At 51.5% G+C, this 122,322-nt stretch overlaps 4 protein-coding genes and 1 pseudogene across 10 annotated transcripts; 2 read left to right on the forward strand and 3 right to left on the reverse strand.

The window, feature by feature from the left end:
• The first annotated feature begins 2,124 nt into the window (after positions 1-2,124).
• Positions 2,125-65,705, forward strand: LOC122432874 (NADPH--cytochrome P450 reductase). Of its 4 annotated transcripts, XM_043455147.1 has the most exons (17): positions 2,125-2,195; positions 4,642-4,695; positions 40,866-41,057; positions 53,290-53,338; positions 57,106-57,234; positions 58,668-58,817; positions 59,252-59,376; positions 59,754-59,843; positions 60,191-60,289; positions 61,256-61,372; positions 61,476-61,594; positions 63,307-63,488; positions 63,596-63,745; positions 64,042-64,312; positions 64,395-64,540; positions 64,620-64,705; positions 65,198-65,705. In XM_043455147.1, the coding sequence occupies exons 3-17, from the start codon at positions 40,873-40,875 to the stop codon at positions 65,340-65,342; spliced, it is 2,043 nt and encodes a 680-aa protein (XP_043311082.1). In that variant the 5' UTR covers positions 2,125-2,195; positions 4,642-4,695; positions 40,866-40,872; the 3' UTR covers positions 65,343-65,705. The 4 variants fall into 4 exon arrangements, with proteins under 4 accessions (XP_043311082.1, XP_043311081.1, XP_043311080.1 ...); XM_043455146.1 differs by lacking the exons at positions 2,125-2,195; positions 4,642-4,695 and adding an exon at positions 13,670-13,785; XM_043455145.1 differs by lacking the exons at positions 2,125-2,195; positions 4,642-4,695 and adding an exon at positions 38,877-39,024.
• LOC122433575 lies at positions 14,144-25,650 on the reverse strand (annotated as a pseudogene).
• Positions 65,706-65,856: 151 nt separating the features above from the next.
• On the reverse strand, positions 65,857-71,428 carry TMEM120A (transmembrane protein 120A). Of its 2 annotated transcripts, XM_043455149.1 has the most exons (12): positions 71,243-71,428; positions 69,463-69,581; positions 69,119-69,235; positions 67,693-67,752; positions 67,406-67,501; positions 67,233-67,322; positions 66,964-67,029; positions 66,802-66,863; positions 66,600-66,692; positions 66,422-66,486; positions 66,276-66,344; positions 65,857-66,198 (listed from the first exon to the last, which is right to left on the reverse strand). In XM_043455149.1, exons 1-12 carry the CDS (start codon positions 71,321-71,323, stop codon positions 66,085-66,087), a joined length of 1,032 nt encoding a protein of 343 aa, XP_043311084.1. In that variant the 5' UTR covers positions 71,324-71,428; the 3' UTR covers positions 65,857-66,084. The 2 variants fall into 2 exon arrangements, with proteins under 2 accessions (XP_043311084.1, XP_043311085.1); XM_043455150.1 differs by lacking the exon at positions 67,406-67,501.
• A 2,025-nt stretch (positions 71,429-73,453) lies between these two features.
• On the reverse strand, positions 73,454-101,374 carry STYXL1 (serine/threonine/tyrosine interacting like 1). Of its 3 annotated transcripts, none has more exons than XM_043455461.1 (9): positions 101,136-101,374; positions 92,664-92,767; positions 91,687-91,748; positions 90,852-90,996; positions 88,061-88,206; positions 81,908-82,053; positions 78,974-79,071; positions 78,307-78,419; positions 73,454-73,690 (listed from the first exon to the last, which is right to left on the reverse strand). In XM_043455461.1, the coding sequence occupies exons 2-9, from the start codon at positions 92,764-92,766 to the stop codon at positions 73,559-73,561; spliced, it is 945 nt and encodes a 314-aa protein (XP_043311396.1). In that variant the 5' UTR covers position 92,767; positions 101,136-101,374; the 3' UTR covers positions 73,454-73,558. The 3 variants fall into 3 exon arrangements, with proteins under 3 accessions (XP_043311396.1, XP_043311394.1, XP_043311397.1); XM_043455459.1 differs by lacking the exon at positions 101,136-101,374 and adding an exon at positions 100,382-100,549; XM_043455462.1 differs by lacking the exons at positions 90,852-90,996; positions 101,136-101,374 and having other exon boundaries at positions 92,664-92,733.
• On the forward strand, positions 100,588-113,817 carry MDH2 (malate dehydrogenase 2). The gene is made up of 9 exons (XM_043455458.1): positions 100,588-100,807; positions 104,929-105,097; positions 106,601-106,684; positions 107,147-107,256; positions 108,647-108,772; positions 110,735-110,812; positions 111,694-111,793; positions 112,133-112,284; positions 113,506-113,817. Exons 1-9 carry the CDS (start codon positions 100,742-100,744, stop codon positions 113,635-113,637), a joined length of 1,017 nt encoding a protein of 338 aa, XP_043311393.1. The 5' UTR covers positions 100,588-100,741; the 3' UTR covers positions 113,638-113,817.
• The last annotated feature ends 8,505 nt before the right edge of the window (positions 113,818-122,322 follow it).

Raw genomic sequence — 122,322 nt, forward strand, 5'->3', positions numbered from 1 at the left:
CCCACTGACATGGCTGTTGGTAGGAGAGCCCAGTGCCTTGCTGGCTGTTGACAGAAGGCCCCCTCCTATAGCACATAGGTCTCTTCATGAGGCTGCTTGAAAGTACCCAATGTGCCAGAGGTCTGGCTTTCCCTCACAGCTGGTGATGCAAGAGAGAGTAAGGCAGAAGTTATGATGGCTGTTATAGTCCAGTTTTGGGAGTGGCATATCATCCTTTCTGCCTATGCTAATGGTCACGTCGGTCAGTCTCCTGATACAGTGTGAAAGGGGACTACATATGGCATGACTATCAGGGCACAGGATTGTTGGGGGCCGTCCTGGAGACTGGCTACCACAGTTGTCTCCTCTAAGACTTAGACAACCACCCCTCTTCCCTCACATACCAGGAGTCCGGCCATCACGTTCCCCTCCCCTTCCACCCTCACTCTCTCCCGCAGTCACCAAGGCCCAAGGTTGGGCCTCTAGAACACCTCTTTCACCAGTTACCCCATTTCACCCCCCATCCCCACCCAGGCAAGATCTTGGTCATGTCTCTCCTGAACACCCAGGCTCTTCTAATCCAAGATGTACATATTGCGTAAAACTTTCATTGGTTCCCCAGTGTACACAGACTCCTGTGTATGCTCCTGGGAACAACTCCTGGGTGAGGTGTTCAGCCCTGCTCACCACTCCTCAATGGGCCTAATTTGAGCCTCACCAATGTTCTCTAAGCAAAGTTATACCCCTTCATTGACCTTGTTAGCTCTGCCTGGAAGACATTCTTTTCATCTGTCTGTAAAACTCCTAGGCGTCCTTCAAAACCCATCTCCCAGAACCCTTCTATAACTGCCCAGGACAGTCAGTTTGTTCCTCTCCAGATACTCTCAGCCTCTGCTCACAACCTTGTAACCATCTAATCACCTGCCAGCCCCTCTTCACAACTATGAGCTTTCCCAGGGCAAGCACAGAGCCTGGCTCAGCTTGGGGTCCTCAGAACAAAACCCAGAGCTGGGTGCATCTGCAGGTAGGAGCTGGAGAGAAGATCAGGCTGGATACATTTAGCTGTGAGTGGGGAAAAAAACAAACCTAAATCAAACTGGCTTAACAAAGGAGGATCTTCATTATCTCACATGGAAAGAAGTCCAGAAGCAGGTGGGCAATTGGCATGGTGTGACCAGTGGGTCAGGAACCATTACTGGCTTTGTCCTCTGGCCAGTTCTCCTCGTGGCTACATGAGGGCTACAAGAGTTCCCACGTCACCAGCGGACATGACAACATCCAGAGTCATAGAGGGACCACGTCCTCTAAGATCTTTCTCTGGGGAGCCCCCTCTGTGCAGCCCCTCAGAAGACTTTCCCTCCTTGTTTCCTTGGCCAGAACCAGGTCATGTGTCGCTCCTAAGCCAGGTGCCATGGGGGAGACTGTCTGGGCACAGAGGCTGTTGGCAGGCAACCTTCCAGATTGGAAGGGAGTCACAGCCTGATCGTGAGAGCACGTGGGATATATTTATGGATGGAGCTGAGAAATGAGAGAGACTTTGGCATGTCTAGAGCAAGCGAGGTGAGATGTGAGGAAATAAGGTTGCCAAGGATGGGTTTCCAGACCCCTCGCCCACTGTAGTCATCTTTCCATTCATTCATTCATTCAAATAGTGACTGAATAGCTACGTGCTAGGTTCTGGGTCACCTATGGTCACCTATGAAATATGTATTACTACTTACATCTCAGAGTGAAGAAACTGGGCCCGCAGGTGGAATAACTTGTTCAAGCTCCCAGAGTAGGTGGGAACAGTCATATCTGTGTGGCTCACGATACAAAGTTCTGAGTCACCCCAAGAGAGGACCATAGGGAACAAGGGCAGGTTGCATGTCCCAAAATGGCCTCACTCGCCTGGGCCCTGAGCAGCCCCACAGGAAGGCTGGGCTTGGCTGGATGGGGCATCTGTGCTGTTTTGTAAGGGATGAGGGTTTCAGCCAGGGCACAAGCCATTCTGGAACCAGCTGTGCTTCCAGTGCCTGGCAGGAGCACTCGGGGTGGGGACGTTTCTCAGATATAGGTACCCTGGGCTCCACCCCTAATCCGTCACTCCACACCTCTCTGCTCCATAAAAGGATACCATGAGTCTCAAGCCCTGGGAAGGCAGGACGGTGCCTCAGCCCAGGAGCTGCCCTGGCCGGTTGGCCCCATCCAGGACATCCACACCTGCAGCTGCCCAGGTGGGTGTCTTTGCCCTCGGGGCAGGGCAGGAGGAAGGGGGAGGGAGGGGGCCAGAGGTTATGCACTGGAGGTGGCAGCCTTGCTGCTCCACCCTTCCTCGGCCTTCCTGGGAAGCCAGGTTCAGGGCAAGGAGGGCAGAGAGCAGGCTGCCTGGACCTGGCAGGTCAACTGGAACTGAGACTGAGGGTTGCTGAAGGCAGGGTGGCTGAACCCAAGCCTCAGTGAGGAGGTGGAGTCGCTGGCTGGGGTCTGTCCTGTCCCAGGCTGGGCGGGGTGGGGGTGGGGGGTGGTGTGAGAAGAAGGGTAGGGAAGAGGAAGGAGCTGGTGCGGGACTTGTCCTCAGCCTGTGCCCAGCACAGCAGGGAAACTCCTGGATAGGGCCGCTGAAGCAGGGCTCTAGTCCCGTCCCTGCCATCCTTTACTGTGTGATGCTGGACAAGTGCTGTGACCTCTCTGGTCTGAGTTTCTCACGTACAATAGGGAGGTGGGCTGGGATGATCTTAAAGACTCCTCTGGGCAGACCATCTCTGCTTTCGGTTTGTGGTGGGACTGGATGTGGGTGCCCCACCCTCTTCCACCTTCCACCCCACCTGCTCTCACCTTTTAGCCCCTCCTGCAGCCACTTCCTACTTCCGGCCTTGGGGCCCCAAGCCAGGGACTGGTGACTTTGAATACATTTTCAGGGCCTGGGGGGTGCCCAGGTCTTCATGGTCATCTTCCTTCTTCCCTAGGGCAGCCCGGGCAGGCATTTTTATTAGAGAGAAGGATTGTGAAATGCCCTCGTGACTGGGGAGGTGCAGGACAGAACTGTGAAAGGTGTGGGGCTGAGTCCCTGGAAAACCAGCCCTAATTTCTCTAGCTCTGTGTTTCTGGGGCCCCTTGCAGAGTGACAATGTGTGAGCTTGCCTGACCCCTGGCCTCCTGAAAGGGCCTCTTTGGCATACATGCTGCCCAGGGATTCCTCTGCCTAAGGGTTTGGAAGTCACTGCTCTGGAAGACCCAGGAAGGGGTGGGGGATGAGAACAAGCTTCATTTGCAAGCAGCACTACAGAAATGGATGGGGTTCCGCTTGCAGCCTGGAAAGATCCTGAACTCTCAGGGGGGGCAGGCACCAGCAGCCTCTGCAATGGGGGACCCCCAGGCACCCAGCTTAGGCCAGGAGCTGGGGTGTCCTCTGGAGATCTTCTAAAAAGGGGAGGAGGACTCCCTTGGTGGCTCAGTGGTTAAGACTTCACCTTCCAATGTAGGGGGTGCAGGTTCGATTCCTGATCAGGAAACGAAGATCCCACAAGCAGGCGTGTTCATGCATGCTTAGCAGCTGTCATGCCCGACTCTTTGTGACCCCATGGACTGCAGTACATCAGGCTCTTCTGTCCATTGGATTTCCTAGGCAAGAATACTGGACTGGGTTGCCATGCCCTCCTCCAGGGGATCTTCTCAACCCAGGGATCGAACCCATATCTCCTGCGTTGGCAGGCGTGTTCTTTACCACTGAGCCACCTAGATCCCACGTGCCCTGAGCCAAAAAACCAAAATGTAAAACAAGCAACATTATAACAAATTCAATAAAGGCTTAAAAAAATGGTCCACATCAAAAAATATTTTTAAAAAAATAAATAAAAAATAAAAAGGGAGAGAAGGTGTGACCAGAACAAAGGAGACACCGTCTACAAAGTGGGGTTGGTGGTCAAGGGGCTGCAGGCTGGCTGGGCAGCCCAAGGCAAGGCAGGAGTTTCTAGGGCTCCTTCCTTCTCCTGCTAAACCCTCATACTTCTTGAAAAACACGTTCTGGGGAATGAAACCAGAGTTGTTTTATTTATTTATTTATTTATTTTTCAGAGTTGTTTTAATTTCCTAAGCTACCACAGCTTTTTCTCTTGGCAGAGCCAGAATTGCCGAAATGATTAAAATAATCCTGTTATTGTCCTTGTGGATCTGCACTAGCATTTCCTTCCAGGTGGGAAGAGAGCTAGTCCCCTGTACTTACTGGTTCTGCTGGTTTGGTCCTGGAGCTCCAGCTGAGGCCTCCCCAGGGCAGAATGCTAATCCGGGTTGCCCATCTGGCCCTCGCCCCAGAACGGGAATAATCAACCAGCTGCCCTCCTGCCCAGGCTGCAAGGATTCATCTTTAGAAACCAGAGGACACACACACATCTTAGCTGATGGTTTCATCTTCCTTCAGCTCATTTCTCAAAGCAACTTTGGATGGGGGCTAGAATGAGAAACTGAGGCCCAGAGTCAGAGGCAGATTTCCACAAAGCTCAAGTCACTTAAGCTTCAAGATTCCCATTTGCTGAAACAATAAACGATGTGAAAACGATCACTGAAGACACGCTGAGTTTTACCTTTTCTGTCATTACAAACCATCCATCTGTGACTGTATTCAACAAAATGAAACAAGTTCTGGGAAATCATATTTGCAATATTGTGCTCTTTTTCTTGAAGGGGGCTCCTGTGAAAACTGCTGCAGTCCTGCCAGGGTCTCTTGGGCAAGAAGTGGTAAGACGGAGCATCCAAGTCAGTGAACTTTACCTCTACTGCCTCTGATCCTTCTGCCTGTCCCTTTCTACTCCCACCTCATCTCGTTGTTCTTACTGTTATCAAGGTAAAGGGTTGATATAGTCTACCTGCTTTGTTTAATCTGCAAAGGTGGGTGGTAGATTTATTGGAAATAGTTGGCATGGATCGTCTTACTTTCAAAATAAGCCTGTAATCTCTGTTACGGGGGATTAGAATAACTCATATTGTAAAAGGTGGATATTTCACGGGGATGGATGTCAGCTCATTTAAAGGGAAACTTAAGCCCATCAGAGATTTCATAGGTGGATGGGTTCCCTGAAAAGGCAGGAAGCGCCCAGTCATGGGATGTGGGCAAAGAGAGGCTGGAGGCCATTGTTTGCCGAAGAGGCTATTCCAGCTTTGGGGAGGAGGGTGTTCAGGCAGATGCAGTGTAAGAGGGGACCCTGAGAGCCTGCGGGGGCAAAAGCGTGGAAAGAGACCAACTGAGCGTGCAGGTGAGTGAATACAGGAGAGGAGGTCTGAGGATTGGGGGTCCGGCTTAAAAGCCTAGATGATCTCGGCCATGAGAGCAGCAGGGTATTATGTAGTTCAGGGTCTCCACGTTTGGGGCGGGTGGTTGTCACCAGGGCTGCTGCTGCTCTTTCTGACCCTATTCCCAGCTCTTCTCCCCTCCGGCGTGATTTCCCATTTCCATCTGCGTTGTCACTCGGCCCGGACCCTGCTGGACAGAGAATAAGGTACCTCTGTGTTTCTCCAGCCAGGATCCAGGAAACAGACTGTCTGCTCGTTACCTTATCACAGGTGCTGCAGAGGTAGACTCTGACACTGGAAAGGATCCGAGAGCCCAACGCCTTCACAAGCCCTCAGCTAGTCTGCATACAGGGCAGGCAGACCTCTGTTCTTTCATCTGTGACGTGGGAACAACAGTTCCCAGTTCTTGGGATGGGGTGAGGTTTTAATTAGATCTACGGTTCTCAAACTCCAGCCTCCATCACCATCACGGGGGGAGGGGGGGGCGGCGCTTTTGTTAAAACCCAGATTTCAGGACCCCCTCTACCCACCCTAGAATTTCTGATTCAGGTAGACCTTGAAAGGAGCCTGAAATGTGGCATTTCAAACCAATTCAAAGGTAATGGGAAAGCTCCTGGTTTGAGGGCTAACACTTTGAGAGTCATTGAACTATACCAAGAGGTTCTACATCTTGGCCAGGAGACCGCCAGCCCCTCAAAGTCAGGGACCAGCTCTAAATCACTCCCATTTCTGCCTAGTGATTGCTCAACACAGGCGCACGGCAGATGCTCTCAGCAAGAGCTGTCCGAACTGAATGTTAATGCAAACCAAGCATGCTCCTCCTCAGAGACTCTTTTTCAATGGCTAGCACTGGGTTCTGGTTGCCATGGCGACAGCTGGAGCAGAAGCCAGGAGATAAGGTAAACACTGGTGTTTTTTGCAATATTGAGGAGAGCAGGCAAAGGTCTTGTTCCAGCTGCGCGTGGACAAAAATGTGGAGGGAGGCAGGGAAGATGGGGCTTTCAAAACCTCGCGTTACAGAGACACCCTCCCATCTGCTTGGCAGCTGGCCCCAAACTGGGAAGGATTTAAACTTTGGTTGCATAACAGAGAAAGGAACAAAGGGAAGGGGGCTGGGAGGGAGGTTGTCTGTAGGAAACCGGAAAGAGGAGGGAATCCTGGTCTGAGAACCAATATATACACCCAGCGACTTAACCCATTATCCCATTTCGTCCTCACCCAAACCCCAAGGGGCCGCCTTTATAAGGATCCACAGAACCCGTCCAGTCACACAGCTATCTGGGCCTTGGTGTTAATCCAGATTGGAAACCTGATCTGCTGTTGCCAAAGACCAAGTTTGTTCTTTAATTTCAGGACTGCCTCTTTGCTGAACTTTGGACGTGGTTTAGAGAACCTAGGAGTGTGGGGGTGGCAGGGAGGCTATGAGAAAGGTTTGGGGAAATTTTAACACCCCAGGGAGCCAGGCAAGTCATCATCCTGGCTTCTCCCTTCAAAACAACTGTCCCTTCCTCCTTTATCTGCTTTTGTGTTTGGATCGACCTGAGCTGTGCCGTGTGGTGGACACGCCACCCCCCACGCTGTTCTGGTCACGTTAACCCCATAAGGCAGTGGTTCTCATATTCCAATGCGGAACAAAGTGAAGCTTATTTAAAATGTCAATTTCTGCCTGGCCTCCAGAGATTCTGATCCAACCGCTGCAGGTGGGGATGCCCTAGGAACTGGCAGTTTTAATAGGCCCATGACGATTCTGATGGAGGCGACTGGTGCCCTTTGAGACATCTAGCCAGGGCCTCCTCTGTCTCCTGTACCTACACGGTCCATCTGGAAGCCCCTAGTTTCAGTGATTTCTCATTCTAGCTCCCTGGCTGCCTCTGCCCTCCGCTCCTCCTAGCTGTTTCCCCCGGGGAACAATTCATGTTGTTGCCGAACTGGCTTCAGACTGCATGTCCACAGTTGCCCCCAGCGGGTCTGCCAGCAGGCCCCCACACACCCAACTGGCTTAGTAAACCCCACAGCTGAAGCCTCCTATCTATTTTCTAAAGATCTGGCTCCTGAGCAGCCAGAGAGCCTTTGGTCAGGCTGAGCCAGCTGCCCCTGACATCAGAAGGAACTACGACAATGTCTGCCCTTTGTAAAAGAGATTTGGGCAGAGGATCAACCCACTGACCAGAGAAAGATCAGATTTGGGGGATGAACCAGTCAGATGGGGCTGCTTCATTTCCCTGCCTTAGTTTTCCCACCTGTAAAATGGGGCCAAGACCAAGTGCTCATTAGAGACTTTCAGAAAGTTCAGAGTCCCCCCAGGCAAGAGGTCAGGCAAGAGGTTTGGCCAGGGGCTTAGAGGTGGCAGAATTGGGGCTTCAGGCTCCTTCTCCTGCTCCTCTTTGATGATAGGGCTCGCCTGTGTCCTTGCTTTCTGCCCTGATGCCACAGATCCATCCTTTGAACATCATAACAAACCTCAGAACACCAGGGAAAAGGGGGCGGGACAGGGTATTTCCTCCTCATTTTGCTGAGAAGGAAACTGATTTCTTATCTAAGGAGGCCAGGCATCTGGTAAGCAGCCGAAGCAGAATTTGACTCCTAATCTGGGGGTGGAGGGTGTGTGTGTGTGTGTGTGTGTGCGCGTGCTTGCAAGTGTGAGCTTAGTCACTCAGTTGTGGTGGAGGGTGTGTGTGTGCGTGTGCGCGCACGTGTGTGTGTGCGTGCTTGCAAGTGTGAGTTTAGTCACTCAGTTGTGTCTGACTGCAACCCCATGGACTGTAGCCCGTCAGGCTCCTCGGTCCATGGGCATTCTCCAGACAAGAATGCTGGAGTGGGTTGCATGCCCTCCTCCAGGGAATCTTCCCAACCCAGGGACTGAACCTGCATCTCCTGCATTGCAGGCAGATTCTTTACTGCTGAGCCACCAGGGAAGCCTGTACATCTGTGCTTTGGTGACCGCCTCATCCCTGGCCCTGTAGGTAGACAGGGCAGCTCCTTTGAACGTGCCTGGCGTGAGTTCCCGCTCAAGAAACTCCTTTCCTTCCTGTAAAGCAGGAACTTGGAGCTAGTCTGAGACTGCGCCCACGAAGGAGGAAGCTGGAGTCGGAGAGAACAGGGAGGAGCCAGGCCGACTGAACCCTCCGAGGCAGGCACTGCCCTGGGAGAGGATGAGGGGAGCACGCACCAGTGTGGAAATGGTACCACTCTGAAGTGAGAGTGGCACAGAGCTCCCCTCGCCCAGCTCCCACCAGGCTGGGAGAGTTTTCCCGGGGGAAGGGTGGCTCCCAGCGTTGGGGTGAAGCTGGGTGGATTTAGATGTGCTTGACACACACACTGGGGCTTCCCCAGTGGCTCAGCAGTAAAGAATCTGCCTGCAGTGCAGGAGACACAGGTTCCATCCCTGGGTTGGGAAGATCCCCTGGAGGAGGGCATGGCAACCCACTCCGGTATTCTTGCCTGGAGAATCCCACGGACAGAGGAGCCTGGTGGGCTACGGTCCATGCGGTCCCAAAGAGTCAGACAGGACTGAGCGACTGAGCATGTACTCACACGCCCACGTACCATACAATCATTGGTGGGCACAAGGCCCGGGACGCTTACTAGTTGTGGGAGCCTGGGGGGCTCGGGATAGTCCTTTCACCTCTCTGAGCCTCTGTTTCCTCATCTGTCCAGTGGGGATCATAGTGGACACTTGAGATTTGTGGTAACTGTGCTTAGGATCTAGTTGGTGCTCAGTAAATAGGAATTAGCTCTTCCTTCCATCTCGTGGCAAGTGGGAGCCCACTGCAAGGGCTCAGCAAATGTTCGGGTCTGTAGAACAAGGAAAGGCTTCAAGGGATCAGATTGATCAGAAGGTACGAATGTGAGGTACAGCCCTTGGCTTTGTGGGATGTAAACGTTTCTGTTTCAAGGACTTCCCTGGTGGTCCAGTGGCTACGGCTCTGTGCTCCCAATGCTGGGGGCCTGGGATCGATCCCTGATCAAGGAACTAGATCCCACATGCTGCAACTAAGACCTGGCATGACCAAATAAATATATATGTTTTAAACACTTCTGCTGCAAAGAGAAGCTCTGCTTTAAGGGCCAGTTTCTGCCCCCTCCCCCAGCCCCTAGGCTGTCTGTCTATTGTAGGTGCCTAGAGTTTTCAGGCTGTTCACATTCAGAAGAACCTTGGGTTGCAGACTGTGGGACAGCACTGCCCACAGCAGAGAAAGGCCCACTATACTAATGGTCCCTGTCTCTCCCTTAGACTAAGATCACACCTTCCTGATGAGTCCTTGATGCGGTGGTACCCACACCTTCACCCGGACAAATCTTCTCCCGTTCTCTTCAGGGGACACAGTCCTTGCAAAACCAAGAGCAGCTGTCAGGACAGGTCACAAAATCCTTGTCCTGCCTTGACCTCTGTCCAGTCCCCTGTCTCCCCCTCACCCCAGCCTTGGCTCCGGCTCCCATCCCTCACTCTCGTTTACGCAGGTCCAAGCTCCTTAACTCCAGGCTGCCTTTCCGGAATCTTCTAAGGCTCATCCTGCAAATACCTCCATGCTGCTTTCACTTGGCAGAACCTGGGGAACGGGAGGGGCTTCCCAGGTGGCTCAGTGGTAAAGAATCCGCCTGCAATGCAGGAGACCTGGGTTTGATCCCTGGGTCGGGAAGATCCCCTGGAGGAGGGCATGGCAACCCACTCCAGTATTCTTGCCGGGATAATCCCATGGACAGAGGAACCTGGCAGGCTACAGTCCGCGGGGTTGCACAGAGTTGGACACGATGGAGTGACTGAGCATACACGCTTGCACGCACGGGGGCAGGGAGGCAGAAAGAGGAGGCTTCTGAGAGACCTGCCCTGGAGGGACTCAAGACTGATGAGGGACAGATACTCTGAAGATACGATTTAAAATAGGAAATGCTCTGGGCCTTGGAGAGCTGGACAATAGTGAGTAGCCAACGCTTCTGGAGGGATCAGAGCACCTTCCAGAGGTGGGAGCTTTGGTAGGAGGTGGACATTATTACATAAACATGGAAAAGAACAACATTCCTAGTGGCTCAGCAGAATAATAAAAATGCACAGCATGGACAAAACTGGATGCATCCAGTTTTGCTCCAGTGTAGAATTTGTGGAAGAAAGTTGTAAAGATCAAGCAGGAAAGGTAAGTTAGGGCCAGGTTTTGAACTCTCCTCTTGCATTCCAGACTACAGCCATCCATCCGTTCCACAAACGGTCGTGCCCCTTTATAAGAACTGAAACACAAATAGGAATTCAGTCTCATCCTTTACAGTAATCAACCTGGGGTGGGAGTTGGGGGTGCCAGGGAACCTTGGTGGGAGTCTCAGGAAAAATCTGGATCTACCAGATCCATGGAGAGACTGAGAATCTGTTTCTTTTAAATCATGTTGGCGGAGGGGAAATGTACTTTCGGGAAGAGGACACAGGAAGAGCCGTGTAATCATAAGGGTGGTTGGTTCAGCTGTGCAGTCCAGCTGAATGCGATGACACTGTTAAGGCCGCTTGCTGACTTGACTTTTAGGCTCAAGGGACAAACAAAGCAAAGAACATGTTATGTAGAAGGCAAATGCTGTCAAGCTCAGTAATGAAAATATTCAGGCAGCTGAAATGACTGATACACAGCCCCTAATCAAAAGTAGTCCTTTGATTATTGATTATTAACAATTGCAAATATTTCCTCCTGGTTTGTCCTTTGCCTTTGGACTTTGCCTGTAGGTCTTTGTCACACATCATGTTTTGATTTTTATGTAGGTAGTTTTTTCAGTCATTTATGGCTTCAGGGGTTTGTGTTCTATTAAGAATTCAGAAAGGTGTCTTGGAGATTAACACAAATTCTCCCATGGTTTCTTGTAGGACTTTTCCTTTCTTTTCTTTCACTGGGATTAGTGGCTCAGAGAATCTTTTTTTTAATTCATTTATTTTTTTGGCTGCGCTGGGTCTTCACTGCTGTATGCAGTCTTTCTCTAGTTGTGGCGAGTGGGGGCTACTCTCTAGTAATGGTGCTTGGGCTTCTCGTTGTGGTGGCTTCTTTTGTTTCGGTCCATGGCCTCAGTTGCCCCTCGGCGTGGGGAATCTTTCTGGACCAAAGGGATCAAAACCATGTCCCCCACATTGGTAGGCGGATTTTTAACCACTGCAACACCCCAGAAGTCCCTCCTTTTTCTTCTTTTTAGAAATTATTCAAATCTTTTAACTATCAGAAGTTTATATTAGTGTAAGGTGTGAAGTGTGTATCCAACTTACATTTTTCCCCAGCTGGCTCCTGAGAGTGTGTTTTGAGAAGGAAAAGATAAGGGACAGCAAGGTCGGGCAGTGAGCAGAGCAGTAGAAGAGGAAGTTTCCCTGGCAGCAGGTGGAGAAGGAGCTGGAGGTGGCGTGTGAGACAGGAACTGTTGAGATCATCCAGGGGAAAGGTGAACCCAGGTATGCCAAAACTAGGGCAGGGACAGCAGGAAAGAAGAGATGTTGGGGAGGGTGGTCCTGGAGAAGGAATCTATAGGACTCAGTTACGGGCAATCAGAAAAAGAAAAAGAAGATATCTATCTCTGGCCCCAGGCAGGCCATTAGCAGAGAGAAAGAGAACTGAGTGTTCAGTGTCTTGGCTTCATATTAGCAGAGTGCAAGGATTCATGGGAGCCTCTTTGGGAAGCACGGGGGAGGTGTTCAACAAAGCCAGTGGAAAGGTGAGACAGAGTATCAGACATCTGGGGGATGAATTTCCCTCTTGCTCTCAAGGGTCCAGAAGATCCCCTGGAGAAGGAAATGGCAACCCACTCCAGTCTTCTTGCCTGAGAAATCCCATGGACAGAGGAGCCTGGCAGGTCCATGGGGTTGCCAAGAGCCAGACACGACTTAGTGACTGAAACAAGGACTCTTGAGGGCCTAATATAAGAGTTATACATTCAGTCCCTTAGTTAGACACGGATGTGCCCCACCTTGAAGGCTCTGGCATTTAAACAACCTGTAGGCGGGACTGGTTTATTGCGGTGAATCAGACCAGTTCCGGACAGACTAGAAGATCAGTCAGTCAGTCAGTTCAGTCGCTCAGTCGTGTCCGACTCTTTGCAACCCCATGTATTGCAGCATGCCAGGCCTCCCTGTCCATCACCAACTCCAGGAGTTTACTCAAACTCATGTCCATCAAGTTGGTGATGCCATGCAACCATCTCATCCTCTGTCATCCCCTTCTCCCCCTGCCCCCAATCCCTCCCAGCATCAGGGTCTTTTCCACTGAGTCAACTCTTCGAATGAGGTGGCCAAAGTATTGGAGTTTCAGCTTCAGCATCAGTCCTTCCAATGAACACCCAGGACTGATCTCCTTTAGGATGGACTGGTTGGATCTCCTTGCAGTCCAAGGGACTCTCAAGAGTCTTCTCCAACACCACAGTTCAAAAGCATCAATTCTTCGGCGCTCAGCTTTCTTCACAGTCCAACTCTCACATTCATACATGACCACTGGAAAAACCATAGCCTTGACTAGAGGGACCTTTGTTGGCAAAGTAATGTCTCTGCTTTTTAATATGCTATCTAGGTTGGTCATAACTTTCCTTCCAAGGATAGGAAGCCTAAAACTGGGGCCACGAGAAGGATCCTCTCTTTATACAGGCTTTTACAATTTTCAAAGTATTCATTCTTGGTTGTTGTTGGTGGGTCCCATTTTTAAAGATGGAGAACTGGTTCTGAACAAGTGAGTTGCCCCCCAACTGTTCCCAGAGGAATTCGTAGCAGAGCCTGAAATTAATAACAATAATAGGGACTTCCCTGGTGGTCCAATGGTTAAGACTCGCTGCTTCCAACGCAGGGGCCACATGGTAACAATAATAGTAATAATAATAATGACTTATATTTCTAGAGCACTATCGCACCAAGCTAAACTATTTACGAACTTGAGTTACATCACTTAATCCTCATAACCCTGTAACATAGTAACCAAGCAGGACGCATAGGTGGGCTTCTTACCTCTCAACCAAGGAAGCCAGACTTTCCAAACCAGAGGCGCCTTCTGCCCCCTCCCGCCTCTTTAGTCCAGTCCTGGCCCCCCACTTGCTCACCTCCTGCCCTCCGACCCAGAAAGCAGGTCAGCATTCCAACACTAGGCTGGACTGACCCCGACACTCGCCTCGCCATTTTCGAAGGCGAGGGAGCTGAGGACCGTGGATGAGAAAAAGCCACGAACACAGGCGATCGGCGGTCGGCAGGAGGAGGCCAGACGGCGAAGCTCACTGGCCACCGACCCTGCGGAACCGCCGTGGGCCGCGCTGGCGCCTCCTGCCAGGGCACTGCAGCCCGGCCCGGAACAGGGCGCCGGGCTCCCAAGGCCTCTAGGCAAAGCTGGGACCCTAAGGGGGCGTGGCCGCCAGGGCCGTACCAAGAGCGCGGACTCGCAGGGGGGAGGCCTGGCCCCCAGAAGCGAGCGCATGGGGTTGGGGCGGAGCGGCGCCGACGCCGGCCACGCCTCCACCCCCGTGACCGGCGCGGGCGGTGGTAGCGCCTCAGTGGTGTGGGCCTGCGTCCTGCTCAGATGTCTCGAGTGCAGCCGGCCGCCTGTGGTGAGTGCGTGCGTTCGCTGGGGTGGGATTGGTGGGGTCCGGGCGCCAGGGTTCCGGGTGTCGAGGCTCCAGGGCCCGACGCCTTCTGGCTTCCTCGGCCGCCCGGGCTCCCGGCGCGGGGGCAGTCTCTCGGGTCGGGTTGGCTGCCTGTTTCGCCCGCCGTTCCCGCGGAAAGCGCGGCCCCCATCTCGGCCCTTCCTGGGGGTGACCCTCCCCCCCCCCCACCAGCTGACCTCTTGCGGATGCTTGAGGGTTGTCGTTTCCACGGCCGAGGGCGCACTACGGGCCTCTTCGACGGAGAATTGGGTCTCGGCGTGAGAAAACTCGGGCTCCAGCCCCTCACGCCTTCATCCTCGGGCTAAACCACTTTTCCTCTCGGAGCCTCAGTTTCTCCGTCTGTACAGTGGGCCTCAGGAGGCGGCCAGTTCTTGGGTTCAGTCACGTAGGACGCGCTCGAGTGTGGGTGGGACCCCAGCCTGACCGCGCAGCACCAGGTGGGCTCAGGCTGGGGCTCAGGGGAGCCCGCAAGGCCGGCCTCTCCTGGGAAACGTTCTCGGTGCCGGCGGCATCCCTGGGAGACAGTGCTCCTCGCGGGCAGGGGTTTGCCGGGCTCTGCTGGGCAGCCGTGACCTTCTTCGCTCTTGGGAGCAAATGAGTTAAAGGGTGAGGTCTTCTGGGCGGCGGGGGCACTTGACCTCGACTTTTTTGCTTTTTCATTTCTCCACGAGAGTCACCATTGTGTGAGTCGGTGACCACACTGAGAAGTTCGGGGCAACTTCAAAGAACGTGGCTACCTCCTCTCTTAAGACCAGCAAACTACAGCCTTCCCTCTGAGCTTGGCGGGAGTGGAGAATAGTGCTAAGACCAAGGGAGATGGGGCTGGAATGGGTAGTCCTGGGTCTGACACCTTGGCATCTTGACAGGACCACAGGTTTTTACAGTCTCTTTTAGCCACCCCCCCCCCCCAACCAGGTTGAAATTCAAAAGAGAGGGTCTTGGAGGGTGACTTTGAGAACTGTGACATTGCACCTAAGTGAACATTTAAATAACCTCTGTGATTCAGTATCCTCACTGTGTGTTCCTATAATTCACAGGCCGGCCTGTTTGGGGAGAAGACATTGATTCATTAACCACTCGCAAGTTCTATCTACACAAATCCCTTCTGAGTGGTTATGGGGTTGTCTTGATCAGAAAAAAGTCCAAAAGTCTAAGTTAGTAAAGCAGTGAACCCAGAAGAAATCACTTTCTTTTCTTTGTGTCCCTCTAAGGAATTTTCATTTTCTTTTTGAGGAGTGGTCAGTTCTTGACCTCGTGATTTTAATAATACCTAGTTAAATCATGTCTAAAAAAATAGGTCTGCATTTCAGAGAATGGAATATTGGCTTCCAGTTGGGTTGTAGTGTTGACAGCTTCACAGTGATGGTAACTCTTCCCAAATCCTTCGTGTCTAGCACTTGAAAATGTTACAGGTAGGTCTGAGGTGAAAGGAACCCCAGGGATGTACTTCAGCACCTGGAAACAGCAGCCTTGACCAAAGCCTGCATGAGTGAGGCAGGTGAAACTCCTGAGTGAGTTTGTAAACAATTCATGAGATATTTCAGATGTTTGTTTCTGGACAAGCCAGAAATTTTAGGACCTGCTGGTCACTCTGAATTGATCCCTTAACTCTTTGAAAATCAGAATCTGAGTTAAATAAAGTTCATGTGTACTTAGGAGAGAGACCATTTGAAATCAGAACTGCTTGGCAAATTCAGCACATTTACTCACAAACTTTTCAAGTTCATAAAAAATGTAGCTCTTAAGCAATCCCTTTTGGTTTTTCTTTTTTTTAGTTTCTTTCCCTTTGGGAGGCTTCTTTAATTGCAGAACTTTTCATGGTTCCATACAGCCCATCTGCCATTGCAGCATCTCTGCTTCCTCACACTTTGGAAGGGGGCGAGCCCTGGATGGGGTGGTGGGGGCCAGGAGTATCGGGGAAACTGAGTCCCAGCTCAGGCACGAGCACTGTGCGCCTTTCACCAAACCGCCCAGGGGCCTCAGTTTAGTGCTATGGGATTTAACTTATGTGTCAGATTCATTTCACAGATAACACCAGAATAAAAGTGAAATAGAGAAGTGATGGTTTTTATAAAAATATATTTTATTCTGTTTACAGAAATGCTACGTGCTCATTATTTTTTAAAATACTATTATAGAAATACTCAATATGATAGTGATATAAGAGTGAACATCCTTCATAGCCTTGCTGCTGCTGCTGCGTCGCTTCAGTCGTGTACGACTCTGTGTGACCCCATAGAAGGCAGCCCACCAGGCTTCCCCGTCCCTGGGATTCTCCAGGCAGGAAGCCTTACACTGAGACAAAAAAGTTACTGCTAGTCATGTAATATATATTCTCCAGATATTTTTCCTTAAATATAAAAGCACTTATTACCTAGGTTTTGTTCTTTTACTTAAAACAGCAGGAATTTTTTACTATTGAAATTTAAGACAGAGAATTAAGATGAAACTAGTCATGCTGTTGTGAGTCTTACTTTTTATTACTTAACATGATGTCTTTCTATAACACGATGTAAATAGCTACCTCATTTCTGTTTTAAAACCTCATCCCTATTAAAAATGACAGTAGCCCAGTAACCAGTATGATTGAAAAAAATTTGTTGTTTGAGGCCTTTTACTTTTATGAATTCTGCTACAGGGATTAGCCTTTTCTTTATCTCTTGGCAATTGGACAAATATTTTTATATAATGAATTCTTAGAAGTGGAAGAGCTAGAATATTTATGAGCTTTTAAAAGTATTCATTTAACAGATAGTGACTACCTACAGTTATACAGGTGCTATTTGAGGTGTCGAGCCTATTGCAGTGAAGAAAATACACAGGTCCTCTGTGGATCTGACACATGGCTTGTCAAATGATGATGTAATTTCAGACTTAACTTTTAATTATATGTCAGTTCCATTTGAAAATTAAAATCAGAAAAAAAGTGAAGTGGAGAAATGACTTTTTTCTAAAAGTGTATTTTTTCTGTTTACAAAAATATTCAGTGCTCGTTATGAAAAGACTATTATTACAGGAAATTCCCTGCTAGCCCAGTGGTTAGGACTCCTCAGTTTCATTCCAGGGGACATGGGTTAACAATCCTTGGTCAGAGAACTAAGATCCTGCAAGCTGAGTGGCACAGCCAGAAAAGAAAAAAAGACAATTACAGAAATGTGCAATATAGACAGAGAACATTCTTCATAGCCTTACACTGAGACGTTTTCCATATGGAAAAAATAGTACAAAGGAGTATGTGTGTTTGTAAAAAAAAAAAAAAGGTATGACTTTAAATGTCAGTAGATATTGCCAAACTTCCCTCCAAAAATCTTAATCTTACGTTCCCACCAACAAAGACGCGTCATTTTTAAATTCCTAATTCTAAGGCCCGTCGGTAGCCACTAACAGCAGCGATGCTTATATTTCAGGAAAAGTAGGTGCAAGACACTTTGTGCTAAGTTTGTATTAGGTGTATATGTTTTTCTCTTTCTTTCAAGTTCTTCTGATGATCCCAAAGCCTGGTGTTTCCATACCCACTTCACCCCTGGGAAGGCTGTCTCAGAGATGAAATCACTTGCTCAAGTCCATGAGGGTAAAACTAAGGCCTCACGAAGGGCCATTCGGCTTCAGAGCCCTCCCTCCTCTCTTTGTGCACTGTTATCTCATTTTCTGACTGTAGAGGACATTTTTTTGTGGGGGGAGTGGAAGGAAATCTAACACATGGTATTACTGAGTAATATGATTGTTCTTCCTCGATTCTGTTACTGCAGTGTGCAAGTGTGTGCATCTCATATGTCTCACCATGCATCTCATTATAGTGTAAGAAACATGAGAGTGTCTCATACAGAGATGGATGAAGCCAGTTCTTTTATCATCATCATTATTATTATTATCATCACCGTCATCATCATGATCAAACTGGAGGACAAAACTTGTTTTCTTGTACAGTTATCTGGCAGGTGATGGAAATGTAGGCTCAGGAGCAGGTGGAGAAAAGCTCCTGGGTCAGAGGTAGCATTCCAGCTTATATTTAATAGGTACCAGCTTATACAGGCCCACAGCTGGCCTTACTTTCTTCATCCATAAAGCAGAGGAAAGAGTCCCAGCCCCACTGCCTCCTGGAACAGCTCAAGAGGTGTTTATTTTTGGCAGTGAATTCCCTATGTTCTTGGATACGTTTCCATCCCTGAGGAGGGACACTTGAAAGACACACATTTGGCCTCTGGGGTCTGGTTCAGCCCTGGCAAACGCTGATGGGGAGGGGACCAAACAGAAGTAAACACCAATGACAGATGTGTTGAGCTCCTTCTGGATTTAAGGTGTGTGAGGCATTTCCTCTTGGTGTTGAGCCCACTGTGCCCTGGGGAGTGCTCAGGAAGAGCTCTTTTTCAGAGAATTTCTTTTCTTTTCTTTTTTTTTTTGGCGGCCCTGGGTCTCCATTGCAGCACGCGGACTTTCTCTAGTTGCCCATCAGTGTGTGGATCTTAATTCCCCAACCGGGGGTCGAACCCATGTTCAAAGGCAGACTCTGAACCACTGGACCACCAGGGAAGTACCTGGGACAAGTCCTCTTTATGTGGGGTATCCTGCAAGGCTCAGCAGAAAAGGGGGCATCTGAGTTGGATCTTGGAGGTTAGGTAGGAATTCTCTGAGCCCATCAGGGCACACCAGATCTGGGGCATGTAAGGATGTAGGTTGCCTGAGGCTTGGAAGTGATCGGGACTTATCTGAAGGGGTCTTGTGAACCATGCTACATGATAGGAAGGCTTTTAAATAGGTCAGGGATGTAGCCAGCACAGAACAGTGTATTCTGGTCTTGGGTTTCCGGACCTTCTTAACTTCCCTCTGGGTAAATCCATCATTTAGGAAGCTGACTCTGCCTAAATCTGTATCACACCATTTTAGAGCTCTACATCCTCAAAAGTGTTTTTTCTTCCCCATCCTTTTCCCCAAGTGAGGTGTTCACAATAGCCGTGCACCTGTGGGGGGTGTGTGTAACTGTGGCAGAGGAGTGCCACTGTGCAGACCATGGCTCTTGGAAGGCTTGTGGCTGCTGTTGGTTGGGTCCTTTGGAGCCAAATTCATCAACCTGTTATGCCTGATGCTGGTTGGCATGGCAACATGCTCAGGGATGTTGTGAACAAAGCAGCTGGGGGACCTGGTCCTTTTTCTGGGTGGCTTGTGGAGAAAGCCACTGACATGGGGGGCTTATTTATTTCACTTATAAAGAGGGGTTCCAGTGGGGGGTGAACATCTAAAAATTATCCTTTCATTGGACTGCTAGAGGGTGAGGCATTCTGATCTGTACAGAGCTGAGAGAATTGTACACGTGCTTCCCAGAAATTAATCCGTTTCAAGGCTAAACTAGAACAAAGGGATGGGCGAAACTGTGGTGCTCTCAGCCATAGACTGTTTCTCAGTATATGGATTCTTTGGGAAGTGACCTGTGGTAGGAGAATAGAATGGAAAAAGCAGACTTTTGTCCCCTGGTTATAATCAGAGAGGAAGACAGACTCTGTAAGGGTACTCTCATGTGGGGTTATGTAATTCGCTTCTAAGTGAAAGTCATGAATGATGTTTAGTCATTTTTTAAAAAAATCTCCCCGAGTTCTTATCTCCAGTGCCTTCTCCCTTGGCCCTGTCCACCCCATTCCTTTTGCCTGAGCTTAGCCTTTCATATCACCTCGGAGCACCTTGGTCAGGTAAGAGCGCCTTAAGAGCACCTTGACCTCAAGAAACTTTGGTCCTCGCAGCATACACCATGTCCTCGAGCCGGGTAGGCTGGGTCTGTACAAAGGTTTGAGGGCTGGGTAGGAACACATGAACTTGTGCTCACCCGTGAACCCCATGTGCTGACTCTCTATCTGTAGGTTGCTTGAGGTCGGCTTTCAACACTGTAAACAGGGGTGGCGGTTCTTAAAAACACAGGACAGTGGATCAGCCAATTGTGCCCGGCTTCTTTCAGGGGTGGGGTTTAGGGAGGTATGCATTCCAGGCAGGGAAAAGTGTCCCACTAGGAATTTGTGGTCTTGTGAAGAAGGGCATTTGTCGGTTTCAGTTAGGGTTGCAGAACCTTGGTGATTATGAAACCACACGGCGTTGCCGGGACACATTGGACACAGTCACTTATGTAATGTGATTTGCAAACTCTGAAAGGTCACTGAGCGTGACGGCAGAGACGGGCAAGCCTGTCCCGCCCGAAACCCTCACCAGTGAGGCCTCTGCCCCTCCTAGTGACTTCACCATCCCCTGGTCGCTGAAGCTCTAGGAACAGAGGACATTTCCACTTTCCCCTCATATTCACTCTGGGTTGCCACCAGCACTCCATCCTGACAGTTTTTAGCCTTTGAATCCCCTTCCACTGCTGTGGTCTTTCTGTGGCCCCTGTCATTTCCTGCCTCACCAGCCCTTGAATTGGCCTCTCTGAGTCCATAATTCTCCCTCCTGCTCCTCCCCATCACTTCTCATGATCTGTCCATGGTACCATTGCTCGTTATCACCCTTCCTTTGCTCAAGAATACAGTCTCACTGTCTTAATGTGTTCTCTTTATTTTTCCTTCTTCATCTGCTTCCACCACGAATATGGAAGTGTTCAATCACTTTAGTCGAGTCTGACTCTCTGCAACCCCATGGACTGTAGCCCACCAGGCTTCTCCATCCGTGTGATTCTCCAGGCAAGAATACTGGAGTGGGTTGCTGTTCCCTCCTCCAGGGTATCTTCTCAACCCAGGGATTGAACCCACATCTCCTGCATTACAGGTAGATTCTTTACCTACCTGGGAAGCCCGAATTCTTTAACATCTTGAACCACCTGGGAAGCCCGAATATGAAAGTAGCTTATAATAAAAGGAGTCTCATTCTCCCTCTCCCTAATGGCAGTGTGGTTGGAACAGAATGTGATTTGTCGGGGACAGAGAAATCCCCACCATTTCCGCATATGTCAGCCAGCCCATAGAACAGTGCCGGGCATGTGGTAAGCCCTCAGAAACACTAATGGGATGAGTGGAGGATGAGTGCCTATGATTTCTCTCTCCCAAGTGTCTTGCCAAACTTTCTGCTGCATATTGACTGAGATGCCAGTATTGGGTCTGATCTGTGTTTTTTTAAGATTATTCTAAGATATAATATGAGTTTTTGGTACAATTTTAGTTTTCCATCTAGTTGTGACATTTTAAATGTTTCAAGTTCCTCCTGCTTTTGGTATTTGATTCAGTAATTGTTTTTTAATTGAAGAAGGGAAATAAACATTCCAGGCAGTCCACAGCTCAGCAGCTCATGGTTTAGTGCAGGTGGTATAATAATCATGGACACTTTTACAGACACTGGGAGACAGTCCTCTATCCCCACGGGATTGGGGACTGATTCTTCCCGACTCGTTCATGCTGTTCTGTTGTGAACCTCAGATAACCCACCTGCCCAAACCTTGCCACCTGAAAGCGTGGTGTTACTCGGCAGGCAGAGATCATGGAAATGACCTTCAGTTGTGCTCATACAACTTGATTGACAACAAGTTGTATTGTTGATTGACAACAAAGGCCTTTAATGGGCAGCAGTGGCCTAATGTCAAGGCAAAATACAGGCAGAGCTGGGGATCAAAACAATGCCACCTGAGGCCCGAGCCTGACCTCATGATAAAAGCTGGCCCCCGGAAAGCGCACGGCCACGTCTCTGAACGCTGGCCTCCGTCAGCGCCTCCATCACTGGGTGCGGAGCCGCTGCCCAGAGTGGCCTTGTGTGGCTGCCTGGTCCTCACTGCCCTGGCAGAGAGTCAGTCTTTGAACAAAAAGGCACCATCTACTGCTGGCTGAACCTGGGGTGACCAGCCAGCCTGGGAACCACCTGGGAGGATGGTGAACCAGGATTGGGCTTCTCCGTTGCTCATCTGTGGGTAGCCAGTGATGGCTAGAGCAGTGACAGGATCTCACACGGCCCTTAAATCTCCCTCTTTGAGTTGCTGGCTGTGGGACCTTCAGTAATTTGCTGGTTTCTTAGGTTTGTGTCTGTGAAATGGGTGAAGTATTTGCCTAAACAGGATAATCATAAGCGCCAGAGAGCTTGTATGAAGTGCCCAGCGTGGTGCTTGGCCCACGGTGCCCTTTGGGTGGGTGCTGTCTCTAGGCCTGCCCTCTGCCAGCTGAGCAGGCAGGCAGTGCACGAGGCGCTGATGAGGATCCTGCAGCCTTTCTGTCCCCTGCGGTGCTCAGGCTGGCTTTTTGGGGGTCAAGGTATTAACACTTGCTGCTCAGCAGTTATGAGGACTCCTGGTTGTCAGATTCTCAACACTGGCTGGAGAAGTCCAATGATGATGAGTAAGACTTAATGTGAGCTTCAGGAGCTCGTAATCTGGTGAGAGAGGCAGATACGGAGGTGACTATAACCTGAGGCAAAGGCTGCCATGTGCCAGAGCTGAGTGTGGCCATGAAACCAGGAGCCAAGGATCTATGGAGGAAGTGGCACTTGTGAAGGGACAGCTTTGATGGCTACAGAAATTAAAGGAAGAACATCCTCTGGGGGGAAGGCAGTGAAGCAGAAACAGGCAGCAGTGTAGCAGGTGTGTTTTGGGGGGCTGATAGGAAGGCCTCACAGTGAGGATACTACTGGATTTTTTTAAAAACCTTTTTATTTTTAACCAATTTTTGACTTACAGAAAATTGCAAAAATAGTTGCGAGTTTCCTTATATTCCTCACCCAGCTTCCCCTGATGTTAGCATCTTACAAAATTATAATAAAACTAGCAAGAACAGGCAATTAAGATCAGCATGGTATCATGAACTGTAAACCAGGGGTCGACAGACTTTTTCTATAAAGGATCAGATAGTGAACACTTGAGGCTTTATGGATCAGAAGGTCTCTGTCCCAGCTACCAAGTCTGTTGCTTTAGCAAGAAAGCAGCCATAGATCATCTGTAAATGAACAAGCATGACTGTATTCCAGTAAAACTTTATCTTCACAAGTAGTCAGCAAGTTGGGCGTGGCCTGAAGACTGTAGTTTGCCAGTCCCTGAATGAAGCTCCACCCCTCATGAGAATTTCACTTGTCTTTCCACTCATCTTCTCTCCACTCCAGGGTCTCACCCAGGATCCCACAATGCCCCGAGTTGTCAGGTGTCCTGAGTCTCCTCCAGTCCCTAACAACTCTCCTTTCCTAACCCTGATGCTTTAGGAGAGGGCCAGTCCATTGTTTTGTAGAATGCCCCTCGGTTTGGGTTAGACCAGTGCTTTCTTGTGATTGGTGTGAGGTTATGCATTTGTGGCAAGAGCACAACAAAACCAGTGATGTGTCCTTCTCAGTGTCTTGTCTCAGGGGTCCATTGCTGATGATGCCTACCTTGACCTCTTGATTAGGTTGGTGTCTGTGGCAGTTTTCCACTGTGAAGTTTTTATTTTTTCCGTTTGCAGTTTTTTAGGTATCTTGGAGGAGATAACTTTGAGACTATGTAAATCCTGTCCTCCCCACCCTACCCTTCCTCGGAACTTTTTGCCCACTGATTTTAACACATCCCTTGGTGGATCTTACCTGCAGTAGTTCTTACTGTGGTGTTTCTCTAATGGTAGTCCTGTCTCTTCTTCTTTCCTTCTAATACATTTATTAGTCGGAATTCTACTGTGAGGAAGGCTTGTTCTTTCTCTCCCATTTTTATATCTGGACGCATGGAATGTTTATTTGTCCTACGGTTAAAAATCCATTAGCAGCAAGCAGTCCAAAGAGGAAATTAAGAAAATAATTTCATTTATAGTAGCATCAAAAAGAACAAAATACTTAGGAATGAATTTAAACAAGGAGATGCCAGTCTTTTGCACTAAAAACTGCAAAACATTGCTGAAAGGAAATGAAGAAGACTTAAATGGAAAGATATTCCTCTTCATGGACTGGAAGACTTAATATTAAAGTGGCATTATCCTCACTCTGCTCCAAGCAATGTACAGGTTCAGTGTAGTCTCTATCAAAATCCCAATGGCTTTTTATGCAGAAATGGAAAAGCTGATTCTGAAATTACTATAGAATTTCAAGGAACCCCAAAGAGCCCAAACAATCTTGGAAAAGATCACACTTGGAAGACTCATACATACTAATTGCAAAACTTGTTTCACAGCTGCAATAATTAAGACAGTGTGGTCCTGTTATAAGGATAGATAATGGGCAGATCAGTGGTATAGAGTTGAGCCTCCAGAACTTAACACATTGCGTATGATTAATTGATTTTTTTTCTTTTTGACAAAGGTGTCAGGGCCATGCAATAGGGAAAAAATAGTGCTGGGACAACCAGATATCCACATATGAAAGAAAGAAGCTGAACCCTTGCCTCACACCATATACAGAAATCAACTCAAGATGGATCAAAGATCTTAATGTCAAAGCCAAACTGTGAAAATCTTAGAAGAAAGCAGGGGTTAATCTTCATGATCTTGGATTTTGCAATGGTTTCTTAGATATGACACCAAATCACAAGCAACCAAAGGAAAAACAAAAACAAAAAGCAGATAAGTCGGTCTGTTATGGACTGAATGTTTGTGTCCCCATAAAATTCAGTGTTGAAATCCTAACCCTGAAAGTGATTAACTGCTTCTTCTCTGCTCTCTGCCATGTGAGAATATAAGAAAGCAGCTGTCTACAAAACACACAGTGGGCTCTCACCAGACATGGAGTCTGCTCATGCTCTGATGCCAAGATCTTCTCACCCTGCAGAACTATGAGAAATAAATGCTTGTTGTTTTAAATCTGCAGTATTCATAATAACAGCCCCAAGCTGAGACATGGACTCGCTGTTTCTGTAGCCAAATAGCTTAGATTTTATTCATCAGTCTGCAGAATCGTTCCTCTTTCAGAAATGATAGATGCCATCCAAAGATGTGTCTGATATCCTTGCTTTTTAACTGTTGGAGCTCGCTGAATCGAAGCAGCTGAATTTGACGCACCTCCGCTGCCACCTCCTTCAAGAATTAGCTCATCTCCCTGGGCTTGAGATACCGAGCAGGCAATGTCTGGCCACATCCAGACCTTGTGGAGTTATCTTTTGCCCAAGAAATTTTGGATTTTGACAAGAGAGCAAGTCTCCTGAGTGATCACATGGATGGGGAAATGAGTGTACAGAGACCTGATCTTGTAATGGAAGCCCAGTGCGACACCCTTGATCTTGTTCTGTGTGTGACTACAGATAATGCCAGTGATAGCCAGGTCCTTCCTGTCTCCCCACCACTCATCATCCCGGAGCCTCTTTTACTTTCTGAGGAAGCCGAGTTCTACATTAAAGTGATTGAAGACCCTCCGCAGGGTGGCCCGGGAGCCCTTCACAATCATTGTGCATCCCTTCAGAGTGATGTCAGCCTTTTCTAGAATCTTGATGGTCTGATTGCTGAGAATGGGCTTCCTCCCCACAGTAGATGCAGCAGAGAGGATGCCCCATCCCCCACTCTGTGCCACTCTTGGGGGATTTTAGTTCCCCGCTAGGGATTGAACCAGGGCCTTGGGAGTGAGAGCATGGAGTCCTAAGTACTGAACCACCAGGGAGTTCCCGACGCAGTTTATTTGTAATCTGCTTCTGCCCTGAAGAAGTGATCCACCGACGTTCTCTGAGCGCCTGCCATGCGTTCTCTGCAGTTTTACCCATATTATCCTCCCAGCAGCCCTTTTGGAATTATTAATGATGATGATCCCCCACTTCAGATGGGCAAGCAGCTGAGGGAAGTCAAGTTTTGCCCACAGTCACAGAACGATAAGTGGCAGAGCAATTTCGAACTCATTTTATTTAGAGCTATGACCCCATTTTACCTGCAGGCCCTTCTGGTTCCTCTTCACTCACCCCCTCTCCAATTCCTCCATCTCTGCCATTTTGTACCCTCTCCCATCAGGAAGCCATCCTAAGCCAGTCTCTGCCCAACCGTGAACTGCGCTGGCCAGAACCTGCACTGTTCGTTTTGGCAGGGAAGTAACTGTGTGTCTTATCTCTTGCCATAGAAAGGAGGACATCTCCTGACCTAGTTTGTCTTCTCCTGTTTAGTTAGCATGGTGCTGGGTACGTGGGCATGGAGGACCCACTCTTGTTATGAGTGGAGCTGTTCCCCCTCAGTGCAGTTTCACTCTGGACAGTTGTCTTCAGATCAACATCACCATCAGTATTTCTGTGGTTCTTTGCCGTGTTGCCACAGGCATCCTTTATGTAAAAGCCAAACAAGGACTAATAATACACCTGGTTGACTAAGATGAGAAGTGATTCATGCTGGCGGTGGTAAAAACCAGTCTGCAGGTTTGGTTCACTAAACTGCCAAGTCCCAGACGCTTTTCATTGTGTCCCTCTGCCCCAGTTTTTCTGTTTCATAAAGCAGTGGACTAGAGAGAAATCAAAGAAAAGATGGGGCTATTTTACTCCCCTCTGCGTTTTAGCCCCTCCTCTGTGAAACCACTCCTAGTGAGAAAAGTCACAATTTTTAGGGTTGCAATTCAGATATTCCTTTTGGAAAGTAGTCTTGGTTTCCTTTGATGTGACTGAAGTGTAGGAATTCAAGAGTCACCAGATGATGAAAAAGTAGTTACTCGCTTTCTCTAGAGAATACTAGAATGGGGGCATTTGGAAATTTGACATAATACTATAAATATTGACATATAAACAAAACAAAGTAAACAAAAACCTACCCATAGTCCCTAACACTGTGAAGGAATAAATAGAGATAGGTAGGTTTCTGTTTCCTTTGTTTATCTTCCTGGTGAGATGGTTTGGAACAAGGACAGGCTACTCCTCACACCAGAGTGGACAGGTGAGCTTGAATAGACGTGTCATTCGTCTTTCCATTCTGACCGATGGAGGTTGACAGAGACCTCACTGACCTTGTCTGCTGATGGTAGAAAAGTGCAGACAGAGGACTATCAGGGTTTGGCAGGGGTTCCGACTCCTACCTGTGTGTTCTTAAAGCCCGGAAGAGTTGCTGCGGCACCTCTTTGAGTCATTTCAAACCTTCTGAGCTCTCCTCTGGGTCTGCCCTCTGCCGCGCACCTGTCTCCTGTCTCCTTGCAGGAGCTTCCGGGGCCTGTGTGCACACCCACGTTCTGTCCCCATGAAAGTTAAGGTTTTCGTGTCGGAAATCAAGGCGAGCCCTTCAAGAATGGTTGAAAGACTGCCCTCCTTGGGTACCAGTGTCCTGGCCTCCCTGGAGTCCTTACGGGTTCTTATCAGTAGGGTTTTTTGTTTTTGTTTTTTTTTTACCATTTCCTCCCCACACCGATGGGGATGCAGTGTTTTGTGGAGTTACTCCCTCTTCCCCAGGTTAGCATGCAGAGGGCAAGCTGCAGAGGAATGCTGAAAAGAAATTGCTTTGTGGAAAATAATTTGAAAGTGAGTCAAGGGTCCTAAAAATCTTTATTCCCTTTGATTCAGAAATGTTTCTAAGATATATTTGGAAACCCTATTTTAAGCAAATAATCAGAGGTGCACAAAGTTTTATCTTGAAAAGGTATCAGTCGTCATGTTTATCATGGTGGTATTTGTAATAGTGAAGATATCCAGTAAGCTGCTGTGTAGTCATAGGCTGGAAGAACATTTGAGATTTTTATAATGTTCACAATAAATGAAAAAAGCAGGACAAAATTATTTGTAGTATAAAACCAATAATGTTAAAAATAAATATATTTTATAGTACACATGTAAAAAAATGGGTGGGACAGAAACAGGCATTTGGGTTGTGTTTTCTTTCTGTTTTTTAATTTAATACATTTTCTTCAATAAGCTTGTATATATTTTAACTTATTTTTATTTTGAAATAGTTTCAGATTTACAGAGAAGTCGCACAAATAGTGCAAAGAATTTTTGAATACTCTTTACACAGATTCCCCGAATATTAACATTTTACTTTATTATTTTCTCTCTTTCTGTCTCCCTTTTATTATTAATATTTTACTTTTTGGCTGTCCCGTGAGGCAGGCAGGATCTTAGTTCCCTGACCAGGGATCTAACCCTCACCCCCTGCAGTGGAAGTGCAGAGTCTCAATCACTGGACAGCCAGAGAAATCCCTCTCTTTCTCTTTTAAAACTGAAGTGTAATTCACCTGCATCTCTGTGTTAGTTCCAGGTGCACAACACAGCGATTCAGAATTTCTCTATCTTACCAAACGATCCCATGATCAGTCTGGTAACCGTCTGTCACCATGCAAAGACATTACAGTATTATTGGCTCTATTTCCCATACTGTGCAGTTCATCCCTATGACTCATTTATTTTGTAACTGGAAGTTTGTTTATTTCCCTAAACTATTTCATTAATCACTATCCCCCGCCCCCGCCCCCGCCCCTTCCTTTCTGGCATTCAGGGAACCAGTTTGTTCTCTGAATCTATTTCTGTTTTCTTTTTTAAGATTCCACAAATAAATGAAATATATGGTATTTGTTTCTCCATCTGACTTATTTCACTTGGTATAATACTCTCTAGATCCATCTGTGTTGTCACAAATGGCAAGATTTCATTCATTTTTATGGCTGAGTAAATTTCCATTTTATACATATACTATATCTTCTTTATCCATTCATCTGTGGATGGGCAGTTAGGTTGCTTGCATATATTGGCTATTGTAAAGAATGCTTAGGGGTGCACTGTGTTTTTTAAAATTAGTGTTTTTATTTTCTTTGGGGAAATACCCAGAAGTGGAATGGCTGAATCGTATGATGGTCCTATTTCTAATTTTTTGAGGCACCTCCGTAGTGTTTTCCATCGTGGCCACAGCAAGTTAGAGTCCTGCTAACACTGCACAAGGGTTCTCTTTGCTACATTCACACCAACGCTTGTCTCTCTCACTGTCGTATTTTTCCTTGATCTTTTTGAGAATACATTGTACATATGGACATATGAAGTACCCCTAAGTACTTTAGTATTTCTTTTCTAAAATTCAAGGGCATTTTCTTACATAGCCATGGTTTAATAATATCAGGAAATTAAATAACACTGATATTCTATGTTAATTGTCTAATCGTAGAACTTTTTTTTCAAACTTACCACTAATGTCTTTTATAGCAAAAAAAAAAAAAAATTTTTTTTTTTCTTCGTCCAAGATTGCACTGAACTGTAACCACCCACTCTTTACTTTCCTTTGATCTGAAGCAGTGCCTCAGTCTTTCTTTATCTTTTGTGACCTTGACATTTTTCAAAAAGTCAGCCCATCTCTTTATAGAATGTCCCTCAGTGTGGATTTGTCTGTTTCTTCCTGACATGATGCAGATATGTTTCGGGTGGGATGTCACAGAAATGGCCTTCTGTCCTTAAAGCACTGTGTCGGGTGCTTTTACTTTGTCCCAGTATTGAACTTTGGTCTCTTGCTTATGGTGGTGTCAGCCAGGTTCTCCACCATAAAACTATTTTTTCGTATATAATCCTTAAGTTTATCATCAGACACTTACCCACAAGTTTTAGCACTCATGGTTCTTGTCTGAAACAGTTATTAGTCTGATGGTTGCCAGTTGGTGATTTTCTATCCTTTTCTTTACTCCTCCTGCATTTATTAGCTGGCATTTGTACTCTAAGGAGGAACTTTCCCTTCTCACTCATGTGTTTATTCATTTATTTTTTTTATTTCAGCATTGACTCTTGCATCATTCTTTTATCCAATGGGTTCTAATCTGTTGCTGACGGTTTTTATTTTGACGCTCAAGTTGTCCCAGATTTCCCAGTGGGATCCCCTTCAGGTGAACTCCTGCCTTCTTCAGACATGTCCCAGTCGTTCTTCAAGCCCTTCCTTACTCTAACACAGCAAAGTGATCCAGGTTCATCTACTGCTTTTCCTGCCCTTATTCCTGAGTCAGCCATCTTTCCAAGGAGCCCTAGTTTCTTTGGTTGGAGAATGGTGTTGAGAAGCCAAGGTTTGGATGCTAAATGGCTTCTTGCTCCTAGGATATCTTTACTTCCTCTCAGCAGACAAAACTAGGAAATACACACAAACACACACGCATTTCTGTGTTCATCTTCATATATGAATAAACCATTGTGTATACTGATATCTCTAGTTTCAGTCCAGCCCCACAGCGTTCATTCCCTGATCTCTGTTCCCATACCTCCCTCCATCAGCAGTAAGAAATCCAGCTCCTGTGAATCTAATATCATAAGTAACACAGTCATCTCCTTATAAAGAATAGACAAAGCAAAGGACCTTTTAGACACCTGCCCACCACCATCATCTTCTAGATGTTTCATAGAGGAAATCACTTTTGTATATATCCTCCTGGATCATTTTTCTGGAGAACTATCTAATTTTTCTTTTATTTCACTAGTGGTTTCATAATGAGACTGTCACTGCCTTCTGTGTTATGTATGCATAATGGCAGTATTTCAATGAGAATACCATTAGTTCCACATAACTTTTTTTTTTTTTTTAACTATTGTATAGCATCGCATTACTTGGAATGGAAAACATAAGCACCCAGTTCAGGGGCTGGTGCAGGCAGTGCTGAACTCAGTGAGAGACACAGTCAAGGAAGAAAGTCACCAGACTTTTTTTTTTTTTTCCGTAAGAAAAAGGCTTTAAAAATATTTTTCCAGTTAGGTAAATAGTACATACTCATTATTTTTAAAGAAGCAAGTCATACATTAAAAATAAAGTGGGGGAAACAATCTCCCCCCTGAGATAATATTTTGGCGCTCCTTTCACATATCTTATGCGTATGCAGGCATAAATATTTTACATCCTAGAGTACATGTGCTGTTTGTGGGTACTTATTTTTCCAGTGTAACTTACATACAGTAAAGTGCACAATCTTTAATACGCAGCTTGATGAATTTTTACATAAACTTCTCAGGAACTGCTGCCCCAGATGAGACACTGGACATTGCCCAGTATGCCAGAAGGTTCCCTTGTGCCTCCTTCTCCACTCATGACCCTTGACCCCAAGGTAACCACTGTTCTGAGCTCTGTCACCATTGACTGCCCTTGCCTCTTCTTGAAGTTCAGCCATAAATGGAATCCTTTAATAAGGTCCTCTCCTGTGTTTGGCTTGCCTCGTTCAGCATCGCGTCCGTGAGATTCATCTGTGTTACTGTGGGTAGTAGCAGTTCATTCTTTATCATGGTCATGGGTACTTATCTTTTGTTGTTTACTTCTTATCATTAAGACTTTCCATAGTAGTCACAGCTACATTTATGACAGCACATAACCCTGTGCTAGGCACCGTTCTAAATCCTTGACAATTTCAGCTTGTTTCAGCTCAGTTCAGTTGCTCAGTCGTGTCCGACTCTGCGACCCCGTGGATTGGAACACACCAGGCTTCCCTGTCCATCAACTCCCGGAGCTTGCTCAAACTCACGTCCATCAAGTCAGTGATGCCATCCAACCATCTCATCCTCTGTCATCCCCTTCTCTTCCTGTCTTCAATCTTTCCCAGCATCAGGGTCTTTTCCAATGAGTCAGTTCTTCACATCAGATGGCCAAAGTATTGGAGCTTCTGCTTTAGCATCAGTCTTTCCGGTGACTATTCAGGACTGATTTCCTTTAGGATTGACTGGTTTGATCTTCTTGCTGTCCAGGAGAGTCTCAAGAGTCTTCTCCAACACCACAGTTCAAAAGCATCAATTCTTTGGTGCTTGTTTATTCTTCAGAACAACCCAATGAAGTGGGTACTACTATTAATATTATTATAATAACATGTCCTTGTCTCTGTATCAAGTTAAAGAAGTTCCCTATTACTCCCAGTGTACTGAATTTTTTTCATCATGAATGGATGTTGAATTTTGTCAGATGCTGTTTCTCCATCCACTGATGATCACATGAGGTTTTTTAAAAAAGCCTATTGATAGAGTGAATCACATTGATGTTTGGATATTCAGCTAACCTTGATTCCTGGAGAAAACTCCATTTGATCATGATGTAGTATCCTTTTTACATTTGTGTTATTCGATTGGCTAATATTTTAGATTTTTGCATCTGTGTTCATGAGGCATGTTTGTCTTTGGTCTTCTTTTTTGTACTATCTCTGTCTGGTTTTGGTATCAGTGTAATACAGGCATAAAAGAGTTGGGAAGCCTTCTATTTTCTGTAAGAATTTGTACAGAATTGATCTAATTTCTTCCTTAAATGTTTGATATAATTAATCAGTGAAGCTGTCTGCTCCTGGAGTTCACTTTTGGTGATGATTTTAACTAGTAATTTGAATTCTTTTAGAGAACTCTTCAGCTTATCTGTTTTTCTGGTGTGAGCTCTGACAGCTCATGTCTAAGGAATTTGTCCATTTCATCTAAGTTATCAAATGTTGACATAAAGTTGTTCATAATTTCCCATGTTACCCTTTTAATATCTAGAGTATCTACTGATGTCCTCTTTTTCATTCCCTATGTTGGTGATTTATATCTTCTTTTCCTCCTGGTCATTCTGCCTGAGGTTGATCTATTTGAGAACAATGTATATATCATGAGTTCTAAAAATTCTAGTATAGTTGAGAATTTAAGGATTTTTTTTTTTAAGAGAAAACTTTTTGTTTAAAAATATTTTTTCTTATTATTATTCGGGGAAGGAATCAGAATGGCCCTTGGTAACCGATACACATTTTATTTACTTATGAAAATATTTATTTATTTAGACTATGCTGAGTCTTAGTTGCGGAATGCGGGATACAGTTCTCTGACCAAGGGTTGAACCCATGCCTTCCAGCACTGGGAGCACAGGGTTTTAACCACTGGACCACCAGGGGAGTCCCCAGACACATGTTTTAATTCAAGCTGCACCCCTCACCAGCTGTGTGACTTCAGGGGGCTGAAAGACTAGTCAACCCCCCGGGTTGCCCCTCTTCACAGCGGAAAGCCCAGGTCGGTGGGAAGCACGGACTGAGCTTGGGACTGGTGATCTTGATTAATCAGGAGAGTTAGTACTTCCTCCCCCTTCCTGCCCTTTTCAGAGTCTGTCCTGCGCCTCCTGGTCTCTCTTCCTGTCGCCTGAGTCCTTAGACTGTGGCAGATCATGTATCACTGTGGCATTGTCTGCTTTCACTTTCCATAGCTCTTCCTTAATGTGAGCTAGAAGGTGTGTGTGTGTCTGTGTGTGTGTTTCAAAGCCTTTGAAAGAAGGGAAAGAAGGTCAGGAATCCGTGTTGAAGTGTTAACTCAGGTTAGAGACTAGGGTTTTCCTCCTGGTATTGTCACCAGTCAGCTGGTTCAGCTTTATGATCGTGAACTTGGTGGGTCTGTGTCCTGGGCCCTTAGCGTGGCAGGCAGTCTGTCATTAAGCGCAGATTACCTAGCCTTGTGTTGACCCATGTCCACTGATGGGAGTGGGGCACGCCTCACCACGGTTCATTTTCTTTCTGCGCATCTTGGTCAGAAAGTTCTTCCTGGAGAGCGTAGGAACCTCCGTCCCTCCGTTACCACTTCTGCAGTCCAGGGCTGCCGCCACCTCTGTTTCCTGACCACCCAAAGCAGGGATCAGCTGCCTCTCAATCTTCTCTTCAGGGTAAACCTCTCTGGTTCCTTTCTGGTTTCTCCTGTGTTGTGTTTTGTTTGTAACCGTTTGTAACCCTGTCAGTGGGCCTTTAGTGTAGGTCCACTCTGGGAAGGCCCCGTAGGCTCTGGCCCATCCCATTCCCTTTTCTCGGAAAGGGAGGCATAGGATCTGTTTTGCAGGCTTGCTGTGTGAACATGCCCAGTGAATGGTGGCATGCCCTGCTGGGAATGGGGCGGTTCTGATGGCCCTTTGGGGGTTCTCATCACACCAACACCCCTTATTCCCGATCAGGCACTAGAGGCAGAAGCCGACCTCGGAGCAGGTCTGCCCAGACCTTGAGTAGACCAGGGCAAGCCCTGTAGCTCTGTGCTTTTCTTTTCTGTATTTGTATTTACAGTCAATGAAGGCAAAGGGGTGGTCAGGACGGTGTTGACTTAAAGATGCACATGAGAGCTGTGAGATAAGTTTTATTGGGGGCAAAATGAGGGCTGCAGCCTGGAAGACAGCACCTCAGTTCTGAGAAACTGCTCCAGAGAGATGGGGGTGGTGGGGGAGGACAGTATGCATGTGATTTTGGTAAAGGGGAAATACATGCAATCAGGCACAGATTTTTCCAGAAGGTTCCTGCTCATCTCATGAAGCTTTTTGCTAGCCACAAGGAGCAGTCATCACCATGAAGGATTTTAGTGCTTTTCTAGGTATAAGAATTGGGCTCATGAAATCAGCTCCTGAAAATGTCTATCTGAAGACCTGTCCTGCCAGTTTTTCTCCTGAGCACAGACGCCTCATTTCTGCTCTCCACCCTGAGCTCCCTTCAGGGGGTGTTGAAGGTCAGCAGCTGCAGTAGCCCGTGATTTAATCCCCGTAGGGGTAGATGACAAGTGCCGATTTGTAGTTGAGGGGGTGAGCCATATGAACTTGGCTTAGAGAAGCCCAGCCCTTCCTCCTGGGTCTCTTCTTCACATCTCATGTCAGATGTGTAGGGGCTTCCCCCACCAAACACGGCAACTGGGTGCCCTGCAATTTAACTCCATGTTGATACTGTCTACCTGGAGATAGAGTCAGATCCCATAGGGTGAGGGCGGATCCCGAGGATCCCGAGCCCAGGAGTTTCTGTCCCTGTAGACTTAGGGTCACCTTCCCAGCACGTGGCTGTGCTCACCAACCTGAAGCTCCCTGAGCCCCGTGCTTCTGGAATTTGAAGGAGGCCTCCTCCTGTAGGGATGATCAGTTATTCACTCCGTTTCCAGCCCCTCTCCCCTCTCTGGAGAAGGTGTTGGGGGCAGGGACTGAAAATTCCAAGCTTATCCCCTGGAGAAGGAAGTGGCAACCCGCTCCAGTATTCTTGCCTGGAGAATCCCGTGGACAGAGGAGCCTGGTAGGCTACAGTCCATGAGGTCACAAAGAGTTGGACACAACTGAGCAACTAAATAACAACAACAAATTCATGGCTTGGTCTTCCTGGTAACCGGCCCCCACGCAGGATTCCACTCACAGTTACATTGGAACAGAAGATGCTCCTGGTGCTTGTATCACTTAAGAAATTCCAAGAGTTTTAGGATAGAAACTCTGTGCCAGTAACAGGGGGCAGAGGCCACTATATGTATGTATATGTATTTTTTCTGTTATCTCACAGCACCCATATGAAGTCTCTTATACCCATAAATTGCCCTTGCTAACTTTTAGTAGTGTTAACTAAGTTGTACCCTCAGAATGCCCCCAGAGTTCATTGCCAAGGGCTTAGGGGATCTGTGGGTTCACACTGCTCTGGGTTCAGGCCAGGTGGCTGAGGCCCCAGAGAGACCGATAGAAGAAACAAGTGCACGTGGCTGTCTACCACTGGTTGCAGTTCCGGGGGTCAGCGGCCGTGGGACTTTGTCAGCTCCGTTTATGCTGAGTGATGCTAGCTCGCTCTTCTGCCTGCTTCTCGCCAAGTCATGCTTTCACAGATCCAGCTTCTCTGGCTGCCTTCCTCTTTCGCGTCCTTGCATCAGACACAGTGCCCGTCACATGTCTCCACATCCTACCCATAAGCCCTGTTAATCGGGGGAAAAGGCATCAGCCAGGGCGTTTGGGCATCTGCGGGGAACGTGGGCCTGCATGAGTTCTAGCCTAGGGTGCCTTGGTCATCGCTCCACGTCTGCACTGATCCTGTGGGTGCAACCACTGTTTGGGGTTACCACCCTGCCACCTGGTTCTAACCGTGCCACACCCTCACCCTGTCATCACTGCCACTCAGAGCTCAAAGGCTTAGGCACGTAGAACACTCCTTCACGTGCTGGTCTTAAGTCTCCTTTTAAAGGCCAGCCTCTTACTCACCACCCTTATACTCACATACAAATGCATCTTGTCCTACCACTCGAGTCACACTAGATTCTGTAACTACTGCTCTTTTATCATTTGTATCAGTGGTTACAAGTGAGTAACTACTGCTTTATCAGGAGGCACATGCTTCCTCCAGCTGGAACTTTTCCCTCCTTTACCTGACTGGTGGACCCTGGTCATTGTTCATACCCCAGCTCAGAGCTTGGTCCCTGGGCGACCCATCTTTGACTGTTTGGACCATCTTCCCTTCTTCCTCAGAGCTCTGTTTTCCTGTACGTGTGGCCCCTCTGTGGTTTGAAACCACTGGAATATGCCTACAGTGTCAGCAATGGGTTGGCACCCTCCATCCCCCACCAGCGTGGTGACAGAGGAGGCCTGACAAAAGAGAGGACTTAAATAAGATTTAGAGTGTTATAATACCCAAAATGCTCAGGATCCAATTAAAAAAAAATCACTCACCATCCTAAGAACTAGGAAAAATCTCAAGTTGAATGAGAAAAAGCAGTCATACAAAAGATAAAGAAGAGCCGGACAGACAGCTTAGAAGTGAAAAATATCATAGCAAAAAGAAAAGACCAAAATTCCATGGATGGCACCATGGCGGAACTGGCAGAGGAAACCACCAGTGAACTTAGAAGAGTGGAAATTATGCAGTCTGAGAGAAGCCAGAGTGATAAAACTGAGCATAGCCTCTGGGACTTGGGGACACCAAAACACACTTAGGTCATCTTGGCCCCAGACGGGGAAGGGAAAGAGGGTGGGGCCGAGAAAGAACTTCGAGACAACATAGCTGAAAAGTTCCCAGGCCTGCAGATTCAAGAAGCTGAGTGAATGGCAGACAGGATAAACCCAGAGAAAGCCTCACCGGCCTTGTGTGGGTTTAAAAGGACACTCTAGCCAGAGGGGAGTGTGTTCCATTGCTCTTTTGAGCAGTGGTCTCAGCAGGCTGCGTTGGGGAGGCCCTGACTTAACGCTCAGGCTCTGGAGGATTAGCTGTTAGGCAAGAGCAGGCTTGGTTTCCCTGAGGATTCTCTCTCTTATCTTGAAGAACCTTGGCAGAGGTTTGTGACCCTGAGCAGCCCCTCCCCCCGCTGCAGCGGGGTGGTGGGTGGAGGGGTGGTCCTGGGCTCCCTGGAGGCAACAGTGCCTGCTTGCCTGGGTGATGTGCACAGCAAAGGGGTCGCGTAAACCGCTCGCTGGCTTCCTTCCTTCCTTCCTTCCTCTTGCTGCATTCATGCCAACTCACTGTGATGTCAGCGCCAGCTCAGTCGATCAGTTACTGACGAGAAGTTACATACGGTGAGAGCAAAGCTGCCAATACTTTCTGGAGGACGATCTGAGACATCAGGTGTTGTCAACAGCTGGATGGAGAAAGAGCCCTTCTCTTTTTGCCACGTTTGTCCCTGCAAAAGCTGACTTAGCTCTTGCCACGTCCTTGGCCCTGGGTGGCCAGCGGTTTGTTCACCCTGCTCTGCAGGCTGTTGGGCTGCCCCGGGGACTGCTGCTCAGTCGCCTCCGACGCTCTGCGACCCCACAGACTGTAGCCCTCCAGGCTCATCTGTCCATGGGTTTCTCCAGGCAAGAATACTGGAGTGGGTTGCCATTTCCTACTCCAGGGGATCTTCCCAACCCAGGGATCGAACCCACATCTCTTACATCTCTTACATTGGCAGGTGGGTTCTTTACCACTAGCACCACCTGGGAAGCCTTGGCATTACTGCCTTTGACCGTCAGCATCAGTGGGAATTGGCTCATTGGTGCAATCAAAAGGAGGAATAGCACCTATCTATCTATGCCCGTTTCCATATGTACACTGTCTTAATGATAAAAGTGAAAACTTAGGTACAGACCTACCTAATATATAATAAAAGATTGAATCAGACCTGCTCTGTTTGAGGTGGGGGAGACTTACTTGGCTGGTCTTTGATGAACCCCGCTTTTTTCTGTGTCTAATTTTTACATGTATAAACATGAAAGCTTCCTTCCTGCCCATAAGGGATTTGCCTAGCTGGCGACAGGCCTGTGGCAAGAGCCTGGTCTGGTTAAGAACTTCCTCTATTTTCTCACAGCCTTTTTATTTTCTTCTGTTGCTGACAGATGTTGCTTTTGGCCCCATGAGCTCTGTACCGTTTGGTTTTCCTGCTTCCCACTAAGTGCAAAAGAATCAATGATGGAAAGGTAGCGTGCACAGGGCTCCCAGCGTCTCCCCGAGGGCCTGTGGGGACGTCAGACTGTCCATGGTCAGCCCCCCACACTTGGAATGGAGAATACCTGCCAGGCAGGATGGTCAGATCTCTTCCACCTGAACGTTTCACATGCAGAGCAGAGTGGTTTTGTGCAGCGGGGTCTCGATTCCCTGACCTTGCTGAGGTGCCTTGGGGCGTCATTGCTGGTGCCCAGAGGTGCTCAGAGAGACTCCACGTCTGTGCCCCCGAGCGCAGCTTGGGGTGTTTCTCAGTACCAGTGTGAGGTCGTCTGCATTCCTTTTGACACTCTGTGTCTTTGCAAAGCTGGGATTTTGGAAGTTGTTGGGATCCAGCTACTCCTAAATGGAACTCTTTAGTATGTCTATTGGTCTAGGGATACCATTTACTCAGATGCCAGGGGCCTAACCAGCCGAGGAAGTCTGGGGACCTGTGTCCTGGAGGATCACTGCATGGGCATGCTCCCAGCCCCTAAGTTCTTTTCAGTCTGCCGTCTTCATGTCAGTGGTTTATGCAGTTGATACATGCTGTGTGTTTTGGTGAATTCATTGACCTTTTTCATTCCATGAGAAGTTTTTTCCAGCCCTAGATGATGTGCTATGGCACCCCACTCCAGTACTCTTGCCTGGAGAATCCCATGGACGGAGGAGCCTGGTGGGCTGCAGTCCATGGGGTTGCTGGGAGTCAGACACGACTGAGCGACTTCACTTTCACGCCTTGGAGAAGGAAATGGCAACCCACTCCGGTATTCTTGCCTGGAGAATCCCAAGGATGGTGGAGCCTGGTGGGCTGCCATTTATGGGGTCGCACAGAGTCGGACACGACTGAAGCGACTTAGCAGCAGCAGCAGCAGATGATGTGCCAAGCACCGTGCCGGGAAAGGGTGACACCCCCCCCACCCCACCCCAGAAATGACGGTTGAGCCAAGGTCTGAGGACTGAGTGGGGAGCAGGGAGAAGGAGAGCACCCCAGGCCCTGGTCAGGGCCCTGGGGGCAGGGACGCAGGCTGGAGAGAAGGGCAGGTGGGTTTGTGTACACCTCAGTGGGACGATGGTGGTTAACAGCTTGTTCTCGGCTTCAGCCCCCAGGCACGTGGCTCTGATCCTAGTTGGGAAGCAGGAGGTGAAGGTTTGTCCTGACTTCCTCCTTGCCAGCCCGCCAGCCCTTCCTTCTCACCACAAGCCAGATACCCAGATGTCTTGGGGGGACTGTTCGTCTCTCGGGAACTGGGGACAGAAAAGAGAGACATGTGTCCACTCCGTCCCCTCACTTGGGTGAGTGGCGAGCAAACCTCACCCCCCTGGAGCCTCCCGCCCTCCGGTGGAAATCAGATGGTCTCCAGGGTCCTTTCCTCCACCCTCTGCGGCTCTGGTCTGTCTGACATTTTACATCTCAGGGTCAGAGCTGTGGAGACCCCAGGTCTGAGTGCTGTGGTCGACTTGCGCGCGTGGCAAGAAGCAGTCATTTAGTTTTGTGGGTGTCAGTGACCCCTCGGTAAAGTAAGGGGGCCGGGCGGCCTGAGTCAGAAAGGCGGTGGGACAGGAAGCTGGCAGTCATTGCCGGGGGCTCTCCTGGGTCAGCACGTCAGCCCTGACGGGACCCCCAGGCGGGCTCCAAAACCATAAGGCCAGGTCCCCTCCACAGCAGAAGTCTCGGGGGCACACCAGACACCACTGCCAGGTCGGGTGGAAAGACGTGACTAACCCTGAGTAAACATTCATTGTGTTTATAAGTCAGTTCTTTAAACAGGACTTCTGGGTACTCGAGTTAAGACTGTCTTTTCACAACAGATATCAAAAAGGGTGAGCTGAGGTGATCTCGGGAACTCAGCCCCTGAGACCAGCACCTCGGATTAGTGACCAAGCTGAGAAGCAGGCTGGAGGGCCGCCCTGAGGGGCCCGCTCCCAGCCCTCAGCTGACCCGGGGCCCCCCGCCCCCTCCACCGTGGTTCCCGGAGGCAGTGACAGCTGATGGAAGTCATGTGTGAAGTAATTGCCCACTGCCCTCCTCCTGAGCTGTGACTCAGGCGTTTCTGACTGAGCCTGGAGCCATGGTTGTGCTGAGAGCACGCCACTGGCTAGGAGCAGTGATTGCAAAAGGGCGCAGGGAGATTGCAGAGCCGGCCCGGCCTTGGTGACAAGAGGCAGAAATGCGCCGCGTGAGTGTCTGGGCCTCTGCTGACTCACCTGTACACACCTGCGAGGTTTCAGTGGTGGAAGGACCAGTCGAGCCCTTCTCCAGGGGACTAAATAGGTTGGTGTGGGGGGAGTCCCCAGGAACACCATCTGGGAAGTCAGTCAATTGGTGTGTGTGGGGGGGTTCCCCCAAGACCACCGTCTGGCTCGGTGATTCAGCAGGACTCACAGGACCTGGCAGAGCTGCTTTACTCCCGTCATGGTTGACTGTGGCCGCGGGAAACAGACCGAAAGCGCAGAGGAGGACTCGAGACGACAGTCTAGTAGGAACTGGCAGAAGCTTCTAGGTGTTCTCTGCCCGTGGGCGGACTCTCCACTGGGAGTCACACGACATGCTCCGCCGGTAGCCACATGTGGCCACGTGTCTCAAGTGCTGCCAGCCGGCGAGGCCCCCTTGAGCCTTGGCGTCCAGTATTCTTACTGAGAATCAGTCTCGAAGGCCTGGGGCTCCGCCATGTCTGAGCTCACCTCTTGAATCTCCAGCACCCCAGAGGTCCTAGCAGTACGATGTGACTCAGAGCCCCAGGTGTTCCCCTAAACTGCACCATTAACATAAACCGTCTGGGTGACCCAAGGTCTCAGGTATGCGAAGACATTCTTATCAGGCAGCACATTCCAGGGGCTCAGAGGTTATTTCCTTGGAGCTCTCCAAGGGCAGGTCCCTGAAGACCTGTGGAGCGTGCCAGGTTCGGGGCATCCCAGTCCTGGTTCCAGCCTGTGCCCTGGTGCACCTGGGGCTAAGCAGGCACCGCGCGGGTTGCATGCTTGCTCAGTTCTCATCCCAGCTGCAGCTCCGGCCCCAGGGCTCTGCCTGTTGCTTGTAGCCCTTGGGGTGTGCAGCCCAGACCGAAGTCTTCAGGGGGCTCCCCAGCAGGCCCCAGGCGGCCCTGGCTGACATCTGTCATTCTTTCTCTCGACAGATTCCTGATGAACATGGCAGACTCCAACATGGATGCCGGCACCACCGTGTCTGAGACGGTGGCTGAAGAAGTGTCCCTTTTCAGCACGACGGACATGATCCTGTTTTCTCTCATCGTGGGTGTCATGACATACTGGTTCCTCTTCAGGAAGAAAAAAGAAGAAGTCCCCGAGTTCACCAAGATTCAGACCACGTAAGTGACAACGCTCAGGGTCCCCCGCAGAGCACGTCTCTGCCATCCTCCTAGCGGTGCTCAGGCAGGAGCGAGCCGGCTGAGAGGGCAGGGGCCCCTCGAGCATCTTGGGTTTTGCCTGGTTGGTGGGCTCTGCTTCTGGTCTAGCTTCACAAGCCCTTCTGTTTGCGTTGCACCTCACGTTGGTCAAGGTCCTTTGATGCCTGTCTCGTATTCAGGCGTCACAGGAACCAGTCAGAGCAGAAGTCACCGCGCGCCGTCAGTAACCTGACGCTCTGGGCATACCACGTCCTTAGCACAAGGCAGCCAGTTAACATCTCACTCCAGGCCCCCGATCGTGCCTTTCGAAAACACACGGGCTTACCGAGGCACCATCCTCAGAGCCAGGGCGCAAGGTAACCGGTCCTTTTGGGATTCCCTTGCATCCTTTTCACTGTCGACAAGGAGAGACTTGCAGTTTGATGCTGCCTTAGCATGTCCTTATCACCTAACAGCTGCTCATTTCTCTTTTTATTTTATTTTTTAAAATTTATTTAATTGGAGGATGATTTCTCTTCTCTTTTTAAATGAAGAGAGGAGCCTGGAGCTTAGCATTTGGTTGCGGTCGGAGGGGGTGGTGGTGACAGCATGAGGGAAAGCTGCTTTTTTCTCCCCGACCCTCAGTGCTCAGACTGAACGCGTCTCTGACCAAGCAGTCCTCCAGCTCTCTGGACCCCAGCTGGGTGTGACGCTGTCTCCTGAGTTAGCATCAGCTCCCCAGGTTACGGGCTCAGCCCCACAGGAGCGCCCCCCACCCCCTCAGTCCAGGTGCCAGCAACCACCTGGGTCAGAAGTTCCCATAACCCCCTGCTTGGGTTTGATTAATTTGCTAGAGGGGTTCACAGAACTCAGGAAGACATCATTCTCACTAGATCACCCGCTTAGTGTTATTTAGCAAGAATGAAAGGAATCAGAAACAGCCAGATGGAAGAGGCTCAGCGCAGGGTGTGGGGGAGGGGTGTGGGGCTCCCCGGCTCCCCTGCCCCTCTGGGCTGCCACCTGCCCAGCCCCTCCATGTCGTCAGCAGCTCCAGGACGCTCCAAACCCCATCCTTTTGGGTTTTTGTGGAGGTTTCGTTGTGTGTGCATAATTGATCAAATCATTGACTGTTGGGCATTAATGCAGCCTCCAGGCCCACTCCCCTCCCTGGAGGTCAGTAACTCTAAACGCAGCGAGCCCACCCTCACGGGGCTCTTGTGGGTGGCGTCTGTGGCATCAGCCCACTCCAGCCCTGCCACTCGGCGGCTGCTTAAGTGTTTGTGTCCCAGAGTGTGTGTACCGAGCACTGCGCTGGACGCCACAGGTACGCGAGTTTGGCCTTTATGTTGAAGAAGCTAAGAAGTCAGGACGTGGAAATGTACTTTAAAAAGTGGTTCCTGAAACACTTTCAGCTCAGCAGGGTGGGTGGCCTTATCACTCACGATGGAGGGAGAGGTGAGCAGGCGGGAGACACAGGCTCTGGGGGTCTCTACTGAGGTATCCCCTCTCGGAAAGGCCAGAAAGTTGTGCTGTAGGAAGGGGGCCATGTTCCCAGACTTCAAGTGCTTTGCCAGCAGAAGGCCAGAGTTGGGCGGGGAGGCCTGGCAGGTGCGCAGAGGCCAGCCTGTGCCCCTGCAGCTGGACAGGTACATTCCTGGTGTGGCAGAGTATTCTTGGTGAAAAGGTATGGCACTCAAGAGGACCAGTGCCCAGGTCCCAGTTTAAAGGGGCCCTGCGCCTGCTCATCTGTAAGATGCAGGCGTGTCCCCACCCCTGCCCCCGAGGGACGCTGTGCCACGAGAGAGCCTGGAGCCTCCATTCTCCCGTTACGGGGTCCCTGGGCTCACTAGATGGACTTGAAACAGAACTCCTAGACCTCACAGATTTGTAGACTCAAATAGTTTCTCTTTGCCAGAGTGCTGAAACTCTATTTCCCTCTCATAATCCTAAAATTTTCACCCTACGTGTTTCAGTCCCCTTCTTGTCCCTCATGGTATCACGCTGAATACCTTGTGGCCAGGGTCCTACGTGGGCACTGTAAGGAGAAACTGTCATAGAGCAGTGGTTAGGGTCTGGGCCTTGACGGTGGTTATGAAGGTTTGAGTCCTGACCCCACCCCACCCTGTATTAGTCTTGTGACATTTGCCCTCGCTTAATCTTTTGAAGTTTGTGTCTTCAGTTATAAATTGGAGATAACCGTAGAACTGACCTCATATGGCTGTAAAAATTAACCGACATACTCTGTCATAGAGCTCTTTGCCCAGCTCCTGGTGCTTGACGAGCCCTCATCATTAATACCATCTCCAGTCTTACAGGAACCTTCTAGAACACCATCATTACCCTGTCTTGCAGAGAAGGAAGCTGAGGTGCTAGCGATCGAGTGTGCCCAAGGTCACCTAACTTAACAAGAAGCAGAGCTGTTTTTTTTTTTAAACCCAAATCTACAGATTCCACAGCCCCCATTTTTCCCCGCTTTGCCAGGCTGCCTTCTGTCTCTTAGGACGTGGTTAATATCCCAATTTAAAGGTGAGAGAACTGAGACTCAGAGAGGTCACCTCGCTGATACACCCGGGCCACGAGGCTGGCCTCCTGCTGTGAATCCCTCCATGGTGTCCCTACCCTCGTGTGCTTCCAGTGAACGCAGGTGTTTCCAGTCTCAGCTCGGTGCCTCCCTCACCCACCAGGCCCGCAGAGAGCCAGTGGTGTGGGGACTGTCCACAGCCCACGGCTGGATCAGGAGTTCTCACTGATTCCCAGTGCCTTCCAGTTGGTCTTTTAAGGCCTTTTCAGGCCGTCACCACCTGGGATAGTGAGTCCAGACCTTTGGGATGTTTTTTAAAATCCAAGCCAGTGGGAGCGGCTGTGTCTGACAGCAAGCACAGGATGCGTGTCCGCAGCCCCCTGACCCTGGACTTCGGGGTGCAGGCAATCCCCAAGGAGCCTCCATGTCCGCAGGTGAATCTCCCAGGCATGCTGGCCTCGGGGCGGCCCTCACCACAAGGCTGGATTGGGCTTCGGAACCTCAGGAGCCCAGGGAGGGCTTCAAGGAAAGGTCAATTCTAGAAGGCCTCTGTGGTATTTTTCATAAGCTCTTTATTGAACTGCATAACATGCAGACATAAAAGTGCACAGATCTTAAGCACATGGTTTGATCATTTGTCACAAAAGGGACATAATCATGTGAGAAACTTCCCCCACCAGTCTCGGCCCCAGGTCGCCTGCTCTCCTGACTTCTCATTGACAAGTGTCAGCTGTGTCCCGGGATGTGTAGCGTTTGGCCATTTTTCCTGAGGTTTCTCCATGTCATGTGTAGTGATAGTTCTCTCGTTATTATCATTACATGGCGTTCAGCTGTGGGAGTAAACCATGATCTACTCACTTCCGTCATGAAGGCACTTTAGATTGCTTCAAGCCTAGGGCATTGTTACCAGCGGTCCCGCAGGGAACACCTGTATAAGTGGACACGGTTCCCATGTGGACGTAGCTCGGTTGGGTGTGTGGTGGACATGGACGTGGGGTCAGAAGGAAGGCTCATGTGTACCTCTGTTAGATACAGCCAGTTTTCCAGCCTGCGAGTACCAGCTTCCAGTCCTGCCCCCAGCATGCAGGGGTTCAGTTGCTGCCCATCCTCACCAAAACCAATACTTTCGTCAATTAAAAAATTTTAGCCTTTCTAGGGAATTCCCTGGCGGTCCAGTTTTTAGGACCTGTTGTTTTCCTTATCAGCGCCTGGGTTTGATCCCTGGTCAGCAAACTAAGGGGTTTCTGGTTTCTCCTGCAATGCAAGAGATCCAAGTTTGATCCCTGGGTCAGGAAGGTCCCCTAGAGGAGGAAGTGGTAGCCCACTCCAGTATTGTTGCATGGAAAATACCATGGACAGAGGAGCCTGGTGGGCTGCAGTCCATGGGGTCGCAAAGAGTTGGACACAGCTGAGCAACTAAACCACCACCACCACCACTACAGCGAACTAAGACCCCACAAGCTGCATAGTACAGGCAAAAAACAATTTTTTAATTAAAAAGAAAAAACAATAAAATTTTAGCCATTCTAATGGGCATGTAGTGGTACCTGTTTTAATCACGTTTCAGTGATTTTTCGTGTTTACTGGCCACTGAGGTATCTTTTGTGAAGGTCATTCAAGACTTTGCCCATTTTTTTCTTGTCAGGTTATTGACCTTCATTTGTCACAGTTCTTCATGTATTCTGGATCCGAGTCCTTTGTTAGATATTTACGTATTGTCAGTATCTTTTTGTAATTTGCCTTTTAAACTCTCTTAATAGTATCTATCTTTTTGTGATCAGAAGTTCTTAAACTGGTCCAATTTGTGAACTTTTGGTTGGCCTTCACATTTATGGTTAATGCTCTGGTGTCCAGTTTAAGAAACTTTTATCTTATGGTCATGGAGCTTGTCTTTTGTATTTTCTTCTGAAAGCGTCACTCTTGTAGTTTTTATCTTAGATCTGCCATCCAGCTGAAATTGATTGGGTATCCGCAAATTGTCAGGGCCCTTTGAGATTCATTTTTTCCTTTACGAATATCCATGTATTCAGTCCAGCACCATTTATTACAATAAAAAAGGTCATCCTTTTCTCACTGCATTAAAGCATCATCACTGTGGCTATAAATCAGGGGACCAGATAGATGGGGGTTGACTTCTAGACTCCTTGTTCCGTTGATTTGTTTTCTGTCCTCTCCCCAGTACCACACTGTTCTGTTTTCTATGATTTTATAGTAACTGTTGACTTGGCATCTGGTAGTCCAAGTCCTCCAGCTTTGTTCTTTTAAGATTCTGTTGGCTTTTGGGGGCCCTTGGCATTTCCAAATAACTTTTTTTTTTTTTTAACTTGGCCAAAGCTCAGCTTGTGGGATCTTAGTTCCCCAACCAGGGATCAGACCCTGACCCCAGCAATGAAAGCGCAGAGTCCTAACCATTGGACTTGTAGGGACTTGCCTCCATGTAACTTTCAGAGTCAGTTTGTCAATGTCTACCAGAACAAATGAAACAAAAAAACCCTGCTGGGATTGGATCGAATCTCTCAATTAATTGGCCTCTTCCAGTATTGAGCCTGAGCCTTCTAATCCGAGAACCTGGTTTTACCCCCCTGGGGAGGTGTTTTGAACAGTTTACAGTAGCAATTAAAGACTTGTAATAGAGAGCAGTTACAAGCAGCGCATCCTCATGGTAATAATCCCTCTTTCATCTCTACTCTCTCTTACTCCTCCCCCTTTGCTCAGCTTGTACCTCTGGGCAGAGCACTTGGGGCCAGGGCAACTCCCAATGGGGGGACCCCAGGGTGGGGTCTGGAGCTCAGGGGGCCCCTCTGTGCCCGCATGCACTTTGCTCGCACATATAATACAGCCTCCTTCCTGTTGGGTGGGAATTTGTTCCTTTCCTCCTCCCATGGTGCAGAGGTAGTGTCCCATTCCTGTCCTGTCCTCTTTCTGGGTCTCCAGCTCAGCCCTGTCGGAGTGAAGATACTTGGAGAAAGGCCGTTGACTTAGTAAATGCTAAAATCTGCACGTGTGTCTGCCTCTCCGGCAAACTGGCTCACAGGCTGGGTGTGGCTTACATTTTTTTTTTTTTAATTTACAACATTGAAAGCCCTAGCAATTTCACTTAAAACTTACTTCTACATAGCCTTTTTTGAAAAACGGGGAGGGGGAAAAAGCAGCCCAGAGGACCCAGCCATGCTGTGAGCCCACCGTGACCACGGCCAGCAGGGGCTGGGGCTGAGCAGGGCCACCCATGTCAAGGGGGTCTGCACGGCAGCCTGCACCCCCAACCAACCCCGGCCGTGCTCCCCTCGGCTCTGCTCACAGCCCTGGGAAGCCCTCACCCCCGCAGCCTGCTCCTCTTGTGGCGCCTAAGAGTGCTTTCAGGAGAAACAAAGCTGCTTCTTACGGAACGTTACAAGCAAACACCGAAGCATGGAGGGGAACCCATGCCCCCGTCACCCAGTTTCAGCAGCTCTCCGCTCCTGGCCATTCACCACTCTTGCCAGATTATCTTAAAGCTGGCATATGATTTCATCATTAGTCCTGTAACTCATATGAATTATGAATAAAGAAATCACATGATTTCATAGGAAATTAGAAATATCTCCTGTGAAACTATACGGAAACCTGAACGAGGAGAATATTTCAGTTCTGTCACATTCGAGGACTTCCCCTTTCTGAACCTAACACACCACCTCCCTCCAACCCCTTCAAGTCCACATTGAGTATCATTGGATACTCGGCCAGCATTGTTCATTGTTCCCTGAGTGACTGAGCCGTTTTTTTTTAAACCCTTTTTTTTTTTAAAGATTCAGGATCTAAAACCATACATCACAATTGATTACTCAATCTTTCAGTCTGTCTTTCAGAGGTGTCAGGTCTACATGCAGTAAAATTCTTTTTTTTTTTTTTTAATATATTTCATTTATTTTATTTGGTTGCATTGAGTCTTAGTTACAGCATGTGGGATCTAGTTCCCTGACCAGGGATGGAACCCAGGCCCCCTCCATTGGGAGCACAGAGTCTTAGCCACTGGACCACCTGGGAAATCCCCCAAATTCTCCTTTTTTAAAAAAAAATTATTTTGAATTGGAGGATAATTGCTTTGCAGTATCATGCTGGTTTCTGCCATGCACATTCCCCTTTTTAAAGTGCACAGTTTGATGAGTCCTGACAGGTGTGTGCAGTTGTGTAACCAGTGTTATGGTCAAGAGAGAGGACATTCCGCACCCCAGGAAGCACCTCCACCCCAGGTCCCTTCACAGCTGGCACTCCCCAGCCCCCACCTCTGGCAACTGCTGATCTTACTTCCGTCCCTGCAGTTTTGCCTTTTCTGGAAAGTCATGCTCATTGGGACTGTGGCCTCTTATGCCTGGTTGCTTTCCCGTCACACGATGATAGGTCTCTCTTGGTCCGAGGGCTTCATTCCTGTGACTCCCTCACAGTATTTTTTGTTGAAGAAACCAGATCATTTGCTTCCCCAAGTTTCCCGCGGTCCAGATTTTACTGACTGCATTCCACTAGGGATTGCTTCTGCAAAGCCACAAAGGAGCTCGTTTTCCTCCGTGACCTTTGTTTGACAACTTGCTCTCAGCAGAAAGGCCAGGAAGACCAGGAGTCGAGGCCACCAGCACCATCTCTGACCATTCTCTATCTCTGAGTGCTGTCATGCCTGCTGACTCTGCACACCCAGCTTAAGGCCGCCTTTCCCAGACAGGGGTCCTTGGCTCTGGAAATGCAAATGGGTTTTACAAAGAGCAAAGCACGAGGAAAGGCTGTGGAGGGTGGACCGTGCCCGAAGCCACCTGCATCCGTGGGGGACATGGCGAGGACGTGGGCTCAGGACGTTCACGCCACGCCTGTGCTCGGAGTTGGGGGTTTTTCGATGCCACCTGACCACGAGGGACCACTCCTGGGATTGGGGAGGTTTCGCCATTCTAGCCAGTGTCCCAAAGCTCAGACGTGACCTGTCTGGGAAAGCGATACAGGGCCGAGTGTCAGTGGACCTTCTGACCTCACTGGGCGTCACCCGGGCTCTCGTGCTGGTGGCTTCATCTCTGGGGGCCAGGCACCAGGGCGCAGGGACACGGGGCATCCTCAGGCCCTCACGGGTAGGTGGGACACACGAGGGTGGTACAGTGGACAAGGCTCAAACAGCCCGAGGCACCACTGGGGGGGGCGGTCAGCAGGGAGGTGCCCCCCAAGCTGAGTCTGGAGGCTGAGTAGGAAGCCAGGAGAGGGCCGTGTGTGCTGACGCCGGGACTAGGAGAACAGGGCCTGCTCTGGGGAAGGCGCATCCTGGCAGGGCCTGGGTGTAAGTCACCAAGGGAGTCGGGGGTGGTGAAGGGAGCCGAGATAGGAGAGCTGAGGCCGGGGAGGGGCCCGTGAGGCCTTGGCGTTTTATCTGACCCTTATGGGGAGCCGAGGGGAGGGCTGGTGCCAGGGCAGCCCCGAGAGTCATGGTTTGTGTCCGGTCCTGGGACGCAGTTTGGAGAGGATTGGAGGACGGTCATCGGGAGGCATCCTGCTGACCAGGGCCCATGGTGTCCGCCGGGGGGTCCACCAGGGGAACAACACCCCCCCACCCCAAGGCTCAGAGCACCCTCAGTGATGGAGGAATCCCTGGGAAGGGCAGTGAAGTGTTCACGGGGACCGCCGGGGCAGCCGGAGAGATGCAGCCTTGCTCTGCTGGGGGCGGGGGAGCAGACCCAGGGTTCCTCTGAGCTTTCCTGGGCCTGGAGTTACTGCTTAAGCCCCAGGCTTCACTCCCCTCCAGAGTCAAAGGGGGCAGAATCCTTTCCCCCTTCCCGGTGGGGGTGGGTGGGGCAATTACCTGAAGCAGAAAAGGAAGTGGACAGGAGTGCTCTGTAAGCAGGGGTCCCCCCCTTTCTTGTCTCTGACCCCTGGCCTCCCACACTGCTGCAAGCTCCCACCTGCCTCGCCGCTTTCTGCCTGCAGTGGTTCCCGCTCTGGGCCCAGGCAGTGGAGAAAGCTGCTGTTTCCTGTTTAAGCTCCAGGGAGCCACTTTGTTTTCACCCTAGGCAGCTTTTCCCAACCATTAGCTTTCTGCCATGAGGCTCCGGTGGGTTTGCCGCCTTCCACCACCTGCTCTGCCACCATCGGTGTCACCCAGCACTTGGCCCTTCTCCCGGCCTGCCGCCCTGGGGCCTGAGAACTTGTCGCTGCCCATGAGGCTCTGGAAGGGAGCCACTCGAAAGCAGCTGCCCCACATGTCGCCGGGAGCAAGGGAAAGTCTCAGAAGAAATCAGTTCCGCTTTGCTGAAAATTAAATTTCAGAAACCCTTCTGAGCGTGGCCTGGGACTGGAAAGAGAATGAATCACGCCAGCCCTGGTGGTTCATCTTGGTCCAAGTGACTCAGTGTTCTTGTCCACCCTCCCTCTGGCCAATCCAGTCCCCCCACCACCCCCGCTGTAGTTGACCTCAGAAACCAGAGACACTTCTGCTCCCAGTTTGGGGGTGGGGAGCCTAATTGGAACCGTTTGTGCTCCGGAGTCGTGTGGTCTCAGCCCCGCGCCTGGGCTAGCCGCAGCCTCTCCTGATGGCCGTGTACTTGGGTGCCTTCAAAGGGGGGCTCCCCACGTGGAACCATCTTAGCCCACCCTGCTGGGCGTCCCCTGCACTGCAGTGAGGGGCCAAGATGTGCTAGTTTCACGGACCCTCTACCCCAGGTGACTGGACCCAGGGTCGTAGGCTGTGTCACCCACAGTTCTTTGGTAGGGAGGGAGATGGGAGTCAGATGTAATTTAACAGGATCCCAGGGCGGCCGGCAGCAGGCTCCTTTATGGGGACGCATAGCAACCTGCTCCACTGCCTCCCAGGGTCCAGAGGAGCTTTGTTCAGCCTGCACGACTTCATTTTTTTTTTTCTTAAAGTGGAAAAGGGGGAGGCTGTGGGGAGAAAGGGCTCTGCTATAAACAGTTACCAAGGAGACCCCAGCCGGGGCTGGGGAGGTTTCCTCCTTCCCTTGGTCCATACAGGAGGAGGAGGGGTGTGTGCCAGACGCAGGGGCTCATGGGAGGCTCCAGCCGGGAGTCCCGGTTCCTCCCCGCTGGGCCCGCCAGATGCGGCCGCTCTCCCAGGCTCTGGGATCGGAGGCAGCAGGGGCTCGGCGGGGCTCCCGAGAGGACCAGAGTGTCTGGGAGGATGTGCGGCATCCACGGGCCGGGCTGCCCACCTCCAGCACTGGTAGAGAATGGACGGGGCCCGACCTGCTAGCTGCTGGCCCCCCGCACACGTCCAGGGGTGCAGCATTCTGCCTGACCCCGCAGTCCAGAGCAGCTGGGCATGAGAAGCCATGGGGTGCGCCTACTCAGCTCATCAGGACGAGCCCATCCCGAGGTCAGTTCCGGACAGCGTCCGGGCACCCCCACTGGGGTGTGGAGGGAACTTGCTCCCAGGCAGGGACGTATGGAGGCATGAAGAGGGCACGGCCTCAAGGGCCCCTGGGGGTTCGCTGGGGCACGGCCACCCTGGACCCCGCGGTCCTGGTTTGCAGGCTGCCTGTCTCTGCTTCCGAAGAAAGCGGTTTAGACCAGAAACCAGGAGGGCCGCAGTCTCCCTACCCACTCCTCGCCCCATGAAAGATCAGGTTCCGAGTGCAGATCCCGGTGCGGAGCGGTCAGGAGAGGGGAGACCAGCTGAGGGTACCCAGGGGTGGCCCTGCTCAGGGCCTGGCAGCCAGGTGTCAGCGGTGGGAGCGTGAAGAGCCTGCCCCGTGTCGAGCAGTGACTGGAGGCACGGACAGGGTGTCCCCCTCCTCCTCGGGTTTCCCGTCCCCCTTGTGGCTCTGTGGGCGTGATCTTTCCCCAGGGGCTGAAGCTGAGGACAGTGCTGGCCTTCAGAAGTGCACGCCTGTCTCAGGAGCACCCTTTTCCTGGGGGTGGGGGCTCCTAGCACCTCGTGCCTGCCCTCTGACACCCCCAGCCAGACCTGCATAGAGGGCCCCTCTCCCCTCCCTGCTGGCCTGGAACACCCCCCTCCCTGCAGCTGCATGGGGAGCTCCCCATCCTTTGCCCTCCTCCCCAGAGCTCATCACTGCTGGCTGCCTGGGCCTCATCCAGGAGCCCCTCAGCTGCTGCGGCTTTCCCTCGCGGGAACCGTTTCCTCCCTGAGACTAGAGCCCAGTTCTTCCTCAGGCTTTTCTTGTCCCTCCAGGCACAGGGCCTGCTCCCTCTGGAGCCTGTGGCCTGCAGACGCCCCATCCATTTGGTCTTCTCACACCTCACCCTGCTGAAATCACAGAGCCACCCGAATACTTTCCTCTTCCCTCTCTATCCCTGAGAGTTAGAGAAGTTCCCAGTGCAGAGCACCCCACCGGGTCGGCTGCAAAGGAGGAGATGCAGGGTTTTCAACCTAGGAGCCCGAGGCCTCGAGAGGCCTGCCTTCTCCGGTCGGGGGCCTGTTTAGTAGAAGAACCAGGCTTTGACCCTGAGCCTCTCTGCTCCTGAGGTGTGGCCCCTCCACTTCCTCCGTGATTTTCCGAGCCTGGTGACAGGCCCTGGGAAGGTAGGGGCCACCTCGTGTAGTCTCCTGCCCGCCTGCCCTTGGCTGGCCTGTGTCGCCTGGAGGTGGAGGACGGGCAGCTGGGTGCTCAGTGGATGGGGGGTGTGCCCCAGTCCCTGTCTTCAGTGAGGACGCAAGTCCACTTAGCTGAAGCTTGTATGGAAGCCTCTGTCCTTTGAGAGGTGAGAGCTTTTCCACTGATGTCAGACCCTCAGGTGGGTGGGGAGCCTCCAAAGGCCTCTGAGGCCACCCCAGCCAAGCTCCTGCCGGGCGAGGACTCAGGACCGAGCACCCAGAGCCGATAAGGCCTCGTGGGCCAAGTGCACTCAGTGCTCCTGCTGACTGCAAAGAGACACACAGGCAGCTCCCCCCAGTTGCGACACCCAGCCCTCAGGCTGAGCAAGAACACCCTGAAGGAAGTGCTTGGATGGAGGCGTGGAGACGCATTGAAGATGGTAACGGACAGTCTCATGTCAGTGGCAGGGAAGGCGCTCTGGAGGGGAGCTTGGGCCTCATGTTTTCGGGATAAGCAGGAGTCCGTGGGAAGAGGGTTAAAGGAAGGGCGCTCTAGGCCACGGCGCTGTGGGTCCAAGGGCACGGAGGAGCTAGGAGATGGCCAGCTGGTCACTGTGGCCGAGCGTTTAGATGGTGGAGGAGGGTGGATTCTGAATCGGAGGGCCCCATTTCTTTAGTTTGGCTTCTCTGCTGTGGGTCTCTCTCAGGGTGTGTCTGTCAGCCATCCTGACGTCCAGACAGGAGGCAGTGGTGGTGACAGGACCCTAGGGACCGTCACGGAGGGGTGGGCTCGGGAGGGGGCTGGCAGGCGAGGCCAGGACAGATTCTGAAGGGACTTGTGTGCCTCCAGCCTGTGGGTCATGGGAGCCGTGGAAGGTTTTAGAGTGCAGCAGTAGTGTGTTCAGAATCGTATTTGGGAGACTCCTGGTTGTCTTGAGAGGTGAGACAAAGCCAGGGGACCATGGGATGGTGAGGGTCCGGGAAGTGAACTTGACCCCTCATTCTCATGCTCTCATGTACCCACAGGTCAGCCCTGGCCCCGCGAGGTGTTGGATTTGGGTTTACCAGGTCCGGGAGCCTGGGTCCTGTCTCTTCCAGCCCCGGCACCGGACTGGAGGCGGCTAATGGCGTGGGCACCGCGGTGTCTCCCGTGCCCATCAGACAATTTTATTTTTCAGGACCTCCTCTGTCAAAGACAGAAGCTTCGTGGAAAAGATGAAGAAGACGGTGAGTTCTCTCTCTCTCTGCTCGGCCCTGGTGGGCAGGTGGGGATGTCCAGCAGAAGGCCAGCTTTGCTGGACGGGAGGAGAGAGGGCGGGAACCGGACTCAGTTCCCACGTGTGTACATTCCAGTCTAACCAGAGCCTTGAGGCTGCTCTGCTGTTGCCAGGACAGTTTACTCTGCTTGTTCAATGTTTACTTCTTGAACAAACCAAACTGTAGGAACAGACCCTCCCTCTGACTCAGATGCCACTGGTCTCCTTCTCCCAGACCAGGCTGTGTCCACAAGCAGATGTCCACCTCACGTGGCTCTGGTCCTAGCGCAGCTACAGTTCTCTCTCTTTGTTTTTGTTCATTTAAGTATCAAATTTTATGACATGGTACTTCATTCATGTAGTTAAATCCAAAACACAAACTGTTCAGGTGGAAAGCTCCTCTCCTGTCCCTGTCACCCATCACCGTTCTTAGAACTTCTTTCTGTGCATGTAATGAAAACAAATAGACTTTTAATTTTTATTTTTTAAACACAAAAGGTAGCATATTACATACACTGCTATAGACCTTATTTTTTTTTTTTCTTACTTAATGATACGTCTTGGAGATTGCCTCAAAGCAATTCAGAGATACCTCCCTCATCCTTTATTATAATTGCATAATGACTCCACTCGTGGCCACAAGTACTATAATTTGCTTTAACACTGCCTTGTTGATGGACATTTGGAATATTGGTTATCTTTAGCTCTTCCTTTGTGGCTTCCCCTGGGCTTCCCTTGTGGCTCACCGGGAGACCTGGGTTCAATCCCTGGGTTGGGAAGATCCCCTGGAGAAGGGAAAGGCTACCCACTCCAGTATTCTGGCCTGGAGAACTCCATAGACGGTATAGTCCATGGGGTCACCAAGAGTCAGACACGACAGAATGACTTTCATTTAGCTCTTACAGAGAGAGCCGCTGTGACCACGTAGATCAGTTTGCATATTTGCAAATACAGTACAGTCCCAGATGTGGAACTGTTGAATCAAATGGTACATTTGTTTGTGATAGAAGCTGCCAAATTGCACCCCACCCCACAGGGGTCACATGAGGGCAGTCACTAGCAGGGTGTGAGAAAATCTATTCCCCCACATCTTTTGCCAACAGAGTCTACTATCAAGAGTTTGGGATTTTGCCCATTTTCTAGTTTAAAAAAAAGATTTATCTCTGTAGTTCTAATTTGCATTTTTTCTATGAATGAGTTAAAGCAAATTCTCATGTTATGGGATGGCTTTTCTTTTTTCTTTTTTAATAGATTCTCTGTTCAGCTCTTTTGCTCACTTTTTCTGTTGGGATTGATCTTTCTCAGGAAATTCTTTAGAATTATTAGGGAAGCTAACACTTGTCTGTGATATGACTTAAAAATATTTTTCCCAGTTGATAGTTTGTATGTCACTCAGCTTACTGTGTGTTTGTTTTGCCATGTAAAAATTCCATAGTCCGTTTTACTTTTCTTTCTATGACTACTGGACTTTGAGTCATCATTTGAAAGGCTTCCCCACTCTAAAGAGATAAAACAATTCTTCCATGTTTTCTCTTGTATCTTTATGATTTCTGTTTTCCATTGGGAATTTATCCTGGTGTAAGATGTAAGGTTTGGGTCCAACACGTTTTTACTTAGCTGTGTAAATTCCATGTAATAAAGTCCATCTTGTCCCCACTAGTTTGGTCATAAATGTAATTCTCATTGGTATTTGAGTCTATTTCTACATTTTCCTATTCTGATACTTTGATCCAGTTGTCTATGTATAAACAATATCATACTGTTTAGTTATTATAACTTGTTTTAATATCTGTAGCACTAAGCACTTCCTCCCTCTCCCCATCACTCTTATTTTTCACTTTTCCTAGCTGTTACTTCATCTGTATTCACTTATTTTGGGTAACAGTTTTATTGGGATTTAATTCATGTCCCATACAGTTCTCCAATTTAAAGCTTACACACCAGTGATTTTTTTTTTAGTGTATTCTCAGTTGCACAAACCATCACCACAGTCGATTTTAGAACATCTTCATCTTCCCCAAAAGAAACACTTTATTATTAGTAGTCACTCCAGTTTCCCCACCCTGAGCCCTAAGCAACTGTTCATCTACTTGTTGTCTCTATAGAGTTGCCTCTCCTAGACGTTTCATGTAAGTGGAATCATACAGTACCTGGCCTTTGGTGGCGTCTTTTACTCAGCGTCATGTCTCCAGGCTTCATCTGTGCTGTAGCAAGTGCCAGCACTTCTTTCCTTTCTGCTGCCAAATGGTGTTCCAGCAGTGGGTTCATACTTACTTTTCTACAAGATTTTTTAGGATCATGTTGTTGAAGGAAAAAAAGAGCTGTTCCAGTTTTTATTAGGACTGTATTATTTCTGTATTATAGAGGGAGGACTGGCACCCTGTATGTTGAATCTCTCTGTGCAGAACCAGAGGGTCTTCTTTCCATTCGGTTGGGCCCTTTGTCACTCAGTTGTTGTTATTGTTCTTGTTTAGTCACTAAGTCATATCTGACTTTTCTGTGACCCCATGGAGTGTAGCCCACCAGGCTGTCTGTCCACGGGATTTCCCAGGCAAGAATACTGGAGTGGGTAGACATTCCCTTCTCCAGGGGGATCCTCCCGACCCAGGGATCAAACCTGAGCCTCCTGCAGCTTCTGTATTGGCAGGCGGATTCTTTACCACTGAGCCACCTGGGAAGCCCCTTGTCACTCAGTAGCTTCTTACGTGTTTCTGGTTTGGCTTATTTCTAAAGTTCTTTATATATTTTGATGCTACCATAACTACCATAGCTACTGTTTTATATTATGTTTACTTTCCTTTCCTTGATATCATAAGCATCATTTTAAAATACCTTTGTAAATGATTTTGAAATGATTTGTAGAAAATTCAGGAAATGAAAAAGGTATGAGAACAACATACAGCAGTTGTAACCCCTACGTTTTATTTTCGTCACCTGCACCTGTCAGTCAGGGCTCCATGCCAGACCAGACACCCCTCTAGGCAGTTTGGGCGCTGGAAAGTCTGCTGCTGAGGTCTGCAGAAAGGGACCAAGCGGAACGTGGCCTGTGCCTCGCTTCCGGATGCTGCAGAGCGCATCCCGTCGGCTGGACCAGTTTGCTGCATCCCTGACTGCAGGGAGTCTAGGGGATGGAGTTGGGCTTTTCCAGAGCTGCAGCGGAGGGTGCCGTGGGAGGAGGGCGGAGTCAGAGCCTGTGAGCCAGTCTAGATGTGGTACCTCTCCCCACTGTCTAGGTTTTTATAAAGCATGTGTTATTACTTTTACAAACATCCGGGAAAACTCACCCATATTTTCCCACTTAGAGACTCTTGGTATATTTCATGCTGTTCTTTTTCCTTTCTGCGTGAATGTGTATAAGCTGTGCACACAGGTCGGGTGGGTATGTAACAAAATTGGCTTATGCTATACATAGTCTTTGGTCACTTTTTTTTCTTTACGAAACGTTATTTCTGCCTTTTTCAAGTGTCATTTAAAGATGTGTCCACAGTGTAACTGAGCAGCTGTGTGTGTGGGTTACCTTGATGGTGTCAGCTGGAGCTGGCTGAGCGGCCTCTGACCCCGCCTGCCGCAGTGGCTGTGGTAGTGAGATGCTGGCCCGAGGGTGACTCAGAAAGACCTGAAGGAGGAAAGAAAGAGGGCGCCCTTAGGGGCCTGCCTGCCCCTGTGGTCACCTTGAGTCTCCGGTGAAGCCTGTGGCTCTTGGCCCCTCGCTGACCCCGTGTGTCCGGCCATCCCTAGGGCAGGAACATCATTGTGTTCTACGGCTCCCAGACGGGGACTGCTGAGGAGTTTGCCAACCGCCTGTCTAAGGACGCCCACCGCTATGGGATGCGGGGCATGGCAGCTGACCCCGAGGAGTACGACCTGGTGAGTGCTCGCCGCACCCTGACCCCTTCCTCCCAGGCAGTGCAGTTCCAGGGTGTTAAGGCAGGCGTGTCTGCATCGTGGAGACACAGAGGCAGAGTTAGGCAAAGGCACAGGCAGGATTGGGCATCTCTTGTCGTTTGTCCCGGCAGCCAGGTGGCCTCTGGACATGGAGAACGCCTGGCCCAGGTGCGTGCGTGTGCGCTCCCTTCCCAGCTCTCCACGCTTCAGGCTGTACAGGCGCTGGGCAGGTGCCCCCAGAAGGGGCCTGGGCACCTCGTGGATTGGGTGTGGCCTAAAGGAGGACAGGGTCTCAGCAGGTCAGGAGAGGAACTGTCTCTTGTGTTCCCTCAACCCCCGCTCCTAGACTGCAGTGTCAGGGCAGCTGGACTCTAACTCAGTCCCCCGACTGCCTGGGTGACCTGGCCTCACTGGGGGCCTCGTCTACAGGGAGGGGATGAGGGTGTTGGATGAGCCATCTCCGGGAACCCGGCAGCTCAGCTTTGCACGGAGGCTGTAAACTTGTGTGTCTGGGCTTGGAGAGGGCCCAGGAGAGCCCAGACACTGAGGGAAAAGCCCCCATTTGGGGCTACAGGATCCTTCCTCCCCCGTCTCCTCCTTCGGCCGTCCTCGGCACGTGACTCCTTCAGGCCCACACAGCGCTGTCTGCAAGACAGTCCCCACCTCCTGGCCCCAGCCACACCCAGCCCGTCTCTGAGGCTGTGGGGGCCAGCTGACCTTGCTCATTCTCCTCCCGGCACTGGCTCCTTTGCCAATCGTAGCTCTCCAAAGTGCAGGAAACTTCCAGCAGTCTGCTTACCTGTCTCTGAGACAGCCAGGCCAGCAGCCCCCTGGGGACACAGTGGGCAGAGAAGGGGGAGTGGTCCTTAGGCCCCAGGAGAGGCAGAGCAGCTCGTCCTGGGAAGACGCCCCAGGGAGCACCTTCCTGCATCTCCCCCGCAGGGTCATTGCCAGTCATCACATGGGCTGTTGCCGCTCCACCGTGATGAATGAACTTCCCCTGAGAACCCCTGTCTTCTGAGTGCCAGCTGCTTCCCACCTGTGCTCCTCCTTCACCCAAACCAAACCAGCCCCCGCCTACCCCCCCACACACACACACACATCCTTTGGTCTTGGGGATGGCCCACTATCCCTCTGTCTTAGGACCTGGGTTTCGAGTTGGCAGACAGTTGGTTAGGAATCCCATGAACTCAGGCGCCCTGGGACTCTGTAGGGTGAGAGGTGGCACCGTGTTCCGAGTGCCCACTCCTGGCCTGGAACCCGCTGCTGCCGTCCACACCAGGCCTCACCGTATTCTCCTGGGCCTGCTGCCCCTTTGCTCTTGAGATGCACTCTGTCCACCAGCCCAGGACTCACCCGTCTGCACTTGGGAGCCGGCTTAGTCACAGTCACTTGGCCCTGCCTCTGTCCCCCAGGCCGACCTGGGCAGCCTGCCAGAGATTGAGAAGGCCCTGGCCGTGTTCTGCATGGCCACCTACGGTGAGGGGGACCCCACCGACAACGCCCAGGACTTCTATGACTGGCTGCAGGAGACGGACGTGGACCTTTCTGGGGTCAAGTACGCGGTGAGTCACCCGGGTGGGCTCGTGCGACCTCCAGAAGCTCGTGTCCAAGAGGACACCTCCGGTTCTCACCTCGACCGGCTGAGCCCGGGCCTGGCAGGGGGCTCGTAGGCGGGAATCCCGGGAAGGGCTCACGGGTAACCCTCTCTTCCGCCCGGCCCGGCACTAAGAGCCCCGTTCCTGTGTCCCAGCCCCGTCGTGCCCAGGGCATCAGCTTCTAAAGACAAAAGGCAAGAAAGGAGTGGGATGACCAGGATTCAGCTGGGCAAGGGAGCGGGTGGGGTGGACACCCTGCCGCTGCCAGGATCCAGGCCGAGGTGGCCGCGGAGGAGCCCGAGCTGTGGGTCCATGAAACAGAGCCACTCCGGGGCCTCCCCGGAGGTACGAGGTGTCTGGCCAGACCCGCCGACCCTGACCCTGGCCCCTCACGCACACAGGTGTTTGCCCTCGGGAACAAGACCTATGAGCACTTCAACGCCATGGGCAAATACGTGGATAAGCGGCTGGAGCAGCTCGGCGCCCAGCGGATCTTTGATCTGGGGCTGGGCGACGACGACGGGAAGTGAGTCCCCCCACCCCAAGCCACCCTCAGCACCCCCCGGGCTATCGAGTGTCGGGAGCCCCAGGTTCAGGCTGGCCGGGGCCCAGGAGGGCAGGGCAGAGCCATGGTGTCGGCTCACCCCTGTGACCTGCCTCACCACCGGGGACCACCAGGCCCGCCTTCTTTGCTTGTCCACACCCTCCCGGCTCACCCAGCTCAGACGGGGCTTCCTGTGGTTACTGCAGACCCTCTGGACACTTCCTGCTGCCCTGGGTTACATCACTGGGCGGGCTGGTGTGAAATGAACCCTCGAGCTTCGAGGGTGAGCCAGGGGACAGAGGGTCCAAGCTGGCCTGGCAGCCCCGTCTGGCCCCGGGCTCATCCCCTCTGGTCCGCAGCCTGGAGGAGGACTTCATCACGTGGCGAGAGCAGTTCTGGCCAGCCGTGTGCGAGCACTTCGGGGTGGAAGCTACGGGAGAGGAGTCCAGGTGAGTGCGTGCACCTGGGACCATGGGTGGGGAACCGGCCCGGTGGGTGCAGTGGGGCTGGGGGAGGCTCAGTCGGGGTGTAGAAGGGGCCCGGGCCCAGGTGCTTGGGCTGTGCCCGCACGCGAGGGTCAGGGTGGGCTTCCCGGCCTCCTCAGGGCTGCTGGCCCGGCTGCCCCGCCTCTCCTGCCTGCCCCGCACTCACGCATCTCCTTCCTTGTGGGTCACGCCTGGCCCCGCGTCGCCCAGGCGTGCCCCATGGCCTCGTAGCCTCGCTCCCTCCTGGGGACCCTCCCCTAGCCTGCTGCCTCTCCCAGCCCTCGGCCTCACCCTGGGTCTGCCTCTTCCAGCATCCGTCAGTACGAACTTGTGGTCCATGCGGACATGGACGGGGCCAAGGTGTACACGGGCGAGATGGGCCGCCTGAAGAGCTACGAGAACCAGAAACCGTGAGTACAGAGCCAGGCCGGCCAGGGCTGGCCGCGCGTGTCTCCGCAGGCCTTTCCTGCCAGGCCCCGTCCCATGGGCTTCCTCATCCCCCCATCCGGGAGGGGCCCTGGCTGGGGCCACCCACATGTCCATTTCCACCCAGAGGAGGGCACGAAGCCCGGAGCAGAGAGACGGGGGGCTGCTCCGAGCCCAGGGTCCTGGGGACCCCTCCCCTCTTGGTGGTCCTTTGGTCCAGAGCATGGCCTTGGAGAGACTGGCACTTGCTCAGTTTGTACTTCATTTGCCTGCTAAATATCCGGGGGTGGGGGATGCCCACTGCTTCCTGGACCAGGACGTAGCAAGTTCAGCCCTGGGTCTAGGCTGAGCCTTGGCCAAAGGGCTCACTTCCTTCAAATCTGCCTCCATGTTTGGACTTTTTTGTCCAAAGTGTTCCTTTCTGGGGCCCCTCACTTGCACCTGGGCCCCACCCAGACTCGTGCTGGAGCCGCCCAGGAAGGTCCTCCTTGACCCTCCAGCAGCCCCACTCTAGGCAGCCACTGCGGTTGCAGCCGACAGCCCGTTGCAGTGACTTCCCAGGGGGATAGCCTGGCTCCTGCCTCGCTCAGTCCCAGGCCGTCACTCAGGACCCAGGCCCTTGCTCCGTCTTAACGGAACCACCTTCTTGGGCCAGGCCCTCCTTGTGCTCTGCCCACCAGTGGGTACCAGGGGCGGAGGCTCCCCCAGGTTTCAGGCCAGCCCCAGTGTCTGTAGACAGGGACACTGATAACCCAGCTTTGCCCCCTTGGGGGTGCCGGGATCACCGCCTTGGGGGGAGCTAGGAAAGCCCTGTACCTCATTGGAGAGGTTTCCTCCTGACCCAGGAGGCCAGCTTTGAAGTTCCCATGTTCTGTGTGGTCAGAAGGGTCCTTGTGGGTGCGGAGATTCAGACCGGAGGCCTGGCTCACTGCACTGCTCTCCCCACCCAGCCCCTTTGACGCCAAGAACCCGTTCCTGGCTGTCGTCACCACCAACCGGAAGCTGAACCAGGGAACCGAGCGACACCTCATGCACCTGGAATTAGACATCTCGGACTCCAAAATCAGGTACCAGCTGCTGCCACCCCCCTCCCCAAACCTTCCACCCAGGCCTCCTGTTCCTGCACAGAGCTGCTCTCCACCCTCCCCCTGAGCCTCGCATCACCCCCAGGTATGAGTCCGGGGACCATGTGGCTGTTTATCCGGCTAATGACTCTGCCCTGGTGAACCAGCTTGGCGAGATCCTGGGTGCCGACCTGGATGTCATCATGTCCCTGAACAACCTTGACGGTGAGTCCTGGGTCCCAGGCCTCCCCCTACCTGGGCCTGAGGGTGCTGGTGGGAATGGGCCCCCTGACAAGGCCCAGAGGTTGAGTTTCTGCTTGGACCTAAAGCCTGGTGTCCTGGAAGCCCGCACACCCAGGACACAGGGGCAGGTTGCAGAGCAGGCGGGAGGCAGGGGAGAAGGCAGGCCGCCTTCCGGGCCCCCCACCCCTCGCTGCCGTACTCCCTCGAGGGAACGGGGCCCGAAGACAGAGCCAGGCCCGGCTGCCCACGTCCTGTGGGGAAGAGCGCCACAGCCGGGGGCCGGAGCCCCCGCGGCAGCAATCCTGACAGACTCTAGGTCCACTGAGGGTGCTCAGCCTGCACCTTGCCGAGGGCAAGGCCACCCCACCTGAGCCTCTGACTGCGACCCCCAGCGCCCCGCACTGCCCACTGACCTGGGGCGCAGCTCTGCCTGGCCCTGCCCGCTCGCTCACCCGTGTCCTCGGTGACCCGAGCCTGGGCTGCTGCTCCGCACCTCTCAGGGTTCCAGAGTCAGCCTTGAGAGGACAGGAAAGGGGCTGATCTGCACTGGAATTCCTCGTGCTGGCAGGGGACCTGGTGGCCCGTGGACCACGGACCGGTCTTCCTCTCACTGGGGGGGCGGTGGTGGGGGTTGGGGGAGGCCTTGTGCCTCTGAAGCAGCACCTTTCTGGGGTGGGGGGTTGTCGGTGCTCACTTTCTCCCAGGAGTGCCTGAGCCCCTGTGGTGCGGGGCCCTTCTCTGCCAAGGGCTGCTCTGAGGAGGCTCAGAACGTGAGGCAGAAGTGGGACTTCAGAAGGAGCGCCCACACCTGCCCCGTGGTGCAAGGCCTGAGCCCCGGATTCTGAGCCCACACAAGAGGGTGCCTGGGCGCGGGGAACACCTGCTGCTTGATGTGGGCGCTGGGTACACAAGGACGTTCAGTTCGCGAAAATCCGTCAGGCACTGCTCACGTGACTTGTACACCCTATGTAGGTCCTGCTTCAGTAAGTTCAACCCTTCCCCCAAAGCTAGGCCCACAGCCCTCCAGGCTGAGCCGCCCTGGGCCAGGCCCTCTCCTCTCTGGGTGGCTTGCCAGCCTTGTGCTTCCCTGGGGCTCGTTGGTGCACAGGAGCCAACACCCGTGCGGTCGTGCCTGTAGGAGGTGGAGTCACTCCGGGGTCCAGCCCTGCTCGGGCCTGGCCATGGGGAGGTGTCAGTAAGGCCGGCCTGTTGACTGTGGCAGTGGAAGCCCCTCAGCAAGGGCTGGCGGAGCGCCTGAGTGTACAAGATGCCGCCCCAAACGCTTGGCATGTGGTCGCCCCATGCACCGACCTCCGCTTGTGTCCAAGAATAAAACCTGAGCTGGAGGGGGCCTGTCATCACAGCCGAAGGCCCAGTATTGGCATCTCACTGTCAGAGCCTGGCGTCCCAACAGTGGACCAGGTCCAGGCCGCAGGCAGGCAGGCCGGCCCCACTGGGGGGCTCCCCCTCGGCCACCCTGTCTGAGCAGTGACTGTCCTGGATGGGGACGGTGACAGGCCGCCCCCAACAGCATCCTGCCTCTGATGAGACTGCCTATCCAGCAGCCGAAAGCCTCAAGCCTTGCCCCAAAGCCAAGGAAGACCCCGAGAGAGCTGGCCTTGCTTCCCGCCCACCGAGCCTTGGCCCACCTGCCCCGGGAGGCCCCTCACCCTGAACCCTGCCTCTCCTTGCAGAGGAGTCCAACAAGAAGCACCCCTTCCCCTGCCCCACCTCCTACCGCACGGCGCTCACCTACTACCTGGACATCACCAACCCACCGCGCACCAACGTGCTCTACGAGCTGGCCCAGTACGCCTCGGAGCCCGCCGAGCAGGAGCAGCTGCGCAAGATGGCCTCCTCGTCGGGCGAGGGCAAGGTGGGCCTGCCCCCGGCGCCCCGAGTGCCAGCCCCCCGGCCCGGCCACTCCCCGGGCTGCCTGGGCCCCGGGGCCGCTCGCCGTCTCACCCACGTCTGTGCCCCCAGGAGCTGTACCTGAGGTGGGTGCTGGAGGCCCGGCGGCACATCCTGGCCATCCTGCAGGACTGCCCGTCCCTGCGGCCCCCCATCGACCACCTGTGCGAGCTGCTGCCCCGTCTGCAGGCCCGCTACTACTCCATCGCCTCATCCTCCAAGGTGGGGGCTCCGGCCCGCCCCCCTAGAGAAGACAGTGTTGGCTCCTCAGAGAGCCCGGGGTCTCTGGGCCGCAGCCTCAGCTCTGCCCCATGTCCATGGGCACTTTGCTTAAGACTCCCGGGCTGTGTATCCAGAAGGCTGGACCGTAAGATCGCACCCTGCCCTCCGGCCCTGGTGCCAAGAGCCAGTCAGGCCGGCTGCCAGGAAGGGGCCCTGAGCAGAGACCCCGTGACGGGGTGGGTGGCAGGAGGGAAGGGGCCTCGGGCACCGCCACGCTCACCCCTGCGCACCCCCAGGTGCACCCCAACTCCGTGCACATCTGCGCCGTGGTCGTGGAGTACGAAACCAAGACGGGCCGCGTCAACAAGGGCGTGGCCACCAGCTGGCTGCGGGCCAAGGAGCCGGCCGGGGAGAACGGCGGCCGGGCCCTGGTGCCCATGTTCGTGCGCAAGTCCCAGTTCCGCCTGCCCTTCAAGGCCACCACGCCCGTCGTCATGGTGGGCCCCGGCACCGGCGTTGCCCCCTTCATAGGCTTCATCCAGGAGCGGGCCTGGCTGAGGCAGCAGGGTGAGTGTGCGGGTCCCGGGCAGGCTCCAGGCAGGGGGCCGGGCCTGGGGCTCCTCGCTCACCCCGGCTGCCCCTGCCCCAGGCAAGGAGGTGGGTGAGACGCTGCTCTACTACGGCTGCCGGCGCTCTGACGAGGACTACCTGTACCGTGAGGAGCTGGCCGGCTTCCACAAGGACGGCACCCTCACCCAGCTCAACGTAGCCTTCTCCCGGGAGCAGCCCCAGAAGGTGAGGCCTGGGACAGGCCCCGGGGGTGGGGGGTATGCAGAGTGCGATGGGCCTTCCTCACAGGCACCCCCACCCCCAGGTCTACGTGCAGCACTTACTCAAGAAGGACAAGGAGCACCTGTGGAAACTCATCCATGAGGGGGGCGCCCACATCTACGTGTGCGGGTGAGTGGCGGGGGCGAGTTGGGCAGAGGCAGATGAGTGGGGCACAGGAGGGGTGAGGGGAGCAGAGGAGGGGGTGAGTGGGGCAGAGGAGGGGTGAGGAGGGGAGAGTGGGGCAGAGGAGGGGTGATGGGGGCAGAGGAGGGGCAGAGGGGGGTGAGGGGGGCAGAAGCAGGGTGAGGGGGACAGAAGACGGGCGGAGGAGGGGTGAGTGGGGCAGAGGGGGGTGAGGGGGCAGAGGAGGGGCAGAGGGGGAGGAGGGGGGCAGAGGGGGGTGAGGGGGGCAGAGGTAGGGGGTGAGTGGGGCAGAGGGGGGGTGAGGGGGGCAGAGGAGGGGCAGAGGGGGGTGAGTGGGGCAGGGGGCGGTGAGGGGGGCAGAGGAGGGGTGAGTGGGGCAGAGGAGGGGTGAGTGGGGCAGAGGGGTAAGGAGGGGCAGGGGGGCTGTCCTGCCCGTGGAGGGGCCCTTCCTCAGTGCCACCTCCTTCCTGTGCGCAGGGACGCTCGGAACATGGCAAGGGACGTGCAGAACACCTTCTACGACATCGTGGCCGAGCAAGGCGCCATGGAGCACGCCCAGGCTGTGGACTACGTCAAGAAGCTGATGACCAAGGGCCGCTACTCCCTGGACGTGTGGAGCTAGGCTGCCTGCCCTGCTCCGCCACTCGCGCCCTACAGACTTGCCTCCCCATCATGTAATCACACGCCTCACTCCCTTCTGTGGTCTCCTGGGTGGCTCTGCCAGGTGCCACTCTGCCGGGTGCTTACCTGCCCCAGAGGCAGGCCCAGGACAGAGGCTGCTCCCATGGACCTGCGCCCTCCGGCCATCAGCCTGGGGGCGCAGCCGAGGGTGACAGGCTGTGATGTGAACGCCTCCTGGCCCTCGGTGGCTGAACACAGAGGTCCGCCTCTCAGCTGAGTGAGGCCTGGCCCCTCCCCGTGATTTTCAATGAGTGTAAATAATTTTAAATAACCTCTGGCCCTTGGAATAAAGTTGTTTTCTGTATTTGCTGGGTAGTGCTTGCACAGATCTGAGGCCTCCATCTGGGTCTCCTGAACTCAGACCCCAGAGACACTTTGGGAGCCCCCAGGCCCCGTCTGGTGGCGGCACAGGCCCCCCAGGCCCGTCTCAGCCGCAGAAGCACACACACCGAAGCTCTCGGAGCCTTTTCCTTTATTCAGGCCACCGGCGCCCAGCTCCCACGGGGCGGGGACACAGGCCCAGGTCCTCCTCTCCAGCAACGCCATCAGGGCCCACAGAGCCCACAAAACCCAGGGGAGGGCAGAGAGACCCTCCCAGCCATGGGGAGCCCCCACCCCCTCCACACAGAGGTTCAGAAGCCCCTTCCAGGCCGGGGGTGCCGTCGGGCAGGGAGGGCCCAGCCTCATTCTTTCTTGCTCCCATGCAGCTGGTTGTGGAATTTCTGGTGCACGACCCGCAGGGTGGTGAAGAAATTGCCGAGGAAGAGGAGGAGGAAGGGGAAGCCGCACATGAGCACCTGGAGGAGCAAGCGGGGTCAGGACGGAGGCCAGGCCGGCCCTCCCCTCGGCCTCTCCAGGTGGGGGCCCGGCTCACCTGCCACTCCTTGCACTCGGGGTCCCGGGCCAGGTTGAACAACGTCAGTGCGTTAAAAAGCTGCCAGAACTGGGAGGGAGCGGGCTCTTACACATGGTCCCTGCTCGAGACAGCCAGGTGGACGGGGGGGCTCGGGTACAACTTACGTGTCCGAAGAAGAGGAAGGGCAGCAGGAACGTGAGGCCCCGCCACATCCAGGACTGGAAGCCTTCTGCAGGGGCAGAGCGGGCAGAGGACCCATCACTCAGACCCTGGGCCAGAGGCAAGGACAGGCCCTCCCGGCTCCGTCAGGACTGCAGGGCGGGGCGGCCTCGCCCGACTCACCCACAGTGAGGTCCATGGTGTGCCGCTCGCCCAGGGCCCGCAGGCGGTACAGACAGCCGCTCTGGTAGTAATACTGGAGGAACTGCACAAAACCTGGCGGGGTCAGGGGCGGGCATCAGGACGGGGCTGGAGTCCCACGTCCCTGCCCGCCCTTCCCTGGGGGGTGAGCCCTAAGCAGAGCAGGGACCTTGGAGACACTCACTCTGGTACATGGAGAAGGACAGGAACTGGTTCCGGAACTTCTGGTACATGAGGCCGTCGGGCCTGAGAGCAGAGAGCAGAGGGCGGGGTGGGCGCTTAGGGACACCCCCTCTTCTCCTTGCCCCTTGCTCCCCCGGCCCTGGGACCAAGCCGACCTGCTCACCATGTCAGCATGACTCCCGACAGGAACGTGGACACATAGTGATGGAAGACCCACCAGCCTTTGATCCTGCGTCAGGAAGCCACCGTCACCCCTGTCTCCTCAGCCCCAGGATCAGGGCTCGGGGGGGGCAGGAAGTGGGGCTGCAGTGGGAAGGAGCCAGTACCCACCCTGCTTCTCAGAGGGCCGTGGCGCCCCCTGCCCCCACTTTCCAGGGCAGCTCCAGGGCGCTCCGCCCCCCACCCCCGGGGCTGGGCCCCACCCTCGCCCACCTGGAGCCATTGTTGATGAGAATGCTTTCGCGGATGGTCAGGGTGCAGTAATACCAGACCAGCAGGAAGTTGAAGGCAGCATCTGTCACCCTGCGGGGAGGGGTGCAGAGGGCGGATGCTGGCACCTGGAGAGGGTCCAGGGGGCCAGCCCCCACCCCCCACTGGACACCCACCTGGAGTTGAGGAGGAAGCGGCAGGTGAAGGAGATGAGAATGAGGATGATGGTGAGGTAGAGCTTGAACTTCTCGTACTCGTCTTTGTAGGCAAACCTGGGGGGACACACTCGTGGGACAGGCTGGGGTGCTGGTGGGGCCCACCCAGGCCTCCGGACGGGCTGCTTGTGGTGCCATCGGGCAGCGGCCCCCGAGCCCCAGGCTCAGCCAGGGAGGCTGGGGCAGGCTGGAAGGGACCCGGGGGCGGGAAGTAGGGGGCGGGGAGGAGCCTGGCGACCACAAATTACTTAGCCTGCTTGCTCAGGAGTGTCACGTTGACGTTGCCCAGGACCAGGCTCAGATACAGTCTGGGGGAGGAGAGGTAGCCTTCAGCCCCAAGCCCACTGCAGCCACCCACACCCGTGACCGCACCGCGACCTCCTGCCAACCCCGAAGGGTGCCATCACCCACCCCATCCAAGCTCCTCTCGTCTGAGAGTCACAGCCCTGTACCAAGAGGCAGCACCTATACCGGCCCTTGTATGTTCGCATGCAAGCCCCAGGCCGGGGCTCACAGCGGTTCTGAGGCCGGCCTGCGGCCACGCAGAGGTTACAGGGCACAGCACGGGACGGAGGCCAGGCTGCCTCTCCCCGCGCCGCGAGCTCCTCCCTCTCCCATTCCCAGGGGCAGCCCTCCCCCAAACCTTCAGGCAGGTGACATCTTCCCTGCTGCCTCCCCACCCTCCTCTCTGCACACCCCTCCTCCCAGACCACCCCTTCCCACGGCCCTGGGGACTTCCCTCCACTGCATACTGAGCCTCCCTGCGGTCTCGCCCTCCACGGGCCCCACCTCTCAGCAGGCAGCGAAGCTCACGTCCTTCCTATGTACAAACTCACACACCCAAACAGAAGTGACTCCTCAACCCTCACGATGAGCTCTAGTTGCTAGTTTCCAGGCACTAGTTTCTCCTTCCACTCACCTCCAAGCTTCGGAAGCGTGGCCTGAACCTGGCTGTCTCCTCGGCTCTTCTGTCATCCCCAGTATCACCTTTCCAGCCCCACCCTCCTGGAAGTGGTTCTCTCCAAGGTCACCCGGACTTCCAGGAAACATTCCCCTTCCGTGTTACCTCTGACCACCCCCCCATGCTGCCCCGGGGGGCCATCTGATCTCAGGCTACGGGCCACTCCTTCCTCCCCTGCCTTCTGGGACATGCTTTCTCCCAGCTTTCTCACTGCCAGCTGTCTCTCTGCTGGACTGTTTTCCCAGAGCCCCGGGTTCTGCCACGTCCTCTGCTGTGACTGCGGCTGATCTAAGTGCATAATTGAGCCGTCGCTCTCTCCTGCCCACCGGGCCAGAGGGGAGCGCCGCGGGCTGGCTCCTGCTCTGGTCTCTCCGCAACCTTTCACCTCCTACCCCGTGCTCTGGACGTGACACCTGTGGCTGCACCTCTCCAGGTCCAGCCGGCTCCCTCCTCTTTATCCTTCATGACGCAGCCCAGGCGTCACCTACCCCAAGAGGCTTTCTCCGGCCTCTCAAGTGGTGAGGTACCCGTCTGTGCTCTCCCTGATTCTCTGCACGTCCCGCACAAAGCACCTGTCATCACAGTGAGCGGGCACTGTCACTGAGGCTGTCCCTGAGGGAGCACCGGGTCTGACGGCTCAGCCCGAGTGGGTCCAGGAAACCAGGCAGAGGAAGACGGGGCTGTGAACCGAGCTTGGAGGAGGGGAGTCTCACCCATTCTTCTTGGGCAAGTAGGCCTCCATATCGAAGAAGAGGCCCTGTCGCTCCTTGATCTGATTTTCCAGCTCCTGCGCGGCTTCCTCGGCCTCTGACGGGAGGGAGGGTTTGCATCTGCAGGTGGGGCCGCAGAAGCCAGAGTCAGAACACCCGACACCTGGGGGGGCAGGAGAGCAGACACAGCCCAGAGAGGGGAGAAGCGGTGCCCGGGGGCACCTAGGAGTCAGCACCAGCTCCCTACCCCACCAGGTCCGACACCCACACCCGGTCCACGGCTAGGGGTATGAGGAGGGAGGGCATGGCGGGGGCGGGGGGGGGCTGTGGAGGGGATGGGTCCTAACTTCTTCAGGACAAGGGCCAGCTCCTGGAGCCGTTTCTTCTGCCGAGTGATGGAGCTAGTACAGTTGTTCTGCAGTTTGGTCAGCTCCTCCAGCTTCAGGCGGTACAGCCGGTGGGTCTCCTGGGGACCAGGGAGGGGGAAGGCTCAGGCTGGCTAGGGGACCCCTGAGCCAGAGCCTGCTGGGAAGAGGGTGGGGCACAGACTCGCCCAGGGCTCCCCAAGAGGGTCTCAGCAGGAGAGGCGGCAGCCAGCTGAGCCAGCCTCAGGAACACCCCAAGGGTCCTCTCTCTCCAAGGCAGGCAAGGAGACAGGGCTCTTTCAACAAGCCCAGGAGCCCCCCAGCACGTCGGCCCCAGAAACAGATGCGTTCTCGGAAGCTTTTCTTAGTCTCAGCCTATCTACTAGCTGTTCCCACCCCTCTCTGGCCATCCTGAGTCTGCATTCCAAGCCCACAGGTCCACAGTCTGGACCAAGCAGGCGGCCTGAAGCCATCCCTGGCCTTCTCAGAGCCTCTCGTCCAGACAGCCTGCAAGGGCGAGGGGAGCTGAGGTTGTCCAATATGACTGCAGCTCTGGCACTCCCAGCATCTTCCTCCCGGGTTAAAGGTCACCAGGCTTCAGCCCTTAGACCTCTTGCTGTAAGACCATTCCTCTACCCTTCCCCCCAGCACCTTTGGCCCAGGGCTTCCCAGAGCACTTTGCCCCCTGGGGTGAGTCTCGAGAAGGAGCAGCCTGGAGATGGGGGGGGCAAGGGGCAGTGTGAGGAAGGTCAGGCAGGGGCTGAGGCCAGGATGGTGGTGCCCAGGCTCGGGAGCCTGGGTCTGCTCTGCTCAGGGCCCTGGGGAGAAGCACGAGTGATAGTGGCTTGGCTAGGACAGGCCAGGGGGCAGTCAGGCTTAATGTGGACAGGAAAGGGCTGGAGCCAGTCCAAGAGAGGCAAAGGCCTGATCAAGTGCCCAGATGGCCTGGGCTCTACCCTGGCTGGGGTTTGTTTCTCCTGCTCAAGGAGGGGCCACCTCGGCCTACCCCCAGCCACACACTCCCCTGTCCACCTGTCCACGGAAAAGCACAGCGGCCCATAGCAGCCAGATCCAGACAATACCGCCACCCCCCTCACCCTTGGCTTCCACTGGTCTCAGAGAGACTCCCATCCCTGTCAGGACCCTGAGGTCTCTTGGCAGGGCCCCGCCCACCCACTTTCCCCTCACTCTCTGCAGCAGCCACGTGGTCCTGTGTGGTTGGAAGCTGTCCTGCGCCCTGGACCGGCCTCGCCCCCATCCAGGGACTTCACCTAAATCCCACTTCCCCGGACCAAGGCCTGGCGGCCTCCCGTCCTGCTCCCCAGCCACACTCGGCCCAGACCGCGCGGCCCGAGGGAGGTGAAGGCCGGCCCGGCCAGCGCCCAGGCGCTTTTGCTCGGCGATTGACCCGAGACTGGCCCTGGTTAGCTCTGACTCTCCTGGGAGGGGACCAGGTCGGAGTTGGGGCCTCTTTCCGAGGTCTTCACGAGACACCGGAGGTCTGCCCGGGTCAGTAGGGTCACTCCAGAGTCGCGGCGGCTGCGCGGGCGAAAGATACCACCGCCGGACATTGATTTGAGGCCGAAAGGAGGGTCCAACCGGGGACACCGGGACCCAGCGCCTCGCTGCCGTCAGGAGCAACACCAGGGTCCCCCACCCCTGACCCCGAGCTTTCCGCAGCCTGACCCGGGGCTACCCGACCCTTGACCCCGAGCCAGACAGACATGGCTCAGAACCAATGGGAGCCCGCCTTGGCGCTCACCTGGATGCCGTGGAAGTCCTGCTGCAGCTCCTCCCAGTCCCGTAGGCAGTCGCCCAGCGGGCCCGGAGGAGGGGGATGCATTGCGGCCGGGCCGCGGGCCGGAGGAGCCGAGAGTCGAGGACAGAACCGCAACCCCGGCCGGCCAGAGGCACCTCCGCCTCCACCGCCTCCGCCCCCGTCCGCTTCCGGGCTCGCGCCGCCGCAACCACCAATGGGGAAAAGCCTGGGGCCGCGAGCCCGCTGGCCCCGCCCCCCGCCAGAGCCAATCCGGGGCCGGGACGGGGCTGGGGCGGGGCCACATGCTCCGCGAGCCGCTGGCCAGGCCGCTCCAGCGTGGAGGGCGGCAGCAGCCCCCCGCCGGGGCTCTACCCGGGATGCCAATTGCGTGGTGCTGCCAGCAGTGTCCCTGCCGGTCACGCCGGGAGTAAACCAAGGCCCAGGGAGGTGGCATTCTGCCTCAAGCACTTGCCCCCTGGGGAAGCTGCTCTTTGGCAGGGAGGCAATTCCGAGCCTCTTCTCTTGCTTGGATTTTTACGAGGACCTCTTTATGTCTCCCTGTCTCCAAGTTCACCGGTACTGCCCCTTCACACAGACACCAGGCTACCCTGACTAAAACACAAAGCCAATCCCTACCGTGTCCCTGCTGAAAACTTGCCGGTGGCTCTGACCTGCTTACCGGGAGGTGCCTAAGCCACAGATCTTCAGCCATCCCAGGCTCCGCTCCAGTTCAAGTGCTCACTAAAGCCTATACTGCCTGAAAAGCCCTTACCCCTGAGCAAAAAGCCACTGCTTGAGGGCATAGGCTTCTCTTGGGGTGCGGGGAGGAGGGGGTGCGGGGGCGCTCCTCCAACCCTCTGTAGAGTCCTAGCAGGCGACATGGCGTTCACCTGTATGCCTCGGCCCTGTCCAGGTGGTGGAAATGTTTGCTTAATGAATGTGGACAGACATGTTAAATGCTCCATCAGTCCCCTTGTCCCTTGACTCCAGGCTTTTTCGGTGGGTGCTGCCCTCACTTGGAATCGCATTTCTGAGGAAAACTCCCTTTAAGACCTGAGGAATTTCTAGAAACCCTGGCACGGGGTTGGAATGGAAACAGTGAGAGACTTTATTTTGGGGGATTTCAAAATCACTGCAGATGGTGACTGCAGCTATGAAATTAAAAGATGCTTGCTCCTTGGAAGAAAAGCTATGACAAACTTAGACAGCATATTAAAAAGTAGAGACATTACTTTACGGACAAAGGTCTGTCTAGTCAAAGCTATGGCTTTTCCAGTAGTCATGTATGGATGTGACAATTGGACTATAAAGAAAGCTGAGCACCGAAAAATTGGTGCTTTTGAACTGTGGTGTTGGAGAAGACTCTTGAGAGTCCCTTGGACTACAGGGAGATCCAACCAGTCAATCCTAAAGGAAATCAGTCCTGAATATTCATTGGAAGGACTGATGCTAAAGCTGAAACTCCAATATTTTGGCCACCTGATGTGAAGAACTGACTCATTTGAAAAGACCCTGATGCTGGGAAAGATTGAAGGCAGGAGGAGAAGGGAACAACAGAGGATGAGATGGTTGGATGGCATCACCGACTCAATGGACATGAGTTTGAGCAAGCTCCGGGAGTTGGTGATGGACAGAGAAACCTGGTGTGCTGCAGTCCATGGGGTCGCAAAGAGTTGGACACAACTGAGCGACTGAACTGAACTGAACTGGCGTGGGGGATGGGAGGGTGGGAATCTCTTCGTGGTGAACACAGCCAGGCAAAAATGAGTGGGGAGCAACAAAAGGAAAGATCCAGCCCACAAGGAATGGACCAGTGGGAGCACTGCGGAGTGATGGGAGATGAGGCAAGGAGATGCCCTTGTGGCATGAGTCTCTCAAAGCTGTGAAGCCTGGCACCTGAGCCAAGGCTGGGTTTGGCACCTCTGGGGCTGGGGATCTCCTCCAGTGGGTGGGCATTTTGACACCCCCTGTGGAGCAATGCAAGGCTGGGGGAAAACTTGGAGCTGCCTAGGGGCAGCCTCCCAAAGGACCACGTTATGGGAGACAGGAGGGGCAGCTGCTCTGGCAGCCAGATGCTCCTCCCAAGGCAGCCTTGGGAGTGCAGTGGGGGTGATCCGGACGCCCAAGGGATGGGTTCTTGCTGAGTCTGAATACCTTCTATGTGGCACCAATGAGGAACCCGGGAAGAACCACTGCAGGAGGCTGACACAAGGCTCCAGGCAACAAAGGCCTTCTTATTCCTCGGTTACACACCCTGGCCGACTACCCACAAAAAGCCCCCAAGTCAGGTTCTTCTGGCCCCATAGCTGGACCACAGAATCAGTAGGGTGGATTCTGGATGTCCGTGACGATGTCTCCGAGGACAACCTTCTCCCACTCTGACAGCTGAGCCACCAAAGCCCGATTTGGGCGCATGTTGTTTTTACACTTCTTGAGGTAGGCCCAGGACCTCTGTGAACCAAGGAGAGAAAAGTAGAGTTCAGGGTTGGACCTGGGCCCCTTTCACCTTGAAGAGAGCCAGCTCAGGAGGAACAAGAGACACTTGCCCAGGGGCCAGCAGCATAGCTGCTTTGTCCAGCCCAGGGCAGGACAAAGAAACAGCAGCAGCCGGGGGTTAGACTAGGGTGTAGGGGTCAAGGGGCTGGCTCTGCCTTGGGCAAGCCCATCTGCACCTCTGCTACTGAATGCAGAGACAGAAGTCACTCCTCTGTCAGATGGCTCCGTGAAGGCTGAGAAAACATGTGAAGCCTACTGTGGAGGAGGAAGCACCATGCCCATGCCTGCCACCCAGTGCTGCCTCAAAAAGATTTGCATTGGATTTCCCTGGTGGTCCCGTGGTTAAGAATCCTCCCATCAAGGCAGGGGACACGGGTTTGACCTCTGGTCACAGAAGATTCCACATGCCTCAAAGCAACAAAGCCGGTGCACCATAGCTCCTGAAGCCTGCGTGCCCTAGAGCCCCTCTGTAGCAACACAAGAAGCCCCTGCAGTGAGAAGCCCACCCATGCACCACAACCGAGACTAAGCCCCACTCTCCGCACGTAGAGAAAGCCCTCAGGTAGCAACAAAGATCCAGCACAGCCCAAAAGGATATAAATAAATAAAAACAAAGGTTTGCATCGGAAGTGGGTAAATTAATGGAAAGAAGAAGAGAACTTCGGCAAATTCTCTGAAGAAGGAAAACTGAAGCTGCCTTCATTCAAGTGCCCATCCCAAAATACAGGAAAGGTTATCTCATGAAGGAAGGTCATCATCTGGTCTCCATCTGATGGAGGAAAAAGGCAAAAGGCAAAAGCGGTGCCTCAGCAGACTAGAACAGAAGGAAACCATCTCAACATAACAAAGGTCACATATCAAACAGGTCACATCATACTCAGCGGTCAAAGACTGAAAGCTTTTCCTCTGAGACTATGGGGAACAAGGCAAGGGTGCCCACTTCCACCACTTCTATTCTACATTGTACTGGAAGTCCTAGCTGGGGAAATTAGGAAAAAAGAAAAGAAAAGGCATCCAAATTGGAAAATACAAAGTTTTGCAGCTCTGTTTGCAGCTGATATGAACTTAAGAATTTCATATGTAAAAAACCTTAAAGAGTAAAAAAAAAAAAAAAAAAAAAAAAACCACAAAAACAACCCACAACTGTTAGAATGTAACAAAGTTGCAGGATACAAAATCAGTTGTGTATCTAACTAACAATGAACAATCTGAAAAGGAAGTTAGGAAAATTTCATTTATGCTAGCATCAAAAGAATAAAATTCTTAGCAACAGGGACCAAAATGAGCAGGGGGTGGAAGAAAGGAAGAAGCTTCCAGAAGGTTGGGTAGTGGGGAGACAGTGAGTGAGTGGGCTTCAAAGCAGTGTGGAAGGCTTTGTGGCAGAAGTTACTATGGGGAAATGCTGAGAAAATATGAGGAAGGTGGGAGAAAGCAGAATAAGGTGTTCTCATCACAAGTAGAGAGATGAGTGCTGTTTTGATATGAAGTGTAGAGGTGGGGAAGTGGAATCCCTAATCTCCCACACGGGCCAAAAATTAACCTTTTAGATGCCAGATGGCGCAGGGCAAAGTTGCACAAATAGTAACCATGTGTTAACATATCTGGAGAACATGGTAATAAAAAGCATGTTCACAAGTGTGCATTTGCCTCTTTAAAAAAAAAAAAACCTCTCAAAAATGTATCAAGGGACATACCTTAACATAATAAAGACCATACATGACAAGCTGACAGCTAACATCATACTCAACGGTGAAAAGCTGAAAGCTTTTCTCTAAGATCAGAAACAAGACAAGGATGCCTACTCTTACCACATTTATTCAACATAGTTTTGCAAGTCCTAGACAGAGTAAGAAAAAGACATCCAAACCGGAAAGGAAGAAGTAAGACTGTCCCTCTTGGCATACAACATACTATATATAAAAACCCCAAAGACTTCACAAAGACACTGTTAGAATGAATAAACAAAGCAGTAAAGTTACAGGATACAAAATCAATATATAAAAATCAGCTGTGTTTCTATACACTGATAAAAAAAACTATCAGAAAGAGAAATTAAGAAAATAATCCCAATTGTGTCAAAAGGGTAAAATACCTAGAAATAAATTTAACAAGGAGATGAACTTGTACACTGAAAACCATGACAATGATGAAAGAAATTAAAGACACTAGTAAACAGAAAGATATTCCGTGCTCATGGATTGGAGGAATATTGTTAGAATGTCCATACCACCTAAAGCAATCTACAAACTGAACACAAACCCTATCAAAATCCCAATGGTATCTTTCAGAGAAATAGAACAAACAATCCTAAAATTTGTATGGAACAACAAGACTCCAAATAGCCAAAGCAATCTTGAGGAAGAAGAACAAAGCTGGAGGCATCATACTTCCTGGTTTCAAACTATATTGCAAAGCTATAGTAATAAAAACAGTATGATATTGGCATAAAATATAGACACATATATCAGTGGCTCAGAAGAGAACCCCCAGAAATAAGCCCATACATATATGGTCAATTTAGGATAAAGAAGCTAATAATATACAATGGTGAAAGAATGGTCTCTTCAATAAGTAGTGCTAGAAAACTGGACAGCCACATGCAAAAGAATGAAACCTTTGGGAATTCCCTTGCAGTCCAGTGGTTAGGACTCTTTGCTTCCATTGCCGGGGGCCCAAGTTCAATCCCTGGTCAGGGAATTAAGATCCTGCAAGCCATGCAGCCAAAGGGAAAAAAAAAAAAGAATGAAATGGGACCACTATCTTACACCATACACAAAAGTCAATTCAAAGTGGATTAAAGGCTCGAATAGAAGACCTGAAACCATTAAATTCCTAGAAGAAAACACAGGCAGTAAACTCCTTGACATCAATTCGGTGGTGACTTTTAGGAATTGACACTCAAAGCAAAGGAAACAAAAGCAAAAATAAACAAGTGGAACTACATCAAAAAGCTTCTGCACAGCCAAGAAAACCATCAACAAATTAAAACGGCAATCTGGACTTCCCCAGTGGTCCAGTGGTTAAGGCTCCACACTTTCACTGCAGGTAGGCACAGGTTCAATCCCTGGTGGGGGTACTTAGATCCTGCATGCTGTGCAGTGCAGTCAGGAAAAAAAAAAAAGATTACAAAGAAGCCTGTATATTGTCGCTTGCTTATTTAACTTACATGCAGAGTACATCATGTGAAATGCTGGACTGGATGAAGCACAAGCTGGAATCAAGATTGCAGGGAGAAATATCAACAACCTCAGATATGCAGATGACACCACCCTTATGGCAGAAAGCAAAGAGGAACTAAAGAGCTTTTTAATGAAAGTGAAAGAGGAGAGTGAAAAACCTGGCTTAAAACTCAACATTCAAACAACTAAGATCATGGCATCTGGTCCCATCACTTCATGGCAAATAGATGGGGAAACAATGAAAACAGTGACAGACTTTATTTTGGGGGGCTCCAAAATCACTGCAGATGGTGACTGCAGCAATGAAATTAAAAGATGCTTGCTCCTTGGAAGAAAAGTTATGACCAACCTAGATGGCATATTAGAAAGCAGAGACGTTACTTTACTGACAAAGGTCTATCTAGTCAAAGTTATGGTTTTTCCAGTAGTCATATACGGATGTGAGAATTGGACCATAAAGAAAGTTGAGCGCCAAAGAATTGATGCTTTTGAACTGTGGTGTTGGAGAAGACTCTTGAGAGTCCCTTGGACTGCAAGGAGATCCAACCAGTCCATCCTGAAGGAGATCAGTCCTGGGTGTTCACTGGAAGGACTGATGCTGAAGGTGAAACTCCAATACTTTGGCCACCTCATGTGAAGAGTTGACTCATTGGAAAAGACCCTGATGCTGGGAGGGATTGGGGGCAGGAGGAGAAGGGGACAACACAGGATGGGATGGTTGGATGGCATCACCGACTCGATGGACATGAGTTTGGGTAATCTCTGGGAGTTGGTGATGGACAGGGAGGCCTGGTGTGCTGCGGTTCATGGGGTCACAAAGAGTTGGACACGACTGAGTGACTGAACTGAGCTGAACAGAGAAGGAAAAGGCAACCTAAGAAGTGGGATAAAATATTTGCAAATCGTATAACTGATAATGGGTTAATACTCAAAATATATAAAGAACTCATACAACTCAACAGCAAAAAAAAAAAAAAACCTAACAAAAAAAGTCCAAATAATCTGATTTTTTAAAGGGCTAAGATTCTGAATAGGTATTTTCCCAAAGAAGACATACAGATGGCCAACAGGTACACTGCAGTAGCCAAAACGCACCTCCCTTAGAGAACCCTGAAGAAACACTAGTAGAGAGATGGGCAGCAGTGGGGGTCAAGCAGATGGTGCTGCTGGCCACAGCCTTGCCCAGCCTGGGTCCTGGCCTGCCCCAGGTGCCCAGCCTCAGGCCTCTAGCCCAGATCTTGGCACCCTGTCCTTGGGTGTGGAATGTTAGGTAAAGCCCTTGACCCTTCTCTCTCAACCCCTCACCATCAATTAATGTCCCAAGGCAGTGCTGGGGACCCATTCCTTTGAGGTGCAGTTCTGACTTCACCTCCTGGACCAGGGAATACATACCTTCAGGGTCTGCCCGTTCTGATGCATAAGGTAGGCCAGGATGGCCGCACAGCTGCGGCTGATGCCCAAGGTGGAGAAGACCAGGATGACGGAGTTGAGCTCCAGGTGAATGTCTGGGGAGGGAAGAAAAGGTGGAAGGCTGTGCGTGGCTCCTTTCCCTGAGGATCCTGAAGACGACTGGCCTCAGTGGATCCATGAGTAGGTTCAGAACCAGCACACCATGGTCTAGGCGGGTCACGTGACAGCTCTAGGATACTGTTTCATTGCCTGGCAAATGATGCATTTAGCATCATCATACAAAGGCTTTCTCTGAGCTATCTGTGCTTCCTTCCCAGGAAGGTCGGCCACTGGCTGACTTCCCCAGGTGGGGATGGAAGGACCATACCCAACGGGCACCTGGGTGCTGACAGAGGCTGTGTAGCCTGGATGTGAACCACAACCAGGGAGCACTGGCTGTGGGGCTTGGGCACTCGAAGCCACCGTTTCTCCATCTGGAAAATGTGGTAACGGGATACTGCCTGCCTCACGAGGTTCTGCACTGTGCTTAGCCCTGCCCTTTTTCTCCTGAGAGCTGGGAGTCACCAGCAGCAATAGGTACGAGGCGCCATGGCCCCCTCTGCTCCCGGGGCACAGGCCGGTCAGGGCCTGGCTGAAGAATGCCCCTTACCAATGAAGTGACAGAGGAGGCGTAAAAAGGGTGTAATGCTTGCTTCCAGGGAATCTTCTATCTGGATGTGCAGAAGCCTGTCGGCGTCACCTACAAAACTAAACAGAAGAAAAGCACGTAATTAGGCAGACTCGCCCGGAGCCTGGCTGTGGTGTCCTTCATCCACAGCAACAGGACTGCAAGGGGAGGATGCTGAGCTGGCAGCAGGGAGATGGGGGCAAATAAATGACGCCCTCTCAGAAAAAGAGCACCTGCCTCAGAGGGGTGTTGTGTAGATTAAATCAACTCATCTATGTAAGGCATTTAGCAATCTGCTTGGCACCGTATTCAATAAACGGGATGTTGTTATTATTAACCAAACCTGGTGCTTTCCTGGAACACAGTGCAGATGGTGAGGATGGAAATATGTAATGAGTCTGCTGTGTTAAATGGAGGAAGCAAGACTGACAGAGAGTCAATTGACAAGACTGACGGACAGTGGTGGGGCTCCTGTTTTAGATAGGGTGGTCAGGGAAGGCTTTCCTGAGGAGGTGATATTGGGAAGAGGTTTAAAGGAGGTGACAGGACAAGCCAGGCGGTTATCTGAGGAAAGAGTGTTCCAGGTAGAGGAGAATCCAAGGGCAAAGGTTCCGAGGGCCAGGATATTTAGTATGCTTGAGAAACATCATGGGGATCAGAGTGGTGAGAGCTTTATGAACAAGGGAGAGAGAAGAGGGAGATGAGGCCTGTGGCCCGTTCAATGAGAAGAGGGAGCTTGGCACAATGCCTGGTGTGCAGTGAGCACTTGGTAAATGTTATTTATGAAGAACACGGCCTACTGGTCATTCACTGTGGCATGCAGAAAGGTGCAGTAGATTCAAGAATAAAAATATTCTGGTTTAGTTTCTGCATGAGCACTTGCTGTGACAAATACAAGCACAATTCACCATGCATGCATGCATTCATTCATTCATTCTGTCCATCCATCCTTCCCTTCCCCTTCCTCTCTTGCTCCCTCCCCACCTGACCACCCACCCACCATCCATTCATCCATCTATCCCCAACCATTCATTCTTTCCTCAGACACTTGCTCAATGCCTACAGTGTACCCGGCCTTGAGCTGGACCCTAGTGGACACAAGATAAATCAAATAGGGCCTCTCCCAGCTTCAAGGAGCTCTCACCCTGATGGGAGAGGTATACACACAAACAAATGGCTAATCCAATTGGCTAGGCTTTAGGATAAAGACCTACATGTGCTACTGAAAAGGAGGGGCCGGGCAAAGTCGAGGGAGCTGGGGAAAGCCTAACAATGGGGGAAACATCTGGAAGGAGGAGGTTGAAGGATACAAAGTTAACGTATAAAAATCAACTGGATTTCCACATACTAGCAACAATCAGAAATTTAAATTTTGTTTATTTATTTGGCTGCAGTGTGTAGCTTGCGAGATAGTTCCCTCACTGGGGACTGAACCCAAGGCCCTAGGAATGAAATGCCATGTCCGAACCACTGGGCCACCAGGGAAGTCACATGACTGTTGGCAGGATTCAGTTTCTCACAGGCTCTTGGACCGAGGGCCTCAGTTCATCACTAGCTGTTGGCTGAAAACCATCAGGCCTTTGCCATGCAGACCTGTCTCCAGAGGTCTGACAGCATGGTGGCTGACTTCCTTCAGCATGAGTGAGCAAGACACGGTAAGACAGAGGCCACAGTCTTTCTGTGACCCAATACCAGAAGTGACAGCCCATCACTTCTGCTTTATTCCATCCATTAATGCACCTCAGTAAATCTGGCCCAAATGCTGTGAATGGTAGGTGGTGGGGAGTCACCAGAAAGACTGCAAAGACATATTCCGTGTTTCCCTTTCGTTGATTTCTGTTGAGTCAGTCATCAGTCTAATTACTGTTCCTTTGAAAGTCATGTCTTACTTACCTGCTTCTTTTCACTTCTCTCTCTCGTTCTCAGCAGTCTAAGTGCCTTGATGTGATTTTCTTTAGATTTATTGATTTTCATATGGTAATTTTTATTACCAGATGCCTCACCGAACTATTGTGTTATATAAATTCTCTCTGAGCTGAATTTTATTAGCTTTTGATTAGGAACTAGAGGAAGTGGAGGCCTTGGTGGTCGTGACTGGACATAGCTGGGAAGACACAGGCTGACAAGCAAGGCTGTAAAGAACTTTCCTGCTCCAAGAACAATGGTGAGTGTGTGTGTGTGTGTGTGTGTGTGTGTGTGTCCCTAGCATCAGGGAAAATCTGAGGCATAACAGTTGCTGTATCCAATGTTTGTGTCTTCCCAAAATTCATATGTTGAACCCTAATTCCCAAAGTGATGGTATTTGAAGGTGGGGCTTTGGGGAGATAATTAGCTCATGAGGGCAGAAATAGAAACCCTCATGAGTGGGATTAGTGCCCTTGTAAAAGGGACCCCTAGAGAGCTTTGCCCCTTCCGCCAGGTGAGGACACAGCAAGAAGAGTCCATCCGTGAACCAACAGCAAGACTTCATCAGACATGGAATCTGCCATCTTGGACTGCCCAGCCTCCACACCATGAGAAAGCCCGTTGTTCGTAAGCCACTGGTCTGCAGTATTCTGTTCCAGCAGCCCAGGTGGACTAACAGAGGGGTCGCTTCTCAGAGGGCCTGAGACAGGAAAAGCAGGGTAAACCAGGATGACTTTGCATCAGAATGTCAAAGCACCAAAAAAGCGTTACTTTTGGTGAGATTTAAGTACTGGGTGTGGGACAAGTGTAGGGTCTCAGTCTGGGGCAGAGGATGCGATGCTCATGCCAGGAAGTCAAGCGCAGGCTAGGAATAGATGAAAACAACACAGATCCCATTCCAGTGTATACTGACTCCTAAAAGCCCTTTCAATTCTATCAGTGCATGCCACTAGAGGTCTTATATAAATAAATAATACTAATATTAAAAAAATCAATGGTATTTCTACTTACAATGGCCCTGTCTCCATGGAGATGTTGACATGTGCATTGATTTTCAAATCCTTCTGAATTTTAGGGTCGCAGGCTTGCTTGAAATTTCCCAGGTAGATCCTGCCTGGCATTATCTCAATAGGGTATGGCTGGAAGGCATCCAGTTCCTGAGGAGGGGATGGAGAAAGCCTGCTGTCATAATAATCCCCAGAGAAGAAGCTGTTTTTGTTTTGTCTCTTGAAATGCGGCTCAGCAAACAAGCTTAGAAAGGCAATCTGGGATAGTGAATGAGACTAACCAAATGTTCACTGCAGCACAATTTACGTAGCCAGGACATGGAAGCAACCTAAGCGTCCAACATCAGAGGAATGGATGAAGAAGGTGTGGTGCATATATACAATGGAATATTACTCGGCCATAAAAAAGAATGAAGTAACGCTGTTTGCAGCAACAATGGATGGACCTAGAAATTATTATAACTAAGTGAAATAAGTCAGAGAAAGACAAACACTATATGGTATCACTTATATGTGGAATCTTAAAAATATGATACAAAAAAGCACACACATACACACAAAAAATCATATGACACAAATGAACTTACTTACAAGACAAAAACAGACTCACAGACTTTGAAAACAAACTTATGGTTATCAAAAGAGAAAGATGTAGGGGGAAGGATAAATAGGAGTTTGGGATTAACATACACACACTACAATATATAAAATAGATAATCAACAAGGACCTAATGAATAGCACAGGGAATTCTTTTCAGTATTCTATAATAACCTATACAGGAAAAGAATCTCAAAAAGAGTGGATATATGTATACAAATAACTGAGCCACTTTGCTGTACCCCTTTAACTAACACCACATCCACATTGTAAAGTGACTATATCCCAATATAAAATAAAATTTAATTTAAAAAATTATGTCAAAAAAATTAAAACCAAAACTACCATTTGATCCAGCAATCCTACTTTTGGTATATATCTGAAGGAAATGAAATGACCATCTTGAAGATATATCTGCACTCCACATGATCATTTGAGCATTATTCACAAAAGATACAGAAATGACCTAGAAGTCCATCAGTGGATGAATGATACAGAAAATATGGCATGTATATACAACGGAATACTGTTCAGCCATGAAAAAGAAGGAAATCTTGTCATTTGTGACCACATGAATGGAATTTGAGGGTGCTGTGCTGAGTGAATAAGTAAAAACAAAACAAAACAAAACATTGCATGATCTCACCCACATGTGGAACTCTGAAAAAGCAAAACTCGTGGTGTTTCCAGGGGCTGTGGGGGTGGGGAAATGGGGAGATGTTAGCCAAGGTCATAAACCTCCAGACATAAGGCGAATCAGCTCCGGGGATCTAATATACCGCATGGTGACTACAGTTAATAACACAGTATTATATACTTGAAATTTTAAGAAAAATTTCAAGAAAGCACATCTTAAATGTTCTCATCACTCACACACACATAAATGGTAATTGTGTGAGGTGATGGATGTGTTCATTTTACTATGGCAATCATCTTGCAACATATGAAGTGAAAGTGAAAGTGTTAGTTGCTCAGTCCTGTCCGACTCTGTGGGACCCCATGGACTGTAGCCCCTCCAGGCTCCTTTGTCTACGGGATTCTCCAGGCAAGATTACTGGAGTGGGTAGTCATTCTCTTCTCCAGGAGATCTCCCTGACCCAGAGATCAAACCCGGGTCTCCCGCATGTCAGGCAGATTCTTTACCATCTGAGCCACCAGGGAAACTGCAACATATATGTGTATCAAATCATCTTGTATGCCTTAAACTTACACAGTCTTATATGTCAATTATACCTCAATAAAGCTGGGGGGTGGATTATAAAGTTTGAGTGTTTCCAAGGAAAGATTATTACAGCACCCATCAGGTGGTTAGAAATAATTATTAATAAAAATATTAATAAAAATAATTATTAAACAATTATTAATGAGACTTATAAACAAGTTGGAAAACAGTCAGAGAAGCACACCAGTCTAAGATTGTTCTCAAAGCATGCCTCCAGAACTAATGAAAATTTCTCTAATGGTTCCTTGGGTGACCTCTTGTAGTTCAGATGTCTGTAATAAAACAGTGGATACTTGTTTATTGTTGGCATAGACTGAAAACTTACTTGTTATATTTAGTAAAATAAAACCTAGGCATAACCTCAACAGAAAAAAAGAAAAAGAAACCCACTAACATTGTATAAACTGACGTTTATAGAATATGACCTGGTGGTAGCAGTTGTTCAGTTGCTGAGTTGTGTCTGACTCTTTGGACCCCATAGACTGCAGCTCGCCAGGCTTCCCTGTCCTTCACCATCTCCCAGAGTTTGCTCAGACCCATGTCCATTGAGTCAGTGATGCTATCTAGCCATCTCATCCTCGGCTTCCCTCTTCTCCTTTTGCCTTCAATCTTTCTCAGCATCAGGGTCTTTTCCAATGAGTTGGCTGTTTGCATCATTGGCCAAAGTAGAGGAGCTTCCGCTTCAGCATCAAATTTGGGAAACTCAGCAGTGGCCACAGGACTGAAAAAAGGTCAGTTTTCATTCCAATCCCAAAGCAGGGCAATGCCAAAGAATGTTCAAACTGTTTAGAAACCCCCTTTTTTCCATCAGTTTTCCATAGGAAATGCTAACCAATATACTTTCAAAGGTCAAACCAGTTCTAAACCACCTCTGGCTCCAAGGTCGACCCAGAAACAACACCTTAAGTACCTCAAGCTAGTGTGCAGTCCACCTGAGCCTTCCAGCGCCTTCTGGTTTCAGCACACCTCCCCTCCCAGTGAACCCACCACCAGCCCACATTCCTCCAAAACTGTCAACCTCAAAAGCTTTTTTATCAACTAGCAGACACCACTCCAAGTCAACCTTCAAGTTTGTGAGACATTCGGCCCTTCCATGTGCAGGCAGGCAGGCCCACTACCCACAAATGTGACCCAGAGCGCTCCCCAGGGTTCAGGGTGACCACTCCCTCAGGACGCCCAGCTGGCTGCAGCCAAGTGAACTCCTCCTGGTTTCATGTGGAAAATCTCACTCAATCTCACCACAAATCTGTCAAGGCTCTTCCTGATGCTTTCAAACCAGCTTCCTTTCCCGGTGGTTTTAAGGGCCGTGGGGGAGCGGGTGTGACATGCTCTGCTCTAAACAGCTACTGCCGGTTAATTCTAGAGGACACAGATTTGACAACCATGTCGACAAATGTAAAAGAAATTGGTATCACAAACTAACATGTCCAAATTGAGCCCACTGCCCAATTATGGTTACAGTCCATGGGGTCACAAATAGTCAGACATGACTTAGCGACTAAACAATAACAACATACAAAACAGGAAATTAGAAGTCACTCAGTCTAAAGTAGAGGAGCCATCTCAGAGTCCAAACTCTGTGCCTCCATCCCCCTGAGTTTCTTGGGGAGCAGCAGAGACACTGCTGCTTCACGTGTCAGAACACGTAACAGGAACAGAGTGGGGCTTTCACTCTTGCTCCTGAATTAGTAACAAAGGTCCCAAAGTAGGGAGAAGCCAATCTAGGAATGTACATCTTACGAGGGCCTCGAACAAGCAGCATAGAATTCACCTGTCCAGGCCGTACTAGATACCACCAGCCACCGCCCTATCCCTCTTCCCAAACTACTTTAAAACTGGGGCAAGGACCAGTCTCAGGTGTATACATGTCAAAAGTGACCAAATTGTACATCCTAAATATGTGCTGTTTAACCTATGCCAATTCCACCTTCCTAAAACTTTAAAAGAAAAATAAAGGGGCTTCCCTGGTGATCCAGTGGTTAAGAATCTGCCTGCCATTGCAGACGACAAGGGTTTGATCCCTGGTCTGGGAAGATCCCACATGCCACAGGGTAACTAAGCCCATGCACTGCAACTCCTGAAGCCTGCACACCTAGAGCCCGTGCTCCGCAAAAAGAGAAGCCGCTGCAACGAGAAGCCCGAGCACCTCGACAAGAGTAGCCCCTGCTCTCCGCGACTAGGGAGAGCCCATGCACAGCAACGAAGACCCAGTGCAGCCAAAAATGAATAAATATTTTTTAAAAAAGAAAAAGAAAGAAGGTGAGTTATGAGCATGTGATGTTTGCAGACAAGAAAGACCCCCTCTCGTCACTGCAAAGCCAGTAAGGACGCTCCTCTGGGAGCAAAGAGGGGTGCCTGGAGGGACCCGGGAAGACCGCTGTACAGCTGCTGAGCTAAGAATCACAGCTCAGCAGAAGAAGGTGAGGAAGCCCCCTGGAGAGCGTCACACGTATACCCTGAGTTTGGGGACAGGTATGACCCCAGGTGTGGGTCCCTGCCTTTTCACACGGGCTGGCGGGAGCAGCCATGCCAGCAAGGCCAGGAGCAGCCTCATCCCCACCGTCACACCCTCCGGGGGCTCATTCTGGACTTCGGGTGAAGGAATGTGGATGGGGTGGGAGGTCGTGAGCTCCCAAGGGAAGGGAAGGGACCTGGGGGGTATGCCTGTCAGGAATTCTCGGCTGGCTCTCTCTGAAGGATCCCTGGTAACAGATGGAAAGGAAACCAGCTTCAAAGGCCGTCATCTGTGGCACACAGAACCAGGCAGGGCAGAGTGAGAAGAGGGCACATCCCCACCACTGATAAGCAGCCAGTCACACAAGACAGGACCCACACGGACCCCCAGCACCAAAGGGACCAGGACCAGAAGAGGTGAAGTAAGCAGGTATCCCTGAAGCTACCCTACACTCCTCCCCACTCCCAGTCCCCACCCCCAGACAATGGAAGGCTGCCCAGCTCCGCGAAGGGAGAGGAAAGAAGACCTGAGTTAAGACTAGAACGTTAAACTAGCCTAGCTTGTACTGGTCTGTTTTATTCCCTTTTAAAAAATTATTTCAAAAATACACTAAAGTAGAGAAAATAATGTAAAAAACTCCTGGATCTATCACCCTTCAGCAAACATTCATTATCAACTAATGGCCCATTTCGTTTCATATATGCCTCCAACTTCCCGACCCTCCCCAGATTATTTTGAAGGAAATTCTAGACATCATGTTATTTAAGTATAAATATCTCATTATGTATCTCTAAAAGATAAAGACTCATGTTTTCAGAAACATAGCCATAATAATGTCATCACAACCTAAAAAAATATGTAACAATAATTCCTTGTTGTTGTTCAGTCGCTCAGTCCTGTCCGACTCTTTGTGACCCCATGGACTGCAGCACACCAGGCTTCCCTGTCCATCACCAATTCCCAGAGCTTGCTCAGACTCATGTCCAGCGAGTCGGTGATGCCATCCAACCCTCTCACCCTCTGTCGTCCCCTTCTCCTCTTGCCCTCAATCTTTCCCAGCATCAGGGTCTTTTCCAATGAGTCAGCTCTTCACATCAGGTGGAATTCCTTACTATCACCAAATTCCAGTTCATAAGCACATTTCTCCAGTTGTTTTATAATATGATGAAACTGAAATTTTTCATAACCGAGAGTGGTCTGAAAGTATGGAATCGGCCCATGATGTTGCCCACGGCAAGAATGAGAGCACAGCTGAAGTAATTGCTGGAAAGAATGAAACCCCTGCAGGTTCACATTCCATTTCATTCCTGACTCTTCAAGAAACCAGATGCTGTAAAATTCCCCCCAGGACGGCCCCTGTCTGCCTGTGACTGCCCCCCAGTGCTCACCTTACTCACCCTCTGGTTTGGCTCCGGACACCTTGTGTAACACCTTGGCCACACCTTGTTATAACCCTTGCCTCCCCCATCAGACAAAGGACTCCTTGTAGGCAGGGGCTGCTACCTCACCCTTTCGTTGTATCCTCTGGACCCAGCCAGGGTCTGTGAGGCCAGACGGCTAAGGATGGCCCTGCCTGGGTGGTTTTGACCATGACCCATCACCCAGAACCCCCCGCCGCGGATCCCTGCTCTCTCAACTGGCCTCATCGATGAAACACCACGCTGGCTTCTGCCTCCATCTGGCACTTATAAATTCATCACACTGGACTGGACTGGACCTCCTGGCTGCCCGAGTTCATTCCCAAGTCATCGTCAACATCTCTTCCATCATTTCCACATCATCTGTCCCCTCCCCTTTCTCCAGCCCTGCCCCCTACCCCTTCGGTCCCCAGGGAAAGGCCACGCTCCCACCCGGGCCTGCCTGTGCTCAGTGCCCAGCTTACCTGAGGCATCCAGATGATCTTCTGTGTCCGGAAGAAGTGGTACATGGCCGAGAAGTGCTCGTAGCCTCCTCTCAGGATAAGGACGGGGTGGCGGGTGAGGTGGGTTAGGGTTCTGCCACACTCCACAGCCGCTCCAAGCACTATTCCTAAGAGCAGAGACCAAAGAGACAACTGTCCCCTGTGTGCTCACTGTTTGCCTGGAGGCCCAGTGGACAGGCACTCCACTCTGAAAAACAATTATCGAGGAAACTGAACGAATATAAACAGAGATGAAAGCTACAACTAAAATTTAAAAAGCAATTCACCGCCAAGTAAGCTGATCTTTGTAAATGCCAAGATTTCATTTTCGTTTCCTATTGTTGCAAGGAAGGACGATCCAACATAAGTGAAATGCATATGTGTATATGAAAGTGAAAGTCACTTGGTTGTGTCCAACTCTTTGCGACCGCATGGACTATACAGTTCATGGAATGCTCCAGGCCAACATATTGGAGTGGGTAGCCTTTCCCTTCTCCAGGGGATCTTCCCAAGCCAGGGATCGAATCCAGGTCTCCCACATTGCAGGTGGATTGTTTACCAGCTGAGCCACGTATGTGTATATACAATATCGTAAGTGATACCACACAATTCATCTATTTAAAGTATAGAAATTAATGTTTTTAATATATTCGCGGTTGTGTAACCATCACTGCAGTCAATTTCAGAACATTTTAATCACCTCCAAAAGAAACCATGTACCATTTAGAGGGTTTCATTTCTCACTTCCCTGAAAACATTCAGTTCTAGGCAACCACTAACCTAATTTCTTATGGATTGACCTATTCTGGACATTTTATAGAAATGGAATTATACAAATGTGGTGTTTTGTGTCTGGTTTCTTTCACTGGGCATGATGTTGTCAAAGTTCATCTATGTTGCAGCAAGTGTCAGCACGCCATCCTTTTTCATAGCTGAATAATATTCCTCTGCATGGCTCTCCATCTTTGGTTTATCCACTGATCTGTGGATGAATATTTCAGGTGTTTCCATTTTTGTGGCTATTATAAGACTGCCAGGAACACCCAGGTACAAGGTTTTACATGCACATGTTTAATTTCTCTCTGGTATATACTGTGGACAAAGAATGTTGCTTGCCATATCAGTAAACAAAGAACATTGTGGCCATCAAGCCATTGGCCACTGCAGTTGTTCCTGACTGTGCAATCTTCCCTGAGTAAGCAAATTATAAGTGTGTGGTTTTGGGGGTTTGTTCTGTGATTGTGATTTCTTTCCGAGTGAGGATGGCAGCTCCACAGTACCAAAGTGAGGTCAGGTAGAGCACAGAGGGGATTGTTTTTAGCGACCACCATTCCTAGGACTTCAGGGTTCAGCCGACAATCCTAGGATTGCAGACCAGGGATGAGTGTAGAGAAGAGGGGACAATTTCCTGGCTAAGGACCTCCTGAGAAAACTAGTTTTATTACAGGTAGAAGCCTAACGCCACCCAGTGGCCACTGGTATGAATGCCCAGCCCATGGAACTCATCCACCCATATCAGGCACTGAGCCAGCAAGCAGCAGCAATGTGTGGCCAGCTCAAAGCAGGGGCTGAAGGGAGAATGCAGTGGAGCCTCAGTGAAGCAGACTGGGACTGGCCACGGCCCAGCTCAAGGATGCAGTGACTGCACTGTTCTCCAGGATTCAGGCCGTGGGAGACCAGACACAGCCCAGGCTTGAATCCTGGCCCCACCACTTACTAGGTGTGGTGGTTTAAAAACTTTTCCCACAAACGCTTTCAAATGCCTCCCTTTAGTTTAATTCCCCTCTCCTTGAGGGTAGGCTGTTCTCAGTGACTCGCTTCTAATGAACTTGCTTCTAGTATTCCTGTCTCAAGACCAGGTCATAAATAGGTGTGTGGCTGTCCCCTTCTCTCCCTCTGTCTTGGCCCACTCTCTCTGGGGAAAGCAGCTGCCCTGTCATGAGGCCGTCTAAGCAGCCCTCTGCGCAAGTCCACGCAGTGAGGAATGCAGGACTCCTAGCTATCCCCACGGGAGTGACTATCTCGGAGGCACATCGTCCTGGCCCCATCTCACCTTCACGGGACAGCAGTCTGGCTGACATCATGTCTACAGCCTCAGGACAGGTGAGAACCTCCCAGCTAAGTGCTCCCGAATTCCACAGAAACAAACAGACAACTAATGATTATGGTATTAAACTACTGAGTTTGGGAGTAATTTGTTACACAGCAGTAGAAACCCACGGTCCCAAACATGGGGAACAAGTTATTTCACCCTCCTGGACTCCAATTTCTTCCTCTATAAAATGGAGACATTACTTACTAGGAGCCAACTCTCCACGGTCTTTCATGTCTCTACATGTCCTTTGAACCAAGGCACTGACTTTTCAAGGATATCTGTAATAAACAGCCTTGGATGATAGAGACAGTTCCTCCCTCCAGAATCAAGGGCAGGCAGGCGGTCTGCATGTTTGTTAGAAAAGATTTAGGCCCCCTAACCTCAGAGTTCTTGAACAATACCACCCACTGCTTTCTGGCTACTTCCATTGCTCTGAGAAATAAAGTCTTTTATCTATGACCCAGGATCCTCAGGTCTTGCGCCAGCATCCATGAAACCACGGCAGGCTCGCTTGTCACCTTGCAAAGAAGGAAACATCCCAGACCCTTCCCACGTTGGTTCTGACTCTGCCATTCCCATAGGGCTGTTCTACAGAGATGGCCCAGGCAGAGCTCCCGGCATGTGGCAAAAGCGCTCAATAACTTAACTCTTATTCTTGCTGCTCTGGTAAAGACTCACTGTGCTTGCCATCGTCAGCGTTGTCATCGTCACTGCTTTCGTCTTTCAGCATTAGCTCCAGGGAGATGGTGCTGTTATCGTATACCACACAGTATTCCACACACTCCAGATCCACAGACTCCGGGATTAGATATTTGCCTGCCCTCTAAAGAAACCACCGGAGAAGCCTGTTGGCGGGTGGGTTAGGCTAAGCCCACACGCCCTGCACTCCACCACCGGGAGGAGCCAAGGTGGGACAGCGCCCCCTTCCTTGACCACACACAGGCCCGGAAGCCCTGAGAGTGGACCAGAGAGGCTGCCATGTTCCAAGAGTCTTCCACACCCACAGTCCCTCCTGGAGAAGCTGTCCACGGCTGATTGGACCAGAGATGATAGCCTTCCCAAAGAACAGTGGTCTAGTGACCAGCCCACAGCCGATTAGGAGCCCTGGCACAAGTGCTGAGAGAGTAGCCGTGGCTGCCTGAACTACTGACATCCTCTGCAGAAGGGTGTGGGCGATGGAGACCAAATCCAAAATCTGCCATGAAGAGGGTAGTAAGCAGACAGGCTTGAATGGACAAAAGTCACAACCCCGGGGTCCGTAACATTGCCTGGCACATCAAAGAATTAAATCAACATTTGCTTAATGAAGCTGTTGACCATGGAGGACAGGGAGAAACCTCAGGGAGTGTGTGACACTGTCAGAGACCCTCGTGGTGGACGCATGGGGTCCTGCCTCTGCCGCCCAGTGTCCAGTAGGAGGTGCCGCCTCCTGGACCTCGGATAAAATCTCCCATTCTTCCAGCCCTCCAGTAAGGTAGCCCGTCTGCCCCACATTCGGACTCTGTCGGTATACCTTCTTCACGAGGAGGGCTGTAATCACGTGGCTTTCATCATACTCCCGCTTGGACCGCACATCTGAAAAGGAAAAGTATCGAATGAGTAACTGCTTTTGCAAAGGAACACGTGACCAACGAGAGCATTAAAATATGTTAAAGTAAAATGATGAGCCAGAAACAGAGAAAATAGCTCTAATACAAATAACTAACAAAATCTTGTATCCAGAATTTATAAAGAACTTACAAATCAATGGGGGAAAAAAAAATACAGACATCTGAAGACATCTTTACCTTCAGAAACAGCTCAAGAGTACATCCAAATGGACTCCTGCCTTTGTGAAGTGTCTGCCTGAGGACACTCAAGGCCGCCAAAGAACTTACTGCTTGCTCCAGCTGACACCTGAAGACAGGGCCCCTGTCCCCCACCTCTGAGGAGGGTAAGAGCCTAATTTCGATAAGCACCAGTTAGCAGGCCCCCTTGGGTTTCACATGGTCCAACTCCCAACCCAGTTTGTAGTTTTTCACTTCCCTGACTCTGAGCCCCACGTTCCCCTTCTCTACTCCTTCACTCTCCATCTCAAAGGCCTCTGTGCAAACCGGAGTCCTGTTCACTCTGGGCTCTTCCCTGTTGCAATAGTGCACTACCGATTAAATTCTGCTTCCCCTTTGTTTATCTTTAACATGATCTAATAACAAAAATGAACCAGCTACACTCTAGCTCCAGGCAACAACATAAGTGAATCTTCATCGCATAGTCTTGAGCAAAGGTCAGAGACATGGTCTATCTGGCTTAAAAACAAGTGAAACTGGGACTTCCCTGGTGGTCCAGTGGTTAAGAAGCCCTCTTCCAAAGCAGGGGGTGCAGGTTCGATCCCTAAGATTTCACATGCCGTGGAACAACTAAGGCCACACACTACAAAGGGAGAGTCTGCACACCGCAGTGGAAGACCCCACCTGCCACAGCTAAGACCTGGCACAGCCATAAAGTACTTACCCAATAAACAGAGGTAGTTGGGTTCAGTTAATCTGGACAGTTTTGTGACCTGATTCAACATGTTGTAAAGCTCTGTTGGTTCACACAAAACCAAACCGGTCATCCTACAGGAAAGAATAAATAATGTATTAATAAAAGCTTAGTGGGGAAAAAAAAAGCTTAGTGAAATGAAAGTCACTCAGTCGTGTCCGACTCTTTGCGACCCCATGGACTGTATAGTCCATGGAATTCTCCAGGCCAGAATACTGGAGGTGGGTAGCCTTTCCCTTCTCCAGGGGATCTTCCCAACCCAGGGATCAAACCCAGGTCTCCTGCATTGCGGGCAGATTCTTTACCAGCTGAGCCATAAGGGTAGCCCAAGAAAACTGGTGTGGGAAGCTTATCTCTTCTCCAACGGATCTTCCCAACTCAGGAATGGAACCATGGTCTCCTGTATTGTAGGCAAATTCTTTACCAACTGAGCTATCAGGGAAGCCCAAAAGCTTAGCACATCTTCCTATTTTAGATGAATGACTACCAAGTCACAAAATTAAACTTTCTTAACATGTGTTCAAGGTGAAAATAATCATCAAAGTGATCAAGGAAACTTCAAAAACTTATAGTGAAGTGTGTGGGGGGGAGATAAACATTGCACACAATGCATCTGAATAAAACAGGCTGTAAAACAGTCACCAATTCATTTCTTCTTTCAGTAAATCATCACTGAATACCTACTACATGCCAGGCGCTGGAAATAACTGGTCAACTAGACCTACCCTTTCGAGGATTACAGTCCAGCATGGAAAGCAGACATTGGACAAACAAATACTTCGTTAAGTAGGGAAAGCCTTATAAAAGGGTCAGCATCCAGCGCCACGGGAGGTGCACCTAGTCGGTGGGCTGGGGGAGGGGTGGTCAGAGAAGGGCTATCTGAGATGTGACAGCTGAGACAGGAGGTTAGGCATGACTTAGGCAGGTGGAGGAGACAGAGAGGATGAAGGAGGTGGGAACACTCCTGAGAGCAGGAGGGAACTTAGCACCTGAGGTTTCAAAAGGAGCCTGGGGACAGTGGTAAGAGAGTGATGATGAAGACCCTGGGGAGGCTGATGCAGGTCCCTCATGAGACGCCTTGTGGGCTTGTTGTAAAGATCGTGGCGCTTCGTGGAAGGTGGGGCATCGCTCACTTGTACTGACAGAACTGCCCGGCCAGCCGGGGCTGTGGCTCCTGCTTACAGGGCTGCTCTTGGTTCCTGGGCACGACTGTCTCTGCGGCCCCCTGGACACTGAGCGGGGAAGGCTGGGCCTGTGCAGCAGCCTCCTGCAAGGAGGTTACCTTTTAGCCGGGGAGGGAGCAACCAGGAGCAGCCAGCAGACCTCTGCAGGCCAGTCAAGTCCAGGGACAATCTTGCTCAAGTGGACAGTTAGGGTCCACTTCAGAACTACCAGTACAATGCTCCCCAGAAAGGCTAAACCCTCGACTTGGGCCCTGGAACCTTCTCACCTCCTCCAGCACCTCAGTTCTTAGCCTCCCCACCAACATCGTCAATTTCGGTCTCCATGTCGGTCATTCCCAGTGGCACGCCAGCATCCTCTGTGCCTGTCTCTGTTCCCTTTGACAGCCAAGACCTCTCAAAAGGGATGTGTCTACACGGCCTCCACTTCCTCACCTCTGAACTCTAGTCTGAACCCCTATTGTGCCACTTATTCTTGGCTGCCTGACCTCAGGGAATGATTAGCCTTTCTATGCCTCAGTTTCTGCCTCTGTAAAATGGGGTAAAAATAGTATTGCCATTTCTGTAGAACAAGGATAATAGTACTTGTTGTGTGTGGATCAATGAAATTACACACGGAAGACATTCTGAGCAGGGAGGAAGTGCTCAGAAATTGTTAATTTTTGGTACAAACTTCTCCCCTGGAACTTCTAACCCCAAACCACAGAACCTGCTCTTATCAAGGTCATCACAAATACTCCTCCTGCCTAATCCATTTAGTCATTCCTCTGTAACCCACTTGAATGCCTCCTTCCCCAAACACTCCCCGCTCCCAGGAACCCCCACTCTCTAGGCTTCCCGCTTCCCTCTCAGATGGCTCCTATTCCAACTCTCCCCACGAGCACACCCTCAGACACAGTCATCTCCCCTCTTCTCTACCTACACTCTCACTCTGGGACAGAGCTTCTTGGCCTTGGCACCACTGACACGTGCGGCCAGGTATTTCTTGGTTGTGGGGCTGATCTGTGCACCATAGGATGTTTAGCAGGATCCCAGCCTCTACCAGGAGATGCCAGTACCAACTCCCACCCTCCAATTACAAGTGTTTCCAGACATCACCAAATGTCCCCTGCAAGAAGGGCAAAGTCCCCGTTAGTTGACAACCACCACTCCCCTAGAGTCTAGGGGATTCATCTAGTCCCTTGAATACCTCCCTGTATACCAATGACTCCCAAATCATAGCCTCTGCTTGACCTCTCCACTGACCTCCATACGCCATGTGGATGCCTGACAGGTAGCTCAAGTATAACGTGGCCAGGAAAGGTTTAAATTACAGAGGCCCACATCTCCAATATCTTCTTGTCTTTTAGTCTTCCCTGTCTCAATAAACAGCACCATTATTCACCAAGTTACTCGAGGTCACATATCTAATCCTTCATTTCCCTTCCATTAGCTCCCACCTATTAGCTCTACTACCTAAATATATTGGGCTTCCTCGGTGGCTTGGTGGTAAAGAATCTGCCTGCCAAGGTAGGAGAAGCAGGTTCAAGCCCTGGGTCAGGAAGATCCCCTGGTGAAGGAAATGGCAAACCACTCCAGTATTCTTGCCTGGAAAACCCATGGACAGAGGAACCTGGTGGGTTACAGTGCATGGGGTCCCAAAAGAGTCGAACATGACTTAGTGACTAAGCAACACCTAAATAGATATATTCCAAGCCCATCTCCAGGGCTAACATTCTAGACCAAAGTACTAGCATCTCTCTCCCAAGGACGCAATACTTCCCAATTGGGCTTCTTGCTTCTGCTTTCTCCCTATAGGCTAAACTTCACATGGCAGTCAGGGTGATCTTTGTGAAGTATGAGTTCATTGTCTTCATCTGCACTACTGTACTCACTTGTTTGCTTATTTTTATCATCAGTCTCCTCATAGTGGGATGTATGGCTCATAAGAGTGGGGACCTTGCCCTTCCTGTTCACCGCAGTATCCCCACAGTAGCCAGGACTTGTGATGCAGACCAATGTTCAATAAGCGTGTGTTTAACGAATATATTATTACTAGTCACCATTCCTGCCTTCACCAATGGGCCCATCCTGACCTAATGCCATATATCTAGATGCCACACACAGAGCCCTCCTACAGGACCTCCCAACTCATACCCCCAGGTCCTCTGCCTCTGAAAGTCCTGACCTCAGGCCATTTTGGAGCATCAGGGAAAGGGGATGGATTCTGTGTCCAGTCCCCAAACTTCATGAAGCCAACCAAAAAGCTGGCTCCTAACATACCTGGTTGATCACTCAGAGTCCATCCTCACCCTTCCACCTGCTTCTCCCCATGACAACCTCCATCTCTTCATTCACTAGTTAAGAGACTGTCTCTGGGCTTTCAGGTAAAACCTAGTCCAGCCCCAGGAAACAACTCCTTCTGACATCTCTCCTTCCCAAAGGGTGCACTCTCCCTTGCCAGGCAAGATCTGTCTCACTTGCTGGCAAACTTCAGGAGGGTCTGCACTGTCCTGACCCTAGCAGCACCCTTCTGAGAGAAGACACAGCCTTGTGAGCCACAGTGAGGAGCGCCACTGGACTGGGTGGGCAGAGGGCTGGACACAGCTAACAGCCCTTCTAGCACAACTCCAAACTTGTTTTTGTTTCTTTTTTTGGCTACACTGAGCATCATGAGGCATCATAGTTCCCTGACTCGGGATCGAACCTGTGCCCCTGGCAGTGGAAACATGGAGTCCTAATCACAGGACCACCAGGGAATTCCTGCTCCAAACTCTGAAGGGTATGAAAGGTTCTTGGCTCCACCATTTAGGTCCTAAGAATATTTTGATATTGAGCTTTTATGTAAAACCATAAAACAAATACTGATGAGGTGCTCAGCCAGGCTTGTGCCCCACCTTCTGCTCCTGACATGGGATCCTGGATATGATCAAGCTCTGAACCCAGCTTTGTTTTCACTCCCTGACCTCTGGCTGGCCTGGAGGACTGAAGGCTTTGCTCCCAACTCAGAACTGCCACCATTGGCATCTCTGCTCTTGGGGGCTGCTGGCCAGCAGCTTCAGGCTGCCTCTGTTGTCACCGGTCCACCACCTCCTAGCTGCTCTGCTGGCATGTAACTTGGGAAGCCAAATCCTTTGATGTCCAGCAGGTATGGGCCACAACTGAAAATTAAGCTATATAAACATAGTTCTCTTTTAAAATTTATGTCCCCTTTTTCCAATATTCTAGAGCCCCTAGAGAAAAATAAAACTGTCATACAGGTTGGACAGTTAACATCTTTCTAATTCTTCATTTTAGCTCCAAGGATCTGAAAGATTTAAAATACTTCACTTGAGTAAAATACTTCACTTGTGGTACAATTTTAGGGTTGAAGAGAAGATAAGCTAGCACAGAATATGTGCACCTAACAGCAAAAACTTGACAGCTCGTGGCTGTGGTCCGAAGCCTATTGTAAGGAACAAAATGGTCGGTATATGTGCATGTGTATGGCTTGTGTGGGGGTGCAGCAAGGAGGGTATCAGTGTATTTCCTATATTGTGCATAAAGATATACAATGAAGAACTAGAAAAATTAATCTATAGTGATAGAAACCAGGAAGTCAGGTATTTATATTTTCTGGGGGACTGGGACATAAGAAAACTTTCTGGAATAAAGAAAATGTTCCTATAGCTTGTTATGGGTAGTGGTTACAAGACTACAAACTGTCAAAACTATCAAACTACACACTTAAGATCTGTATACTGTATCATATGTAAACTACATGGCAATTTTTTTAATCCCCTGAAATATGAGGACACTTCTCTATGTTGGGTGGGGATGGCCCAATAGAGAATATGGGAGGTAGGGGTTCCCTGCCCTAGAGATGCCGACAGGGGCTGACTGACCTGGAAGGGATGGGGACAAGCCCCAGCCCCAGATGTAGCAGTGAACATGAGAATCTGACTCAAGTTCCTCTCCTATGGCCTCAACTCTCCCCTCTACAGGGACGACTTCAGCCCTGGCCTCTCTCAGGGGTTTCAATCCCATACTTCCTCTTGGAGTAATCCCCCAAGTGTCCACTAATATTTTTATGTGGACAATTCATCACCACTTCCAATTCAGCCCATCTAAAATAGAGCTCTTTACTTTTTCTCCACACAGCTCTCCTTCCACACAACTTCTCTCACGCTGAGTTTCCACAGCACTTTTATTTAAATCCAGATGGGCACAAACAATTCTTATCAATTCTTCCCTCTCCTTCATTGGTCCCACTTCCCCATTTCTAAAACTACCATCATAACTCAGATTATTTATCATCTCCTAAGACTCTTGCAGCACAGAAGCTGCAAGAACAAGGTTAGTCTCTCAAAATACTATGGAAGATAAGCCTCCTGAACAACCTCCCTGCCCTGCACATTTTTCCCTTGGAATCTTTGACATACCAAGGTCAGTATAATCTTCCTCAAACACAGTTCTGGTGGCATCACAAAAGCCTCTGATAAACACTTGCTTCCCAAGGAATAACTCAGCTAACAGGCATAAGCCCTGCACAATCTGGGTTTTCCAGTCTTGTATCTAAAACCACTTGACTCTCCCCAAATTCAGAAACCCACTCTCAACCTGGTCAGGTGCTGGACAATAGAGAGATGACAGTACCTGACTGCACGATGCCCTCCGTTCTAGTGGTAAGATACACGGGTGAACATGGAACAAGAGAACACTGTCAGCGATACAATAAAGGACACTGTTCTCATGTCCCAACTCCCAACAGAAATTATCTGTTCACTGTCCCCTCCTCCAGGTTTTCCTTTGGGCTCTTTTCCCTTTCTTGCTCATCTGAACACTTTCTATTGTTAACTGCCGAACTCCCAGTGCCCCTCCTTTGGGAACTCCAAAGCCCATGTGTGTGGATCTCTCCCTCCTGTGGAGCTGAATGGTCTCACTCTGGCTCTTCTTTTACATCTCAGCTTAGAGGTTTCGTCCTCCAAAGTCCTCTCTCACATAGCCCCCACCTCCACCCCAAATCTGAGTTAGATAGACCTCCTTTGTAAAGGAAAGCAACAGGGCTCAAAATAGCCTGGAGTTAAAACTCCCCTCCAATGGTGGGGTCTTCCCCACCATTCTATACAGAACAAAGAACTCCCCGCCCCCCCCCTCGCCCCCCGAAGGAAGGAATGGACATTAAGATTGATTACGTCCAGCTCCCAGCCGGTCCCAGTCTCGGCTGGTCTCAGGAATTCCTTGCCCCAGTTGTTAAAAGTTAACTAATCCAAACAATCTTGAAGAAAAACAGACCCCTCAAGACAATGTATTTCCGCATCTATGTTGCCTATATATACCTCCTCTTTTCTCCACTTAGGGCAGCAACTCACTCATCTGACTGCTGCCCCTTCTCTCCTCATTAAAGGTCATCTGTTCCTGTAGAGTATCGGTCTCATTCTTTCTCCAAACCTCGCTTTCTCTGATTCCCTTAACCTACACTTTGTGTTCCCACAGCCCCTCCTAATTCTCTAGTGTTGCCCATGTCATGCTGCTTGCAATGTACCTGCCTCCCTCACTAGACTGACTGTGAGCTCCTTAAAGGCAGAAAATGTGTGGATCCTTGCTCACCTGTGAAGCAAGTGATCTTAGTAGCTCAATGAACGAATGGAAAGGAGGCAGGAAAGAGTAAGCCCGTCATCACGCACGCCCTCCTACTTATATGTTCGACAGCACTTGGGCTAACTGCTCTTTTTCACCTCCTGCTTCCCCGTTCCCAAGTAGGCTGTCATTGGTTCCCCCTCACTGGGTTTGCACACTTCTCCAAGGTAACAGCCTGCAACACACCTACCTGCCCCACTTGACCCTGAACTTTTTTTTTTTTTGACCCTGAACTTTTTGAGGGCAGGGAGGTCTCTGCACCCCCAGAAAAGAGCAGCAGGGCAAAGGAAGCTTCTAAGTATGCTGATACATTTGAATGGTAAACTTCTAATGAGCAAAAACCATGTCTTGACTTTCTCTGTGGTGGACTCTGAACAAATCCACTTTAACTGTGCTCAACATGGTTTCTTGGCTCCTAAAGCGGAAACAACGTGACCAGGTGGACAGCACGGCTGGGCCGACCAGAGGTGAAGGGACAGCGTGACTTTGCAAGTTCTATCACCTGGATACCTGTTACCGCATCTATAACCTCTAGCGATGAGTCAGTGCTCAGGCTCTGTCATTTCTCGGGAGTGGTGTCCCTAAAGCTTTGTAAACTTAACAGAAGGTCCTGGGCATCGGGAGAGACGACAAGTGGGCGGACTGTGTGTGATCAGGGGTGGTGCACAGGAACGACAGATTAGAGGAGCCCCCATCCTCCACCTCAATCCCGGGGCTCTCAACCTCCGCTCCCCCATTTCCTTTCCAGAGCTTTCCAGAGCTCGAAGCCCCTCCAGTCCCCAGGGACAAGATGGGTGGGTTTGGCTGAACTGGCGCAGGGGAAGGATGGCTCAGATCGCACCCATTCCGTCGGGCCTCCGACCTGACCTCGGCCGGTCCCCCTGTCAGAGCCTCTGTCTGGGGCCCCACCTGCAAAATGGCTCCTCTAAGGCTCTCCAAGCCTACAGCCCGTCTTCTTCCACCTCTCGAGTGCGGACTCTCCCTCCCACTCTGACCGCGTCTGCCTCACGGGCCGCACGCAACACGACCCGCGTTATGACCCAGCTCAGGGCTGCGCTCCGGGTAGCACCCTTCAGCGGGCCTCCCCTAAAGCCCGGATGTGGCCGAGACACCGCGAGAGCTGGGATGTGGGGGCGCCGGAAGCAGCGCCGCTCTCGCGAGACAAGGCGGAGCAGAGCCGGGAGGTCTTGTGCAGTGTGGAGGTCGTTGGAGTCACTTGTCTGCTGACAGCTCTTTCGCCCGCCTGTCCGCGCCCCGCCCGCCCCAGCCATGCTTTCCGCCCTCGCCCGGCCTGCCGGCGCCGCTCTCCGCCGCAGCTTCAGCACCTCGGCCCAGGTAGGCCCTGCGAGGGGCAGCCTGCAGGTGGAGGCTCCCCGGCCTAGGCCACGTGTGTTCCTGGCTCGCGAGCAGCCTTGACCCCCGGGTCAGTCAACTTGGACCGCAGAGCCGCCCGGAGCAGACCCAAAGTTGTGTCGGTTGGGTCGACCCTGATTCCGGGCGAGAGGTGCGGGGGAGAAAGTCCCGGAGTCAGGGAGGTGGGAAGTAGTCCAGCTCCAGTACCGGGGCGCTTCTCCGAGCCTGCCAGTTCACCCTCAGAGTCTGCTCTTGACCTGTGCTCCTTAAAGCTTGAGAAGCCAGGGCTGTAGGGGCTGAAGTAACTTACCTTCCGTAGTATTTTGAGAGACCAACCTTGTTCTTGGAGCTTCCGTACAAGCACTTGTGTAATTTTTAAGTTCATAGTGCAGACAGAGCTACCCAGGGTAGAACACTGGTCCAAGGTTACACAGCCTTTTGGCCAGAGGATTAAAATTACCCTCTCCTGACCACTGTAATTTTTTTTTTTTTTTTTTGGATCACCAAACCTTCTCTCTAAGAACCCGAAGACTCTGCTTCCTCTTAAAGACCTTTTGAAGGCTGCTTCCTGCGGTTGGGAGGCCTGGGCCTGGCTTGGCCTGGGATTACTTAAGCCTAAACTATTTTTAGCCGTCTCAGGCAGCGATTCTCACTCTGGTGTGTGTCAGAATCACCAGAATACTGATAAAGATCAGAGACAGAGCGTCAGTGAAGGAGGTAGGACCTGCTGGGCCTGTTTTTACCAAGTGCCCCAGGTGATTCTAATACAACCCAACTATGAGAACCCTGGAATGCCCACATCGCCTAAAAGGGAGGTAATTGTTAAAAATGAGGTTCTGCATTTTTTACCCTCCGCCCTTCAGACCAGTCTCCTGTGTGTTCAGTTCATTTGGAAAATAAATAGACATATAAATACCTTTGAGTATCTTCTTGCCGAGAACTGTGTTGGGTGCTGCAGGTGATACCAGGATGAGTGAGAAGCAGCACTTATGCCAAAAGTGAGTAAACTTAGCACCCATAGGACCGGTGGAGGTGTTGAACAGTGACAATGAGGAGTAGGGGAAGGGAACTAACTGGAGATAAGACGGGGATTTGCTGCTATGATTTCATGAGGGGTATTGAGAGAAAGAGGAACATGGAGAAAACCAAGGATTTGGATTTCGGAGTTGAGTTACTAAGGTAGGAAAAACTGCTCGGAAAGAGTGATGGGAGTTGGGTGTGGTATTAATATTGGGAGCTCAAGTTTGGATAGATTGAGTTTTAAATGCCTATTAGACATACAGACAGAGTCATTTACAAGGCAGGTGTATAAGTCAGAAAGATGAACTTGAGCCAGATGGTACATCGGCCTAGAGGCTTTAGATCCCGTGTCCTTAACAGAAAAAATGGAATGAGCATTCAACCTCCATGTATTTATGTCTCTGTGTGTACTATTGTTCTAATATATATATAACACAAGAAAGAAATTTAAAAACAAGCTGTTCAAGTCTGTTATACAGACTTTAAAAAGCAAACTTGTGGAGGAAGTGTTACTATATATCCATTTTCAAAGCCCATTGCTAAATGGTGTGCCAAACAGTGGAAAAGGATGTCAAATCTGGCAACAGCTTGTTTAGGAAGAGATCATGAGCTGTCCTGCAATACCAGAGATTCTCATCTCACTGTAAAGATCCCATCATTTACAAGTTATGTTTTTATAAATATTAGCCGAGCTGATGAAACCTTATACAAAAAATAACATGGCCTCATTCCACTGAAAGTGTGTTGTATTCATCTTGCTTGTCACAGGGGACTGATTGATCCAAGGACCCTAGTTGAGGACACCAGGTCTGTCTGTTTCTTGGTAGATATTAATTCTTTACCTGTTAGATAAAAATTAAGACATAATCTTTGACATTTACATCCTGCACACCAAGGGGACTGTATTGTGCTCCCCGTGTTGAAACCCTGGTCAGTCATGGGAGCCAGGCTGAGAAATCTGGGCATGAGGAATTTGAGAGGATTTTTGAGCAAGGCAATGATGAAAACTTTGAATTTAGGGGAGGATGGTTGAGAGGTAGAGCTGAGGACCTAAGTTAGACAGTGGAATCAGAATGGAAATCAGGGGCAGGTTAGGAAGATGTTTGAGATGCCAGCTCCTTTGTGTCTTAACTGGGTTTCTCTAATAAGGAAAGAGGCAGGAGATAGGAATAAAGGTTTAAATGTGGGTGAACACAGGTGCCACTTGGGGACAGGGATGGGAGAGGTAGCGAGGATAAATTTATTTACACAGTTGGGTTAGTGAGACCAGTGGAATGCCTAACAGAACTGGAGACGTGGAGTTGGAATCTGGGAGTTCCTGGGATTCGGGACAAGGTGTGGGGGTGATCATTGAAGGTTCAGAGGTGGGTGAGATTCCAGACTTCAAGTTCTGGGTGGTTGGTCCAGCTAGTTTTCTGTGAAGTCAGGGGTCCAACTTAAAAAAAAAAAAAAAAGGAGACTCTGTCGTGTCGTCGCTGCTGGCCTTTCAGGCTCTGGTAAGAGAGCATATCGCTGGAGGGGAAGGGGATCGTTGAGTCTGCAGTGAGGTTTTTTTTTCCTTCTAGTCGGATGCCAGTCCAAATCTCTACATTTTTACTTCCTACAAATTCTCCTGTTCTTTTCTGAACACTGGATCTCCTTCATGAACTTTGACCCTGTCTGGTTTGGGAACCCCTTACAGTGCTCCTGTTTCTGGCATTTCTGCCCCTCATTGTCGAATGACAATGGAAAAGGCCATTTTCCTCCTGGAAAAGACCAGAATCCTGGCCTTGCATTATCTTTGGCTTTCTTTTTCTAGAACGTGTGTCTAGTGGGTAGGTCTCCCTGTGCGCCGCGAATCCCTTATGGAACCTGGGAGGATAAAATATAAAGAGTAGACAACAGATACCCTGGTGCCAAAGAAGAGAAAATTAAACTTGGGTCCCTGAAGTCAAACCAGTTGAATCCATATGGCAAGGTGTTGACATTTGTTAAGGCAAGTGATCATTCACCCCTCAAAACTCTGCTGTTACTCTGCTCCTTGCTCCCTCAGCATTTGGGTTTAGAGGACACTTATAAAATTAAGTAACCAATCTCAGAAGCTTATATTTGATGGGTATTCTCTTTGGAATCAGCTTTTCACTCCAAGAACAAGGATATGTATGTTCAGTCTCACTGCTGTAGGCTGTTTTGGTCTCACATGGGAGCAAAACGAAAAAAAAAAAAAACCTGAATTCGAATCTTACTTGTAGTATATGCCCTTGCAAGTTTTAATTTCTTCAAGCAGATCACACTGTGCGTCAGGTGGTTTTTTGAGTTTGTTTTGGTTTGTTTTGGTTTGCTGGGTTTGGTTTTGTTAACAGAAGCCCATTATTGCTGGCTTCCGTCGCTGTGGAACACAGCCTGCAGCCGTGGTGTAGATGCTGCCCTCCAGGACTGTGCACCGGCCTTGGAGCGCCCACGGCTGCTCTTTTCTCAGATTGTCTTCTTCCTGGCCTGCCTGCCAGGATAGGCCCTCCTTCTCGTTTGTGAGTCTAGACTGGAGACAGCCTCCCTGAGGTTGGCTGGGGTTTGGGTTAGGCCCTGCGCGAAACCTAGAGGGAAGAGTGCCTCTTGTGTGAGGGGAGTGAGCTTTAGGGCAGGCCTTCGCTTCAGGACAGCTCTTTGCCCTCAGCTCCTGGGCATCTCATGCCTGGCCGCTCAGGTGCTGACCAGGGTCTGATTCACTCCTACAGCCCCCAGGTCCAAGCGCTGGCCCAGTGATAGGATTTCATAAATGTTTGTTTATAGGTTTTAAAACCTCACGTTGCAGGAGAAGCTTCTGTTAGCAGCCCAGCAGCCGAGTGAGTAGTTAGCTCGTCTCTCGAGGGTATGGGAGAAGTGTGCCCTGACCCTCACAGCATCTGGAGGCACAGGTCCCCCCATTTTCCTGAGGCATGCCCTGAACGTCCGGAAGGCCTTAGGGGTGGTAGGAATACTATCACCTCTTCGTTTGGTACCACTACAGTAAAAGAGGCCAGGGGCCAAGGTCTGCGGTTTTCACCATGTGAATCCTGTTAATGCTGATTCCCTCTTCAAAGTTCTGTCTGTGTGCCTCTTTCTAGAACAATGCTAAAGTAGCCGTGCTGGGGGCTTCCGGAGGAATTGGGCAGCCGCTTTCGCTTCTTCTGAAGAACAGCCCGCTGGTGAGCCGCCTGACCCTCTATGATATCGCCCACACGCCCGGAGTGGCCGCCGACTTGAGCCACATCGAGACCAGAGCGACCGTGAAAGGTGCTGGGCTCACTGACCCCATGGACCGTTCATCTCTTCTCCCCAGTAGTCCAGGATCCAGGTTTAGAGTGAGATTCTTGGGTGGAACTAGGTGTTCAGAGACTTGGGGTTTCCATGTCCATTATAGAATTAAATTTTATAAATTAGTGCAGCTTTTTGGACTTGTCTCTAAAAATGCAAGCAGTGTCTTTCAGAAAAACAACAGTGGCCTGATGTTCCCATTTAAAATTTTTTATAATTTAAAATAATAGGAGTGTAGGGGTAGGGGGAGCCTCCTGCAGGGACATGGGGCGGTAAGCGGTACTGTCCCTGGTGTGCTGCCTGTGCCTTCTGGGCCGGGCCATCCCTCCACCCCAGGGCTTCCTCCGCCAGCCTCTTCAAAGCACAGCCACTTAGGGAAATCTGAAATGAACATAGGTATATTATCCAAGAAGTCGTTCATAATCACATACAGTTATATATAGCCTGCTCATTTAACCTTCACATTATAGCAGCGTTTATCTGCGTCACCAGATTCTTGGTAAAATCATTTTTAAAGAGGTATTCTAAGTTACAGCTTATTTATTGTTATACCCATGCTGTTGGCCACTGGGCTGTTTTGTGTTGCGCTGTATTACAAATATTTCTGTAAGCTGTGATAAGCATCTTTTTATCTTTACATTTTGTTCCTTAGGATCCTAAAAGTAGAATGAGTAGGTCCTGCTGTGATGCAGCTTTTACTTTAGAATGTCAGATTGCTGTGCAGGAAGCTTGTACTGCTTCCCGTCTCTGCTGATGGTGTTTGCACGTGTCCTCGGTGGGTGTAGACACCCCAGGAGGTTGACTTGTCAGGTCACATGCTTGTGTGCCTGCCAAGGTCCCTGTGCACTAGTTTGCTTGCTTTCTCTTGGGCTGTGTGTTTTAGAGTTTCCAGAAGCACACTCAACAGGGAACAGTCAAATCCAAGCAGATTTTGGTCATTGGAGCCAATTCCCCTGAGATGTTTGAAAGTGAACCTTCTTCTCCACAGGTGATAGGAGTAAACAAAGTCAATGCTAATATGTCGAGTCCCTGTTTATCATGGCAGGGATTCTCTCTCCTGGCCTCCACGGCACCTTCTGATCTGACCCCAAAGTGGAGCTTTTGTTAGGATGACCGTGACGTGGAATAAGCAGCTCTTACTGGGAGCTGAGCAGGGCTCAGAGGTGCTGGCAAGTCGTGTCAGATAAGGCCAAGTGGCTGACTTGGATGGTTATTCCGTTCTGTACGGGGGCTGGGCCATAGAGGCTGGGGGAAAGTGGAGTGAAAGGGACTGTCCTGCCAACTGGAGTCATCCAGACCATGGCGGTAGTTCTCAAGGAGAGGAACCCCTTCACAGATAGCCCTTCCATCCTGTCTTGAGGCCTGTGGTCAGATTTGGACCTGTGTGGGGCTGTCCTCCTGGGCTCTGTCTGCGTAGATGTGCTAGCCTCTGTGGGTCAGAAACTGTGAAACTGCTCGCTTGAGTGTTTGTTTTTTTTCCAGGCTACCTTGGACCTGAGCAGCTGCCAGACTGCCTGAAGGGCTGCGATGTGGTGGTCATTCCAGCAGGAGTCCCAAGAAAACCAGGTGTGTGTTGAAAGCCTTGCCTAGCGTCTCCCTGGAAATCAGCTGAGGATGTGGTTTTCCTTGAAAAATGGAGCTGGTCTTTTCTCTGCTGCAGAAAAGATTCCAGGCTCCCAGATGCCTGTGGGATGCAGACAGAGCCCTGCACAGGTCACTGGGTCGCCTCGCCCAGTCTCTTGGGTTTTCTGCACAAAACACCCTTTTCTCCACGCACCTCTGCCTTGGAAGGCTTACTGATCCTCCTCGGGAATAACCCCCCTCTCTCCCCTCCCCATGCTCCACCCGCAGCGACCTCTGTCTTGGCACTTGTCAAACTGGGCCGTTTTCCCTACAAGATGGGTTTACTTGTCAGGGACCCTGTGCCACCAATGTTTGAGTTTCATAACAATAAACACACAGCACTCGGCACATGTTTGGAAATTCATCCTGTGGTTTATGAACAATATTGAATTGGATTGTTCTCAGGTATGACCCGAGATGATTTGTTCAATACCAATGCCACGATTGTGGCCACCCTGACCGCTGCCTGTGCCCAGCACTGCCCGGAAGCCATGATCTGCATCATCTCAAATCCGGTGAGTGCCCACCACTGGCAGGTGGGCGGCTGCAAGTGCCGCGTGGAAGTTCAGTGTGCAGCTGTGCTTAGAGTGGAGAATAAGCGGGTTGATGTGCTGAAGTGGATAAAGGGGATGAATACCGAGACGCCCTTAAATTTATTTCCTGAGGATTCTTTCTGGCCTACACCATGTGAGTTGTAACCTGGATTTCCCATCAGCCGTGTGCCTTTGGGCAGGTCACTTCCCTTCTCAGTATCTTAGTCCCTCCACCTGGAGAAAGGTCCGTTCCTCAGGCTGCCTGTTAACTCCTTTTATTGTGCTCCACTCAGGCTTTGCAGTTCCCGCTGCTCCGGCCTCCTCTCCCTCCTCACACTCACACCTGATCACATACACAGCCACCCCCACCCGCCCCTACCCAGGCCCTGCTCGCTGGTTTTTGTAGGAAGCTTGTTCCTCAGTTCAGAAACTCCGGGTTGGGTGCTGTGTCCCCCCAAGAAGTCAGCTAGGGCTCGCATCCCCACCCCAGCAGGGCCCCTGGTTGCATTTGACAGCAGCCTCCTCTGTCTCTCCCTGCTGATTGAATCTGGACTCTGGTCTCCGAGTACGAGAAGGACCTGGGTGAAAGTGCGGTGACACTGGCCACGGGTGAACACCCAGAGCTTGTGACCAGGGCCTCTGAGAAGAGGGTCCTGCCCTCTGCAACCAGCTCCCCTTTCCTCGGGGCCCACGGGCCAAAAGTTGTTGGAGCTGATTAACCGTTACCTGATATAAATCTTGCTGGTTTTGTCTTATTTTTTTCATGTACCAGGTAATATGTTAAGCATTTGCCGTGTATTAAGACTGTTAACCTTCATAGTAACCTCATGAGGTAGTTGTCTTCCAGTTTTACAGATAAAGAAACTGAGTCCCAGGGAGTTGCCGTAACTTGCCCAGGGTTATGATGCAGAGTGCCAGAGCTGGGACTTGGCCCTGGGCCATCTGAGCTTGTAGCCCTGTAGTAGGCTGTTTTTTGTTTTTTTTTTAAAGAATGGTCTTAAAAAAAAAAAAAAAAAAGAATGGTCTTTAGGGCCTAAGGCCCAGCTGGAGCAGAACTTGGCCTGTGGAGCCTTCCTCCCATTTTTAAGTTAACTGTTGAAGGATTACTTGCGCATGTGAACACTGGGGTCGGAGGTCACCAAGGGGAAGAGTGCCTGCAGCAGTGAAGGGCGTCTTCTTTCACAGGGCGGGGGGCTAGGGGACGAAGCAGTCTTTTAGAGTAGGAGGCCTTCCATGCTGAGGCTCAGGTACCAGACAGGGCAACTTATTGTGGCACCTTCAGGCCTGCTAATAGTCTGATGAGTTTTCCTTCTGTCACATGGCTCTGCTCTCAGAATGCAGGCGAATTGTGCCTTTCTCTTGGATTTACTAGGTTAACTCCACCATCCCAATCACAGCGGAAGTTTTCAAGAAACACGGAGTGTACAACCCCAATAAAATCTTCGGGGTGACAACCCTGGACATTGTCCGAGCCAATGCCTTTGTCGCAGAGCTGAAGGTAAGAGCTGCATCGGACATCTTTCACGCGGCCTTTCTGATCCTCCATGTCCATCCTTGGCTCACTGATGGGTGTGGAAGACACCCGGGCCCTGAGAGATCACGTGTAATCTGAGGGTGGTGTTAAAGGTCTTCATAGCTCACCTCCTTCATGGGAAGCAGCTCTCACATTTTTGTGGGGAATGCAGACCGCGGATGCCTGCGGGCTGAGACTGGCCGGCCCCTGCGTGTACCAGCCCGGCCTCCCTGCGCCACCCAGGGTGCAGGCTTTCCCGGGGTTTCTCGCTGGCTGGAAGCGGGTTGTGCTCCTCATACTCTCTGCCGCTGATAACTGGCCTTCGCAGGATTGACCTGCTCATCGTTAGACAAATGATAAGATCAGCAAGCAGGAAGGGCTTGGGCGAGCTCCTGAGATGGTGTCAGCGTTGTTACCCCGGGTCTGTGTCCTGATTCGCTCCTGCTTGGGAACCGGTAGTGGCTTAGACTCCTCTCGGCTCCCGCCAGCTGCCAGCTTCTTCCTGAGCTGCCAGACCCGTCCTGGGGTGGGTGTGGCACCAGCGCTGGGTCCAGAGTCCTTGGTGTGTTTCGCAACTCGCTGTCTAATCTCCCTGGTTGTGGACCCTGCAGAGCCACTTCCTCCCTCCCCAGTAAACGTCCCTCTTGAGCTTCAGGCCATTTGTTGTGACTCTGCAGAGGAGGGTTCCCATCCAGCCTCCCACCATTTAGGAATAATTGTCGTGCACGTGGCCTGGTGAGAAGGGCTCGCACAGGATTTGACCTCCATCTTCCGCCCCTGCGCCCAGCACCTCTCTCCAGGATGTGGATGGCATGGTGCCCGCACAGTCATTCTTGCTGTGGCGTGTTCCTCAGGCTGTGTTCTCCATGTGGGGGCAGATATTGAGACATGGCCCCAAGGCCTGGGAGCTTTATGGAGTGAAGTGGAAAGAGACACTTTAATTCCGGAGACAATGAGTTTGAGCAAACTCTGGGAGACAGTGAAGAACAGGGGAGCCTGGCAGTCTGCATCCATGGGGTCGCAAAGAGTTGGACGCGGCTGAGCGACTGAATGACAATTCCGGAGACAGTTGGATTGGATAACCAGTTCAGCACGTGTGTTTGGAGTGAGATTGTTGGTACCATGTTCTTGTGCCCAGCCTGGCACCCTGCTCCGTCAGCCCTCTGCTGCTGGGCCCGCCCACCCTTGTGACTGGGCTCCCCTTGCTGGGTGAAGCAGGTTCCTAACTCAGGGCATCTCTCTTTAGCAGCCAGAGCATTAGGGGACTGCTCACCCTCCTCCTATAACTCCCACCAGCATCTTTTTCTGTGATAAGTAATACCTGAGTTGCAGATTCTCGGGGGGCATGATGCCTCAGGTTTAACAAGTGAATCAGCCATCCCAACAAGCCACGCTTAATGAACTGCGGTGTCGTGACCCCTTTCCACTTGGTTCCCTCCTTTCGGTCCCAGTCACTGAGTTGACAGACTTCTCACCCCTGGCTTTTCTAGAATCTCGCTTTCATGCGAGGGGAAGAGAATCTGCTTTGTTCACGGTGAACACACTGTGGGCATGTGAGTCTGGGCTAACAGGCGTGACAGCAGGTGTGGGAAGGAGGGCTGTCGTCCTCTGATCCCAGGAAGCTGTCAGACCGAGGGGGACCCGCTGGGACCCTCCAGGGAGGCAGTTTCCAGCCCGTTGTGGAGGGAAAGCCTCACAGTGTCCTCGCCAGATGCCAAGGTCCTGCTCGCTGCGCGTGCTCAGGCTGGTGTCAGAGCGTGCGGGCGCGGGGGTGGTGGGAGAGGTGAGCGCGGCGGGAGTCACCCGCCGGCCTCTTGCCCGGCTTCTTTATTTTGTTCTTGAGTTTTGTGGATATTCCCAGTGTTGGTGCTTCATGTGCATATGACGTGTTTGACACTCAAAGTGCTTGTTTAAAAACTAATCCGACTTCACGCTTTTCCTGACCAGGATTTGGACCCCGCCCGAGTCAACGTGCCCGTCATCGGTGGCCACGCTGGGAAAACTATCATCCCCCTGATCTCTCAGGTGCATGTCACACGTGTGTGTCTCCTCGCCCGGAGGCCCCCAGACCACGCGCGCCCTTCAGAGACCTCACCCTCCGTGGTGGCTTTGAAAGGATTCCTACTATGGATGCAGCCCCACCCCACTTGTCTGGGGGCCTCCTGATGGCCTGGGGGCTGTGGGAGTGAGTGTGGCCAAAAGGTGTTAGGACGGCCAGCTCCCACACACGCTGAAAACTGCTGGTGGAAGCACCCGCTGCCTTCCCGATTAGGTCAGAGCAGGCAAGGCTGCCTTGTATAAAAATGAGGAGAGACAAGGTAAACACCCCCAGGAACGAGATAAATCACCTCATGACCTCGGAAGAAAATACTGAGGAAACACTTTGTAACCTGAATTGATGGACATCCCACAGAGTGGGCATTCAGTGCCCTTGACTGCTGTCATGAAAGACGGGAGGGCGGAGGGAGCAGTCAGAGGCGAGATCCCTGAGTGCCGTGGGCCCTGCCAGGACCCTGAACAGCAGAGGGAAGTAGGGGGCAGTTGGTGACTGGTGAGTAAGGTCTGTGGTCTAGTTCATCATGCGTGATACTAATTCCCTGCTCTTCATAACTGCATCCTGGTTACGTAAGATATTAACGTCAGGGTAAGCCGGGTGAGGAAAATCTTCCTGCTATTTTTATAGCATTTCTATAAGTCTAAAATTAGTCCAAAAAAGAGCAAGTTTTTTTAAAAAAATGAGTAGGGATCTCACCTCACCTCCCAACAAAGTCAGCTTTTTCTGTCAAGAAAGTGTCTTAAGTTCCCATGTGGCCGCGATGCCCGGCCCCCACGGGACGGGGGCCAGGAGGGCGTGGGGCCTTGGAGCCCGGGCCCGCTCATGTGCTCCCTGTGCCTTCTGCTTGCAGTGCACCCCCAAGGTGGAATTTCCCCAGGACCAGCTGACCACCCTCATCGGTCGGATCCAGGAAGCCGGCACAGAGGTGGTCAAGGCGAAGGCTGGAGCAGGTAGGTCTCAGGGGCAGCCCCGGGCCCTGGTTAGAGTCTGTGCTGAAGACGTGAGCACCTGGCAAGGAGCAGGGCCTTTTCTCAGTCTCACATCCGTCCGCTTGGCACGCCACCCCCGTCAGAGGGCAGCTCAGCCTGCCGGTGGCGTGGAGCAGCGTCTGAGGTCAGCAGAGCTAATTCCGTGCCGTTCCTGCATCTGTCAGGTCAGGGAATGCTGCTGTCCATTCCCGGTGACTAGAAGGCTGGAGGTCACGCAGGTGGACTTTCAGCCGGCGGGGGAGCGCGCCTGGATCTCTAGGTCACGACGCTGACGTGGCTCACCCGCCTGTATCCTCCTAGGCTCTGCCACCCTGTCCATGGCATACGCCGGAGCCCGCTTTGTCTTCTCCCTCGTGGATGCGATGAACGGAAAGGAAGGAGTCGTCGAGTGCTCCTTCGTTAAGTCCCAAGAGACGGACTGTCCGTATTTCTCCACACCGTTGCTGCTGGGGGTACGTACCTGGGGGCCGGGGCTCAGCTGGAAGGAGGAGCGTGTTCTGTAGTGGAGAGCCAGCTGCTCCACCCGGAGCCTTCGCTCCATGACTCGAATGTCCGTGACCAGGGGCCGTCCCCGCTCCCCTGGGGGGTAGAGGCGCCCCCGAATCAGGAGCAGGGAGACACCTCTGTCTGGGGGCCTGACGGGCTCTCACGGCTCCAACAGCTGGTTGGCAGCGACCACCAGGGCAGCCATCCTAACGGGACCCTCGTGTCCCGAGGCGGCCCGCGGACGGCTGCCGGTAGCAGCTTTCCCACGCCAGCCTGCGCTTGTCTTGAGCCCAGGGCCCGCCGAGGCCTGGACCGCTGTTAGACGTTCAGGGCTGGCGTTCCTGGGCCGCTCAGACAGGGCCCTTCTAGTCAAGTTGACAGCTTCAGCCAGGCTAGTCTGGGGCAGCTGTCTGGTCTGCTTGGCTCCTCCCGGGTGTTCAGGGAGCAGCTTTCCATGTCTCCGCCGTTGGCACCTGCTGGCCTCAGGCTGGTGTGTGCTCGCCTTCCTCTCATGCCCAGAAGAAGCCCTTCCCATAGCCCCCTGGTGTCCACAGTCCCCGGGACTCACCCTGAAGAGGTTAGTTCTGGAACCCATTGAGCAGGTGTGGCATGTTGAAGCCCATGGGCTGATGGTTCCGACCAGGGAGCGTCAGGCGGCCTGGAGGCCAGGCTGCTCTCTTCCTAATACCCAGCGTTTACCTACTTACTTACATTGGGTTCAGGTGGACATTTAAGTGTTTCTTCAGTCCTTAACCAACTTGGGAAAGAAACTAGCTCCCCGAAGTAAGCTCTGTGTTGGGAGAATAACTCGTGTTACTAATTATTGAATTCTTTGTGCACCAGCTGACCCAGGTTTGTCCTCACAGCCTTCTGTGAGGTGGATGAGGAGACAGACTTGGCGTTTGAGCGCCCGGGCTGTGCTCACAGCGAGTTCCGGGGCCTGGCTCCCAGCCCGGGGCTGGCTGATGGAAGCCTGAGTTCCCGGCACGGCTCACAGCCGTCCCTTCCCACCCCATCTCATCCCATCCCCGATGTGTGTGACTCCCTCCGCAGGCTGCCCAAAGCCGCCGGCCGCTGGTGTAGACAGGCTAGGCAGGGCTGGCAAAGTTACAAGCAGGCTCTTCTGTAACAAACTCGTTCAGGGAAGCTTTATTGTAAAATGTTACCACCTCCCCTCTCTCCTTCAGAAAAAGGGCATCGAGAAGAATCTAGGCATCGGCAAGGTCTCCCCTTTTGAAGAGAAGATGATTGCTGAGGCCATTCCTGAGCTGAAAGCCTCCATCAAGAAAGGAGAGGAGTTTGTCAAGAACATGAAATGAGAAGGCGCTTAGTGAGCAGTCGGTCTCCTTAACTTATTAAGGCATCATGTCACTGTAAAGCTGTTGCAGATACTTTTGTTGTTTCAATTTGCTTGGTTGAGGAAGATTGTGTTAACGAACCACCCCTTCCCAATCTCAGTCAGTCTGTCGGTGCATCAATAAAAGCAGGCTTTGATTTTCTTTTTCAAGGTCTCCTCCAGTTAAATACTGTGATTTCTTCCCCGTTAGAATCTACTGCAGGGTGTCTGTCTGGCGTCTCTCCCATCACGAGTCAGAACTCCATGTTATTTAAAATTTAGACTGAAGCATCGTGGTCTCCTCAGTAGCTTCAGGTCTAAAATCTCGATCAGTAACTGCTTCTCCCAACCCTGCGTTGTGAGCGGTCACACCCTGGGGCGTGGGAGCTGGGGGAAGGGCCCACTCAGGCTTGATTCCTCTGCGTCCTCTCCTCTGCTGGTTGCCTGTCAGTGGCCGCCGCCAGGCCGCTATCTCCTGTCCCGTTGGTTTTCTGGCCCAGCAACCAGCACTGCTGGCTGGATTTCATCCTCTTCTCGTTGAGCCCTCATGTTCAGTAGCAGTGACAACAGAATTGTGAGGAAGGCTGGGCAGGGGCAGAAACAGCCAAGACAGAACACCAGCTGCCGCCACAGGGCCGAGGACACGGAAGGGTTCCTGTCCTCGTCAGTAGCCGGCAGGGGCTTTGTGGCATAAGCTGAGCTTAGGATAAATGTGGGGGGATTAAAGGGAGGCCCGATTCCCTTCAGACACAGGCTGCTCCCCAGAAGCCATGGCCTCCGAAATGGAAAGTGAGACCTCCGTGCCTGAGAAAGAACCTCCTCACGACAGGTGATGACCTTCCCTTGAAAGGCAGGTGGGGGCGAGCTTCGCCCAGTGGACAGACACTATCTGCAGCTTTCTTGTCCCCCAATTAAATGTCAAGTATGACATCGCCGTTTTCTTACAGAAGTGATAATGTTCATTGTTGAAAACCTAAAATGTAAGTCAAATAATAAAGCAGGAAATTGTCACTGATAATAGTATTTATGCTGTTAATTTTGCATATTTCAGAAGCAGAGATAATGTTTCTGGTGCCACTGTGTAACCTGTCCTGCTGGTTATTACTGTGTAACACACACAGTATAGTTGTGCAGAATTTCTCACGATTCTGCAATTGACAAGATTCCACCAGAAAATTCTGCTCCGCCAGGTGTAGGGGCCTGGCCAGCCCGGCACGTTCAAGATGATGTCTCGGGCTCATGGCTGCTACCGGGGGGCGATGAAGGGACAGCCGGGCCCCATGAGGCCCCCGCAGCAGGCTGTGCGGGTTTTTTCTTGCTTGATGGCTCAGGGTTCCCAAAAGTGCAAGAGCAGAAGCTGCCTGGCATTAAGGCTTAGGCTCGGAACCAGCACAGCATCACTTCTGCTACATCCTTGTGGCTTAAGCAAGTCATAAGGCAAGCCCTGGTCCATGGTGGGAAGAGCCTCAAGGGCCTGAGTCCCCAAGCCCTGGTCCTGTGGGAGCCAACTTGGGAGATCAGCTGGTACATGGGATTCTTTTACTGTAAGTATATATGCGTCTTCCCATATCTCTTGCTTAATTGCTGGGTAATCATTAAGGTGAATGTACTGTGAGATGTACTCCACTCTTGCTGCATAATCAGATGGTTTGGGTTTTCACTCCTAGGAAGAGCGTGGCTGTGAACGTCATGGTGCTGTTGGACTAATTCCTCCTGGTGATTCTGTATGTGAAGCACTGTCCCAGCTCTCTTTGGGGTGCGTTTGCTATTTCCTGGGACCCTTGTGACCCTGACAGGCAGGACCTAGTGCAGATGACTCGGCAAGCTGTCTTGGTTTAAGACGGTCAGGTCAGTGCCCATCTCCATACACCAGTGGTTACCACATAACCTCCTCCAGTTCGCTTAAAGTTCAGGTTCCTCCCTCCTACACTGTTGGTGGGAGTGTAAACTGACGTAGCCACTGTGGAAAACAGTATGGAGGTTTCTCAGAAAACTAAAAATTAGCACATGACCCAGGTAGCTCAGCTGGTAAAGAATTTGCCTGCAATGTGGGAGACCTGGGTTTGAACCCTGGATCGGGCAGACCCTTTGGAGAAGGGACAGCTACCCACTCCATTATTCCGGCCTGAAGAATTCCAAGGACTGTATAGTCCATGCGCTCGCAAAGAGTCCAACACGATCGAGGAACTTTCACTTTCACTTTCCAGCAATCCCAGTCCTGGGCATATATCCAGGCAAAACTGTAATTCAAAAAGATACATGCCCCCTTGTGTTCATAGCCACATTATTCACACTAGCCAAGACAGGGAAGCAACCTGAATGTCTATCAGCAGAGGAATGGATAAAGAAGATGTATGTATATGCAGAGGAATAGTACTCAGCCATAAAAAAGAATGAAATAATAATGCCATTTGAGCAGCCTAGATGCAACTAGAGATAATCCTCCTAAAAAAGACAAATACCGTATGATATCACTTATATGCAGAATCTGAAATATGATAGAAATGAATTTATCTACAACAGAAAGAGACTCAGGGACATAGAACACAGACCGGTGGTTGTTGCTGAGGGGGAGGGATGGAGTAGGAGAATGGGATGTAAACTGTTTTATCGGTTACAGCAGAAGATGTAAACTATTATATATAAGATGGAGAAACGAGAAGGTCCTACTGTCCAGGACAGAACTATATTCAGTATCCTGTGATAAGCCGTAACAGAAAAGAATATGAGAAGGATCTATGCATATGTGTAACTGGATCATTATGCTGTGTGGTGGTGATCAACACAATATTGTAAATCAACTATATTTCAATTTTTTAAAAAAATTATTAAGGGAATTTCCTGGCAGTCCAGTGGTTAGGATTTGGTGCTTTCACTCCCTGGTCAGGGAACTAAGCCCAGGCACGTTGTGGCCAAGTTTTTAATTATCTATTTCTGGCTGCGCTGGGTCTTCGTTGCTGCATGCAGGCTCTCTCTAGCTGGGCGAGCGGGGGCCGCTCTCTTGTTGGGGAGCAGAGGCTCTAGAGCATGCAGGCTCAGAGTTGTGATACACGGGCTTAGTTGCTTCTCAGCACATGGAATCTTCCCGGACCAGGGGTGGAACCCGTGTCCCCTGCATTGGCAGACAGATTCTTGAGGAAGTCTGTCAAGTTAAAAAAAAATTAATGCAGGTTCCTGTGCCCACCCCTCAGAAGTTCTGAGAGCAAGGACCAAGAACCTATAATATTCCAGGTTCTTCCAGATTACCCTGAGGGGATGGGGTGGTCAGTGAACACATTTCGGACACTGGCTGCCCCAGAGCTCTTTTCACTAAGGCATTTCACAATAAGGCTCCTGCCTTTCAGGGCTTACAGATAAGTCAGGGACGAGAGAATCAGTGAGAAAAATGCAGATCAAGTACCAGATGACTCCAAAGAGAACAGGGACGTCTTGATAGAGGCCAGGACCGGAGGAGACTGCCCATCAAGATAGCCGGGAGGAGGAGGAGATGCCATCAGGGCTGGCCCTGCAGGGGGGTAGGATTCCAGGCTGGCCGGAAGGGCAGCAGCAGGAGCCGCCTGGGCTGAAGAGAATGGGCTTAAGATGGGTGTGAGGTATGGCCAGTGCTCACACAATGAGGGGAGTGAGGCCAACCAGGTGGAGTCGGGGAGTCTTGAATGCCAGGCTGCAGAGCTCAGACCTTGTCCTGTGGGTGTGGAAACTGGGAGGATGTCAAAGGCGCTGAGCAGGCTGGTGACAGGGTCCCAGGAGGGGGCTTGTCAACATACAGATTGTGGCCCAGGAGCCTGGAGAGGGATCCAGGTGATGTCTTTGCAGCCAGCCACACTTAAGAAGAAAAGACATGCCACAAGGACCACTCATGTGACACTTGGCAGCAGAATGGGCAAGGACCGGAGCAGTGTGGCAGGGAGGCAGAGGGTGACGGGGACATGGAGGAAACACCAGCACCTCCCAGCCTCATTTCCACCCTCCAGCAGTCCATCAGCCCGTTGGCAGCGTAGGTTCAACTAACCACGCTCCCCGCTTTCAAGCTCCAATTATCCGCCTCGCAGTCTGTGAACTGGCTGCCAGCCCCTGCCTTCTGGTCGCCTCCTGACACACGACTCCCGTCCAGCTCAGCAAGGAACAAAACCCAGGGACTGAGTGGATGGTGTTAATGACCACGATGAGCTGGCTGAGTCTTTGCTGGGGGAAGCCAACAGCCAGCCTGTAGAGAGCAGAGAGGAGGCTCTGGGGCACCCACTTGGGGGTCATTAGATGGCGACAGGCACGGTCCTGCAAAGAAGCTGCCCTTTAAGTCCTGGGTAGAGCCAGCCACGTGGGGTAATTAGAAGGAAAACGGAGTCTTGCCTCCCCACTGCTAAGGCAGAGGGGGTGACCGCTTAGCTCAGAATGAGCCTCACCTCTCAGGAGGGAGGCCAAACCTCCCAGGCAGTTCTCCCAAACTGCCAGCAGAGGGAGCTGGAGGCTGGTGCTGCAGCGCCGGTCCTGGGGACTGTGGGTCAGGCGGTGGCTGGAGGGTCAGCTTTCGCAGTGGGTCTGGGCTCTGCTCACCCCGACGGGAGGGGGCAGCCACCTTCGGGCAGGGGTAGTGGAGGTGGGAGAGAGCCCAGGGAGGTCTGGAAACCAGCCTGGAGACACAGAAGGGTTGAGGCGGGGGAGTTTCTAAAGAAAACCCATACCCAGCCCCGCCCTTGGTGGCTCAGACGGTAAAGAATCTGCCTGCAATGAAGGAGACCCAGGTTCTACCCCGGGTCGGGAAGCTCCCCTGGGGAAGGCAATGGCTATTCACTCCAGCATTCTTGCCTGGAGAATCCCATGGACAGAGGAGCCTGGTGGGCTACATACAGTTCATGGGGGTTGCACAGAGTCAGACATGACTGAGCGACTTTCACTACTTTCCACCTCCCCATAACCATAACCCCATAACTCAAGGCCACGCGCCCCACCAGAGGAGTAGGCCGAGGATAACTTCCCACTTAATGCTAACCAAGTAACCATGGGCTCCTCCTATCTCCAGTGCCCTGAGTGGACAGTAGGGACAGGCCACTCCGTCCAACACCCCGAGGGGGTGGGGATTAAGTAACCCAAACCCAGGGTGGGCTGAGCCGCTGGGTGGCTGGAAGGGAAGGCTTAGCCTGTGGACACCTCCAGCACGCCAAGGGCAGCTGGGCCCTGCGAGGGAGCTGGGCCAGGCCCTGCCTGCCTCTGAGTTCCCGCAGAGTCCTTTCTCAACGGCTCCACTTTCTAATCCCCTAGGGCTTGAGATGGATCTCTTCAATTAACCCACTTTAAGAGGCCACCCACGTCCTCCCACTGCCTGTCTTCCGGGCCTGCGGGCTCACGGCTTGGGGCAACCTCCCTAAGGCAGCCTGGGTGTAGATGCCTAATTAAATTCCCTCATGAAGCCAAACAGGGTCACCCAGAACTGGGCGCCGAAAGGCAGAGCCAGGCGGGCTGATCTTTGACCGGCTGCCCCAGTACAGCTGACCTGGTCGGAAAACACTTAGACCACGTAATCCACAGCTGCTGCCCACCCCAGGACCCTCTGGTCAGCCCCATGGTAAAGGGGTACCACCTGGCAGCTTGGCGTCTCCCAAACCCATTAGCCAACGCTTACATACTTCAGTACCACTGTGGTATGAGGCGCCTTCCGCGGGACTGGGGGAGGCAGTCCCAGAGCGCAAGCTTCCCACCCCCAGCAGAGCCGGCAGGCCTGACACCCTCCCCACCACAGCCACCCACAGCCCCCCACCGCAGCCTGGCTTCAGCCAGGGGAGCAGGGTCCAGAGGTGGGGCTGGGGTGATTCCCAGCAGTTTTACCTGCCCCTTCTTTCTCTCCAGGGCCTCTCAGGTGATGCAAGCGGTAAAGAACCTGCAGGTCAATGCAGGAGAAGACGTAAAAGATGCAGGTTTGATCCCTGGGTCAGGAAGATCCCCTGGAGGAGGGCATGGCAACCCACTCCAGTATTCTTGCCTGGAGAATCCCAAGGACAGAGAAGCCTGGTGGGGTCCAAAGCGGACACAACTGAAGCAACTTAGCATGCACACACTTCCTCTCCAAGGAAGCACAGATCTGACCAAAAAAAAGAGAGAAAAAAGCCTCTCCACAACCTATTGCTGCTGCTGCTGCTGCCGCTAAGTCGCTTCAGTCGTGTCCGACTCTGCTCGACCCCAAGGACAACAGCCCACCAGGCTCCTCATCCACGGGATTCTCTAGGCAAGAATACTGGAGTGGGTCCACAACCTATTACATGAAAACGAATGGGTATTATATGATTTCATATACCATGAAAAAACCTACCACCAACAACCACTCCCCCAAATGTATTTGTGTTTGAGTGTAAATGCCCATTAGCTTGGTTCACTGTTTAGAACACGAAGTCTGGTTCCGTGTCTTGACACCAGACCCTTGGATTTCTTGGGTTGCTGACTCCCCATGCTCTGATGTCCCCTATGGGGAGTTGGGGGGGTTTCCCGATGTCCACCCCCACCCCAGAAGGCGAGATCTCGGGGGCACTCCATAGAGGATGGGGGGAACACTGACCTGGGATCAAGGGCTGATGGAGGGGACCGGCCGTTCACAGAGGGGCTGGTGTGCCCTCGGGAAGTCACCCACTCTGCCACTGCCCAGCTGCTTGTCTCGAGGCCTGATGGGAAAGCACCGCCCTGCTCGCACCCTGCACGTCTGTCTGTCTGTCTGTCTGTCTGTCTGTCGGTGGGGGGAGGAGCCGTCAGCTCCCACAGAGCCTTCTCCCCACTTTAGAGCCATTTCACATTCTCCCAGCTGGCAACCCGGCCCAGCGGGACGGCTTCGGTAAAAGATCTTGGCAAGTCTCTTTCTCCTTCTCTGGGCCCCCTCCCCTCCTTCCCAAGAGAGCCCTGGGCCAGCCTGGTCCCTCTTAGGAAAGGCCGCCCCCTTATCTAAGCACCACCCCCCACCATCACTCTGTGAAGCCCCCTCCTCCTGAAGCCTCCAGCCCAGATTGACTACAAACCCCACCTCCATTGCCTAAAAATAAGTCCTCCGGGCCGGGCTGCTCCCTCCCGGGCTCCTGCTGGTGCTAATGCTCTCCCAGCCAGGCGGAGCCCCGTGCCAGGCAGACTGCGGGAAGGTAATTAGGTTAACTCCACTCCTGCCAGGGACGGCGATCGGATGCTTGGGGCTGGGGTAGGGGTGACTGGGAGTGCTTCTTTCACGGGCCTGGGTGATTTCGTGTGGTGTGTGTGTGCCTGTGTAGGTGTCTGGTGTGTGTATACGTGGGGTGTATGTTTTGAGTGGCAGGCACTAGATAAGATGTGAAAGCGGAGACCTGTGAGAGCAGGTACGCCTGGCCCCAGCTGGGGGAGGGGGTGGGGGGAGGAAATGTCTGGCTCAGGAACGGAGGGGTGGGGGAGGGGGAAGCGAAGGGACCCTCAAGCCCCTCCCACTGCCCATTGATGTTGACCAGGCAGTGCCTGCTTGCATCACCAAGCATCTTGTCCTCACCCAGAACCTTCCACATCTGCCATCTCACAGCCGTGAGGAGGCCCCCGTTACAATTGGGGAAGCAGGGAGGGGCTGCCCAGGGGCCCCTGCCCTGATGAAAGCCCAGTGCAGTTTTAGACCCCTTTTACCCCGGTGGCACTCACGATAAAGAACCTGCCTGCCAATGCTGCAGATGTAGGACGTGCAGTTTCGATCCCTGGGTCGGGAAGATTCTCTGGAGCAGGGCTTAGCAGCCCACTCCAGCATTCTTGCCTGCAGAATCCCATGGACAGAGGAACCTGGTGGCCTACAGTCCCTGGGGTCGCAAAAGAGTTGGACACGACTCAAGTGGCAGCACGCAAGGGCCAGCTCCTCTGTGCCGGGCACCTCCTGGGCACAGATACGATGTGGGACGATCAGTAAACTGAGGCTTCAGTCATGTGACCTTGCAGGTGGTGATTGGCAGGTGGGACCGAGTCCCCACTGACACATGAGGAGACCCCAGCCCTGGGGCACTTTCCACGGTGAGGAGCAGGGTCATCCATGGCTGCTGGAGGGGGGCTGTCCCAGCAACTGCGGAAGAGGCCACAGAGGAGGCCACCATCCAGGCCAGTCCCCTCCAGGGACCCTGACGGGACTTCGGACATTTATCGTGACGAGCATCTCAAGGTGGGAAACCAGCGCGTCGAGCCTGCCGCACCCTGGACAGCACGGCTCAGACGAGGCTCGTCACAAACAGGAAGTGATTTCAAGAAGGAGTTAAATAGCAGCACAGAAGGTTCTCGGAGGAACAGAAATGTGGAGCCGGGACCAGAATTGCAGAAGTTTCCCTGGCATCTTGCTACGCTGTAAATTTGACTCCAAGCTTCCCAGTGCGACAGAGCCTTCCAGAAGGAGAGTCCAACAGGACTGGTGTCGTCTGGAAGGACAGCCTGGGAGATGAGGCTGCTGGAGGCCAAGAAGGGGTTGCCTCACTCCAGACCCCAAATCTCCTCTCCACGCTCCACCCCAAAGCTGTGGTGCCTGGAGCAAATTACTTAACTTCTCTGGGCATCAGCTTCCTCACTAGTAAAATGGAAATGATTGTGGCCATTCCCCTGCTTGCTGAGAGGATTAAGTGTCTAAAGTCCTCATTGAGGAATTCCCAGGCGGTCCCTGGAGCTGGTGATGGACAGGGAGGCCCGGCATGCTGCGGTTCAT

The sequence above is a fragment of the Cervus canadensis genome, chromosome 32 (genome assembly GCF_019320065.1).
Source record: "Cervus canadensis isolate Bull #8, Minnesota chromosome 32, ASM1932006v1, whole genome shotgun sequence".
In the NCBI taxonomy this organism is placed as follows: domain Eukaryota; kingdom Metazoa; phylum Chordata; class Mammalia; order Artiodactyla; family Cervidae; genus Cervus; species Cervus canadensis.

What these genes read in the sequence shown, in the direction of transcription:
- MDH2 (XM_043455458.1), top strand. Translation starts at nt 100,742, where the DNA reads ATGCTTTCCGCCCTCGCCCGGCCTGCCGGCGCCGCTCTCCGCCGCAGC. An exon ending in TCTGCATCATCTCAAATCCG is followed by an intron (nt 107,257 to 108,646) that starts GTGAGTGCCCAC and finishes TGGATTTACTAG; the next exon opens with GTTAACTCCACCATCCCAAT. An exon ending in CAAGGCGAAGGCTGGAGCAG is followed by an intron (nt 111,794 to 112,132) that starts GTAGGTCTCAGG and finishes GTATCCTCCTAG; the next exon opens with GCTCTGCCACCCTGTCCATG.
- TMEM120A (XM_043455149.1), bottom strand. Translation starts at nt 71,323, where the DNA reads ATGCATCCCCCTCCTCCGGGCCCGCTGGGCGACTGCCTACGGGACTGG. An exon ending in AGGACTTCCACGGCATCCAG is followed by an intron (nt 69,582 to 71,242) that starts GTGAGCGCCAAG and finishes CCTGGTCCCCAG; the next exon opens with GAGACCCACCGGCTGTACCG. An exon ending in CCGAGTGCAAGGAGTGGCAG is followed by an intron (nt 66,199 to 66,275) that starts GTGAGCCGGGCC and finishes TTGCTCCTCCAG; the next exon opens with GTGCTCATGTGCGGCTTCCC.
- LOC122432874 (XM_043455145.1), top strand. Translation starts at nt 38,945, where the DNA reads ATGTCTTGGGGGGACTGTTCGTCTCTCGGGAACTGGGGACAGAAAAGA. An exon ending in GTCCCTGAACAACCTTGACG is followed by an intron (nt 61,595 to 63,306) that starts GTGAGTCCTGGG and finishes CTCTCCTTGCAG; the next exon opens with AGGAGTCCAACAAGAAGCAC. An exon ending in GGCCTGGCTGAGGCAGCAGG is followed by an intron (nt 64,313 to 64,394) that starts GTGAGTGTGCGG and finishes CCCCTGCCCCAG; the next exon opens with GCAAGGAGGTGGGTGAGACG.
- STYXL1 (XM_043455461.1), bottom strand. Translation starts at nt 92,766, where the DNA reads ATGACCGGTTTGGTTTTGTGTGAACCAACAGAGCTTTACAACATGTTG. An exon ending in CCTCCTCTGTCACTTCATTG is followed by an intron (nt 78,420 to 78,973) that starts GTAAGGGGCATT and finishes TTCCCTCCCCAG; the next exon opens with ACATTCACCTGGAGCTCAAC. An exon ending in AGAACGGGCAGACCCTGAAG is followed by an intron (nt 73,691 to 78,306) that starts GTATGTATTCCC and finishes CTTGGTTCACAG; the next exon opens with AGGTCCTGGGCCTACCTCAA.